The sequence below is a fragment of the Acipenser ruthenus genome, chromosome 2 (assembly GCF_902713425.1).
Source record: "Acipenser ruthenus chromosome 2, fAciRut3.2 maternal haplotype, whole genome shotgun sequence".
Lineage (NCBI taxonomy): Eukaryota > Metazoa > Chordata > Actinopteri > Acipenseriformes > Acipenseridae > Acipenser > Acipenser ruthenus.
In genome coordinates this window covers 22,850,097-22,994,275 of record NC_081190.1, presented here as the reverse complement: position 1 = coordinate 22,994,275, position 144,179 = coordinate 22,850,097, and the positions used below count along the sequence as shown (strand labels likewise).

At 37.0% G+C, this 144,179-nt stretch overlaps 4 protein-coding genes across 7 annotated transcripts; 2 read left to right on the top strand and 2 right to left on the bottom strand.

Annotated features, from left to right (window-relative positions):
- Positions 1–49,843: 49,843 nt before the first annotated feature.
- Positions 49,844–52,523, bottom strand: LOC117409532 (adenosine 5'-monophosphoramidase HINT1-like). Of its 2 annotated transcripts, none has more exons than XM_034015729.3 (3): positions 52,242–52,523; positions 51,014–51,118; positions 49,844–50,155 (listed from the first exon to the last, which is right to left on the bottom strand). In XM_034015729.3, exons 1-3 carry the CDS (start codon positions 52,290–52,292, stop codon positions 49,991–49,993), a joined length of 321 nt encoding a protein of 106 aa, XP_033871620.1. In that variant the 5' UTR covers positions 52,293–52,523; the 3' UTR covers positions 49,844–49,990. The 2 variants fall into 2 exon arrangements, with proteins under 2 accessions (XP_033871620.1, XP_033871619.1); XM_034015728.3 differs by having other exon boundaries at positions 52,189–52,497.
- Positions 52,524–55,804: 3,281 nt separating this feature from the next.
- Positions 55,805–57,593, bottom strand: LOC117408553 (adenosine 5'-monophosphoramidase HINT1-like). Its single transcript, XM_034013636.3, has 3 exons — positions 57,431–57,593; positions 56,811–56,915; positions 55,805–56,410 (listed from the first exon to the last, which is right to left on the bottom strand). The coding sequence occupies exons 1-3, from the start codon at positions 57,509–57,511 to the stop codon at positions 56,246–56,248; spliced, it is 351 nt and encodes a 116-aa protein (XP_033869527.3). The 5' UTR covers positions 57,512–57,593; the 3' UTR covers positions 55,805–56,245.
- Positions 57,594–57,735: 142 nt separating this feature from the next.
- Positions 57,736–62,439, top strand: LOC117408554 (complex III assembly factor LYRM7). Of its 2 annotated transcripts, none has more exons than XM_034013637.3 (5): positions 57,736–57,866; positions 58,301–58,373; positions 58,783–58,853; positions 60,090–60,171; positions 62,088–62,439. In XM_034013637.3, the coding sequence occupies exons 1-5, from the start codon at positions 57,849–57,851 to the stop codon at positions 62,159–62,161; spliced, it is 318 nt and encodes a 105-aa protein (XP_033869528.1). In that variant the 5' UTR covers positions 57,736–57,848; the 3' UTR covers positions 62,162–62,439. The 2 variants fall into 2 exon arrangements, with proteins under 2 accessions (XP_033869528.1, XP_034759660.1); XM_034903769.2 differs by lacking the exon at positions 57,736–57,866 and adding an exon at positions 57,883–58,044.
- Positions 62,440–67,699: 5,260 nt separating this feature from the next.
- Positions 67,700–126,040, top strand: LOC117409375 (CDC42 small effector protein 2). Of its 2 annotated transcripts, none has more exons than XM_034920082.2 (5): positions 67,700–68,069; positions 101,297–101,602; positions 119,356–119,457; positions 121,977–122,088; positions 123,623–126,040. In XM_034920082.2, the coding sequence occupies exons 2-4, from the start codon at positions 101,549–101,551 to the stop codon at positions 122,070–122,072; spliced, it is 252 nt and encodes an 83-aa protein (XP_034775973.1). In that variant the 5' UTR covers positions 67,700–68,069; positions 101,297–101,548; the 3' UTR covers positions 122,073–122,088; positions 123,623–126,040. The 2 variants fall into 2 exon arrangements, with proteins under 2 accessions (XP_034775973.1, XP_058848281.1); XM_058992298.1 differs by lacking the exon at positions 67,700–68,069 and adding an exon at positions 91,916–91,936.
- The last annotated feature ends 18,139 nt before the right edge of the window (positions 126,041–144,179 follow it).

Here is a 144,179-nt window from a genome sequence, read left to right as displayed (position 1 = left end):
GCGAGTGGCTGATACATATGATGCTTTTTGTTTTCTATGGACTTTTTACAAACCTGGACTAAATTATGATTGCAACATAAACAGATGGTTGATTAACACTAATCTTGAACTGCCTCACCTATACCTATGGTAACATTGGGTAGTCCAAGATTAGTGTTAAGTTTCATAGTTTCTGAACCAGCCCATTATGGGTAACTTAAACCTTTGTATGAGCTGAAAGTGATTATATGGATTACAGTTACTGTACTGTACCTTTCTTGCAATCCTAAACAGCAATACCTACAGTAAGCAGAAATTGCCAGTGCACCCCTACTAGTCATTTTCACTGGTCTTTTTACAGAAATGTCACCTTGCTCAGGCATTCTGAGAGACTGCCCAAGGGTAAAATATTCTGGTTGACTTGCCAAATAGATATGAAATTCATAGGGTATAAAGTATTCCTTTTGCCCATTTATCTAGACAACATGAGTTTTGCTGGTGATTCAATTTTAAAATGAAGAAGAAATTGGAGTGAATGCTTTGAAAAAATACCTGACTGTGTTTCATTCTGTTTCATTTTTTTGCATTTGATGATTTAATAGAGTATAGAGCATAACATGCACTATTTTATTGTCAGTCTGAATGCTTGTTGTTGTTGCTAGGGTAGTGTTCAGGAAGTATGCATTATATAAGAGGTGTAAGTTAAAAGTTTACATTGTGTAAGGGATGTAATACAAAGTGGTTCAGTGTGTGTGATATGGTGTTATAGTTGTCTTTTTTTTTCTTCATGCTTTAATGCATAGGCAAATATTAGACTCAAATGCATGTCCATTTACTCCATGTCTAATTAAGGGAAGTGGATTAGTTTTAGTTTTAGTTTTAGATGTCCACACGCATAACTCTGAATGCCCTGCAAAGGCAGACTTTGAAAGGCTTTTGAAAGTATGTTCTAAAATGTGGGAATTTCCATCACAGTTGAGGTACAGTGGCAATGGTCTCTGGACATTCAATACTGGGCATCTCTGGCTCACGCCCAGCCTCCGCTCTGTTACATTGTTCCTGGGACTCTGATCACATTACTCTGATCAGATAAGACGGAAGTCCTGCTGTTAGGTTCTCAGCAACAACTAGATGTTGCAAACTCCCTAAAAAAAATGATTTGGGCAACCTGACCTCTAGTATGAAATCTGATGTTTGAGTTTTGAGGCACATATTCGAAAAATTATGAGTGTCTTTTTATCACCTACGTAACATTGCTAAAATTAGGTCTCTTCTTTCTTTGGCTGATGCTGAGAAACTAATTCATGCTTTCGTTTCAGTAAGACTTGATTATTGCAATGCTTTATTTGCTGGACTTCCACATCACATCTTATCATGTTTACAGCTTGTTCAAAATGCAGCAGCTAGGGTTCTGACTAGAACGAAAAAACAGGCTCATATAACTCCAGTGCTGGCCTCATTGAACTAGCTTCCAATACATTTTAGAATTTATTTTAAAATCTTACTATTAACATATAAAGCATTAAATGGCTTAGCACCAGAGTACCTAAGAGCGATTCTGTCCCCATATAAACCTCTGCGCACTTTAAGGTCAGCTAATGCTGGCCTTTGGTGCCTCCCAATGGTAAAATTGAAAAGGAGAGGAGAAAGTGCGTTTTGTTTTAATGCTCCCAAGCTGTGGAACTCTTTGCCTTCCTCTATTAGAGATGCTGCTTCGGTCAGCATTTTTAAATCAAGATTAAAGACTCATTTTTATAGATCAGCTTTTTTAACCTAATCTAGATATAATGTTTCCGTTGTCTATTTTTATCTGCTAACTTTGTATTTTATTTGTTATTCTTATTTATTTTATTTTTGTCCTATCTAGATATTTGCTATTTATTGTTATTATTAATATCATTGTATTTTGTTAATGTCTGTCTTGTTTCTTGATTATGATACATACTGTCTGTAAAGCGCTTCGAGATACCATGGTATGAAAAGCGCTATATAAATAAAATAAAATAAATAATTTAAAAAAAAGTGAATTGGCTGCAGCGAATCGACACAGTTCAAGGGTGGAGCGAGCAGTGATGTACTGCTGTTACAGATTCTGACACCTGTCCTGCAAAGTGTGTGGGGTCACCAAGTGTATTCCCATGTACTTCCATATCCGTATAAAATGTGGCCTACAGTACTGTACATGACTTAGATCAATACTCTGCTCATCCTGTTAACATGCCTTCATGTTTACTATGCAAAATAAGAGTTGCTGCATTAGAAGATACCTGCTTCTATGCTTCTATGTTACTTCTTCACTGAGTTATTACAATATAGATGATGCAGCAGTTAGACAGTTTAGCTGCCTGTGTTTTGAACATTATTAAAAGCAGTTCAATAAGGCAAGACAAATGAGCATCACGCCCTGGCTTTCATTTTGCTACATGATGGTTTGAGACACATCAATGCCAGTAGACAGCTGGTGAAATTGGCTTTCTTCAGAATAAGGTGATTGTCATGAAATTCTTTACAGTCTATGGCTTTCAGACTTCTAATAATTGAACACGTAATGTTTTCCCTCAAAAACTGAGAAAAAAGCATGCCAGTCATTATTTAAATTATATCATCAACTGAACCATTCAGATTCTAATGGTCCCTATCCCATTTTTCAAATAAACCATTATACAAGATACTTCTTCATTCAAATCACACTATCAGGGGTTGCTCTCTGTAACTATCTATTGTATAGAAGCCTTTTTATCTTTTGGTAAGTAATGGTAGCTTTCATGTTAACTCAAGGCATCCACTTAATTCTCACCAGCTATTTAGGCTACATTTACTTAACAAATACCTCTTGTTTGCACTCTAGCTTTAATTTATTCTACAAAAGGCCTCCATTTAATTAAAATGGACAGAAAACATTTACAAAAAAAAAAAAAAAGGTTGGCATAACTATAAAGCTTGCAAGGTTTTCAGGCAGGAAATCTATGTACTTAGTATATTCATTGGTTAATCGACAAGCCTATTACCGGCAAGTTCCCACTAACCTGTAAGGTATATAAACCTATTTCGCAAACTCAGTTTTGCCGTGCTTTCAAATTACCGCTTGTCATTTGTTGGTTACGTACCCCCACCGGTTGTATCGACATTGTCCCTTACCATCTCATTATGGAAGCGTAGACCAGTCCAGGATTCCAGAGGAAGACATCCTGACAGGAATCACCTAAAAACCACATCCATCTTACAAAACCTGCAGTGTTTCATTTTGAAGCAAAATCCTTCATCCCAGTAACCCTGTCGTGGAACATTTTTTGTTCCAGTAAACCTCATGCTCAAAATGTAGTCATATTGTTACTTCTCCTTGAATTTCATAAACACCAAATTCAGGACTGCAGCACCTTGCTTGTGCAAAAAACACGTGATGCATGTTTCTGTAGGCTATGGAGAAAATATATTTTTTAGGATCCTAGCTGTTTTTCCAATTACAAAACCTGTGGGTAACAAATTAAAAGATGTAGCACAGACTCTACAAGGTGCTGGAAGGTGCCTTATGGGATGTTATTGTAGCGTGCACGGAGGAAGGCAGCAGTAGGGCTGGTAGGTGACGTAATCACACACAAAGCGATAAGCCCGATATACGCTCCTTGCAAGGGAGCCGGCTCTTTTGTACAGCAGTATCGGTGCTATGCTTCAGTGCGAGAGGTCCCGGGTTCGCGCCCGCCCTCCGCCTGTGTGTGGATTGCCTCGCCCTGTGTGATGCGTCTGCCTGCGGGAACCAAGATCGCTACATTATTCTATTTAGTCACTAATATTTGATTTAATGTGATGATGCAAGTACCACAATAAGATATTGTACTCTCAGTTAGGGTAGAAAATTCAGATGGTTCTCTTAACCGCCTATGATATTTGCTATACACTCAGTAACGTAATTTCAAACCTTGCATATTGAAGTGTTGGGTGGGGTTATCAATAACAATAACATTCTTAACTTGCATCAAAGCAAGACACTTTTTTGTTGTCCTTTGAAAACTTTAATTGAAACCCCCCCCTGGATCCCATTCGCATTCTCCAGCTACTTCAGCATACACTGTGCACTTTTAGACTCAGGTATGAGCTGGAGAGTTATGAGAAAAGTGCTGAGGTTAAACACTTTCCAGTCCCAACTGAATAAAAGCTAATCCACATAACAAAACATCTTGGCAAATTGCCAACTGGCATCTCACCACAAGAAATGGTACATTGCCAGAGATGGTATTTGTTTCATGAAAAATCTAGAGATGAAAAGCTTAGTGCATGAGCAAGTTCAAGGACTACACAATTAAAAATCTGATGTGTGGTAAATTAAGAATAAAAAGAATCAAAAAGCAGGAGTAAGTTTGTTTGTCTTGTTTATTATTTAAACAGTTTGAAAAAAAAAACAACAATATGCTGCAGAGCAGTCAAGCAGCTCTATAATCAGCCACCGTTATAAAGGGATAGATCAATAGCAAATACAGCAATGATGTCATTTACATGTACCTTTACTATGGCAACATTCTATTACATTCTGACTAGGGATGATAAGATTGATAATTAGCCTTCAAGGACATTTTTTACACAATATGGGCAGGGAGGCTGCTTCTAATATGTAATTTTTTTACTTGCCTTTATTGTTATGGGATATACCTGCAATCCTGTGGACAGCAAACAGAGCACACAATCCAATATCCATTGAGTGCAGTCTAGGGAGTTTTAAAATTGTGACTCCAATTGAGAAGATAGTTGAAGAGAGCTGAGGAGATCATTCTTGAAACACACTCTTCAAGTTCCTCCACAGGAAAAGGAGGAATGGATAGCTGAGAGGATAAGCAAGAGGTGGCTGCAGCAGAATACTGTACAAGGTATCCAGCAGAACCTGGCTTTGTGTCTTTAAAACTAAACAGAATTATATCCTTATCATCATTCTCAATCATGGAATCCCTTCAGGGTTTCAAGCTACAGTATGCATTCACAGCACTCTCCATTTAGTTGATGATGCTCTGCTGACTTGCTGAGGTATTGCTTTCCTTCAATAAAATAAATGGATAGGCTTGGTTTGAGCCTGAAGAAATCACCTCTGCATTAGCATTGTTGCATTGGCTCATGATCTGGACATCACAAATGTTTTTGAAATGGGAAATGGGCTTCATGGGGCTAAATTAATATGTGGTTGGGTTAAATCAATTCTTTTGAGAAGCTATGACCCTTCTATACATCTCTTCCAGCTCCCCTAGCCATCGTGGCATGTTAGCAATGTATATTTTTTTTCAACCCTGCGAATGAGGTGAAGAACTATTAAAATAAAATGTACCAGGTTGACCACAATTAATGTTTAATTACATATAAGGTGATCGATCCAAAAGGGGTTTGAGCTACGTTCATTGCAAACACGCTGTGGTGGGTTTGCACCCCATTGCAACTGATGCAGGGTTAAGTATAATTTGTATAGAGAAAATAATTGCACTTGACCCTAGACCAAAATTAGAACTATGTTACAGATCCATTTAACCTACACCCATGGTTGATACATAAGGAAATACTCCTTCTTGAATCATTTTATGTAATTTAAATGGTTTATCACACAACCAGGTATTTTAAGTCACCTTGATAAATTAAATAAATTGCCACATGTATTTGTGTCTGAAAGATAATTGATGGCTGGTAAGATTCAATTAATTTATTGCAGTGTACAGCATGCTAAAAGGAAATAATTTATGTAAAATATGAATTATTTTCCATTGCAGGTTTAGCATAATTCTTCTGGGAGTTGAAAATCATTGTTACCATCTGGTTTTGTGCCTAAAGGTAATACGTATGAATTTACTTCCAGGTAGGAATGAAAATGACAGCTGTGGTGATAAAAAAAAAACAAAAAAACAAAAAAACATTATACAACAAAGCACTTATCAAAGGCAAGAGTTTAAAACCTCTTAGATATAACATCCAAAGACCACAACAATCTTTATTTTTTTACTGCAAATGATTCTTAAAGCATTGGACTATCAATCGACTGAATAAAAGCACTAATACAATTACCTAAATAATGCACAATTAACACAAGAGAATTCCAATGAGATCACATATTACTTAGGTAGTGTGAACAGGATTACAGGGAGGCACATTAAGATGCTACAAGAATTGTTTGTTCCAGTTTGTGGCTTCTCTAAAATCCCCACATTCCTGAAAATTAGCAAAAAGAGCTAAAACATGGATATATTTAACTTTTTGGGGGAGCACTTACAATTTACACAAATCAGACTTTTTCTTACTTGAAAGTAGGTGCTAGAACTGCACTGACAGCCACGTTAGGAGCATGGCAAACACAAAAGGATAGAACACTTGTATTATTCAATAACTGAAGGATCACACCCTGATATTTAAGTTTTTAGAAATATATAGAGGTATACTAATCTAGATTTTTTTTATATTTGTGCCACACCTTCGGGTTTTTGCTTTTAAAAAAAGAAATTGCGCAGCTCTGTCATTTTGTTGTTTTAATACCACATTTATCCTGTTTATCTATACACTGTATTTAGATTGAATCTGCCCCAAGGATGGAAAGAAGACTCCCATTGCATTGCAGTGTGAGATATTGTAGGTCTTAGTGTGAGGTTAATTAGGCATACTTGAGTTGGTTTGTGTAACTACGCTCAGGTACTATATGAACTCTTCTTAAAGCTTGGGGCTCTATTTGAAACATTTGAATGATCACAGATAGGAACACTGCTTCCATTTAAATAATTAAATAGTGCTTTACAGGCATTTTAAATATGTTTTTTTAGCTGATAGAGCTACAGTAATGAGATTGATATACACTGGTAGAAATTGAAGGGCTCAGGAGGTTACCCAAGTGTTACATTTGTTTGAAATCAGCAGTTTTAAGTCTGGCAGAAATTACCTGATGACTGTTAGGAACAGACGTGGAGGACCCACACTGTGTATGAGTACCGAAAGACATACATTAAAGATATTATTACCTGGTATTATTAGACTTTGTTGGTATTTTTACAATGATCCGCTCTTTCAAAATATGGTTGAAAAGTATGGTATAAGTTCAGAAATAGTAACACTAAACCAATTGGAAGCAATATTAAAATATTAAATATGACATATTGTTTTCATATTTCATGAATATTAAATATTAAAAACAAACTTGGGTACATTTGAGTTGTTAAACATCAAATTTCTGAGTGACAGAGAAAGAAAATATCCCTGTCAAATATTATGCACCCACCAACACACAAATTATACAATGTGCTATATAGTTCAGCAGGTTATTATTGCATTATCTTTTTTGTGTGTCTGCCTTATTAACTTCTGGTGTGCTTCACTCTAAAACAATCTAATAATACATTATTGGTTTAAAGTTGTTGTTTTTACCTTGTAGCTTTTTTATGGGTAGATAATATAATTAGCATATTGTTATGTCAGTATCCTGAGATAATTATCTTGTGATGTCAACATAACTAAATTATAACTTTGAGATCACTTATCTTGTGATCTCGAATACCATATGTGTTGTATGATTCTCTATGTCCTTGGTGATCCATTACAGTAAGAGAGGTGCTATTTAATATCATCTTCCTATAAAGTGCAAAATATTATATTTTATTAGTCCTTTTGGCATTACTGTGTGAGGCATTTTTATCAATTTGTTTTCAATTATTCTTCTATACTGTATGTTATATTGTTTAATTTGATCTGTTTTAAAACTGCACATCTTATACTGTATTCTACTACAGTATAAGATGTGCACCTAAACTATTGGTTAATTAATTGATTTTTTTGACATATCTGACAGGTGATTTTGTATTAGTTTGCATAAATATAGAGGGACTGAGTGAAATAAACACAGCACTGTACATCCATGGAGTAATACAGAGTTTGGAAAAGCATGTCTTGGCTCTCTGACCCTCTTTTCAACACTCTGTAAGAAATACCACATGTGGTAATTCTTGGATTGACTGGGGCGAGAGTGGGAGTGGTGTTGGAGGACAGTGTAATGTTTATTGGTAACTCTGGACACAACCTAACATGATTAGGTTCCCTGTCTAACAATAATCAGATTTCCTATCAAAAAAGAATACACCTATGAGAATTAGCTGGCTATGGAAGAACTGTATTAGTGCTGTGGATACAGCTATGGCCAAACATTTTGCATCACCCTATAGAATTAACACATTTCAATTCATAAAGCTGAATATCTAAATTATGTTTTTTTTATTATTATTATTTTGTCTCAATCCTAAAATTATTGGCTACAACTGTACATATTTAAAATAAAAGGGAAAAATGGAAGCAACAAGGTGCAGTGATTAGATAAGAATATTGGACATAAAATATGAATTTCTCATCTAATACACAATACCATGCATGGGATTTGTATTTACTATGATTATTAAAAGCCTGAAACATCTCTTGGGATTGTGTGATGGGCTAAAGGTTATGCTGGTACAAATCACAATGTAGCACATAGCTTCAAAAGGAACCTTGAATAACCCCTTCATAACGCAAGGTGTGAACCGGGATAAGGATTAAATGTGTAGCCTGGATGCCTTTCCAAAGGGTCAAAAATAAAAATAAATACATCTACCATGATAGAAATTCAAGCAAAACCACCAAAACCAGGAACCGAAGTTAATCCAGAAAGCCAAAGACAACGACCACAGAAACAATATGAGACAAGAATAAAAAAACACATTATTGATTAGATCAGGAAGCAACATTAACTAGTGGCAATCACTGCCGTGTGCTAAAACGACTAATAATGTGTTTGCATAATACCAGAAAAAATGCAATCTAATGAGAGACATTGAAAATATCTCATACAATTATAAGAGATCTTGATCTTCTCCAGACCACGGTTTAATCTTTGATATGCCCCAACATCTGGGATTGTACAGCATCTCCCAGAATAATATTGCTATGAAGAAAACATTACTTATCAGTGAAAAACCTGAGCAGTAATCCTCATTTCCAAAGGACTAATTTGTAAAGGGATTTTAAACTTCAGTGGGTAGACTTTTACAAACTCCATCATCTGCATTTTGCCACATAAATATAAGTATGCTCTGACAGGTGTTCATCCTTGAGAGCAAACACATCTTCCAGACAGGATTTGCTTTAAATGCACTGCATGGAATGCTGTTCCATTCAGGATAGAGGATTCTATTTAAGTATGATGCAGCCCAAGTAAAACCATTTCTCACACATCAATGCCCATAATAAGTACCCATTCATAAACATGCTATTACGAATTTTATAAGCTGTTGGGAAAAATTGTAATATATTTAAGACTGTCCAGTGTATTTTGTGTACTACATTCAGCAGTATATGGATTTCCAAATTGCCAATGTGATTGGTCGAGCAAAGTTCCATCTGTCTGTATATACAGTATGTATATATATATATATATATATATATATATATATATATATATATATATATATACAGACGTGCTCAAATTTGTTGGTACCCTTACAGCTCATTGAAATAATGCTTCATTCCTCCTGAAAAGTGATGAAATTAAAAGCTATTTTATCATGTATACTTGCATGCCTTTGGTATGTCATAGAATAAAGCAAAGAAGCTGTGAAAAGAGATGAATTATTGATTATTCTACAAAGATATTCTAAAATGGCCTGGACACATTTGTTGGTACCCCTTAGAAAAGATAATAAATAATTGGATTATAGTGATATTTCAAACTAATTAGTTTCTTTAATTAGTATCACACATGTCTCCAATCTTGTAATCAGTCATTCAGCCTATTTAAATGGAAAAAGTAGTCACTGTGCTGTTTGGTATCATTGTGTGCACCACACTGAACATGGACCAGAGAAAGCAAAGGAGAGAGTTGTCTGAGGAGATCAGAAAGAAAATAATAGACAAGCATGGTAAAGGTAAAGGCTACAAGACCATCTCCAAGCAGCTTGATGTTCCTGTGACAACAGTTGCAAATATTATTAAGAAGTTGATGGTCCATGGAACTGTAGCCAGCCTCCCTGGGCACGGCCGCAAGAGGAAAATCGACCCAAGATTGAACAGAAGGATAGTGCGAATGGTAGAAAAAGAACCAAGGATAACTGCCAAAGAGAAACAAGCTGAACTCCAAGGTGAAGGTACGTCAGTTTCTGATCGCACCATCCGTCGCTTTTTGAGCGAAAGTGGGCTCCATGGAAGAAGACACTTTTGACAGAAAAACATAAAAAAGCCAGACTGGAATTTGCTAAAAATGCATATTGACAAGCCACAAGCCTTCTGGGAGAATGTCCTTTGGACAGATGAGTCAAAACTGGAGTTCTTTGGCAAGTCACATCAGCTCTATGTTCACAGATGAAAAAATGAAGCTTTCAAAGAAAAGAACACCATACCTACAGTGAAACATGGAGGAGGCTCGGTTATGTTTTGGGGCTGCTTTGCTGCGCCTGGCACAGGGTGCCTTGAATCTGTGCAGGGCACAATGAAATCTCAATACTATCAAGGCATTCTGGAGCGAAACGTACTGCCCAGTGTCAGAAAGCTCTGTCTCAGTCGCAGGTCATGGGTCCTCCAACAGGATAATGACCCAAAACTCACAGCTAAAAGGACCCAAGAATGGATAAGAACAAAACATTGGACTATTCTGAAGTGGCCTTCTATGAGTCCTGATCTGAATCCTATCGAACATCTATGGAAAGAGCTGAAACTTGCAGTCTGGAGAAGGCACCCATCAAACCTGAGACAGCTGGAGCAGTTTGCTCAGGAAGAGTGGGCCAAACTACCTGTTAACAGGTGCAGAAGTCTCATTGAGAGCTACAGAAAACGTTTGATTGCAGTGATTGCCTCTAAAGGTTGTGCAACAAAATATTAGGTTAGCGGTCCCATCATTTTTGTCCATGCCATTTTCATTTGTTTTCTTATTTACAATATTATGTTGAATAAAAAATCAAAAGCAAAGTCTGATTTCTATTAAATATGGAATAAACAATGGTGGATGCCAATTACTTTTGTCAGTTTCAAGTTATTTCAGAGAAAATTGTGCATTCTTCGATTTTTGTGGAGGGGTACCAACAAATTTGAGCACGTCTGTATATATATATATATATATATATATATATATATATATATATATATATATATTACTGCATTATGACTAGGGCTTCTGTTTTTCAGTTTTTATTAATTGCATTTCTCTGTGCTTATTTTTAACTATTTTCAAAATACCTTGAAATCATTATTTTTTTTCTGTTGGCTTTCGCTTATTATATACTGTATGAAATTATTGTTTTCAGTTACTCTCCAAAATGCTTGAGCGTTTTTTTTTTTCTGTCACAATATGTATAGTAACTTGACAGTACTTTACATGCAGAAAATCTATTAACCACAAACTATTTAAATGTCGGGATCATGACTGCTTGTATGGGTATGGTGAGAGGTGATTATAACTTTGCTAAAACACAGACTTGAAATCCCCAGGCTGAACTATACTCTCTTACACTGCTATTATGTCTGTACCCACTGGATTACTCCTTCCTTATCTATGTTTATTGTAAACACTGCCCAGAATCTCTACTCTTGTCTAGACCTAAACCACCCAAATTCCAGAAGATAATAACAATTAGACAAAATACCAGGTCCATTAGATAGGAACTTTGCAAATCAATGACATTTGAATATCAACAAGGAAATAAGGGTAATAATAACACAGTTAGGGTAGTGCGTTATATTTCCAGGATGTTGCAATATCTTTAAAATAAAGAGATACCTAAATCATTTTGGACAGCTACCTAGATTGTTGTACCTTTTATTTTTTTTTACAAACCTCATGCCCCGGGGAACCTGTCCGCTACCCCCAAGTGGGATGCACCCCACAATTTGAGAACCAAATTATGTTGAAAGAAAAAAAAGTTGCATCACCCATATGAATTTGGAAAGTACCGAAGAGCCTTTGTTACTGTCAACGCAGAGCTCTAATCAATAGTAGAGTTAGCCTCTATCATGCTGTGCTCTGCTTGTCATTTGTATGGTTTGTGCAAATTCTCATTAGCATTCCATTACTATAGCTATATGACTTCAAAATAAATAATAAATACGTTGTTTCTGTTTAAGGTTCACGTTGCCTCAGAAGGGGAGATGGGCCTGATAGAAGGTGTGCAGGATCACAGATCAATTTGTATCATTTCTTGATTTAGATCAGCTCTTCCTGGAATTATCCCAGTAGCTGCAGCACTATTGATCTCAAATTCTGCACTGCTGTAGTAACCCTTTAAAGCTTTTGTTAATTTGTTCTGATAAAAAAAAAAAAAAAATGTTACCTCTTTTTGCAGATTATGCAACATTGTTTTATTAATTGGCTATGTAATTCTGTCAAAAATTAGAAATAAAAAAGCATTTAAAAGATATCACAGTATTCTGTATTATAAACCCTTAGGCAAGCGAAACAAAGCAAAAGTGCTTTCCATTCCACAAGTGCAGTTGGCTAAATTCATCACCTTCTCTGCATTCTAGACTTAGAACGCTCTGAAGCAGTCTACTTGTCTACACTTTGTTCTGAGACTTTCTATTTCTGTTGCTATTCCTCAGTGTTCATCACATTTGACAGTGGTGTGAAGCTGCCTGTTCCAACTGTGATAGGGGAAAGGGGGGCAGCAACATAAACGTGGTCTACCAACCACCCACTCAACATGGGGACCAAAACTAAAAAGAATACCTGCAAGACTACGCCACCTGACAATTATTGAGCCCCAGGATCCCACTTTAGGAAAATATAGAAAATCCTATTGCCTAGAATAAATATTTTCTCCCAAGCAATACCACAGTTCACAAAAATGGAGAAAAATATGTGCGAGTAATCACAACTGCAAATGAGAAGCAGCACATACTGTAACTGATATGCTCTGTGAGACAGCTGCAAACTGCCTCTATACCTAGTTTGGTAAATCTTTATATTAAGGTGCTGCTTATTAATGTTTTATAAATATATAATACATGCTTAATAACTGTTATAGAGTGTTAATAAAGCATTATAGATTGTTTATAACCATGCAATAGCCATAGACGGAATTACGTTATATGCATCTATATTTAGGGGGTTATTTTCAAAGGTGATCTGCTGGGGGGTCTCATTATTTCAACCGTTTTTTTCTGGACCCCTGTTTTCCCCACTGAGTCAGTATTTTCTAAAGCTGCGGAAAACACGACACCATTCTATCCACTAGTTTGGTTCATTAGTTATTCTGACGGTTTCTTTTGGTGGAATACGTAATGATCTAAGAATCCATGTCTATTTTCTAAAGACGAAAGTGGTGGCTAATGTAAACTCCCACCAGTTAGCTTTTCGCCTGCTTCAGCACAGTCAATACGGCTATCTGCCAGAGTGACAGCAAGTCAGACCAAGTCTCCCTGGCATTCACATACAAACTTCTTATTCGCTAATATGCACAAATATAACTAAAATTGAATAAGTATCTGGTATTTCAGGCGATAAATCACCTCAGGCTGCTAATTTCAAAGTTAATACAAACACAGTGGAACCACTCTACACCATACATATGAATTTATCCTGGCCCAAAACAGAATTTGGTACAAAAACAGCGGGCAAACATGGCACACATAGCAATATTGACAATTCAAAGTAGGGATCCAGAAGTGGATCCATATGTATTCTTCCCTGTCTAACATGGAATTTGCTTTCCTTTATCAATTTTTAAGTTTCGTGCTTTCCCCATTTAATATAGCATGCTCACACAGACCTGAGATACCCCAGAGCCCAGTTACTTATTCAATTTTATATGTATTTATATAGAACATAAGAACATAAGAAAGTTTACAAACGAGAGGAGGCCATTCGGCCCATCTTGCTCGTTTGGTTGTTAGTAGCTTATTGATCCCAGAATCTCATCAAGCAGCTTCTTGAAGGATCCCAGGGTGTCAGCTTCAACAACATTACTGGGGAGTTGGTTCCAGACCCTCACAATTCTCTGTGAATATATACAGAGAGAGAGAGAGAGAGAGAGAGAGAGAGAGAGAGAGAGAGAGAGAGAGAGATGTATATGGAAATACATTTTAATGTCACCACCATGGACTTGTCTACAGGATGCATTTTGATCCCAATAGATCAAGCTATATTTGTGATTATCTTAAAATACAACAATTAAATCAAACTGCATGTGTATCTATTGGAACAAGTGTCCAACTAATTGTTGTAGAAATGCAAATGGCTATAGAATCTGTAGGCTACTGTGCAGGATTCTCCACAGTCTTTCAGAATGTTGGCTAGTATACTTGGAAAGTTAAATATTGGGAGCATCCACTCACCCAAACCCAGAAAAAAACATAAAAACCCTTTCAACAGGCCCCGAACATTCAACGGTATGTGGAATTGCTACACAGCGCAAAAATGCATCTAAGAGCTATAGACGAGCATATACAGGTAGTGGACAAAAAAAATGGAAACACCAATGTAAAGTCACTTAATAGGGTGTTGGGCCACTATGGTATCCCGCTCTGTGGAGTTCTCGGTGGACCGTTTTTGATGAAACTGGCTGCTCGCTCCCCAGGTTGAAATTTGCAGTCAATTGATCTGCAGTTGCTCGCCTGTTTTGCCTTGCACTTCGAATTAATGCACGGATATCACGATCCTGGAGTATGCGCTTCCGCCCACTGTTGCCCTTTGCTGATGATGTCTTTCCCTCAGAGTTCCATGCTGACATCACCTTAGACACCGTTGCTCATGAAATATCAACAAGTTGAGCTGTCTTGGTCACTGAAGATCCTGCCAAACACGCCCTAACAATCACCCCTCTTTTAAAGTCACTGAGGTCTCCTCTTGCAGCCGAGCTAGCCATAATTATAGGCAACCAGGCCTGTCCAGCATTTTTATAAATGACCCTAAGCATGCTGGGATGTTATTTGCTTAATTAACGCATGTGCTACACCTGTGTGGAAGCCCTTGCTTTCAATATACCTGGTGTCCCTCATTTGCTCAGGTGTTTCCATTTTTTGTCCACTACCTGTACTTCCACATCTGAGATTTGTTCTTATTTATCTCTGAACATTTTCAATTTAAGGGTTACACATTGTGTTCACCTCTGCTGCTTGGCATTTTCATTGGTATTAGTTTTATATTTATATCCCTGCATCAATCACACAGGCATGGCAAGTCAAACACTGCTGAACCAATACCCGAAACATTTCCCATAACAATTCTTACACAAGTAGGAATGCATATATAAACCTGAGTTACCACAACTTTAAGTATAAACAAAACACCATGCCACCAACCTCTAAAATCTTTAGGGTCAGTGTTTGAATCTGGCTGGATCACAAGTAAAAATCAGTTTGGTGGAAGTGAGGTGCACTTATGGGGCTTTGTGGGGACATTCTTAAGGCACCAAAATACACTGTAAACAGTCCAATTGCCACGGCCACAAAATTTAGAAGCACCAGAAAATAAATATTTGTGACTGGTGATTTAGGTCAACTGGACACGGAGCAGCCTGACAAGTAATATTAAAAACATGCCAGTTGTGCAAAAGTAAAGAGGTCATTTAGAGGTTCACAGATAAATCACTGGTGACCCACAGGAAGTGCTAGCAGTGGCCCTTAAGCATACAGCTGACAGAGAGAACCAAAATTCAGTTAAATTGATTATTGACTGCTGTGGAGATTTACAGCCACACTGGTGTCACAATGTGAAAGACAAAGCAATGTAAAGTCCTCCTGAGACCCAGACGACTTTGAAAAACCTGAACTGCCTGGATCTGCAGTTTTCAGCAAAATTATACCTTTCTCAGGTACTTAATATCCAGAACAAGTGTGTACAACACTTTACATAGGAACCATATTTTTTGTCCTCTGCCTTATAACAGGAATACAAGTGCTAGTAAAATTACATTATGAGGCAAATGGGAGCTATGACCATATCGCCTGATGAACTGTGTTATGAAGATAAAATAAAATCTAAGTCGCTCCCAAAGCTTTAAAGGTTATATCATCTCCATTTTATTTTATTTAATTGCTTACCTGCTTAATTATTATTATTTATTTCTTAGCAGACGCCCTTATCCAGGGTATCTATCATTCTCTATAATAATGTCTGCTTACTTGTAATTCCACCTTTTTCATCACTTCTAAAAGCTGAATAAATGGTGGGATGGTTTTAGAAATGTCCACTAGGGCTGCGTAACTGTAAATCCTGCCCCCTTTCCATCTGTTAGTAAATGTAAAATCTTTATGCAAAATCTCAATCTCTAGGCATAAAACACATTTCTTGAACTTTTTATCGCAGTGGAAGTGGGTTACACTAAAACCTCAATACCTGCCTCACAAAACTCATTGCCAGCACTCAAAAAGAGATCAAGTGGTACTTTAACAGTGATTTTGATCACTTTGAAGTTTGTTAGTGCAGTAATAAGCTTTGTACTTGCGTGTAACAAGTACTTGGTAAAATCGACACATCTGTTACAGATACAGGTTTATACTCATTATGCAGCACACCCCTAATATAAAGGATCCCTTGAAAAACAATGTCCTTCTTAATCTTTAAGAATAAAATAGTCTTGATATTCATGAATATTTTCAAGACTGTTCTTAGAATGAGCCAAAACTCAAAAAGTTTCCAGAAAATAAACCATTAAAACAACCTTTTTAAAAACCTTTTTTTTAACAAATCATGAGCTAAGACTTTGAGAATATAGGGCCCTTAATTTGTAAGAGACATCTTCCACAAACTAACTAACAGTTTAAACCTGTGGAGATTCAACAGCTTTTGAAAAGGAGCTTTTTGCTACAATAGTGATGATGAAATTCTCATGAGGGCAGAAGGCAGGCGAATTCTTGATAGTGAGTTAAATAAGTTGCAAGTAAAATAGAATGACAGCCAAATAATTGGTGTGCATTGGTCTTCTGCTGTTGACAGGTGCATTGTTTACATTTTGAAAACTCTTCCTTTATACGTACTGATTTATGATGATGTATTCAGCAACAAAGCACAAACAAAATCTAAAAATATATTTCTGTAGTTGTTAACATTAACTCTTAAAACAATCACAGGCAATATATGTGTCTGAATGCGATTAACCATTTGGTTAATCACAAATAACAAACTGTACTCATTCTTTTTGTACAATAATAATAATAAAAAAAAGAAAAATCATCATACAAGTATAGTTACCGTTTCTTCATTGATCAAGTCACAGCTCAAAATTAGATTTGCAGTCTCTAGATTTTATATAAACTGTTCAATGTCTATGAGGAGCTTAAGAGGCTTAATGCAGAGGCACTGCTCACAAAATGTCCTTTCACAATTGGACCCCCCAAATAAAATTCTTTATAAGTTACAAATAAAAGACTTATAATGTACCTAAGTACTTTGGTGTGCACATTGATTCAACGAAGTGAACCAATGCTATTGCATTTACTCTGATGGATGCACCCACTTTTTTCAAACCAAACTGCATTATGAGTAGGGCTGTATTTTTTCATGGTAAAAAAATTACAGATTTCACAGCATTTCTCTAATTATACAACAAATGTCCCTAAATATTTAAATGCTTACCTGAAAAACAGTAATGCTAAATGTTTTATGTTCACCTTTTAAAGACATTCTATTTTTACCCTCAGTGAATTATCAAACAAAATAAAATACATGAATAAATATAAAAATAACAATGTACAAGTAATATGTCCCCATGTTGTACTGGACAGAGCGTTCTTTAGCAGAAATATATCTTTGATGCAGCTGGTGTCTTTTTCTGTTGAAGAAATTTTAAAGAAATCATGCAGCTCTATGCAGTGCCTTCACCGTTGTAAAATCAGAAAGTGATAGATCGTCGGAATACGGTAAGCATACTAAAATGTGACCCATGTTACTTCAGAAAATGGTAGGCTGTCAGACTGTGGTAGATGTGCAGTGATGGGTGTTGTACTGCTATCAAAAACTGTTATACCACTTTTGATGCACATACCCATTTCTGCTGTTTTGCTGTTGTCAAAAACTGGTACATTTAGGGGTCCCTAATTTAGGGCTCACTTAGTAAAAGCACAGCCGCGTGGTGTGCACGGTGAATCATACAGTGCATTGTTCAAGTCCTGGCTGTTCGGAGTCGCCAGTCTTTACTGGGGATTCCAAAGGGAGTGTCACATTCGCTTCAAACTTTCGATGTTGCCAAGGAAAAAACTATATTTGGGCAGTAGGCATAGTTCTCTGGGGATATACATGGTGCAGCAAGTCTTATGTCGTTCTGCAGCTGTTCCTAAATCAGTTTTTAATTTTAAACATATGTTAGGAAATTCTATCAATTATTGTAAATGTTTAAATTTGAAAGACAGATTTGTTTTAGTTCTGCCTCTGCATGCTTGATTACCTTTGGAAATTGCATGTGATTTCCATTTCATGAGAGTAGATGTTAAAACTGATTTTAGACTCGGCTCTCGCCAAGATAAGCACCAATTAAGACATAGCTTTACAGTAAACTGATCCATCTGCGTTTCCATCCATTTGCGTTTCCTTCCATCTGATGATGTAGATATCCTTCTGTCTGATGTTGATGGCTAAAGTGTAATGCTGGCTCCAGGGATCAGCTTATTTTGCCTCCCTGGCACATCAGTACACACAGTTGCTGCGATGCTGGCTCCGGGGATCAACCACAGGGCGGTCTCCCCAGCACATCAGCATGTCAACCGTCTGGATTGAGCTGAGTAGGGTACATCTCTGGCGTTTTCAAATGGGCACCCTCCATCCTTGGTGTTTCGTTGACTAGCCCACGACACCTCAAGAGGGCTCGATGGTGACTGGCGTGAAACGATGGTAAGATTACAGAACTATTACCAAGGAAACTGATTCATTCTCTTCGCTGTTAAAAACGACACAAATTGCACCCACATGTGGAAATGATACCAAAAACGAATTAAAATTAATCAAAAGAGAACCATCATGACCATATGTTTCCACAAAGAAGGTTTTTAAATTATAATTTTTTTTGTCTAATTTAGTATGAAAATAAAAAAGTGAGAAAATTTTCTGAGCTAGTGATTAGAAAGCGCGGTACAACTTTGTTATTGAGGGTGAGTTCCAATAAAATATGTATTAAACACATTGCTATACACTTGATTTATTATTCATTTAAAATGCATTTGATCAGCTATGTCTGTAGATTCTTTACCGCAAGGTTTCTATAGAAATGTGTGTGATTGCCAACTCCTTCTTAAAATGCACTTGATTACATTTGAATTCCATGCAATAGGCTTATTAAATTCAAATCGGATGTCAGTTCCCAGGTTGTGCCCAGTATGTTCATGTCCACTATCAGTTTTGAGTGTGAGAGCAACTATTAGAATAGAAAATGAAATTTGTGCTGTGGTTTTACAAGGATAGGTCAGTTTACAGCTACTGACAAGGTCAATATCAATAAATGTCCTTCGACTAATCTTCATGGTCTGGGTACATATTTTATACATAACAAGTTCCCAAGTTCCCAAAATACCAGTACAAATAAAGATACAATATAGAATTATAGATTATATGCAGTTAAATATTGTAATAAGTTCCACTGTATTGTTTAAATGATACTTTGGGAACCTATACAGATTTGATCCTTTTAAGCAAGCATTATAGGAACTGGCTGTGCAGAAATCATCCCAAAGAAGCAATGAAGACATATTTAATCATTTTCAATAGTGACAGGGAAAACATGTGTTACAAAGTTATAACAGCTCAGTATAATTCTAGGTCAAGTAGTTTCAAATTATATTTTATTGTTTGTTTTTATTTGCTCCTGAGACAGGTAACATGTACCAGAATGCATTGTGCTGTGTGTTGAAAAGCCTGAACTGTCCTGAACTGTAGTGGTCATGGAGTCATATGATAACCCTAGCAGATGGCACTGGCTCTTACAATTATACAGACACTTATCTTATCTAGCGTGCGATTTGTATAGGCAGGACAATTCGTCTATGTGAAGGAATTTGGCAACTAGAGGATACAAAAATGTACGGTAATTAAAGACATTTGAGTCATTACAACAACAACAACAACAACAACAACACTAAGGTCAATTAAAATGTACTCTTATCTCACATTGCTTGTTTCTCAGTGCAATTACAGACTGAAGCAAAAACATAATTTCTCACTCAATAACAGAACCTGTCACATTTTTCTTCAAGACTGAGGAAGATGTAATCTGTGTTTTTAACATCAGTTCTATCGCAGTGTTTTGTATATTTTGTTGTTTCCCCACATGTATATTTGTCTCAGGAACTGATTAGCATAGCAAATGTTTCCATGGCAATTTATTATTTTCGCACTCGGCACAGCACATATTTATTCATGGATGGCAGAATGCCAAGATTGCCTGTTTGTTTAAAAATTATATATTTTTTAAATATTCACTGTACTGTAACATTATCATCAGTTGTCAAAAAGAAAAGGACATTATATTAAATGTGCATCAACAAGGTTGCCCACTGAGAAGCAGTCTGTACAATAATAAGTTAAAATGGGTATTAACCCCTTGTGTTTAATGCAAAGCGTTATTCATTTTCTTAATAAAATGCATTTTAACACACACATGTGGCCTCTCTTGTATTGTACATGATGTACATTACAAAACAAGGAAGATGAAAAAATGTTACCGGCAGCAAAACTAAATAATAACAGACAGTATAATATTTTGTATTGCGTCCACATGTTGCCTCGAAACAGCGAATTCAAACGGGTAAGGAAGGAGCTGACAAGAAACACAGCATTAACTTGGTCCAGCTGAATGCATGGAGACCAGAGCCATTAGGGACCACTAAATTCAACTCCTCTCCAGGCTTGCCACCTGGGGCCAGTGTTCCTGCTGGCTCCACTGTTTTGTTTTCTGTCGGAGAGGGCCTGTCAGGATGATGAATTAGAGCAAGAGCTGCCGAGTTCAAAAAGTAACTCGCAGTCTCAAAATCCACTCTTAGCACTGCGCAAACACCACTGACAACTGTGTGTGAGTCCTGGAGAAGAGCCTGCGCTGCTAATCTTCACACGTCCACTGTTAATCCTGGCCTGCAGCACACACGGCTAGGAAATAAAACCATTTTAAATGCACACTGTACGTCATTTCTATGCTCCTCACTTTGTTGCTAAGGAGAATTTGCACACACTTTTGGCTTTTCAGTGATCTTACCATGTTCTTAAGTAATATTTTACAGTGCCCAGATTTGCTTTCAGTGCAAACCAATTGAAAAAGCTTTTATTTTAACAAATCGATTCCCAGCAACTACCAGTCTCTTAACATTATGAATGCTGATTCCACCAATGCTGTTCTGTACTATCAGTATTTCCCTCAGAGATTAGCACTTGTTTGATGAAGCTTTCTACCTTGAAGTGTGTACACCCTCCATTCTGCAAGAGCAAATTCCCACCCTCCTTCCATTAGATTCAGGGACAAGAAGCACAGAATACTGCTGTCAGCAGATTTAAAGGGTAGAACTAGACATGAAACCCCAGTGGCAGGTGACATCCACCCAGCCGTGTTGTGAGATGAAAGCTTATTTTATTTCAGAGCCTTTTTGTATGATGTATTTTAGCACATTTTCACTTCTGTGAAAGGGTTTCATTTGTGTAGGAGGGGAAATATTATTATGAGCTGCTTCAATTCATGTTGGGCTTTACAGCATTCATACAACTTTAAGTGATTTATTTCAGAATGTTTGAGTCTGTTTGTAAATGTTTTCAATACTTTGAAAATCTGTTAAGCAAAAAACTAAACTTTTTTTTTTAAGTAAAGTAAAAAAAAAGGGAGAGAAAAAGATACATTATCCTAATGAGTGGATGACCAACACAATCTGCTGGACCAAACAGACTGATCGGCACCAGCAACAACATACTGACCCATTCCTGCTTTCTTCCACAAATGTTGGCAGTGGTGTTTAAGGACTGCTTTGATATTGTGCTCATCCCTCATAGGGTTAAAGTGACGTCTATATGGCGAATAAGGAAGATTGGATTTAACAAGGTGTTTTCAATGGCGGGGACACTTCTCCCATTCTCTTTTTATATTACATCTCTAATCTTTCTAACTGCTCCTGAATAACTTCAAAGGAAACGTCATGTTGTAAGAAATCCAATGTAACAAATTAGATTTAGTTTGTACTTTACATAAGACAGACTTGTTTTGCTCCCCATTTAGCGAAAACAGAGTAGATTTAAAGATAAGACTTCAAAAGTTTAATTAATATTTGAATGATTAATGATTCCTTAACAGTTTAACTTCAACAACCTATTTAAATAGTGCTTTCTGTAGGTAGCTAATTGGGTCATAAAAAACTGAAGGATTGTCACCTTTTGATTCCAGTATCTGTCACCAGGGTATCCAATCAAAAGAGAATACGACAGCTATCACATCACTTTGAAAATAACTGTATAATGTTTCAAGAAAACTGGGAAGCAGTTATACCGACAGCATTGCAGTGCAATCAATTTGAACTCTTTTAAAAATACAGTAATAACAATAAATGACTGTTGTATACACCCCCATTGCTGGCACTGCTGAAGCCTGTGCTGGTGTTGGCAGGACCAGGTGTGCCCCCAGAAGTCTTTCACATAGTATGCACAACTGAACCACACCAGCATCTCCATCTCATGCTGACAACGACTCAGCATCACCATGCTGTAAAGTGTTTCAGCCAATCGGAGTGCTGCATTTTTGTTCTTTCCTGAATTTTCCTTTCTAAAAACGAATAAACACAGCACGCTGCCATAGAGACAAAACAGCAACTACAGTGACGGCCAAATAGTCCACAACAACAATAATAAAATCAAATAAACCTATTTGAAATACACACTTAAAATAGGGGAAAAAAACCAGCACACAAATCTTTTATGCTGGTTCTATTTCTAATCATTTTACTCTCACAATCACTACAACTAATCATTTCACATCCCATAAGCACGGTGTATAAACATAAACTTGATAAAAACAGCCAGTTCAAAAAATATCAATAACAGTAATAATATAAGGAATAAACTCTCGTGGCAAGATAAATGATGAGACCGAAGGTGGAGTATCCATGTCAACAGAAGCCTGAGGTACAATTGCATGCTTTTTATTGCATGCTTTTTATTGGTGTATTTTATTTGTTTTAATTAGTCCTATTTAGTGCCAGTAGGGGGACTACACCAGCTGCCCAGTGGCAGCTGGTACACCAGCTGCCGAGTGGCAGCCGGTGAAAAAAATTGGTTTAGCACCCCCTAAACAAAAGGGGTTGCTAACAAAAATTGGCCACTAACTTCCTTAATGAAAAAAACAGTTTTAAAAGGACTGTAAATTAAATATTTAAAACCAAAATAAAACCAAAAGAAACCATACAGAGCATGGCACTTAGAGCCCACTGGTCAACTAAAGCCTTCATGTTGCCAGTGGACTCCGCGTTGGTGTGTTCTAAAGCAACCCTTGACCAGACCAGGGCCCTGAACATGGATCCGCAGTCAAAGAGACCCTCCCCAGTGATCTTGAGCTTTCTGGTCTTGTAAATTGCCAGTTTAGCAAGAGCAAGGAGTAGATTCACCAGGAGGTCCATCTTCTTAGCTGAGTCATGAACAGGGTGCCCAAAAATAAATAGGGTGGGGGAAAAATGCAGCCAGAACTGCAGCATGAGGTTCTTCAAGAACGGCTGCAGTCTGGCACACGAAAAATAAATAAATATGGAATACTTTTTAGAAAGGGCATGTGGCGTCTGAGTCGATAAAGTGACACAGGATCTCTCCCGACGCAAGCGCTCCCTACAGAACTCTCCATACAAAGTCCACAGCTCCTCTTGGGACCAGCGGGAGTACAGGGCTTCCCACTGGGGACTCTCGCTTTCCGCCGGTTGGAGGGGCTCCCGCCAAGCTGTGTCCCGGCGGGAGACCTTCTTTTGTTTTTGTGAAGACTGTTTGGTTACCGTAGTAAATTGAACTGTCATAGTTGTGTCGTGTTAAATATCTGTCTTTGCTTCCCAGTATACCATAATGTTGTCAAATTGCTGTACTGGTATGAATGTTCCTGTTTTCTCCATTTTCTTCCAGTTACGCTTTTACTAAAAGCTTTAGTAAATTTATAGCACTCAATGTATTTTTTCTTGTGGCAGCATTTTCCTGATTTTCAACAAACACATCTCTGTTTTCATCAGTAACATTTTGAAATCTGGTCATCATTTTCATTAACTTTGTGTGCTGTTGTGAAGTCAGTTTGGCTCTGGGAGTAACTTAGCCTCTAATTTTAACACTGGGAGAGTAATTGTGCACAATTTCCTACTAACTGAAGACATTGTATTCTGGGAGATGTAGTTGTTAGTGGAAGTTTTAGGGGAGGCAGACAGGGTGTGCAGCAAAATTGCTATGTGCATTTTTACGCATTAGATTAAAATTGATTGCATATTTGGAATTTGTTAATGCGTAAAAACGGCAGGCACGCAGCTTATCTGGACCACTGCATGTGAGTCCACACTTATGAAGATGACATTTTGAAAATGAAAGGCATGCACAGTGCGTAACCTGCATACGGCGGTGGGCGCTAATGGGCAAGACAATTTGTCTTGATTGAATCCTGTGTTGAGGGGTAGGTTTATCTAATCTAACCATGATACATTTTTCCAGATGATTTCATGAAATTATAAAGCGAGATTGACCATGTCTCCAAAAGCATTGGTGGTCTTTAATAAGAAAAATAATAATACTTTCTTACACATACTTACGCACATACTTTAAAACCTACTGATATGAATATAGACAATTATTTAATGACACATCGGTAGACCCCTGACTAATGAGCCTCATATAAACTTTAATGTTCAGCATTAATTACAGTTCATGCACATAAATTACGAGTAAGAACATTTTGAAACAGTCAGTAATATTAAAGTAAATGAATCGGAAAATCTTTAATTAAATTTGTTCTTTAATGTTCATGCTTTAAATGGATTAAGCATAACAATGAATCTGCATGTGAGTGTTGTGAAATAAGGTAAAACTAGTGAAAATAAATGTGAACAAAAACAAAGCATTGTCAGGGACATAATATAAGGCGAATGACATCTAATGGCTTGTAAACACCAAGCAAAATGGGTATGTGAAACAATGGATATCGGAAGAAGTTATATATATATATATATATATATACTGTATATATATATACAAAGTGTGTGTTGTTAACAGTTTCTGAAAAACATGCCAGGAGGTTAAAACAAAAGTGACCACAAAACAGTTAATTAATTGGATACTAATGAGGATTGTGAAATACAGCTGTGTACCAAATGTGCAGTTTGTATGATTAATAGGAGCTGTTCAAAAGGTGGTAGTGTTGGGTTTGCAAAAAACAGACAAGGATGCTTAATGATACAGCACAGTTTCTAAAGATTTCCAATTCAGGCAATTCCTGTGCCTTGAAGTCCACTTGTGTGTGTAAGATGACATACAGTACCCTGATAGATTATGCTGCTCTACAACTGAAGAACAGATAGTGTGGTCAATATATCAGTGCTTTTTCAGAAAGAATCAAAGGTCAAGTGTGATGTGTGCATAGGTTGTGCATTGTCTGCTAAATGCCACATTATAGGTTAGGCGGTTTGAAAGCTGCTATTGACACCACATGCATTGTACAACCTGTATGGTATAAGGTCAGGGCTGCTTTATTATTATTATTTTTTTAACAACCTTGGAAAAGTCAGAAGACACCAACGGCATTTTTCTATAACAGTTACATTTTTCAAACTTTAGAAACGCAAGGATAAAGCCACTTTTTTTTAAATGTCCTTTTTCAGCAGATAAAAAGAACAACTGGTCAGATCAATAGATTAAAGCAGAACAATAAGGCAGGAGCCCACTTCCTGCTCCAGCCAGCAAGAACATTACTTCAGCTGATTTCATCTAAAAGCACTTCAAACTTACGTATATCGTGAGCTTTCAAGGGCAATTCAATCTTTTTTTTTTATTGACAATACATATAAATCTATGCGTTCCACTCTTTAAACACTCAATGCGTGATTGTAGTACTGAGGTTTGACAAGGGAATGGGGGATGAAGTAATAAATCTTGGCACAACTTGGTAAGTACTAAACCCAGAATATGTGTAAAAAAAATCATTTTAGAATGCTTTGTAATTTGTAGTTTTACTATAACGCTAGAAGGTGATATCCTTACTGCACAGCATATAAATGCAGGTGATTTAAATAAGCTATTCTGTATTGCCTACAATTAAGTTAATGGTATCAAACTGTAATTACAAAACTCTTTCATATAAAAATATATATGTTCATGAATTGTCTACAATGATTATGGTTAGGATGATAAAAGTAATCATTTTTTGCTAAAAAAAAAATAAATAAATAAATCTCTGAGGCAGCTTTGCACTACCATTGTAGATGTTGTTCTGCTTTCTCTGATGGCACTAGGGTCAGTTGAAGGGGATCTGAATGGCTCATTTATAGTCAGCAGGCCCCCTCAAGCCTGTGGCATAAGACAATTCCCTTTCTGGTGTAACTGCCTTGGGCACACCACCTATGAATTCTGCTGCTGCCTCCTCTTTTGTGCGCTCTTAGAAGAGAGGATGTTTGCAGGCATCCTTTATATAACCACCAGAACCATCATTAGGGGGTTCAAATGGTTTTACAACCCAGTTAGGGATTCCAGACATGAAGCATTTAATTAGGTATCCGTGGTTACAGTAACCCAGTACTGTACACTCTGAAGTTCAATACAGGATAAGAATGGGGCTTTTTTAGAATGGGCACAGGATTGCTTTGCTAGCTTTTGCTCTTCTCTCCATATTATTCTTCATTCCCCTTACCGGATCCACATTACAAAATTAATCTGCTGGACAGGAAGAAAAGTTGGCATCACTTTAAAAGCAATTGCCCATTGATACAGAGTAGGGCAGTGTCTGATAGATCCCAACATGCAGACACATCTAAAAGTGAGTTCTACCCCATGACATGATGTCTGATCTCCAAATTATAATCTTCCTCTACTGCCGTCTGGCATTCCAGCAACATATTCATCAGCCAAGTTCTTAAAGGGTGACCAAGATTAGCTGTCAAAAACAAGGTTAAAAGATATGCATAATATGGTACTCTAACAAGAAATAAAATATAATAATTGAAATGAAAGGATAAAAAAATACTTACTCAGCAAAAGATCATCAGGCCTGCTTTCCATCTCAAATCATCTGAATAAGGCAGACTGCCACATAATATATATAGGCCTACTCTATACGAACCAGATAATTTTGCAGACAAATGAAATACACTTGTAGTCAAGCAGCGCATTAATAACAAAGAAAATGACTCCTGTTTGATGAGAAAGAAGGCCAAGCTGCTGTCTGTTATAAGGTGGGCTGACTGAATATTTTTATATAAAGTATTTCTTTGAACTAACCCTTGCAGTACGAAACCTGTGGGTCAATGGGTTAGACCCGACAGACTGAGTCAGCTGGATTTCACTCTGAGCCCCATGACACTATCACAATAAATAGGGGTGCACCGGTAATTGGTAGCCTATCAGCATTGCACCAATATAAAGGGGGAAAAAAAGCAGTTTGTGTTATTTTAGCAGATAACATACAAAAATATTCATGCTTGAATTTTTTCCAGCACATATAATGCTTACTAATGAGGCAAGAACATTGCAGTAATTTTCACAGTGCTGTGTAACGTGAGATCAACCTAAATCTGTCTCAGAAGAGCAGTGTTTGGATTTTTTTTTAAAATATTTATTATTATTATTACACAATGTACTTCAAAATTACCTTCTGTAATTTGTGTTTAAATCTTGCTTAATCTACATTGGTTATGGATGTATTCTGCAGCATTTTGAAGCAGGAATTGATTACTGTGCCGTTTTTTGTTAAGTAACGAATTCCAGTTTGTAACCGGATATTATTTTGACATCTTTTTATTTTTGATTAAGTGAACAATTTAAGTTGTGCTGCATTTTTAAGCAGTGTATGCTTAAAATAAGAATTTAATGTTGTTGTAGTTGACATTGCGTAGGCTACATTTCTTTTCTATTACAATATAGGTCAAAGTTAAACGCAATGTTTGACAGAATGTGGCTATAAAAGTTAATGTCACATTATATATTTATTATCGGTATCCTATCGGTAGCGGCTGATATGGGTAGATAACCATCGGCTATCAGTACGGTGCACCCCTAACAATAAATTAAAGAGAATGCATTCAATGAACAGATCGAACAGGAGAAGTAGCAATTAAATCGATCTCTTCCATTCTCCAGGTATCACTGATTGGCTCTGGCTAGGATAACCAGGTTTACAACTGGCTTGGTTACTTGCCACCCAAACAGTATCTAAAGCCCTTTTCACACTGGCACTCTTACCCATGTCCGCAACCTCAGGACATGCTTTGACCCGAGTTGAGCGAGACAAAATGAAATACATTTGCTTACAGACTATCACAGAACCAGCATGCTTGCTACACAACACAGGCACCGCCTCCTTCTCTGTTTGGCTGCTAGCAAAATCTTTACAGCAATTTGCTGAAAAGAATTGAATGGCAACATATATTAAATTATGTACTTATCAAAATCTGAAATTGTGCTGCTCATCGTGGTGACGTCAATTTGTCCAGCTCTTTTATTGTTTTAGCAACAGCAATTGATAATTAAAGACACGGCAGTCTGTCACAAATTTGCACCACTGGCACAGAGCCAGTGAGTGCTTTGGTGACTTTGGCACTGAGTGTTAATGGGCAATGCATGTCCGGTATTCAGTGTACTAGAAAACCGGACAGCAAGTTTTAAAACCGGACCGTCTGGGCTAAAACTGGACAGTTTGCAACCCTAGTTCAGCTGCTACACAGTAACCAAACAAGTCACAAATCTGAGCCTCTAGATATATTATCTAGACACACTGTTATGTTATAAATATTCCATGAGTTTCCAAATCTCCCTCCGGTCGAGGAGTTATAAAATACATTGTTTTCAATGGAAAACTACAGTTAGGCCTTGAGGCCTATGTAAACAAATCACTTTTTGGTTCCTTCTCTCTATTGTAACTCAGCGACCCCTGTGAGGTTTTCACTGTGGGTGGTCTCATTAGATGCACAAAGGTCATAGAAAAAAAAAAGAGACCAGGCTGTCTGAATGTCCTATAAAGCTGGAAAAGGGGCACACAATATCGGGGGGGGGCATAATACATCTAGAGGCTCAGGTTTGTGGCTTGTTTGGTTGCCGTGCAGCAGCTATCTGAACATGCCCCTAATATTGATTTTTAATCAATAGTTTTAGGCTGTATCTCGGGAAGCGTAGCACCTAGACACTCCGTTCAAAGTGTTTTGTGATCAGAGTAGCAGCCTGAGTGTTGCATGCCCAATTTCAGCTCCATCCTTAAAAAAAGATATATTTTTGTGTGTATGTCACTTTAAATAAACAAAAACGCATGCAGTTCTACGCTGCACTAGGGTACAGGCTCGAGTGTGGGCTCTCTGGATAGCTAAAGACCATTGGACAGCTAAAGAGACGCCCCTTGCACCAGCGGTTGCAGAGTTACAGGCTCAAATAAGAGCCCACCACCAGTCCCTTTAATGCCGAAACTCAGAGAACTATTTTTCAATGTATGTCACTTTAAAGACATGCTTTATAATGGTGTCTATAATCCCAATGTACAACTTTGTCAAAAACGCCTTTGGGAAAACGCCCGCCAGGGGACGCCGTTACAGGGCTGACTGTTCTCAGTGACGTCAGCAACACTTACGCAAATAAGCTAAACAGCATTTATTTTACAAAAATGATAATATCTTAAAAACTACAAAAGACACAATTCTGATATTTTCATCTTTTGTTCTCCACACCTCCATGAAATTCATGGTGTTGTGTTATGTTTATTAAATTACTATTTAATAAAAAAAATACACAAGGTATTTTTAATAATAACCGACATCAAGCATATAATTCATGTCTCTAAAATATGTAAGAGAAGTTTAATAATAAATGTCTCTGGATTGAGTATAACACGTTTCTTTAATTATTTAGCCACAAAAATATAATTCAATTGTACAGGGTGCAGCCTGTCTCGCTGTGAACACCATTCAATACGTTAATGATCACCTACAGACCTCATGTGTGGCTCATGGGGACCACAGAGACTATTCAAATGCATCTGATGGGTCTTGATTATGCTTATTGAATGCACTGATTACAGTCAAATTGGGTGGACCGCCATCTCCAAAAGTCAAGCAGCCTTTGAACTAAGGAGGTAACTCTCACATTCATTAAGCAGCGGCAGCCACAAATTGTATATTTAAACTTAGCTATCTCTGCAGTCAGTGCCATGCTATGAGTTGAACTGATCCCCTCACTCCCACGATTCCACCCTTACACATGGTAGACTAGTTTTTTTAAGGAGGCCAGATTGAAAAAAAGTTAGGAGTAGGCAGGCCAGAAGTATTTTGCTCTGCACATTTTTAAGCAATATAATAAATATTATATAACGTAATGTTTGTATATTGAACAAGACTTACACATTTTACCATATGAATAGTACTTTAATAATAGAACAGTGTGACCATTTAATGGAGTTTCATTACAAACATTTAAAAATGCTTATTTATTTATTTATTTCTTAGCAGACACCCTTATCCAGGGCGACTTACAATTGTTACAAGATATCACATTATTTCACATTACACAGATATCACATTATTTTTTACATACAATTACCCATTTATACAGTTGGGTTTTTACTGGAGCAATCTAGGTAAAGTACCTTGCTCAAGGGTACAGCAGCAGTGTCCCCCACCTGGGACTGAACCCACGACCCTCCGGTCAAGAGTCCAGAGCCCTAACCACTACTCCACACTGCTGCATATTAATAGTATAACTGTTATACTGTACTATATACTATAATATATATAGTCTTGAGCAGGGGTGAAATTCTCAACAAAAAAGTGCAGGTACTCATATCCACAGCCGGGTGTAAACATTTAAAAATTGAGAACATTTTTGAGTGCCAATTAATAAATACTTTTAAAATGTTTACACATTGGTACATGATACATTTATAAATACAAAATAAGCCTTAAAAATCTGATCAATTATAACCAATTCACCATAAACAAGGAAGCTGAAAATACTGAAAGCGTTTTATCCTGCTGATCACTCAGTCATGTACTGTAATATAACACTTAATTTAAACCTTAAATGACAAGCATTAAGAACTATTACACTATGCAGTAACTGCTGTAGAGAGGGCTTTGTTTCAAGATATCCTAAAAAAGGGATGATGTTATAAAACAGGGTATAAAAAAAACAACTGTGCTATGAAAAAATGATACAAAAAGGTCTAGAAACAATTCACAATAGGGTCTAGAATACCCCTCAAATTTATTATGTAACAGGCACTACTACGACTAATGATGTACTTGGCCATTTTAATCTCCACAGTATTCTCTGAAATCATCCCCATGCTTTCCAGACCCCCGGGTACTCACCTACAACTGGACCTGGCCATGCTACAATAATAGCCTTGGATTAGAACATATCTCCATTTCTTGTATTAATTTTGTACTTATTACTTATCTTACAATAATATGTTCTGTGTGCGTCTCTCTTTTGTTTCTGTGTAGATTAATTACCATGATCTATTCCAGGGAAATATTTTTCAGGCAGAAACAGTATGAAAGTAGACTTTTTAATTTTTTTTATCCCTGGTATTATGGCATAAGACACATTTTCATAAAGTAATATCATTATTGAGGTTTACTTCTGCTTTTTTTTGGATGTACACACAAGTGAAAACTTACATTTAACTTAAATAAACTATTCAAAATGTCTTAGAAAAGGGGGCACTGTACAAAAAAAAAAAAAAAAAACCTCACCATTTTTGTTTTCGTTTAATACAGTCCTCATAACAGAAAATACTAGGATCACAACAAAACAAAACATTGATCACTATGCTTAACATGCACCTTGCAAGTTAGGCCAGTGTTTGAAAAGTGAGAAGCACACCTCCATCTGTATCCCGATTCTGACTCAACTATGATAAATATTAGAAATAATTATAATTATATTGATTTTTGCTTTCAAATTCATGTGCAGCAATGGTCATTCGAATATTCAGATAGTTTCTCCGCCGCACTGAAGAAAATAATTATTACTTCATAAGAATGATAATTATTAGACACCGCTGTTTTCACATTTCACTGCTATGGTCTTCTCTCGTTGATCAACGAATGACACAAAGCGAAATGGGCGGAGATTTGTGACGCATGCCAAAATGAAATCTGATCAGAATGAAAGCTCAACCAATCAACATGCAGTGATTATACTGATGTTAATGGTGGCCAATATCAGCAAACAGAAACAGAAGCAGCGTGAGGAAACAGAATGCAAGCAGCATGAACTGTGCTGAATGAAAGCGCATTTGAGTAACGTTGCGCTAGTGGACTGTGTGAGTGGATGGAATGTATCCGCGTTGGATGATAAGCAAATTAATAAGTCCCCGTACCCAGTACCAGCATCAAAATAAGTCACGGTACCAGTGAGTACCGGCAGAATTTCACCCCTGGTCTTGAGAGCGAGAACATGTGTGACAATGTGGTTGTAAGTAAGGTAACACACAAAAAAACTTTCATCACACGATATGTGAGTGTGCCACTTTTGAGCTTCTAACTGCTGAGCCCTCTGGATACGTATTTCCAAAAGCTCTGTGTTTGGTTTCAAAATGCCTTTTCAAATTGCGTTCCATAACTACTGTCACATTCATTGCAAAATAAACACATTGGATTTGCGTTCGGTACAGTTGGTGAAATAAATAAGTATTTATTGGTCCACTCATTGTTGAATCTACGATTTTCTCTTCTTACTAGCTAAAGAAGGCCATGTTTATATCACTTTCAAAATAAGACAGTAAAAAACTATTAATAGCAACACGATTAAAAAAAACTATAATCACCCACAGATTACGCAAAGCCGAGCTCAATTGAACTGGCTTGCGTGAGTCGTTCTGAGTGACTAGTGACTGAAAAGGGGTGGTGTGATGTTCCCTCTGCTTTGCCGGATACAAAAATCGTCTTAATCACAAATTGATTTACGATGTTACTGTTTTTTTGTTTTGTTTTTTTTTTCCATATTTGAGTTCATTTTTTTTCATTTTTGCTGACTGTCGGTGGGCCACTTGGTTGTCCCTTGGATCGGCAGTTGAAGAGCCCTGCGATAGACCATGGGAGTTTGGAAAAATGAAACGGTAACATCCGTATCTATTTAATCATAACAAGCAATTATGTTAGATAAACAGTTATTTGTGTTTTTTTTAACAAGAGCTGTCGTTTCTTGAGTATTTTTACTTTAGAACTTAATAAATCCTGTAAGATATAAAGAGTTTCACAACACTTAATTTTTTTTAAAGTTTTCCAACACTACACATATACCCTTTTGGAGCCATTTTTAGAATCTGCTATGAAACTTAAAAAAGCACTCAGCTGTCAATGTCATCTACGATTTTTCATACGAAACTTTCAGTATACTATTAACTCAAAAACCTCCCAAAAAATCTTAAACTAAAATGTAATCTTCTCTAGGTAATGTCATGCATTGGAGAAATGATGGAAAGATACATTTTGTGGCAGTTCGTTATTCAGTTTTAAATTAAAATAACTGTTTCTGTGGAGCTTTGCCTCTGATTTATTTGTACTCATCCCATATTGAAAATGGTTCATATGAATAAATATTTAGCAGACATGAAGAGTTAAAAGTTATATTAAGAAGCAATTCAAAGTGGAGTGAAATAAATGGGTGTGAAATAAATGAAATACCAACAGCCTTTTTCATTTTGCAGTTAAAATTTTAATTTATAATCCTTCAATTGAAACATCTCATTAGGTACAAAACACACTAGAACTCCCACCTCCATGTTGGCCCACTCCTGTTAAAATGCTGCTTTTGTGTAGTATTTTGTATTGTAAAGAAAAGTAGGACAAATTTACCAAAGCTGCCCAGAAAAGACTTTAAAAACATTCAATATGTAATTTACATGCAGATAAGGGCTATTTCAGAGTTGATTGTATATTGTTGACAACACATGGCCATTTGTTATGGCTATCAGTTTAAATCAGGAAGGGCATCATACAGCTCACCTTGGCAAGGCTATTTCTTTCCCACTAATCCTTCTCTAATGAGTGAGTTAGGAACAGTGAGCTTAATGATCCTCTGCAGTATATGATAATGAAATGAACTCAAGACCAAGGTGAATGTTGGCATCGCTAAGATAAGCAGTCAACATGCTCAGCTAAAGCAAAAATAAGAAACTGCACAACGCTGAATACCAAGCAGGGACTGTGGTGCAGCTGACATTTCAATCTTTGCATTCTACTGATCTGAAACTCTTGTCTATATTTGCTTCAGAAATCAAGGGCCATTCATTATCCTGACGAAGTTTGATAGCAAAGCAGGGAAGAACAAGGATTCATCATGTAGTGAACCTTCCATCTTTCTATTCCAGGACTGAAAATAGTACGGCAGATAACGTCTTTCCACAGTCACCACAGTACTTCTGAGGAACATTTTAATAGTCAGAGAAGCTGTCAAAGGGGTCAAACTGCCGCTGCAATGCTATTATTGGTAATTGTCTCAAAATAGAATACAGTGTTAGACAACAAAAGGTGCAAAGAACAGACGTGAAATAAAATACTAATACATTAAGCATTAATAAGCATTAATATCCAACAATGTTGAGTCCTTAAATCAAAGATTAGGGGACATAATGACCCTTCTAAAAGTGTCCCATAGTAAAAGCATAGTATGGTGTAATAAAGCATAGTGAAAGCATAGTAAATTCCACAGAGGAATGGTAAAGAATACTAAAAAACGGCAAACTATAGTAAACTGTGGCAAATGCATAGTAAATACATGGAAAAAGCATGGGGGAACTGAAAACATACCTTTCAGGTCTACCACGGTAAACACGTATAAAAGACAAGGTCAATTTGCAAGAATGTTTTAATGAACTCAAAAAACGTTGTCTATAAAGAAAATTATTTTCATGGCTTTCCATGGCCCAAGGGTGTCACTTATTTTTATAATAGCTTTTTAAAAAAGTACCAAAACACAAAAACAACAATTATGATAACTAATGGTTTCTGACCATTATCATAAAATAATTGCACACACTTGTCATGTTTTTTTTTTTTGTTAGAAGGATAGAAGCACTATAATTCCAACTGAATCCTATGGTACAGTTTCTGTAAGAGTGTTAATGTTGTGAAACTCTGAGGGCATCCAGGATAATGACACAGATAAAATTGAAAAGGTTGAACTAAGATTAAACAGCAGTTGAGTTCTTAGCCAGACTGACTCTTCTGACAGGCTTCATCATCAACAAGTAGCTGTGGTGACAATCCACTTAACCAGCCCCAAAATGGTATGCCATTAATCATCCCTTATACATGCCCTGGTATATAATTCTGTGACAGGAAGGCCTAGATGAGATGCCCAGACCAGACAGCTGATAGAGACACACAGGCACGTACTTGGGTAAAAGCGCTGTGGCACGTTTTTATTCAGAAAAATAATAAAACAAATATTTAAATTGAAACAAAAACACTGTTCACAGAGCGAAATAAAAGGTTTAAACAAAAACACTTTGCCCAGCAATAGTAGCAATTGCTTTTTCTTTTTACTTTCGTTTGAGTTTTTCCCGTCTCTTTCACACACACGTTCTTCCTCTCGAACACCCACCCCTGCCATTAAGAGCTGGTGGTTTTTATACCGGTGACCATCTCCAGATTAGCAATAAATTAATCAATTTATCTGGAGACGGTCACCTCTCAGCAACTCTGTTCATAATCCGCTGCCGACCATGCATTTTCACGAAATGTCTGGCAGAGACGAGCTGCCAACAATCGCCCCTGCCAGACCACATCCAAACCAAACAATAATAAACCAAAACATCGTTCTAAATAAACACAAAACAATAAATTATGTTTTTAACACAAAATACAAACAACTGTTTAAATTAACACATTAATAAGCAGGGCTTAGCCCTGTCCCCTATTTATGTGCAGGGCTCAGTTCTACCCTGCCACAAACCCTTTAGACTGTTAAAGTGATAAAAAAAAAAAAAATCAGAAGCATTACACTGTCAAGCGTTATCATTATTAAGGGAAGCATGTTTTTATGGAAGGGTTCTGTCACCGAGTGACCATAAAACCCATCTTTCCTTGTATAAGGTGATATCACCTTTTTTGAGTGAACGGTGTATGCGGCAGAGATAGATGGCTCTTTGATAGAAACAGTTTCATTTATTTGAAGTCTTCCCACTGATGATGGGAATGGGAACGTAGAGATGGGAGCCCAGCTAACAAGATTTAAGTTTTTGCAGGTATCAGGCTTTTAAAGGCACACCACCTGTGGTGGCTTTTACAGACTCACTGTGAGCAGAAATTGACCCAAGACTGTGACAGCTACTGGAAGCAGGCTGATATTTGGGATGCAAATTGAATATTTGTGAAACTGCATGTGTGTTAAAATGTTGTAATACCTTTACTGTGTTTTAAACAATATAAAGCCAGCAGAAATACTAAACAAATTGTTAAAACACACTGTTCATACAAAAAGTTAGAGCATTCTATATTCCTGTTTATTCTGTTATAACAGTAAAAATATTATTGTATCTTTGTAAGTCTGAGTAAAAAAAAAAGGAGCTGGCTTGGGGTCACGCTGACCAAAAAACGCCTGTGAAATTAGCTAAGCTTGTCTTTGTCTGAGCTACTGGTGCCAAGGCTTATAACCTTGAGGAGAAAGACAGAAGCAACTCACATGTTCACAGTCAAGTAGCTTATTTAGAAAAAATAAGTAAGCTTGATCTGAAAGTAGTCTTTAAGCTAAACACAGGTATTCTAGAATAATTCAAACAGAATATAAGTGTGAATGTTTTATTATAACAGAAGAACTGTAAGAGTTTGAAACTAAGAGAATATAGTACAGAAATTAACTTAAAGTAAAAACTTCAGTCAAAGCATAACAATACCAGTCTGTGTCAGACATATACTGTAGTAGGATCTGCCAAAAAGAATGTAATTAATTTGTTAACCTTGTCTTTGCTTGAAATGGAACGGTACCAGGCGTGGGTAACTGGAGAAAATAACTCTTGGCAATTGAAGCTAGATCTACTGGTCAGCAGTTTTACATCAAAGGTTTCTATGATGACTGATCTTTTTAAGAAATACCTTCTGGTACATGAAAGAGAGTATATGGTGAACTGCCTATGGCTTCATTAATCATAGAAATTAATGAAAACCTGGTAAAACAAGTGAGGGGAGCAATAGCATAGGACCATGTTTAGATCTAGTAAGAATGCCATACGTCTGGGAAAATGCTTACAGAAGAGTCTTCTATTAATGATGAATGAACTTGGCGATCTGAAACTTGCCTGAACAGGATTTCTGTAAAAACAAAGAGGGAGATCAAGTTTAGTTTAAGCATAGAAGGCTAATATGAGCTTGCTACATTTTGACTATGTTTTTGATAGCCTGGATTTAAGTGAAAATAATTTGACCTATAATTACAGAATTAGAAGTTTGTTATGAACCTTCTACCAGCCTTTATCCAATATGACTTTGTTAATTGTTAAATCACATCTATACATGAAATAAAGCCAACTTACTGCAGAGGATGTATTTAATGTTGAAAGGGAAGTATGTTTTAAAACCCAGGTTGGACTAATTAAACATAATAGGTGTTATATATTAAAACACATCAGTTCAAAAGTTCACCTTACATATTTTGAAAATGTAGGGGAGATGGATTATGGGATGATCGCCCATGAGAAAGAGTTACTGGATGTATTTAAAAATGATATTCACTTGAAGGACATGAGCTGTCAAGGCATATTAATGTTTAAGATTTAATTATCACTTCTGAAGTAAAAAGCGAAGCAACACTCTATAAAAACAGAGGTAAAATCCTAGTCAAGTGTCACTCAGCTTGGTACTATAAGCTGATGTGATCCATGAAGATCTCTGATCAAGCTGATTGCTGTTTGGGTCTTATTCAGAAGTCTTTGCCTTTGAAGAAAATTCCTTTCCTTATATTCTACACTTCCATATATATTGGAAGGTAAGAACTATTTTAAATTTATATCTCTTTTATATTCATGCATTGCTATAAGGTATATGATTTATGTTTTAGTCTAAGAGAGTGATATATTGGATGCTCTAGAATCTAGCGGTGGGCGTTTTTAGCTTTATGCATGCATAGCTTAAGGGCAAAACATGTTAGAACCATAAATGTATTGAAGTATTAATGCTATTATACCTGTTAAGGCACTGGACCTCCCAGATTGCCTGTCAGTTGGGATTCGATGTAATCTGTAACTACACAATCCATTTTTAAGCATTTAATAAACCGAAGGGGTACTAATACTACTCTGATTTGTTAAAACTTCAAATCGAATGAGTCTGTGTGAGTTTCTCGATTGTTTAAAAGTCATCTGGATACGTTGCAAGCCCAGTGCATGAACGATCCACTTATAGGAGTCTCTACGTCCTCCTATATATATATATATATATATATATATATATATATATATATATATATATATATATAAGAGTACGTGCAAATCTGACAGTTCCAAAAAGGCAATCTGATGTTCTTCTGACACCTCATATTGTCCTTTGCATAATCTTTATTATGGCAAACACTTTCTTATATGAGACACCAAGGCTGGGAACCAAGGTCTAATCTTAAAGCTGTAGAAAACGTTGTACTTTGCAGTTGTACTTGGGGGCATTCATGTGTGATACAGTCTAAGAGTACTGCATTATGTCTATTTTAATAATAATTGATTTTTACTGTACATAAATTACATGAGTAGGTTCAGGTTCCATGCTAAAATCATAAAGATTATGCCTTCAGGAGACTTAATTGGTAAATGTGCACAGGCAGCGCTAGTTGCTTGTTAGCAAGCAACTAGTTGGACTGATTCATTGTGTAAAAGCTGTGAGAGAGAGAGAGAGAGACAAAGGGGAGATGTTCCATGGAAGTAACTGGAGTGATACAAGAGTTGGTTAAGCCAGGCAATTATTTTGCACTGTGCCCTACGTAAGCTTAAGAGCAATGCAAATTGCTCAACACGCACAAATAATGATCCACAATGATAATGAGGGTCTCAATGAGCACATCAGTCCATTTAGCAGACACACTTGCAGCTCAGAGGTGACAGAGTTAGGAGTACAGAGAGCAGAAGGCGCTCTATGACATTTCTGCATAGGCGGAATTTACACGGTGTATGCGGGGGACATGTCCCCCTCACTTTTTCAATGATGGGGAAACGTCCCCCTCACATTGCAGGAGTACTAAAACTTTTATTTCGCGAAAATCTATTGGTATAATCACTAGTTAGTGTAGAAGTCAATGGGAAGAAAAATGTCATTGGATCTGGGATCACTGGAGCCGGATCATGAGATGGTGTTTTACTACGAGGATCTGGATCAGGCTCCACTGATCTGTAATGTTGATCCTATCCTGGAGCTGCACACCTTAACTAGGGAAACTGACCAATGAGCAGTGAACATACGTGGCGCGTAGTTTAAAGACCCTTGCTGACAAATTTGTATACAGCCTGAGGTCACAGTAATGTTGGGGAAAACGGAAAACAGATGGACAAAGATAGAGGAGGATGTTTAAGTTTGTAATACACCATAGCTTGTGTTATTTACTAATGTTATCACACTGAGGTTTCTGTCTACTTACAATTTAACTTTTCATTTTAAATTGAAACAGTAAACTTAAAACAGCAAAATGACCTCAGTGCAAATAAATACAGACATCAATAAAAACGAAATACATTACCACTTTTTACACATTTATTATATCAAATTAATGATATATTACTGATTCAAAATTATTCTGCATGCTTAAATACATCGCATAGACTCTAGCATCTCTATTTATCAATGTTCTCACTCTTGGTAACATTTTACTAAACATTTTTAAACTAATAAATAAACAATTACCATAACGAAAATGATCGTATTCACCATAGTAAAGTTGGGTTCTTACCTGTAAACAGAAACACATTTAGAGTTTGAAACTCATTGTCTGGAGCTTGGTGTTATTTACATTATTGTCGATACACTGCGGTTTGAGTTTGAAGCACATCTGCATATTTTAAGTGGGTGTAAGCTGAAAATACTTTTTAAAAACACCCTTTTCTTATACCAATACAGTACTAGCATCATTTTAATAGCAAACCTGTATTTATCTTAAGTATTTCAATTGTGGGGAAACCTCAAGGTTTCTAGAAATATATTTCAAGGGCAATTCTCATGCCTGTCATTAAATCTGCATTATGCACTCTATGTTGCCTCAGGGGCCGGTTGTAAAGGGACCTGGTCCTGGATCCAGGCTCCAATCTGAGCGGAGCTTCAGTGCTCTTCGAAGACTAAAGTCATGGCTTTGTAATTCCATGACTCAGAAGCGACTGAATAATATAGCTATTAGCCACATTCATCACTCATGACAACATTGTGCCAAAAATGTATTGTTTTGAATGATTGCCGCAGGAATGTCTTTGGGTCTTTGAATTAGACATACAAGGGATGCAATGCTTTGTTTGTACCATATTTTATTATTTCAGATAGAATAATCTTCATGCATGCACCAGCTAAAGAAATGCCCCCCCCCTCACCCCACCCCACATGCATACACACTTTTGAAACCAAAGCTACACCACTGAATTTGTGGAGCATGAAAAAAAAAAATGTCAGATGAAAGGCAGCAAAGTCCTCTTGGCACATGGAAAAGAAAATAAACATTTTCTGAGAAGGAGCTGCGAGTCCTTATGGCTGAGGTCACTCAGTATGAAAAGGAATTGTTTGGAGGCTCCACCAACATCAGTTATGCTAGTATCCTTAGTAAATAATAAGTATTGGCCTGCTCTTTTCAGCATGACATCCAGAAATGTGCCTAGCACCCTGGAAAAGGCGGATTGCGCTATCCCTCCAGACATTCCAACTGTGGTCTGAAAGGAACCAAAGGCTAAGTAGTGCAGAGAGCACAGCACTTTCACATGTGCAGGGATAGAGGTCCCTAGATTCAAGCTGGGGTCTAGCTCGTCCCTCAATTCAGCTATTAGGTCTAGGATGACCTACAGGGTGAGACGATAACGATTTAGCACCACATCCTCCGGCATCCCAAACAAAGTGACCCTGGGATTGAATATGCAGGATCATCTTCATCTTGCCCTTCTCCGAACGTGTTCCTGCCTCTCCTCAACAAGAGTGTCATTGCATCAGGAAGTGTACCACTGCAACCATCTTGAAGCCAATGACAGGTCTCTGCAGGTGTGTGCTTTTATAAAGCTCTTAATCACTCACTTTGACAATGGTTTGCACCTTGTAAGAAGAAGTGTAAGGTTTTTTGGAGGGTCAGCAGTTGCCTAAGTGCAAGGCAAAATTCCTACATCACAGTATAACGGTTGTGCCCGCTTAGTATCCAGATCCTGCCCAATTCCATGCTCTCTTCTTCATTTGAATGCATTTCAATATAATTGTAATGGATTAATGATGGCAAAGTGCAAATTTGATAGCGGGCGCAGAATGCCAGGTGAACACCATCCTTTGCGTGTGCTGCTAAAATCAGACTTCACAGCTGCTAAACACAATTTATGGGCGCATTATGGGGGTTTTGCACCCGCAAATCACTTTGCGCGTATGCTTACATCTACCCCATTCATCTCAAGCATCCAAAGCCGCTTCACACGAAATCGAACAATTAATACATTAAAAATTTCAAATTAGAAAAGACAAAAAGTCAGTTTATAAAAATAAAACAATAAAAAAGTCAAATAAAAAACATGAATACAATTGGAATTGATAAAGGACAAAAAGATGAAGCGATTTGATTGTAAGATTAAAAAACTATGCTAAAAAAATTGTTTTCAATCTTGATTTAAAAACAGTAAGATTCCCAACTTCCCTGACAAAAAAAGGCAGAGCATTCCAGAATTTAGGATCTTGACAAGAAAAAACCCTTTCTCCTGTATTATTTGTATTCACCTTAGGCATAACCAACAGTGCCATCTAATGGTAGATATGCACAAGCCAATGTCTTTAAAGTCAAGGCATTACTAAAATATAACACAGCTATCAATAATAAAGTGACATTATGAACAATTACACTATTAGTTTACAGAGAAGGCGATGACCCGTAATACACTGGGATCATTCGAAACCTCAATTAAACATTGAACTGTTTGAATTGCTTGAAGTCTTTATCTGTCTCTGAACCAGCTGAATCGTAAGCATTTCATGAGTCACTGTATGTTCTGAAATATTAGTTCAATAAATGGTAAGGCATCTTGAACCATTTGTAGTGCTTCATAATAAATGTGTTTGTGTGTGTGTGTGTATATATGTACAGTATATATAAGTATACACACCCTCTTGCTGGATTTGAACCAGCATATGTACCAAGCTTTGCACTAACATGCTACACGCTACCACTCAACCATCAAAATTCCTATAAGATTGTACAACTTTCAAAAGTGAACTATGTCACATTAGGGTATTGTATTTATTTAGAGTTCAATATTAAATATGCAAACTTACAAAATGTTTTTCTGTCCCAGCAGGGAATTGAACCCTATTTGCGGTTCTAGCTCTAAAGCAGCTTACAGTTTACTCCTCCACTAACTGGGCCGATAGGCAATGCATCCTAGTAGGAGTACTTGTCAGGTTAATATTGATTGTGAGGGGAAAATTGCAGGCTTACTTTATAATTTGTTATACAAATATTGCAAAACCTGTTTTTTCTGATTGCCTGAAACAGCGCACTTTGAGCACTGTGCTAGAAATTGGATAGCGTAGGTAAAATGATTATTTTTCATTACCGTCAATGTCTGAAGCGTCAAAAGGATTCCTAAAAGGAACACTCTCAGGTCACATGTAAGGGTTCAACTGAACCAAGTTAACCTTTCCTTCGTGACACTGTTTGCCTCATTTGGTTCACGTAGGGTCAGACCAGATGAAGATGAATTCCCATCACTAGTGTTCCCCCTGTTCTGTCACTAAGAAGGAAGGACGATAGCACAATTATTTTTCTGTTTTAATTTTTTGTTTGTTTGTGTTTGCCTTGCCCTCATGATAAAGGTGCAAGGAAGATGTGTTTGTTTTTTATTTCTTTTTGCAACAGTAAACATAGCGTTATACACCGCCACATGTTATAACAATTTTTTAAATAACACACCTGTAATTTCTCTTTTCATTGTTAGCATCCTGACAACGTTTTACACTTATATAACTTATATAGGTCTGTTTCAAAGCTTTTTTTCAAAATGTCTGCTCTGGGGTTTGAGATCTGTCCTCTAAAATCACTGCAGGAAGAGCGGTAACATTTAAAAAAAAAACATAACAACAAGTGAAACATCATGGATTGTTATTGCTGTGTTAGCTGTTTGACAATAATTAATCCTTACACTATCAGTGCACATTTTGAAAAGAGCTTTGAAACAGACTTTAAAGTTATAAGTGTAAGAAGTTGTCAGGATGTTAACAATGAAAAGAAAAATCACAGGTACGTTATTTAAACAGTTGTAGCAACACGTGGGGATGTGTAACGCTATATTTTTCAGAACCCCCACTACTTACTCTTTAAATCATGTCAGTTGGGTGCCTTGAAAATTGAACAATGCGTTAAACCAATATTAACTGTAGTTAATGTTGAGGCATATTATTTCACTCCTGTGCTAGGGTCAACTTCAGCCAAATTCTCTCATGTAGAGTATTGGAGAATTGTGGATTTGGGGATGTGATTAATAATCGGGGCTGGACAGAAACCACCAGTATTGCTCAATATGTTGTTAAAAAAAAATAGGGAATACTGTATGTCTGACAGTAACTTTGTTTTGGTATATCCTCTTGTCTTAATAGTTTCCTTTTTTATGTGTACAGTATCTTACATTTTAATGACTTGTTCTGCCACTGATCTTATATTCCTTTTCTTCAACAGCTTGATAATATTCTTATTAATTTCATCCCAGGCGGTGCTGGAAATTGACAATATATACATTGCACACTAGCTAGCACAGTCAGAGATTCATATCAATTAGTATATCCAGAAAACCTGCAATATTTGATTGGATTTTCTTCTCTGTATTGTAAGCCATTAACTGGTTTCCTGATTTGAGTCTTGCTAAATGAATACATTTGCATTTCCATAGCCCAAGCATAGAAGATTACTAATTTTCTAAATGATTAATACATTCTTGCTTCTCGTTGTTCATTTTACAGTATAATAGAAAGATTTGAGGCCCATGTGGGAACACAATCCTACAGAGCTTGGGAAAAAGGCCAGAAGATTTCTGCAAATTGCAGACTTTATCACCTCCAAACCATGCATCTGGCTGCCTATTATAAAAGTGGAACCCATTTTTTTTAAATGATGTTGTTGTTGACCCTGTTGAAAGATAAAATATTAATTCTAACCATATAAACAAATAAAGAAATACCCCACCTCCCTTCCTTTGAAAATTGTCCATATTTTCATCAAGCTCAGAAAATCTGATTAATTTGATCACATAGTAGAACACCAATTGACTTTTGGTTAGTTTGATGCACACATTTATTTGAAGAGGTTTGTCCCCAGATATAAACATTGTTTTAAATAAGCAAGCTATCCTATTATTTATTACCAATAAAGTAAGATTGGGTGGGACTTTTGTTCTCCATTTCACCTCAATAAATTGGTTACAGCCTTGATCACATTGCAGGAACCTGGAAAAAATAGGCCTGTATCATCAAAAAGGATTCATAACCTAGAGGACAGGGTTAAATATAACAATTAAATAAATGAATCAATTAAATAATATTATATGCCTACATCAGTTTACCTACATAATCTTTGATGAACCAGTTGTCGTTCTTTTTAATCTTCTCTGCATATCATATAGATTGATTGTGAAGCCATCTCATTAGTTGGGTGATTCAATGTCTTGTGCTTTCTAGCCAATCTTGAGGATAATTAATAATATCTGACATGTTAAAAGATGAGTGATGGTAAAATGTAAACGAATGCTAGCTTAGATCAAATGTAAATGACCACACTGGATAAAATTAAAGAATGTCTATTATCAACATTTAGACTGGTATATAACATTGATATGTATTACATGCCTGTTCAAAGTACACCTATTTAAATTTGTAAATAATCCTACAAGCAGTAAACAGAGGATGTAGAGCTTTTAACAGTAAATGAGCTTTTGCACAAGCATTAATAAAGCTTTTAAGGTCATCTCAATGACTGGGGTCAGAATCCGTAATGGCAGCACATTACACAACACTGCCTGTTACACATTTACAATGCACCAGAAAGAAATAGCACAGCCATTCAGAGCCTGCACACAGCTGTATTTAACCATGACCAAGGCAGGTAGACACCTTCGGCCCATTCTTTCATTTTGATGGTAATGCTTTATAATTAGTGCCACCATGTAATGAATCATCTAACACATAATTGAATTTACTCGGGTGTAAAATTATCATGTTGTCACATTCCCCACTTTCTCATATTAAACACTTATTTATTATCATTAACAGGAACGTATTTTAAAGTTTGGGGTCGGTCAGTGCACTAGTCTGTTGTCTTGATTGAATCAGGCTGAAGTCACAAGCCACAAGTTGGTCTAAACTAGCTCCTTTGGAAACGCATTGCAAAACTACTATATTATTTAGTCAATTTACAGGTTTGGCTTGGGGACAGTCTAAAGAAAGAGAGGCCTATAATGTGATAGGTATTGAACTACTGTGAGCCTCCCTAAGAGGGTTGAGACATGCATACAGGACAATGCATCATTGCAAATGCTTCCGCTACCTATTTACATTTCATGAACACCGACATTTGTCACGAAAAAAGGTTGTGTCAGCATTTTGTGAAAGAAGCAGAGTAAATCATGCATCTGAGTCCATAATATTATTGCTCTCTTCACAGCATATTCCCTATAGAGGTTGAAGAGCTGCTTGTATTGGGAACCCTTTCCTTTTCCTAGACTAGAAATTCCACTCAGCTCCTCACGATCGTCTCATTGTGCTGTTATTATTTCCATCTCCTAGAGCTAAAGTACACCTCTCTGGGGCTTATCCACTATAGCTCTCTACAAAAGACATAATGTCCTGCCTTATCTCTCTAAAATACAATGTACAGAATCATTAGAAACCCACCTAAATTGAAGCTTGTTTATTGAAGCCTGGCACAATGCACATAGGAGCCCAAGAAACTACTCACAATATTTCAGCTACTCCTTCATGCAAATTTGTTGTTCCTGTAGTTTATAATAATTACTGAATTCCTCTTAGAAAATATTGACTTTGGCTTTGCTTTAGAAGGTGGCCCATTGTGGCCCAGCTATGTAATTGGCAAAATGAACACTTAGAAATGATCAAGGCATGCCAGATGTATAAGATACATGTATTATATTTTGACCAGTACTGCCCTTGTTTTGACGCTATCTTTTTTTAAATTTAGCCCATTGTTTAAAAAAAAGCAGTCTCAATGGGTGATAGATAAGATCATTTATTCACTGCCATGTGATGTCGCTGCAGGCATACATGTGTATATTTCATAGTCATTTAAATATTTTATTTGAACGTTCAGGGCGATGCATTCCCAAATGTTATAAATGCATCAAAGCCATAGAAACCATAAAGCCTCTGATACTTCAAATATTGTGCTATCAATGCCCCCCCCCCCCCCCCCCATCGCTCCACATACAGTATACTCTAGATTACAAAGCACATTCTGTAGGTCTGAAAAATATCAAATATTAAAAACAATTAAAACATTTTTTATCTTTTGATTTTCTATTTCCTTCTCTCTTTAAAGAAATAGCATATGAAGTGTATCCCATAAACTCAGTCCACAGCTTCTATCAGTGTCACACAGCAGACCCATAAGAGATAACACGCCAGCTGACCTTGTAGATATTTCAGACACTTTGTCATGTTGCAGACAGTTATTGCACCTTGAGAGGCTTCACTGTTTTAAAAAAGCATGTTATGAAAATTCAGATCTTAATTGCAGTGACTGGGGGCTCATCTTTGATGATGGGGAGAAGTTGACCTTGAGATCTCCTTTACTATTTAAACCAGTGTCAAGGCTCTCTGAGGGACTGCAGCTGTGTGGGGGAATGTGGTTGCTCCCTATATGCCTTCCCCATTAGGTACAGTTATGAGCCATTTCAGTGAGTGATTACAGGCAAAGACACTGGGCATCATTTGTGCACACTATAATATTGCTGTTTGAACAAGAATTGCTAAGGAACCATTAGGTTCCAAATGTTAAGTATTAGATACCTACAGGATTGTTTCCCTATATATAGACAGACTAGAGTGGCCTTGTTTGATGGGTGGCCAGTAAGAAAAAAAAAAACCTATGTTACTCCTTATGAAAAGTATGAGTCACTATAATGGTGTTGCTAGGCTTGACAGATAACCTTTAACTCCTTTATATTTTAAGCCATGAAGTTCCATACTCTGAAAAGTGTAATAATGATTTCCAGAGCTGCTGCTCGTGTATCATTTCTCAAATTGTCGCCTGTGCTGAATTTCAACCAAGCAGCTGTAAGCATTTTATCTGCTGGATTTTTTTGCAAGGAATAATTGCATTTTGTAGGAGTTCTCTATAATTTAGCGCAGTAGGAATGCTATTATATTTCTCTGTGAACTCTGTTGTGTGGCTGCTGTAATTAACGCTTGATTGGTTGCCATATGGAGTCTTGTTTTGTTACATTTAAGGTATATTTAAAATCTGATAAAATATTGCTTGGGGGGTTTGAAAGACTTCAAATCACTAATCCTGTCTATTATTATTATTATTATTATTATTATTATTATTATTATTATTATTATTATTATAAAAATAAAAAATGTATGTTGAATGATCTGTATTGAGAATTAATCTGTCATTATAGTAATTGCAAAGTGTACAATAAAAAATATTTAAGAAAAAAGTCAGGCAACCATCACCCAATCAAGGTTTAACTATTGCTATGATTTTGAGTAGTGCCACTTATTGTACCACCTTATGGAGCAACCATTGAGTTGCACTGCCCTCTTGTGGTTCCTACAGAACGCACAGCATCTCTAGATAAAGTATTTTTTTTTGTTTGTTTTTTTTAAGACAGAAACCTTGGATACTGTGTTTTAGCACTCTTAACCGAGCACAAACTGACTCTTATAATACAAGGTACATTTTAATGACATACAGTATTACAAATTAATATAAACCATTAATATGGTTTAGAATTTAAAAATTGCACCACAGGAAAAAGCTTGTTTCTTTACAATATTTTTACAACTCCCTGGTAAAAAGTGAAGTGATAAATCACACAATGTCTGCAAATGTTTCTATTGGTCAGGTGGTTAAATCACCTTGACTTGTTTTCATATTTCATTATTACATTTACTGATATTTTTTATTGTGCATTTGTATAACTAAATGGAAGGTTGTGGTTAACTGAGTGTTATGCTTGCAGTTAATGCAAGTCTTAGATACTACACCTTCATTGTAATTACCCAGCATGCACGTCAATGACCCAACATTCTGTTCCCTGTCTTATTCTAAATAATGATCTCCATCTATAGGCCTGTCAACTTTTCAAAATCAAATGTAATGTTAATCCGGTAGAGCTATTTAAATATTTATATTGTTCTACAATGAGCTACATCCTTATGTGCTTAATTACTCCCAGGATGATTTCTGTGGTGGGCCTGTTGTACTAATTAATCTCTAACCTGATTCTGAAATAACTAGACAGATTTAAATTAGTCCAATGAGAAAAGGCATTTACATTGGATATAGAAAATAAAAGAACTGACAGCAAGTTGTTGTTTTTTTTTTAAATCAGAAATTACAAATAAAAATACTAGCAGGGAGAATATGTAGTAACACAATCCATAATTCATAACTGTGACTAAATGGCAGGGGACCTGGAAGTGGGTCAAAGCATGTCGACCCACACGCTCCAGTTAGGAACGTCAGTGTGAAAGGGGCTTAGGTTTTTAGGACGTTTAATTAAAAGTCCAGTGTCAATTTTCATCTTATTTGTTTGTAGCTGCATTTCTTTGGTGTTACTATCATGCATTATGCACTTTCCACTGTATTTAAAGTATTATGCTTTTTTTTTTTTTTTTTTACTGTATAGCATGTATTATGCATTTCTCTGTATTTAAAGTATTATGGATTTTCTTGTTGTTATTGCATCTTGTAAAGTGCTTTGTGATGGTGGTCCACAATGAAAGGCGCTATATAAAATAGATTGATTGATTGAATGTTTTTGTTTGCCATCTTCACAGTATGGATCTCAGCACCCCTGATAAGGAGCTCTATCTTGCTTCTACAATATACCAGCTGCTGATTATACTTCTTACACTGTAAAGAGAAATACCTGCCCACCCCCCCAATTGTTCTGTTTATTAAACTTGCTTCTGTCATTTTCAGGTTGTCTTACCAGAAATACATTCCCATTGTGTTGATTAACAGTGAGTCGCTTTGAGATCTTTGATATTCTTGAATGTTATTTTCAAACATCAAATTTGGAGAAAGCAGAGTTTCAATAATGATCCAAACTATAGCAACTTTTTAAGGCTTCTGGTGAACTGTGGGCCATTCAAAACCTTCCCCAATATGAACAGAGGCTAAATGTGCAGTGTGCAAGAAACAGAAACGTCCCCCACGTCCCCCCCCGAATTGTAAAAAAAATAAAACAGACTCCTAGTTTACAACATTGACATTACAAAGTTCAATAAAACAGACACAAAAAAAATCAATGAATTCTGATAAACATTCAGCAAATGTGAAATAAACACAAAGGAGCTAAACATTAGCAAATGTGCAATTCCATAAAATAAATAAATAAATAAATAAAACCAATGTGTGGCAAGGTTTTTATTTGCTATTACTTGCTTGCAGTAAACACATGGGATGAATTGACATTCACAGTTGACATTGTAGGTCAGGGTTAACAGAAGAAATCTATATAGCTGTTGAAGTTTCTTGACACTTATCAGGTCAATAAGGTTAACCAGGGGGCCATCCCAACTGACGACCTCCGAGAATGTGGATGTGAAGGTGGTAAACTGTCTGCCCGCCATCAGGCCCTTCATTCACAATCAGCCGGTATCCCTTTGAGAGGCCCATCTCCTCCGCACACTTCTTCGCCACTATCATTAAATGTCCAAGCAGCTGTAAATACAGTAATAAGGTTTTAAATGCAAAAAATGCAAATATATTTAATATGATTGATGGAAAAAAAAGACTTCATCACATCCCTGACAGTACATGTGGCCCTAGTAAGAACACCCAGATAAATATGCAGCTATGACCAAAAGCTTTGCATCACCCTATAGAAATAAATCATATTGCATTATAAGTCAAATGAAACCTGCTGAATAATGTTAGGTTGATATATTGAATTACAAACTGATTTGTAGTTTTCCCACATACTTAACAAAAAACAGACTTAAAAATGTGACATTTTGAAATCAAACGTGAAATACCGTACTATTATGGCTATTATTTGCAATATCATTTTGTAGTTTCTTTGATTACATGATTTTAAATAAAAGATCTAAATTATGTTCGTACGTTTTTTATTATGTTTCAATCCTAAAATTCTAGGTGATGCAAAATGTTTGGCCATTGCTGTACATAAACTCATATTTCAAAAAACTTAAGACTTACCTTTGAAGTTCAACAAACCAATTGTTTTTTTTTCACTCAAACAGTATTTCCATTTGATGAAACAAGAACTCAAAAGCTTTTGAAGATATGACAATGTTGTTCAAGATCAGGGGAATATCTTATATTTGGTTCCCTTCAGATACTGTTTCATCTAATTTCAGCAGACCCACATGCAGGATTAACTAGGTGCAACTTTTTTTGCCATTAACATTGAAATTATTTTTCTTCCTTTAGTAGAATCATACATAAAGCATTAAAATAAATAAAACAATAAATAAAGCACACTGCACTGGTTGGTATGGTCTGCTTTTTAAAGGTGTTTTACTCAAACCAAGTATGAAATCAAATCATCATACTTACAGCTGCATCAGCCTCCTCAGCCTTAGACAGCTGAGCAATAGGTTTTTTGGGAATCACAAGAAAGTGTGTTGGGGATTGTGGTGCAACGTCATGAAATGCCAAACACTAAAAAGACACAAAACATCAAACAATGGATAAATGTTTACATTTCATAATGATTAGCAGAGCAACCACCATTCCACATATTATAGAACGTATTATAAATGGTACATTATAATTTATAATACGTTTTCAACAATGTTGTGCACTTTAGAATATTTTAATTCATGGAAATAGCAGCAGTACATGTTCACAAATGCGTTTCTCATTTCAAAATCATATCTAAAGTCAGTGTCTTGTCTAGTGAAAGTGTGCTTCTATGGGGAAACAAAAGTATTATGATTTTGAAAAAGCTAGAACTTTAGACATCTAAACACACCTAAAACCTTGTCAGAACAACCTTTTCTTGCAATGGCTGAATTAACTAGTTGGTTAAAAAGTGGCAATAAAAATGTCTCATGTTTCATGGGCTTAAATCTGATATGCATTGCTACTCAGAGGTAAGGTGACCGTATGGCTCCGTGTTCAGCGGGACAGTTCCGTCTTTTCAACTCAAAAACCCAGTGCATTCTGGTACATTTTACCTGTCTCGGGTACCATTGTTACCTTTAAGAGAAGCAGGACTACGCTTACCAGAATGCATTGGGTTCATTCTGGTACGGACTAGTCCTGCTGCAGCGTGAGTGACAGCGGAGTCTGACTTCTGCGGGCAGGAAACGAAGAGATGAATCAAACATGACACAGAAATGGCCAAAATCAACCTTTCACTATTGTATTATTAAACTAAAAATAAGTAGTAATTTAATGAGAAGCTGCTTAATTATTCTGCACCTAAAAACACTGACTTATACTTATTATTTGTGGTATTGTCTGTTTTGAGCCTAATCACTGAAAGCCAGGCCTCAGGGTCCTCCTCATTCAATATGCAGCAAAGTAAGTGCAGTATAATTTGACCCTGAAACTTGATTATTAGCAAAGCAAAAAAGTATATGTGCAATTATACAAATATAAGTTCACGTGTTATGTTCCAGTAGTTACTAGCTATGCAATGTTGGAGGGGGGGCTGTACGCGTGTATGGAACTGTGTGTATACAGTAATTATCTCTAGCTATATAATTTCAATCATATGAAAATACCTGTTCGTCTTCATAAAATATTTTTGCAGGTATTTCCTTGCGAATGATTTTACCGAAGATCGTGTCTCCACCGGCTTGGGCGCTTTGTGCCTTTGCGATTTCATCAGCCATAACTGTTCTCTATTTCTCCCTGAAGGCGCTCCTCCCTCTCCACTGTATCTCTAAAAAAAACCGACTGTCCACAAATCTTCTTAGTATACTGTGGACTTTGAACATGACTCTACATAAAAAAAAACACCCTTCGCATTACAAATGGAACGATCCTTGGTGTCGTATTTTATTGGCTGGACGAAAAACAAGTACCATATTTTCTAGAATATAAGGTAAAACTGAACTAAAACGTTTTTGTTCACAGATAGACGCACATTAAAATTATTATTAGAGTATAAAAACAAAGTATTATTATTATTATTATTATTATTATTATTATTATTATTATTATTATTATTATTATTATTATTATTTTCACAATGTAGTATCTGTCAAACTAGCCAGGGTACCGCCAAAAAGGGGCACAATTATTAATAAATAAATAAATAAATAAATAAATATACATACTTGTGAACAAGATTTATTTGAAAATGTGTATAACCCTTGATAATGTATGGGGATGGATCATTGTCACCACAAGGTGTTATCCTGACACAGAAAATCCACGCACTGGCTATTGTTTTGAAACTATTGTTAGTTTAAGAGTAAGTAGCAGGGTTCTGAAAAATGTAGCGTTATACGCACCTATCTGTTGCTACAACTGTTTAAATAACGTACCTGTACTTTTTCTTTGCATCGTTAACATTGTCAGAAATGCACATGCTCTTTTTATTTATATTTTTGCTTTGAACACACTCTTAAACTCAGGGGAGACGTTTAAGGAGGATAGAGATGTTTTAAACTGTAAGTGGTTTTGTTCGTGCACTGGGCGTGCTATATATCCAGACAACGTTTTAATAGTCAAGAAAATCACACAGACTAATTTAATTTGAAGTTTTAACGAATCAGACCAGTAGTAGTGCCCTTTCGGTTTATTAAATGCTTCAAATGGATCGCGTGGTTGCAAGCCACCTAGGATCCCTGCTAATAGGCAGTCTGGGCGTTTCCAGTGCCTTTACAGGTTTAACAGCATTACTTCAATACAGTAATACAGATATGGTTATCATATGCTTACCTTCAAGCTGTAACATGCAAAAAGCTAAAGCTGCCACAGCTACGTCCTACAACATACAATATATCACCCTCCACAGCTAAAATATAAATCCTATACCTTATAGCAATGCAACCAATATAAACGATATATAAATATATGCTTACCTTCCAGTATATGGAAGTGTAGTGTAGGATATATGAAAAATAACAACTGTCTTCAAAAGTTTAACTTTAAACGACTTCATAACATATATTTCCAATTCAGATACTTCAATAATTGTATTTTACTCCATTGATCTGTTTTGAAGTCATTTAAGCATTCAATGCAAGGTTCAGTTATTTTCATCTATTGTTAACATGTTAGAATGTAATAGTTTTACAGTGACTGAACTAAATCTGACCTCTTTCTCTGTTCATACAAAATTCAGTTGAAGCAGGTTTTAAGACAGCCTTAAATAGCCTTTTGCCAATTTCTTTGGTGTTGATTAATATGAAACACTACAGTAAGCATTTTCTAATACTCATTCTTTTAGACCAGATTTTAACCTCACACAGTAAACCTGTCCTACGCTTTTCATTCCCATTTCTTCTTGCCAGGTCTTAATTAATTTCTGTTATATATAGAAAATGTTTATTTTAATATAACCTCCTATCTTCTTTTATCTGAAAGGTATTTAGTTTGTTAATAGTAACGAGATCGCTCATTATAGAGAGGATCTTGACTTTTAAATCGCTGACCATTAAAAAATAAAAACCCTACTACATTGGCCAAAACCATCTTCATCTTCAACAATGCTTTTACTACCAGCAGGTAAGGATGAGGTTACACATCGGTTCACTGTGTATGTAAAGTTAAAGTATATGCTTTAAATGATTTTATAAAATGTATTTCTAATTCAGATACTTCAATATAGCAATCTCTTTTATAAATTGCAATTTTAATTTACTTCATTGATATACACAGAAGGCAAGAGGTTAATTTTTAATTAGGCACCTGCTTGGTAGCAAATGCAATCTTGAAAATTAAAACGTAGGACTGCTCATACATTTTCTTAATGTTATTAGGTTTCTTATTTATTTAAGTAATTTGTTTTTTTCTTACTATAATCAAACCTAGTTCGATTGCTTTTGGCATATTAACTCTGTTCAATAGTTTGCCATTCTGCTCTCGCTGGACCTGAATGTTTTAAGGCTCTGAGTCTAATTAAAAATATGCTTTTGCCCGATAAGGGAGGCTTGGAACTTTCAGCAGGTTGGCCTGACCTTTTGATACCAGGAGCTCTCTTTTTCAGACCTTACACAGACTTATTCAAAAGGATACAAAATACAGGATCCTACAACATTACTATTAGCAATGTATTTCATTCTATAGCATCCAGTCCATATCTAATAAGTCAGCTTGTTCCCAGCAAGATTTTAATTCTCCTCCTGGCTCAGCTCGAAGTGGCTCTACGAACACCACAACAGGCCTGTGCATCCTGCGTTTTACATCACGGGTGTGGGCGACTATGGTCTTTACTTGATACCTGCAAAAACTTAAATCTTGTTAGCTGGGCTCCCATCTCTACATTCTCATTCCCATCGTCAGTGGGCAAACACATTTTAACTGAATCTGGGTCCATCAAAGAACCGCACACCCTTGCAACCAAGGCCTTCCATGCAAAAGGATCTAATGACTTATAGCACAAAAGGGATGTGCCAGAACCATCTGTGACAACATCCTGACAACTTTTGTTTCAAAGCTCTTTTCAAAATATCCGCTCTAGTGTACTGGGGTTTGAGATCTGCCCTCTGCATCACTGCAGGAAGACACAACAAGTGCTCTTAATTTTCTGTTCTGTAGCACATCATGGCTCATATTGCTGTGTTACCTGTTTGACAATGTGGGCAATAATCCTTACACTATCAGTGCACTAGTGCAGACATTTTGAAAAGAGCTTTGAAACAGACTTTAATCTTATAAGTGTAAAATGCTGTCAGGATGTTAACATTGTAAAGAAAAATTACAGGTACATTATTTAAACAGTTGTAGCAACACGTGGGGACATGGAATGCTATATTTATCGGAACCCTGCTTACTCTTGAAGTTTGCAAAAATTAGCTTTTCTTTTTCCACATTATTATTTTTTCCATGTATATGGAATAGACCCACACATACAAATGATCTAATTTTGAGGTAATTCCTACTTTGCACCATCTTTAAACAATATCATCTTGTAAAATGTATATATTCTTATACTGCTAAACAACACACTGAACACTAAATTGAATGAAAAAATGAATGAAAAGTAAAAGTGGGTCTATATAAGATTCAACACACATGGAAGAAAAATAGAATGTGGCAATAAACAAGTTAATTTCTGCAAATATACGCTATGGTAGTTCCATCTGATTACACCAAGACCCTTGTCCTTTCTCCTTAACCTCAGGTACATTCTTTTCAGGAATCTTTAAATACAGATGTAAACATTGCTTTGTTTTGAACAGTTTTTATTTATTTTTTTATTGTTATTATTTGTTTCAGGTCAGCAAACAGACGGTGAAGCGATATTACGAGTGAGTACCAGTAGTAATCTATATGAAGATTGAGCGCATATTGCATTCTGTTTATTAACTGGTTTAGGTGCTAGCTGTGTTCCCATTGGGTGCTTTGCTTTGTATGTTACTTGATATTATATAAGTCATATTTTAGTTATGTGTATAAATAAGATAAGAAGGCCACATAATTCTAACTAAATTATGTAGTCAAAATTGGGTGGTAAATATTTGAAGTGCTGCAAAACATCTATTGAAAAGACCAGCAGTGATCCTTTGCATAGCTGCTCAGCCAATGGTTTTAATCCAGCACTGAAACCAGCCAGGAAAGCATGCCCAGTCATGTTTTTTGCATGTGGACATTTTCTGGTCCGTAAGGTTAACCAGGGGGCCAGCCCATCTGACGGCCTCCGAGAACATGGATGTGAATGTGGTAAACTTCTTGTCCACCATGGGGCCCGTCATTCAAAACCAGCCGGTATCCCTTTGAGAGGCCCATCTCCTCCGCACACTTCTTCGCCACTATCATTAAATGTCCAAGAAGCTGTGAATACAATGCAACAATGTTAAATGAACAGAGTAAGCATTTTTTTTATTTTATTTTTTTTACTTTAAAGAAATACATGTTTCTCTTTCAAAACTGTGCTGTGATACAGTTTCTTCTTATTAACTGCATTATTGTGCTGGAAATCTTTTTTTTTTATGTATTACATCAGAAAATTGACATATTTATAATTCAACACTTTCGATAAAAAGAACATCCCGGAACCTTTGCAGTTGGTCACATGATCATATTGTTGCTAGACTATTGGGGTGGGTGTGAAACAGCACAGAAAGTGGTTACAAACTTAGAAATACCTGCATAGCTCGAATAAGTCAAAAACAAGCAGAACAAAGGGGACAAGCATTGGTTTTAGTCAAGACCTGCAATACACCATACTTACAGCTGCATCAGCTTCCTCAGCTTTGGACAGCTGAGCAATCGGTTTCCTGGGAACCACTAGAAAGTGTGTTGGGGCTTGAGGTGCAATGTCATGAAATGCTATGCACTAAAAAACACAAACATTTGCAACAAGCTGTTATTCATAAATGGCTTTTTTTTATTAATTATATATATATATATATATATATATATATATATATATATATATATATATATATATATAACAAAATTGTGAAAAGGCAATGCACGAACATGTATGTACATTCTTTCTGTCAGTTACTAGATCCTTATTTTACAGTACATTTCATTTCCTTTACACATGATATGGTCCATATATTTCAATGGGACATCTGCACCAACAAACCAAACGCAGAGGTGTTCAAACTGACTCTAGATGTCCTGCCCCCAGTACCACACAGCAGCGCAGCTTTTTAAATTGTTTTGGTCGGCCATGCAATTCGATCTTCATATTTCACCTTTTTGATGACGTTACCATATAAATATTTACTGTACTGAACTTCTTTAAGGCTTGGCCCCGGTGTAATCTGAACGTGCAGTTTAGAGAATCATACATTCATTTATTTACATGTATTTCTGCAAATCAACCACACTAATAAATACCTGCTCGTCTTCATAAAATATTTTTGCAGGAATTTCCTTGCGAATGATTTTACTGAAGAGCGTGTCCTCGCCGTCAGCCATGGTTTCTAAACTATTTCTCCCCCTTTCTATGACCAAGTAAGCGTGATACACTGTCTACGGCTGCGAAACCTGAACCCATAATATATTTTGCATTGCAAGCAAAAAGTGGGACGTTTCATTTTAATTTTCGATTGTTATTGGTTGTTCGAAGCAACCGTAACAACACAACTTACAAGTTTATTGGCCCTTGTTGTACATTTAGTCACTAGACCCGCCTCCAGACTGTACCATTTGAAGTAAAATCGACCTTGTCCTTCCCAGATTTATGTGACATGATTTGTTAAGACTTGAGAAAGAGGCGTGGATATTTACAACTCGGGTTCAGAAAAAAAGCAATATGGAGCCTCGCATGAAGGTGAGAGGGGCATTGGCGAAGCGTTGTTTAATAGCTTCAAGCTTGTGTTTAGATTTTTTTCAGACATTTATAACATTTATTTTAATTGCCAGTTGTAAAATTGCAAATTACGTATAGTGTGTAATAATATTAATTTAAACCGTAAAAGCCCATGTTAGCACTGTGTTGGATCCAAAGAGTGAGTGAGATATTGAGATGAATACATTTAATCTCTTTACTGTACTGGTACATGATGTATTTTAAAAGTTTATTTTAATTCAGTGTCAGTGTTACAGTCTCTGTAAAATAGATTTATATTACATATGATCAATCAGGATGTGTAATTTAACCGTAGCACATTTGAAATCGCTTCCCAGAATTGCACTAATATATATATATATATATATATATATATATATATATATATATAAATAATTTCTTTGTACATACGGCAGGTTCTGAGGTTATTCAAGGCACTGCACAGAACGAGACAGAACGTGTTCAGAGATGACACAAGAGCTTTGGGAGGTGATATTTATTTATTTATTTATTTATTTATTTATTTATATTTCTATTAAATTGCTCTTTACATAATAATCCAAAACCACTGTTGCAGTAATCGCAATGGAATAAACCCAGAACGGCCATGGCGACATGGTATAGCAGATGGACATACAATGGCATTCTTAGTTTTACTGTGAGCTTTATTACTAGCATGTCAAATAAGAGACCCCATCCCAATCATACATTGCTATCTGCCAGTCATGCCTACGAGATATATCTTTGTAAGTTGGAAAACAGCCTTTTGGAGAATGACCCCTATGAGTATTACTATTAGTCTGTACTAGGCTCTGCCAAATGCCTTCATTTTTCACTTAAAAAAAAAAAAAAAATACTATAGAAGGTATAATCAATGCAACATGTTTTTTCTTAAAAGCTGCCAGGGAGAAGATAAACGAAGAATTCAAGAAATACAGAAATGAAACATGTACAGAAACAATAAATAAGGTATTTTTTATTTTTATTAAACCTGTTTTTATTAGAAAAATATTCCAATTCAGTCTTGCCCTCTGTTGTGGGAGAGAAGTAGTATGGCTTTATTTTAAAAGGCCAGTGTGCAAAAAGCAGACGGGGGGGGGGGGGGGGGGGGGGGGGAATGAAAAAGGGTGTGTTGAAGAAATAAACTATTTCAAGGGAAAAGCCCTGTCCACACTACATAACCGAACTCGAGAACCATACTCATTCTAATTAATCCAGCTCAAAGCGTCCACACTGAATTACTGTTTCATGTTTAGTTGGGCTTAATGCGTACAAACACTATTAAAATAGTTTGGTTACAGTTCCTAGCAGAACTGTGGGACTTAATATGACATTATCCCATCATGCACTGTATTTTGTTTAGAACCTGGCAAATATGGGGCACGTACCCACAGAACACGGAGCTTCTTAGCCTGAACGTTGTGGCTTTGTTTCTTAAAAACAGAAGGTACATTTAAGCATCATGTATGTGTTTCGTTTTGAACTCTAAATTTCTTCTTGACCTATTTCATCGCTCCAGATAAGAATGTGCTTTGATTTTGGCATCTGATCACGTCGCTTCTTGATCTACCATTTTACAACAAACATCAAAAATTGTATACGTTACAGCACTATTGATAGCCGTACTCAACTCCTTCAGGCGCCTGTTCTGAGTACTGTATTTGTAATGTCCACGCGCAAAAACATATCAGAAAGCATTTTGGGACACAAAAAATGTAGTTTGGTATCACAGTGTGTCCACACTTCTGACAAACCGCACCCCCTGCTCTAATTTAGAACCGGACTTGAGACTACCCCCGAGGTGGGCTCGAGTGCGGTTCTCGAGAACGATAGTAAACATTGTGTATTGTGGACGCTAACTGTAGCCGGTTTAAAGGCAACTAATATAGTTTAAAGGCATAGTGTGGACAGGGCCTTAGTCTCAGTTTAGGGAGTCTAAAACAGGATTTAAGATAATCGTGATCACCCTGATAATCAATAATTCAAAATGTATATATCCTCCGTTTATTCTTTAGAAGTTAAATAGATATTTCAAACTTACAATATTCTTCAATACTGGATTACTGTTTAAAAAAAAAATGTGTTGATTGAGGAGAGACTCATGTGGTGATTGTATTCAGTTCCTCAAATGAGAGGTTCTAAGTTGATTCCAGTGGGGCAGTTATTCTTAAAACCATTGTATTTAACTTGAACAATATTTTTCAGATGATTAAAATTGGTTCGGATGTTGAAGTTATTCTTCGAAAAACAGTAATCCAGGGAGTTCATGTAGAAGACAAAAAAATACGTAAGTATTATTATTATTTATTTCTTAGCAGACGCCCTTATCCAGGGCGACTTACAATTGTTACAAGATATCACATTATTTCACATTATACAGATATCACATTATTTTTACATAAAATTACCCATTTATACAGTTTTTACTGGAGCAATCTAGGTAAAGTACCTTGCTCAAGGGTACAGCAACAGTGAGATTGAACCCACAACACTCCAGTCATGAGTCCAGAGCCCTAACCACTACTCCACACTGCTGCCCCTGTAAGAACAATATCTGTATGTTTCTCAGACCTGGATCAATTACAGTTACACCTACAGCAGGATTGTCTGCTGAAATTGCAGTTAAAATTACAGTGCTATTTTGTTCAATTGCAATTAATTACAATCATGCTGAAGTAATTACAATTATAATTACAATTACACTCAAAAGTTACACTCAAGAGTCACATAAACAGCTACACATATTAACATGTTTATTCTGTTCTAAATAAGCAAGCAATAATCGCAGGTACAAATACAGAAATGGGGTTGAAGATACAAGAATAATGATTGAATGACAACAAAATGCAGAATGAAACTGGTGTGCCAAGGTTCAATTACATTTACAATTAAATGAATTGCAATTAATTACGAATTGCACAATTACAATTGTAATTGAGCCCATGTCTGATGTCTATACTACACTGGAGTTACTATATGGAGTAACCTGGCTAGTGAGGATATTGTTTAAAGAACATACAGAGCTGCCATCTGAATCGTTTCAAGCATCTAGCACCCCTGGTTACTTTCTCATTGTGGTTAAGACGTGGATGTTTACATCAGGTGATTAAAAACTGTTCTGAAAGAAGTTGGTACATTTTTTCTTAAATACCTACTTATATATATAATTATCTATTACAGTGACCAATATTACACAAACCAATGCTTGTTTTTATCATTAACTTTCGTGTAAAACTTGGGTTAGAATTCACAGAATCACACATAGATTTACCAGACATCCAAGAAAGCTGGGTAATTCAATATGTTAATGTAACATTCAGCAGGTTTCATTCGACTTGAAGCAAAATTATTAGTTAATTCTATAGGGTGATGCAAAACCTTTGTAATTATATGTACTGTATATCATTGGTAAAAGCTCATCAAATGTTTCCAGCCTGGCCTTTTGTAAGTTTAACATATTTTGGTCAGATGACAATGTAAATTAATTGTTATGATCTGCAATAAATACACCCAGTGTTTAATGTTACAAAAAATGTAATATGCAAGAGATGTGGCATTTTAATAAATACAGTAAAATATGTCCAGTAGTTTCCAAATACATTTTCCATCATTGATATTATACAACATTAATCAAAAAATAATAACTACAAAGACTAATTTGAGATAAGTTTCACAGAATTTTCGGGAAAGGACTCCACCCTTTATAAAGCTAACCTCAGTCATTTCAACAACAAGCGTCCAAGAAAATAGTAACTTTCCAATAACTGTTACCTTTGTAAGATTTCATACCAGTTTTGTGTCGGATATTAATTCGCTTGAAATTTTGCGATTTTTTAAGATTTTTACCCAGTTTTTTGGTCTTTTTCATTGTATACCATGAGTTGGATGCGATATGATCAAGACAAAGATCAGAGATACAACCAAGAAATTCCATATATTAAATGAAGTCAATCGTAATTAGTAATATAGTTTTTACTGTAAAAAAAACAAAACAAAAAAACACATAAATAAATCAAGCAAATATGTTGATTTTCTATTATTAGTCACCTTGTGTGTCCTGGAATATTGTGATTTACATACTGGAGTTTGTATATCCCAGACCCTCAAATACATTGAGTTTTCTGCAAGCATGTTTCACCCAATTAAATATGTCTTCTGTAAAACAAGATAAAAGAGGTCAACATTGTTCTGCTTTTTTGACAGAACTTCGGTACAGGGAAGAACATCTTCTGGAAAATCAACCTTATTGTGATAACCCTACCAAGAAGAATGCATGACTTGCGTGATCCCCAACAAGATCATGCAAACCAAACCAGTATCAAAGGTGCAAAAGCCTACTTCTGTTCTTCAGGTCACTTGAAGGCTGAACTTTATTTTACTGTTGCCATAGAAACTGCTCAGTGGTGAGCTCGCTTTCAATGGTGAATGTCACTTATCTGTAAGTGCGTTTTGTGCACTAACTTTGGTTCTTTATATTTTGTATTCACAATTTAAACAATTAATTTATTTAATGTATTTTAATATAGTTTTCAAAATAAAGACATGCCCTCCCCAATGTTGCATCTTTATTTTATAAAACTTGTATTCTCTGCCATGTTTTTGCAGTCAAAAATACCTTTTCATGAATGAAGGTAACTTCATTCAGCAGCAGTTACAGTATGGTTGAACATTAGATGGCAGTGTTGCTTCTATATAATAACGATCTCAGAAAAAAAACAGGTAAACATGTATTGCTAGAAGTTGTTAGAAACAAGTTTTACAAAACATACATAAAAAGGTGTTAAAAGCAGGCTGTGTTCATTTTAAAGAAACATACCTGCTGAACACAATAACGTGATTCATTGCTGCTTTTCAGCTGATAATAATAACAAATAGTTGGTGGTTACAGTTTGCAGTAAATATTTTATTTGTCTGTCTTCCATGGTAGTTCTTGTATTTGTTTTATTGCCATTGTGTTTGTAGGTTTCATGAGCTGTTTAAAAGGAATTAAAAAGAAATTTTAGGTCTGTGGAATATGCAACAACTAGCAACAGCTGCATTTAATTTGCTGAAGTATCCGATTATCTCTTTCGTCAGTTTCCTTTAATATAGTTTCCGTCTGTGTAGATTATGAGTCGTCTTCCAGAAATGCTGATCTGAGCAATTGCCACGTATAACAGCATTATTATTATATCTTTCTTTATTTATTTATTTAACTATTTTTTTAAAGCAAAAAATCAAATAAACAGTTTTTGCATTTAGCTGCACTCATTTTTATTTATCTTTCATGGCTAGATTTTTATGCTACTATACTTTTATTTTTTATATGACCAGTATTCCTGTGATATCCTGTTTTCCTTTTTGTGCACATGAACAAATATTCCAAGCCTATATCTAGATCTTTCTCAAGCTCACAGCTGGTTCTGCTGGCAAATTAGAAACTGCAAACAGTACCATAGCATAACTGGGATGGACCTATCATTTCTTGCATTTCACTTTGAAGCTGTTATCCTTTGAGATAGCCCCTTAGAACAAGCATAGAGTCTAGTTAATTAACTTCATATTGACCTATTTATTGATACTGTTCAAGCTCAATTTCCATTTGATGACTTTTGCTCTGTGAATAAGCTGAAGCAGGCCCTTTACCTGCTGTTATGGGCAAAAAAGATCTTTCAACCATTAAAATAATGTCAGTCAAAACAGAAAAATATCGGTGACACCCATTTCTTATTCTAGAATTCAGAATGTTGTGAAGTTTACTTCATCTGGTCTCCAAAGCTTGTCAAAGGTAGTTTGGTCTTTTTTAAATCCTTATTATACAGAATGTAACTGACACTAACCAGTATTGAAGTTTTCTATTGGCATATTATCACCTTAGTGGACTGAGACAACAGGGGGCCGGTTGCATAATGTGGAGTCAGACTTGCTAAAGACAGACAGAAAAGGCGGTTGAAGTCAATTTCACCATTTACATGGACCCTAAGTAGGTAAACATCTACTGAAAAATAATTTATTTTACTGTTGCCATAGAAACTGAGCAGTGGTGAGCTCGCTTTCAGTGGTGAATGTCACTTATCTGTAAGTGCGTTTTGTGCACTAACTTCGGTTCTTCATATTTTGTATTCACATTTATTCTAGAATTCAGAGTGTTGTGAAGTTTACTTCATCTGGTCTTCAAAGCTTGTCAAAGGTAGTTTGGTCTTTTTGAAATCCTTATTATACAGAATGTAACTGACACTAACCAGTATTGCAGTTTTCTATTGGCATATTGTCACCTTAATGGACTGAGACAATGGGACCAGACAGAAAAGGCGGTTGGAGTCAATTTCACCGTTCACATGGACCCTAAGTAGGTAAACATCTACTGAAAAATAAATAATCATACAATTTTGCATTGCTGTCAATAGGAGCAAATCGGGACTGTCATTTCTTTTTTTTTTTTTTTGCAAGGTGGTCTTTTTTATTGAGGTGGCCTTAAAGTTAAGCTTTAGTGTATTTGGGCTTTTATACGTAATACTTACTAGAACAAGCTGCTTCCAGTGACAAATGGAATGTAGAAGTTTAATGGACTTTAAACTACAGTTTAAACATATTCCAAGGAATATAAAGCCTGTTTACCAATATACACAGTCGCACTTCATGAACTGATAGATTCCTTCCCCTGTGTGCTGTGATAAAGCAGGAGCAGGTGGATGAGCCTGCAAACAGAAAAAGTGATTTGTAGTCCAGGGTTAGAAATTGACAATTTTAGTGGTTACTGTAACTGCTGAATTTTGCTACATTTCCACAGGTGATGTGTTTCACAGATGTGCGTCTCCGGAACTCTCCTTTACAGCTTGCTAAGTCAGTTATTTCCAGCTGTCTATGTAATGGCAAGTCTTCTTTTACCCTACAGCTATGTTATGGATCTGTGTTTGTTTTCTGAACCTGGTAGCATTACCCATGTAGATCACACTGACATGAGCTAATAGCATGTTAAAACTGGTTTACAGAAATGTGATAAACTAGATTTTCTCGATTCTAGTCCTAACCAAGGTTTTAAAATCAAATTTTCTTACTTCTTGTTGGCATTGGTACCCTTTTCCTGTGTTCAAGATGATGTGGTTATTTACTTTGTTTTTTTTTATATCCTTTTATTCAGAAAACAAGATCAGTTATTCAGCATATCTTTAAAAACAAGCAGAAAAAGGAAGAACTTCAGCAGTGAAGAAGTGATAATATTGCTTGTGCTAATAAGATGTAAGAAAGTGGATTTTAAAACCTTGGTGAGCATGCTTTTTGTTTATTGGTCTTTTCAATTAATCTAAATTTGCCCCAGTTTTAAATCATTTACATTGGTCTTATTGTGAACCAAGGTTATGAAAAATGACTTCTAGTACCCTATTCACACTGTGTAAATAATGTGCGATCAACATGTGTTGAAAATGTAATTGTGAAATGGCAGTCGTGTTTTCAATGTGGGTTGATTGCACATTATTTAGCTAAGGTGATTAGGTAGAGATATACAGTACATTCCATAGCAGCCATTCTATATTTAACTAGTAATTATACACACCTGAGCTAGTAACCCTTAAAGTGCCAATTCAACTTGCAGTGGGGTCCCTTATATCCATGCATGTGAGTAATTTCATTGTACATTTTGTTTTATGTAAAATGACAGAAACTGACTCATTCAAATCCATATGTAAATTCAAATCCCTGGGATGCCTTTGTGCGATTTCATTGGCCAGCCAGCAGCAGTTGGTGGTGGCTAAACTGGGTTGATGTCTAGAAAGACTTGAGCTGCATTTCCACTGCCCTGTTTGAATACCATTCTTGATGAGCACGCTGTTGCAATACTTGCCCTCCACACAAACACGGACACATGTAACTTAATCTCATGAACAATCCCTTACTCTTGAGGAATTTGCCTTTGGAGCTAAACTTGTACAGGCAATGAGTGGACCTGAGGGCTGAGACACCACCTGCTAGAAACTGGAGGATATTAGACCTCAGCCTGCAGCCCAACAACCCCACAAGCCAGGGTAAAGAGTCTTCAAAGTCAAGCTTCTTTGTTCTACCATCAATTTCTTTTTAGCCATATATATATATTCACCATGAATCTCTCTTCATTTAATTTTATAACTCTTTCAACAACATGTAAAATGTGATGAATTTCAGTTCTATTCTGTTCTTAAGTTTTTTTGATAGATTTTGCTATTTTGGAACAGCAAAACTTTATTGTGGTGTATTTAGTATCCCAACAATCCTACAGGGACATGTGACCAACCTCAGCATTTTAGCAAACATTTCTAATGTCTGTTTTCACCACAGTGTCCAGTTTCACCCTACCCAATATATTAACTATTACAATCACTGCTCGTCTGAAATTCCCAATGTGTTTTTAAAAAGTGGGACTCAAGTACTTCTACTGACTCCCTGCATACAATGATGTCTGTATTCAAATAGCATTACTGCATCAAGGCTGGAGAAGGTGGTGAAGGCAGCACACAAACTAGAAACTGACTGTGTCTTGCGCTTAATTTCCACAAGTGATGGACATGCTGACCCGTATGCTTACTGTTGCAATACATTAGATAGTTATTGATCAGATTGTTTGGTGAAAATAATTAAGTTCTGCTCTTCTTGCTCAAGATATCGTGCTGTTGGGACTTTTAAAGTCTAACAAATTGAAAATTAACAAATGGAAACTGGAAATGAAAACACAAACTGCACGATTAATGTACAGGGATTGAAAAAAAACCAAAAATCAGTAATACCTACAAAATTTTGAACACACTTTAGTTTAAATGGACTGTCCCACACTTTATTTGTTAAGCAAAGGGAATCAATGAGGCGTATTTTCTATTATATAAAAGCATTGTATAAATTTGATTATATAATTGCATCTTTCTGTTGTAAATTAGATCCTGTGATAATGGTCAACACAGGTCTGACAGACTTTGATAGCGGGGTTATTAGTAGGTGCTCAATTAGCAGGGTGTTCGGTATCACGACAGCAAATTACTGGTGTTTCACAAGGAATAGACTCAAAACTGATGAGCATTCTGCACAATAATTCTGTGTGTTTGTGTGGGATAATTTGCTGCTGTTGTAAATGAAGAATATGGTTTTGAGGTACCAAGATGGAGCGGATTATCTATTTAGAGGGCAACCACCCCGTCACATTTATTCATATACCCAAAAATGTGCCTCCCGCCCTCTGTCCTGAAGCTGTCTCCACTAAACTTCCAAAAGAGTTCTCTGGTCTTGATCTCAGGGCTTTGTTGCTCATTTTTCAGGTTTCTGAAACTTTGATCAAGCCTTCCTAAGCTTTCTAAATGAGTTCAGTTTCCTCAACCTCATGTGTGGCTCTTGGGGTGCAATATGTATAGCTTCATGAGGAAACCGGCTCTGTGAGGGACAGGCCACGTTCTGGAAGGCAGAGGTCTATGCGTCAACCCTGCCAGGATTGTGTTAATGCTCAGGGAGGTCATACCCAATACTAAATTTGTAATATTTTCATTTTGACAGCGTGTCACATTTCACACTGAAAACTTATCATGATTCTTTGATCTGTATTTTTGTTCACATTTTCTGTGATTTTGTTTGATATCTATGCTTAAAATATTTGATTAAATCCATTAGACCTGAGTGTTGTGTTTCTTTTGTGCATCAGTATGTGTGTGTGTGTGTTTGTTTGTGTGTGGGTCTGGGGTAGGTGCCCATGCAAAAAATGGTTGACCTTAACTATAAGCAAGCAATTTTTACTTAATTGACATGCAGTAATTAATTGACTACCCCTTAATACAACGCTTAACAAATGAAGCTTCACCTTCTCATTATTATGGCTCTGTGTGTGTACACAAGTCAAACCACTGGAGGCGCTGTTTTCCTTGTTTGTGCATCTGTGTTGGATTTTAATTCCTGGAGGAGTGTCAGTGTGTGAGAAGTCTCCTCCTTTCGGAACCTGATTATTCTCTAATTCAAACCCGGCAGAAACAACAGCAGCAGCAGCAGCTTTTCAGTCTTCTTAGGCAGTGAGTGAGTCGCCATCTTCATCGATCTCTGCTTCTTTTTACCTCTCATATCCAGCTTACACGCTCACGTTACATTGGGAAAGCTGTGCACGTCCACCAAATTACACAGACGCGTTATATTTTTTAAATCACATTGCATACTGGGGACAACCATTGCGCTGGCAACGCTGAAGGCAAGGGGATATAGGTAAGAGTAAGACATTGATTATTATTCTTATTATTGCTGTTAAATATATATTTTTTGTAATCATTGGGATTTATTTCTTCATGTAGGGTAGAAGTAATACATGTTAATCAGATAGAAATATTATTGTGCATTGTCGATTTTATATTATTAGTCTCGTTGTTCTTATTTGTGGGCGCTTAATTCTAGAAAGACGCTATTCGGAAGAATACAAATTACGATTGACATTTAATGTGATGCATGTAAGAAATGTTGTTGCATCCTTTGCTTATATTGAATACGAGTTATTGCTTGTTTTTATTAAAACATGATTGCTAATTTGGGTTAGGGGCACATTTTCAATTCTTAGGCAGCGCCTCTGTTTATTAAAGACACACTGTCTATTTTAAGACAACTCTGTCCATTTCTAACCTACATTGCAAGCACTGATCTAGACCGCTGTGTAAAATATTCCGCGTACAGATATGTATATCGTAATGTGGAAATTATTTATACCAAAGCGTGTTGTAAAGGATTTCTTTAACAGAGTAATCAGCAAGATTGTATCAAAGGCTTCTGATTTGTGCCGGAAAATCAATTTTTAATTGTGGTGATGAATATTTCCCAAATGTTTGGTTGATGTGCCGAATTCGCTTAGCAAATGCAGTTTTAAACAGGCATGTAAAATGTGTCCAAATGTGTTACATTGTATTGGCTATGTAAACCGTAAATTAAGCGATCCGTTCATTCCCAACCCTGCTTTACAGAGATAAGCATGAACATTACATGATTACTTCCCACACATTCAAACCGATGTGATTTGTCATTATTAGTGCCACTGTCCACAGAAATCTAATTAACATGCACATAAATGCAATAACATTTTTTAGATTTGTGTTTTGCGTAGCCGTACTATTTTTCTGATTTATTCTTCGAGCGTTATGCTCAGTTGCCATTGCTGGATAATAACATGGTTTTAGATTTGTTACTGTTTCGCCTTGGTATTTTTACATTGTAGCACAGTTTTTGTATAAAAATAGTGGACTGAAAACTACACGTACCAAAACGCAGATGTACTGTACTGGTTTGTAACATGATACAGTAGTAAACTCTTGTACTGTACATGATCAGTTTAAATGTCACACTGACATGCACACATGTTTAAAAAATTGCATTGTATAACTGTCTCTTTTTAATTGGGCTAAATTTGACTGTATGTTCCATTGTACAAAAGAAAATGCCATATGTTTTGTAGGGGAATATGTTTTCTTTAAAGTATTTGCTATTTATTGCTGCAGTGCCTGATATTCCACTTGTTACTGCTTAAAGGTTACCCCTTTCAGCCTTCTCGGGATTCGCAAACCAAATAATGAATTCACAAATTAAGTAATAGCAGGCATGTTAAAATTAATGCAAAGGGCGTGAGATTATCTGTGACTGGTGAAAGAGATGTATTTGAGGAATACAGTTAAAGAAATGTATTGTGTCATCAGCAGTACTATTTATTTGTTTGGGGCAGTAGGCCACTTCCACCAAGTACTTCAGTATTTGACAGCCTCACCCCTGGTACTGTGACTGAAACAGAACCTGAGTAATATTCTGTGCATTGTGTCGCTGCACATACCACATCACTGCCATATATCCAGCACCTTCAATAAAACCAGAGCAGTCTGGCTTCCATATGTACAGGGACAACTAAATAAAAATAAGATTTAGATCCACCAACTAAGAAACCTTTGGCATAGTGACATGCTGTAGTAGCCTACCTGTAGATGTTCTAACCATGTAGAAAGTAGGCTGTAATATAAAGCAAAATGTCCAAGCATTTTTATGATCATTTATTTTTTGAGGCACCCTATAAATCCTGTAGGCCCTAAAGCTTTTTTATTTTATTTTATTTTATTTTTTTTTCTGGTGAAAAGTTAAATCAGTCAATGTGTGTCTAATGATCTGTAAACTAGTCCTATTCAGGTAATCAAATATTCTGTGGTTTCACTTTACTCATTGGCCTCTGCTTGGTATTTTTAACCACTTGAGCTGCACGTGATCATTTCATTTGACCTTTTCACAGCTGCTTTGCTTTAGTTTGTAATTAATTATTTGTTTCCAGTATAGTCCTCCTACTTCGTTTTACATGCATGTGATGCTAAGAACCCCCATGTTTTGGTAATATTTGTAATTCTGTACTCGAAGTAGTAAACTGTACTGTACTATTTAGTTATTGGTTTGCACAATTCACAAAGAAGGGACAGACACAAACAGAACTCCCCATTTAGTGATATCCATTGATAAAGTTAACAGAGTACATGTTTAAACTTGACACCACTTACATCTACAATAGCATGAATGTCTTCCACCCAGCGTTCAGGATAACCCACCCTTAGTTAAGATTGGATATCATTTATTTTGGTGCCACCCAACTAAACAAATATATATTTTAATTGTATAGCTTACAGGACTATTTAAAAACTGTACTAGCTTGCTGGCACTACATTTAGTCAGGAGGCTGTTCTAATGATACATTTTAAAATGGCTGTGGCTTCAAAGCAGATCCAGATCCAGCTGGATGCAGAGATAAGCAACCCATTTTCTGCTACTCTTCCTGTAATAGTGCTGCGCACCTGCCTTACCCATTCTTTTTCAGGACCCCCCAACAGCAGCAACTCATCAGACGCTAACGTCACAAAAAACCTTTTGAATCAAAGCGTAAGCTGCATAGTATATAAGGTGCTGTATACAATTAGAACTGTACAGGCTAAAAAAGAATGGCTGTACAGTAGATGTGAAAGAACCTGTATGCGTTATGCAGTATATTTTTTTAAATTTTTTAATTAAGGCTACTAATGGCAATTTGAATTGACTTTGTCCCATTCATCTGTCAATTAACGTCTTCTGCACTGAGTGGTTGGCAGTTATATCCACAGATGTCATCAGACCTGCATATTTTGCTGCCTGTTTAGCTGAATAAGGCTAAAGGTGAATTGGAATAGAGAGGCCTCCTAGACTGTGACCTGTGGGTCTCTGGAATTCCACTGTGTAGATCTCACTCATTGCTAAGATGTTCAAGTAGAACTCAGGATCTGCTTTAGTAAACTTTGACTGCAGTACAAAGTTGCCAAGGGAGCCATTCTTGTCTGTGAATTTCTAGTTTCTTATATATAAGAAATGTACAAAACATTAGGAACACCTGCTCTTTCCATGAAATAGCCTGACGAGGTGAATCCAGGTGAAAGCTATGATCCCTTATTGATGTAACCGGTTAAATCTTCAATCAGTGTAGATGAAGGGGAGACAGGTTAAAGAAGGATTTTTAAGTCTTGACACAATTGAGACATGGATTGTGTACGTGTGCCATTCAGAGGGTAAATGGGCAAGACAAAAGATTTACAGTAAGTGCCTTTGAACGGGGTATGGTAGTAGGTGCCAGGCACGCCGGTTTGAGTGTGTCAAGAACTGCAACGCTGCTGGGTTTTTCACTCTCAACAGTTTCCCGTGTGTATCAAGGATGGTGCACCACCCAAAGGACATCCAACCAACGGCAGGCCAGTGGTCGAAAACGGCTCATTGATGAAAGAGGCCAAAGGAGGCTGACATGAATTGTGCAGAGCAACAGACGGGCTACAGTTAGTCAACTGACAGTCCAGTACAACATTGGTGCCGAAAGACCCATAAAAGAATGCACAACTCGTCGTACCTTGACACGAATGGGGTATGGCAGCCAACGACCTAACAGAGTTCCACTTCTTTCAGCAAAACACAAGAAACTGCGGTTGCAGTGGGCTAAGGAACAAAAACACTGGACACTGGAGGATTGGAAAAACATTGCCTGGTCTGATGAATCCCGATTCCTGCTGTTTCACGCTGATGGGAGGACTAGGGTATGGAGAAAACCACATGAGTACATGCATCCATCATGCCGCGTGTCAACATTGCAGGCTGGTGGTGGTGGTGTGATGGTGTGGGGTGTGTTTTCATTGCACACATTGGGCCCCTTGATAAAAGTGGAGCAACGTTTGAATGCCACAGGATATCTGAACATCATTGCCAATCAGGTGCATCCCTTCATGGCAGCAGTGTATCCATCTGCTAATGGATTTTTTCAGCAAGATAATGCCCCATGCCACAAGGCTAGGATTGTCCAGGGATGGTTCTACGAACATGACAGTGAATTCAGCTTACTGCAGTGGCCTGCCCAGTCACCAGATCTCAGTCCAATTGAGCATCTGTGGGATGAGATGGAATAAGCTATTCGGAGTAGAGATCCACTACCAGCCATCTTGACACAACTGTGGGAAGCATTGGAGTCAACACTGGCCAGCATCCCTGTGGAACGCTTTCGACACCTTGTAGAGTCCATGCCCCGACGAATTGAGGCTGTTCTGAGGGCAAAAGGGGGTACAACTCAATATTAAGAAGGTGTTCCTAATGTTTTGTACACAGTGTGTATACATATATATATAATTAGTGCTCCCTCGCTATAAGGCTGTCGGTTATAACGCTGCTCTGATATAACGCTCCTGCAGCATGTGCCCCAATTTCCTATACTAGTGATTCATGCAATATTGCTACAGTAAACACAGTACTGGTGGTGTTCAACCTGTAAACAACTTCTCGGCCTAACTCCCATTTCTGTCTCTCCCTTTTGATACAGTATCTGAACTGATGAAAAGCTGCGCTGGCACTTTATAACACAGACATCTTATTCAGCATTTGTTTTATAACTTAGTAAATATTAGGCCTATTACGTGGTTATCTTTCTTTAATGTATTTACTTTTTTTGCTGCGAGAGGAGCTGCAGCTTTCTCTGGGAGACGAGGCGCTTCAGCCCAGCTCTGGCAGCCGAACCTGGGGCGAGCCCCTTCCCTCTTCCCCTCTCTCGACCTGCTTTCCTTCTCATGCTTGGTTTGCTTGTCTGTCGCTTCGAACTGAACTCCCGATCACCATTTAGCCAGGCTATTTATAGTTTAAAAACTGCTAATTAAAATGATCCACGAGTGTGAATGTTACCTTTTTTTTTTTTTTTGTAAACTATAGCATTGATTACATGGTGCATTATGCATGGTTAATTCACGGAAAGTTACATTTTTGCTTCACTATATGTGCATTATAGAGAGGGAGTTATTTTATTTTGTATTTTAGTCAGATTTGTGTTGCTATGTGTCCAACAGCGCCCCCAACCCCAGTTTATAACGCTCATATTGTGTGTCCACCGAGTCAGCGTTACAGCGAGGGAGCACTGTATATAGATATAAATATAGATATATATATCTATATAGATATAGATATAGATATATAGATATTTCCATTTTTTGTTTGTTTTTTACTTCCGAAAGAAAGGCAAAAACTGCCCTGTACATAATGTTGTTTGTTAGTGCAGAGCAGCCCAGTATTAAATACAATACATTTTCTCTTGCTTCCAGCCAGCATCAGCTGATGTGCAGTATGCAAGGAATGCAGTACAGTTCACTGTTTTGTTGTACAAATTGGTGGTGTATATATTGCGCAGTACAGAAGGCACAGTTACAGAGAGGGCATTTGGTAAAGTCTCATGTGTTTCAAGTTTGCAGCTTTTTTTGGGTATCTGTTTAATGTCTGGAAATGCAGAACTGCATGGTGTTGCCATGTGCAATGCGTTTGACAGTATTCTCTTCCCTTGAGTCTGAAGCTGTTTTTGTGGATGTTTACATTTTGACACAGTGGGATAGATGTATCAAGGTCTTTTTGTGCACAAGTGGAATCTTTGCTCATGTCATTTTTTCATGAAAGGAAAATACTTTTGTTTGTTACTAGTTTTGTAAACTTTCCATTTTGTAATGATGCAAGAAAATGCATAAATATGGTCCAAGGTGTTAATAACTCTCTGACAGTCTACTGTTAATTAAAAACATTTAATTGGATATTACTGGGTCCTTTGTGTTACATTTTTCAAGGGAGAGGTTCTAGATTTACAAGAAGGATTTGGTTGTGTTGGAGAGACTGTAAAAGCCTGACTGATGATGACAGTTGTTGGGGAAACCCCTACATTTCCATAGTTCCATGACATAAAGTAATAGGGGTGGGAACCTCAAATAATAACATATTTAAGTACTCGAGCACTACAGATTTCAAGCACTTGAAACTTCTAAATTGATCATGAGATTGGAAAGAAACATTGATGAATCCAAGGTTTTACCTGCATTAGCAAAAAGCTTAATGGGGTCAGTATTGTATTTTAGGGCTCAAATGTGTTTGAAGCAGACAGAGATTGTGTGTTTGTACAAGTTGGAGGTTATCCAGCCAGAATTCACTCAAATACATAAAGTCTTTAAGGATCTTTTAACCATGATCTCTACATTGAACACTGTCACGGCTGTCTCCGGTCAGCTGTCTGTTTTCAGTGAAGCGGAAAGTTTGAAACGGTTACGTTGGAACACAGACGGCAAGTATGATTTCAGAATTTACCATCTGTTGACCATAAAGCAAGTAAACAACTGGGATAGGCCTAAGCTCACAGATGGAACATTGCTGGATTTAAACAAAAAAAAAAAAAAGAAACTCAAAAAGAAACTTGTATGCCACAATAATTTGTTGAAAAGGAAAAGAGTCTGTTTAAAGTACAAGTGTCTTAGATGTGCTATATTTGCTTTTACGATTCTATTTAATCTGTTGCCAAACGTAAATGTGAAAGAAAACAACTATACTGTAGCTCATCAAGGAAACAAGCTATGAAACATGAATTACTGTACAATGTTTCCTTTGATGTATGCTGTATGTGAAAGGCTAACTCTTCCCAGTCTGTCATGGCTTCTTTTCCTTGAATTTACTGTAGTGTTTGAAATGCTGGCAAAATACAGTGCTTCTGAAATAGCCTCCATGTACAGTGTAATATGTTTTACTTCCTGTTAACTTTGCTTGTTTCTTTAGACGAAGAGAAGGAGATGTGATACCTTTCATTTTATTCTTTTTGTCTGTCATCTCTGGACTAATCCGGCTACCATTTCTTCTTGTTTCTTTTAAAAATTGTATTTTTTTGGATTTTATATATGCCCCCCCCCCCCCGACCCCCCTTGCAAATATGAACACAGACTAATCCTAAGATTACATTTTTAATTAGCGATTCTTAAAGCAGATTTTAAAAAGCTATCCGGTAAGTTCATCTCCGGGTAACTGAGCTGATCAGAATTAAATACCAGTCCCCATATTTACTGGTAACTTAAGACCAGAGGGTTCCAATTTACCTGCAGTCCCTCCCTGCTAGCACCATCATTGGCTGCATCATTATTAAAAAAAAACACTCCAGTTCATAACGTCAATACATTTCTTTTAATGGGCACTTGAAACAACTAATGATAGCAGGGCTCTCTCTTAAACAGAGAAGAGTGATGCAGTTACTGGGAGTCGCATTGTGGAAGCTCGATGACAATTCACTCCCAAACTGAGCGGTGATGATTGGAGGTGTTGATGTTTGTTTGAAAGCTGTTACATTTAAATGTGCGTACCAAACCATTTCTGCAGGTACTCACGTGAGAACCTTATGATAAAAGTTATGTGAACCCCTGATTTATAGTTCACCCTTGTAGTAATATAGTGTTTCATGTGCTTGGTTTTGAGTAACTGTGTAGAAATCTGAAAGGCATTACAGCATTTTTACTTTTTATGGAGCATACAACTTTTTGTGTTGAATCTTTTCACCCTTTGTATTAGGGTTGAATAGACAATTCAAAGGCAGAAAATCGGCATCTTCAGTGGTTGCATTTGTGCAACACCCATCCGACTAGACAGTGAGTTGCTAAGAGGGACATTGTTATTACAAGAAATGGATTTGCCAATAGCATAGGTAATACTGGTAACTACAAGAAATGCATTGGTTAAAACTGATTTGCTTTGTCCCACTTTTTAGTACTCCATTCATTATGCTCCAAGTACTGTAATGCCTAGGACATGTGGAGTGCAGTTTCCAAGAAAATTCACGCCTGTAAATCTGGTGACCCAGGGTTGCAAACATTTCGAGCCTTGTTGGAAGCTTGTGGTACAGTGGCCTGTGCTAGACCTACTGTGATTCTTTACTAAACTGTAGTTTATTGTTCTGTTCATCAGGTAATAGTGCATTCACTACTGTAGGTAAACCCACATGGTGTCTTAGTTCAGAGTGTGTGTGTGTGTGTGTGTGTGTGTGTGTGTGTGTGTGTGTGTGTGTGTGTGTGTGTGTGTGTGTGTGTGTTCAGTTGGGAGTACAGTAGGCCTTGTTGGTTTTCCAGTAAACGCTGGCCTCTGAATTGAATTTGGGGCTGGCTAACTGCTTACTTACAGGTTACAACAATAAATACAAAATATTTAGAAAGTCACACTGTAGAGAACAAGACTACTGTAGCTACAGTGCAGCACACAGTATATCCCTGTGTCAATGTTCAGGAACTGTGGAGCTTAAAGCAATTTTGTTTTAATACTTTAAATTAAATATTGTATTAGTACCTCCTGATTTTTGTTTTTTGTGTAAAACATTTGCAAATAACCTTACTCCAATTGAGTTTATCAGAAGTGAAATACAGATGATTAGCTTTACAGTTTATATGCCTTTTTGTTATCTAGGATATTAATGTAGCTAGTAATTCATCTTCAATGTTTAAAAAAACGAGGTACAATGTAAGAGAAGAGTAAAAACAGTCTAGAGCTGAATAACGGGAAAGACACGGAATTTCAAGATTGTTTTTTACAGGGGCGACAGACAGTTTCTTTGCTAATATGATGAAAATGAGGTACTGTACATTTTCAAACAACTTTTTTTTTGTATCTGCTCCTGTTCAGCGCAGATTTTATCAGGGTTACTGCAGTGTCTGTGTACTCAAAGGTTGTGGGAAAGGTAGTGCCAAGTAGGTCTCTTCATAATCCTGGATAGTTTCAAAAGACTGGAGAAATCCACACAGGTTTCAATTTATTGAAACCCCCACCAACAGGAACACATAGTGGAACAGCACCAGGTTTTTGTGACTTCTACTATTTTTAAAGGTGTTCTCTGACAGTTAAGAACTGTGACTGGAGCAATAGCATCTGGTAGTGACACCGACAGTTTTGGGCCCTGTCTGCCAAAAGACAGCTAGGTTTACAGAAACACTGGAGGCCTTTCCCTCTGGCTTTCTGTGCTCTCGGCTCTTTTGGCCTTCATTGAAAAGACACTGTCAGGTGCCAGCCACAGCCATGATTTTGTGATACTAACCACCAGGAATTGCGCCAAGGCAGCCTTGGTCAGTGCTCACAAGGCTGTGTCTTTCAGTCGGGCCCACCTGGGATGAATTCCATCTGTTCCAAGGATGCAGCCTCAGCACACCTTATCTTCCATGATTCTCATTTTCTGGTTTTGACAGTAGATCTAAGTGTAGTGCCAGACAAACATGTAGATGCCAAAATGGGGGAAGGGTTGCCATGAAAGAATTAATTGACAGAAGCAACAGCATCGACAGTCCCAACTGCGAGTGAGTACAGGGCTTTGGTGTCTGTGCTCTATGATATTGTAAGAAAATAATAGTTGTGGCGATACAGAAAAAGACTAACATGCTGTACCATACAGCTTGGTTGAGAGTCTATGGTTTCTGCGCTGCAGTGGTGCTGCTGCAGTGGATGACCGTCAGGTCAGCTGCTGTTTATTCTACAAGAATTTATGTGACGAGGTAGGAGGATACTAAAGATAAAATGGCTCCTATAGAAAACCATGAAAACCTGAAAATGATAGTCAGAGATTTCACCCCCACTAAAACCACAGAGAAAAAGGTGGATGTTCAGTATCATTATGTGTTGTGAATCTTGTTTGATGGGGCATGCTTTTTTCTTAAAATAACGGTATTGCATAATTCAAATGTCCAGTTTGTTTGATTGTATTTGTAATATCCTGAGATTTGTGATTTATGACTCACTGTGCTATTAATCTAGGCTTAATTTGTCCTCGGTGTGGTTTGCTGGTGCCTGCCCCCACACTTCTGTTGTATTAAAAGCTGTGAGCAAGGACTCTTAAGACAAAGGGTCCAGTTTAATTAGTAGTATTTTAGCTGAGGGGAAAAAAAATATTGTGGGGAACTTACAAATTTTGAATGAAACAATCTGAGCAAGTATGGATCAAATTGCTTGTACTGTACAGTCAGTAGCTATCAACATTCCATAAATTGCTTTCAGTTATTACACTATAGGCTTCAAAAGTGCAGTTTTGAAAAAATAAAAAATAAAACACATCATATACAGTATCTGTAGTTTCAATTTAAAATGCAATACAGTGTATGGTACTGTATTAGGTTAAATAAATTATCTTTTGCAAAACCATGCTTTCATGTAGCACATACTGCTCCTTGAAACTTGCTGCATGTCTCTGCATGGCGCAAGAATGAAACTTCAGTGTTTTCTTCCCTGCATAGACCAACCAGCCTTCCCAAAGACACTGAGGTGTCTTAGTAACAGACTTCCTGAAGGAAAGGCAAGCAATCTTTTTTTAACCTAGTGCAGTGCCAGACATCACATTTTAAAATGAAATACATGTTTGCAGTGACATTAGTAACTGAACATTTGAGACCTAGTGTTCTCGCATGGAAGTGCACAGCAGGTAAGATTTGTGGAATTATTTTGTGAGGTACTGTACAATCACTTTAATAATGCTTCTCATTCATTGCCATTATTCATTCTATGTTAAACGCTTATTACAGTACCAAAAGAATTAAACACTTATCTGCTGTGTATCAGTATTAATTGTTTACAGTAATAGAGTGCTTTACTGTAGCTTGGTCGTAAAACAAGGCTACTGTATAAACCAGACACACACCATATTATATAAGTTGATGCATTGCTACTGTATTTTGGTAAATAGCAGCAGCTATCACCGAAGTTATTATTCTGTACACACATTGTTTGACCTTAAATTAAATAAGTCTTGTGTTTATCAGTACAGTACAGTGGAAAATATGGCATGTCTGAAACTAACTGGAGAACCCACACTTGAAGTATTTCTTTCATTTGAGGTGTCAAGACTGCTGGATTATATTCCCCCTAGCTGGAGATGGAGGGCTAGGTATGGTTACTTATCAATAAATTAACCCCGAGTTAACCTTTTCAGTGTGTTTCTTGGCTTAAAGAATTGATTCTGGGAATTGGAATTGCATTTTTAAAGTCATGTCACATTTAATAGTGTCTGTCAACAAATACACTGAAATGTCTAATTTACTGCAATGAATGACGACAAACTAGAGAACTCCTTGAAAGGTTTAGCTGTTGTGTGGATTATTAATCCATAACTTCACAACTCAAGTAGACACATGTTTCGGCCTTGTGCCTCCATCAGTGCCCTGACTTTAGAGTAGGGTGCTTACTTACAGTGCAGTGTTGTTAGTTGTCCATCCTAACCCAACTAATTAAATAAATATTACAGTAGAGATCCATTGAAAGATTAATTGTAACCACTCCATAAAAAAGGAAGCAAGCATCACCCTGCTGTATTTGTTGGGAATTCCAAAGTTGGGCTCTTGAGACACCAAATGATTTCCTGCCTAATTGCTCCATTGCTATTTAAAATATACAGTAGATGCCGCTTATTAGCAACCTCTCGGTTCCCAGCAAAAAGTTGTTATTAACCGAACGTTGTTAAGCGAAAAGCCACATTTTCAAGTGTATGTATATGAAAAAACAATGTATACTATAACTGTAGAAACAGCACACTAAAATACATGTCTTGGTTCATTACAGTGTTAAGAAATAAACACGAACACCACCAAATATCAGAACAAACAACTGTTTACTAATACTACACGGATGTGTAAAACAAAAGTATACATAGTACTGTATTGTACACATAGTACTACAACAACGTACTATCAATATCCTTAAAACCAGTAAACAAACTTGGTATACAGTACTTATATTTAATACAGAAGCATAATTTTAAAATAAGTAGCCTAGTTGTCCAATGTTTTTTTTTTTGTTTTACGATTCGCCACCTCCAGCTGTAAATCACTCAATTTTGCATGCAGCTTTGTAGCCAATTTCAAAATGTGGGATACAACAGATTTTGAGATGCCAAACTTTTCTGCTCCTCGTACTTGTTTAGCACTCACGGCATCACGCATCCCGGCAACAGCAAGCACGACACAACACTCCACAACATCAGGCAACATGTAACCCAGCAACCACAACAGCATTGACTGCATTGCAAACACAACAGTCAGAACCTGTTTTTCTCCCAATTTGTGAACTGTGGTATTGCGTGGAATGTCAAAAAATATGGAAGTCTGATCAGCATTTCTGATCTGTCTAAGCTGGTACTGTTTGTTAGAAACGCTGAAATTTATAAAAGTTTCTCTTGGTATTCTTCAGGAAGCTAATGACGCTTCTTTGAAAATGGCTGCCTGTATAAAATTTATGATTCGAGATCGGGTAGTAACGTTTTGGTTCGTCTTTTCTCAGCAGTAAGTCACGTTGCTGCTTGTGTATTCAGACGGATGTCTTTGTTGTCTTTTCTCGGCAGTCAGTCACATTGCTGTTTGTGTACTCTGGTAGTCCACGTCTTTTGTTGGTGATTTTAATACACGCATCACTATACTGTACTCGAATTTAAGACACAGGCTATTTTTGAGAAGCAAAAAATGGTTCACAAAGTGTGTCTTAAATTCGAAGGAATACAGTATATGTATTTTAAGAATGCTTATTTAATATCAGTCAAGGTAATAATCCAAGATGGCATAAATTAATCAGACTGGTCTTAAATAATTTCCATCAGCTGACTGTTGGCAATGCATGAAAATAAACATTATCTCCATGGCAGTCTAGTCTGCTGAGAGCCACAGGAGACAGGAATCTGGCACCACAGTCTGATCTAAAAATAAGTTGATACATTTTTCTAATGCAATTTAAGGTAACTTTAGAACAATAATACAGAGCTTTTTTGATGGTGGGAAGTGGTGGAACTACAGAGTGGTTGACAGATGCTCAAACATGAATATTGCAAGCAACTGTTGTTTCGGGAGAAGCCTTAGCTTTGTACTAATTAATAGTTACTTTATAATGCACCAGCTGCATTACGTTCATTTAACAATGAATGTTTAATTCACTTTGAACTTTGCACTTTGCAAACAGCGAGAGTTCTCTATCACTCTTCATTGTCCTGTTGATAGGGCTGGAGCAAATCTAGTATTCCTTATACTTGGATTAAAATATGGGGTAGGGGAGCTTTTCAACATGACACTGTTTCCTTGCTTATATACACACAATAGTGTATACACAGGAAGCAATAGTTTTTATCTGTTAGATTATAAAATAGTAAAAGGAAATTCGAGTTCAGTAGCACAGTGTCTGCAGTGTAGCCTATTGACCCTTGGGTTAACAAGTGAGGTATGAAATGGTTTGCTCGGATGTGGCAGCAGTTAGAGGCCCGATTTTCACTGGCTCACGGCATTGAGAACAGACTGTTCACATCACTGTCCCCTTCTTCCATTGACGTCATATTGTTTGAGCATCGTGACATCTTGCACACTGTGCGCACAGCCCACTGTCCTGCCCTGGTACAGACCAATGCCAAATGCTTCTTCAATGCTTGTGTTTTATAGATTGTATAAATATATGCTCATCAATGTTTGTCTTTTAACAAAGGATCCCCCATCATTATGATCCATTTATCTTCTTACACAACAGACAGTAGCCCATCGGGACCCTGACACGTTCTGTCATGCATATTGTGGCCTGCTTATCATGATACGTATTATATCATGATCTAGGTTTCCAGTATCATACCCCTGCGTTGCTGATTGAATTATAATGAAGACCTGCTGTACTTGCAGTATTTATGAGTTCTGGCTTTGATTAATTACACTATTCTAGTTTAAGCCTATATGTTTGGAACCAGTTGTCTCAATTCCATGAAGCCATGCAAACTCTGCATACTGAGACTGAAGGACATGATACTGTATGTCTGTCTACATACTGTACACCCTAACATACAGCTACTGTATTTGTTTGTTCTGACTGTTTGTCAAGGTTCTCAGAATCAAGGTCATGGCAACCTTCTTAAAGTTCATACAAAACAATTTTCAGATTCTTTGCTGACTGATGCAAATCACAGAAGTTCAGCTACAGTATTAAAATCATACCCATCCAAAGACTATTTTAAATGAAAAGAATGTGACACAGACCATGTGAAAGAATGTTTTTTTTTTTTTTTATGAGATCTAAGGCATATTTGAAGAAGAATAAACTAAAGAAAGAAAGTTAATTTATAGTTGTTGTACCACAAGAAAAAAATTCTAAATGATTGCCCAAGGCCAGTTCATCAGTTTGGATGCACAAAATACTAAAGTACCTACAGTAGCAACAGTAATTGTTCAGTCCAGCCAAGTAGAAACTGCCAATTATCTGGTGGTTTTGTGATGTGACTAGGAGAGGCTAGGTTGACTGAGACCACCCAACTAATTTCACTTGTGACCCGAGCTGAATATTTTCCTCTCAACATCCTTTCTGTATTAGTGACCTCCTCAGGCAGCAGCCTATAATGACCATCATAAAAAAGTACACCTTTGTCACAGTGTATGACATTGTGCAGATGCTCTTTACTCATACACTGTGCAGTGAGCATCTGTAAACTGTTAACTCATTATATGTTATTTTTCTCTTTTTGTTTGGGGGGGGGGGGGGGGGGTCAGCGAGAGAAGAATACAGCATCTCTGCATGGCTCAAGGACACATGCAAAGAGTATCTGGTAAAGGAAGGACGCATTGGGAGGATTAGTTACATTTGCAAGGAAAGACACAACTGAACCTGACAACCCCTGTGAATCAGTCATTTTAGGGACGTGCAGCATGTCCCATTGGCACTAAATGTTTAAACATGTTTATTCATTTAAAACAAACCAACAAAAAAACAGAAAGACAAAGAGAGCAGTGATCTACTTGAACAATACTCAAAGGCAAAAGTGCATTTTATCTACAGTATTAATTTGAAAGCCTTGCACCCTATAATGTGTTATATTGTAGGGATGAAGGGATGAAGCAGATGAAGCACACTGTACCACACTGTACCACTGATTGCTATAGGTGTGATACATAGACATGTGCCAATCAATGTCTGAATAGTTTACTGTGCTATGAAGCACTCGACACTAATCAATTGACAAATACAAATTCACAGTGCACTTTACAAATTCTATTGCAGGCACAAAAATATGAATGGAGATTTAAAAAAAAAAAAATTCTTCCAGCTAGAGAAAGCGGATATGATTTCAGATTGTATGTGTTTAATATGGAAGTGCGGTTTACAGTAGGCTCTGATGCGAGTAACTTACAAGTTGAGCTCTACCATTTGCTCTTGTGTATATGTAGGTTTTGGCTAATTGCGTTTTGCTACTGGTTTATTATAAGTTTGTGTTTCATGCCCTTACTATATACAGTAGTACAGTACACGACTGCTTTCCTGCAAAAAACAACAATGGCACACAGTTGGGAGAGTCCTTTGGAGTACAAACCACTGGACAGCACTCAATATAATTTACTAAACAGCCTGAGCCAAACGGAATCTGAAGATTCTTTGTCGCTGCTAATAATAGTCCTCACCAGCTATTGACTTCTTCTTCCTGGAGTGCTGATTTTTACAAGCTTAACAATGAGCCAGTGATCAATAATAAATGTGCCTAAATCTCCCTTTTAAAAAAATATGTAAACTTGTATAGAGTAGAATGAGACTGTTTCAGTACTTTATGGAAGGTGAATCCTTTTCCGCACAACTATAGTATTGCTCTGATGTACAGTATTTTTATTGGTGCAAAAGCAAACTGAGGGTAATGGTACAGTAGCTCTAGTAAAGGAGAGATGCCAATCATTAACCTTCCAGTGAGCAGTACTGTGTATACAGTAGTTCTATAGGAGTAATATTAATTGAAGGAGCCTTTCAGCAAATGGGCTATATGAGATTTGCCATCCCTGTCAATATGGTGAAATACATTTTAAAATCTTATATAACAAAGCTACCATTTCAGCCTAAACTAGGTAAGAGCTGACACAGCACTGGTACTGTAAGACTCATTCAGACTCCTTTGGCGGAGCACAGATTGATAAATGATTTGTAGGTGTTGTAACAATCTGATATTACCTCAAGCGTCTTTAGGATGGTATGATTACAGCTATCTGCAGATTCAGCTTCTCCATGTTCTAAAAGAAGCCTTCATTAAGTGAAGAATGCACAGCCATGGCAACCAGGAAGATGAAGATAATGTGAGTGTCACATGCTGTTCTATCGGTATTACAGTAGGGAGTTGCCAGCAGGTTATGCCAAACATTTGCTCCCTGGTCTGTGAGGGAATGTGCTAGCGGGAATGTGCAAGGTCTTGGCTTTTAATTGCAGAAAATGAGTATCCCAAATGATTAAAGGGGGAGAGAACATATTAACATGTTGCATAGCACTCCCTATCATGAGGTTAATACTGGGGCAAGCTCCTTTAAGATTATTAAACAAATAGCTTTCCACAACATTAGGTACAGTATAGCCTGCTTATTGAGATTAGTGTCCATTAATCTTTTAAACTGTAGGTGTGGATGTTTGCTTTCCTTAGGATTTCACTCCGCAGCAATGCTGACCAGGCATTATCAATCTGCTTGGCCAGATCATGAAAGACTGCCTCTAGAAAGCAAACTTTCTGTTTTGAAGACAAGTACTGGTGTTTCATTTCCTCTATAATGGTTTAATTCACACAGAATTGTTACTTTATTGAACTCAACCTGTCACCTCTTGCATCAAAGACAGCTTTTAAAGCTCCCAGGTACCATACAGATACAGTCCTACTGAAGCAATAGTGCCTGTCGATGAAGGCAGTTGTATACAAAAAATGCATATCAAGAATTACAGTCCAATTAAGAGCAATATACAAAATACAATGACTTCAGTCCTAATAAGAGCAAATACAAAACAGTACGATTTGATATCGAGCCAGTTCAAGTATAGGGTATAGGACTGGTTGCTTTTGTCAGTGCAAAGTATTGATTGGCTGGTTTTGGTGGATAATAAAATCAATTTGGACCAATTTGTGTTTTCTTTAGTACAGTATTTGCTGTCTAATAGATGTGAACTGAGCTTTCATTACAGCAAGTCAAAATGAAAAAGCTGGTACTTGCACGGATTCATTTTAAATTTGATTCACAGATGATGCTGTAATGTAACAGCGGGCATCTGCCGTCTGATAGATGCCCACTAGAGCTGGATGCTGATTGGCTGATCTACTGAATCATTTTCTAATGGAAAAATATATTCATTTTGACAATTAACACTAACCGTAGCTTCTTGTGACGAACACTTCTTGTGTGTCATTGAAAGTGAAAATACTTGACACCCTTGGCGAACCATAACAGGCATGTTATGTACAGTACAGGGATCATTTTTTTTTTAATTTACCTTTAAAGAAACTTAAAGAACAGCCCCTAAAAAATGTCACAAGGATTTACATAAACTTACACAGACATCTGTCTTCATCGGTTGCTCTGCATTTAATTAAACTTGTACAATCTCCACCAAATTGAACACTTTTGTGAAATTCTGGTAAACATTTGTGATTTATTGTGTTAACGTTTCTATTGTAAGCTCCTTTTAAATTAGAGGATGGTTTAAATAAGAAAAAAGAATAAGCAGATGTTACTTCTGTGTGATGTTAAGATGAGAAGATTTAAATGTGGCAAAAAGAAGACCACTCTTGAATTGTGAATACCGATGATTTCTTGTTCCCCAGAGGATTGATCTGTTGTGCCAATTGTTAAGTTATACAATTGAAAGTTCGATTTAAAACCCCTGGCTTTCCGCCGGTCTCAAATAACTAATACTGTCGGACGGCTTTCGTCCGTCCGCACACAAACATCAATAATAATAATAATAATAATAATAATAATAATAATAATAATAATAATAATAAAGTTAATGAATTCACTTGTTTTTCAAAGACTCAGGATGCATACTGCACTATGTATGCAATATGTAGCTGTAGCAAAATACCGTTGTTGCCACCATGACACCCTGACAACAAGACATTGTGTCTCCAGTTTATTTCTTTCTGATCTGTTGAATAACATTAATCAATCCCATGTTAACAAACAGTCTAATAGTCTGGCTGTTGTTGTTTTGATTTATTCTGGCTTTGTCTTAAGACATAAATGCAGTTTTACAGAAAGGAACAGTCCAATGCAACCAGTCTTTGACCCTAGCGCTTTACAGCAGGTAGGAAGCATTAGCATACAAACTGCAGCTAATGATTTTTTTTTCAATGAAAAACACTACAGGGTCTGTTTTTGTGATGTAGTGAAATCATGTTAGACTGTAGGCCAAGATGTCAAGATATGGTAGCACAAATGCTATGTGGTTGCACAACAAAAATATCTTGGCAGAAACCCAAAACCTGCTTGAAGTAAAAATCACAAGCTGGCTTGGGCTCAATAGACAGCTTTCTTTTTAATATCGATGGAAGCTTTCTTTTAGTACAACTGAAAACCTAGTGCAGGCGAAGCTCGTGTCATGGAGTTTCCTGTACAGGGGGTGATACTTGTCCGGCACAAACCTGGTTATGAGTGTTGAGTGTTGAACAACACTTTTGGCTATGTGGTAGCACAGTGACGGTTCTGATGGGCATGTGCAAGGATGTTGTTGATGTTTTGTGGTAGAGGGAACTGCACTTACCATGTGCACTGTAGGATTTATTGTAGTAATACTGCTACTTTCACCTAGATAAAGTCCCACAGCTCTGTAACAGTTCAAAAGTGCATTTTCTAACCACTGAGCTGTTTTTAGTTCATGCTGCTGTAAATATAGTATCCTATTGTGCTCCCTAGGCTTTTCAGCATGGTGTTGTCATGACATTGTAGGTCTTAAATGTTAAAGAGAATATTTGCAGTTAAGTGTGCCCCCAGAAGCCCCCCAGATATGCAGCACATAATATTACAATATAACAGAGAACAAGTAGGTTACACATTGATTTTATTCAGTGATATTGTCATTCTGTTTAAATCACTAACTGACCCCCACCCCCCCACCAACACCACCAATAGATATTTAAAGCCAAACACAACTTCCATTAAAATATACTGTACTATATTCAAAGCTGAATTTCACTTCTGAGGTTTAAAACATTCATTTATTTATGGAGATCTTCCCCTCAGATATTCAGTGTATGAGTTCACAGGTTATGGAGGGACTTCATGTATGTACTGTATAGAGCACATGTGTTAAACAGACCTATGTACGATAGATGATGTAGCAGATTAAAATGGAAAGTGCTGGTACAGTATTACTGGAAAAGTAAACTCTCTGCAGCAATGGAAACTAAATACACACATTTGTTTGGGAGGTAGGGTGTAGCGGGAGAGAGCGGCACACATCAAACAAGTAGGCCTACTATTTTTTATTCTTAGCTGGTAGGAAATTTATTTTAAAAACCTAGACGCCCAGCAGTGTAATCTTCATTTTTAAACAAAAAATACACCCTTATGCAAAACATGAAGTGAACTATTTCATAATTGTGAGCTGGATAACTTGGATTTTATTAATTGGGCCGTTTCTATATGAATATATTCTGAATTCCTGATTTTTAACTTGAGTCAGTTAATATTTGAGTCTGATAAATACAAATTAAAGCACTCTGACTAAACTTTTCAGGCTAGGTGAATTGCAGTAGATGTTTCAATGATAACGTCATTACAGAACATATTTATAACCATCCACTAGTTTAGGGCATATTATATTTTAGTTTGTCCATCATAATTTCCCCATTATAGATATATTGCCAAAGACAGGCATGCTTTATCTTTTATATATTATAACAAGTGTGCCTTAGCAATCATAACAATTGGACAACCAGTTTGAGAGACAAACAATGTGAGGCCTTCATTCCCCCCCCAAAGAGTTGCTGCTGTAATTACTTTCATGGATTAGCTTCTAATTCTGTAGAACTCCTCAATTTCAATGCAATGAATGTGGGTGTGTTACCATCTTCAAAGAACAAAGCCCACACTACTGCAAAAAAGCATCAATGTTTACATACTGAATAATATCATTTTGATTTTAAGTGAGTGGTTACAACATATTACAGGGTTAAAACATTTGTGATTTATTTTGGTTTGGGAATGATGGCATAATGAACCATGTGACTAACATAGAATGTTACGTTCTCTAATGAATAAGAAGATCCTGGTACGGTACCTATCAAGATATACGGCACAGCAAGCAGCTGAGAATGCTATGTTGTGTCTCTCCTACAAGGCTGTTACTTCACTCCTAATTTATGCATTTTATGTAGGATTATTTAGATTTGGACTCAACATTTGGATAGTTTTGGGTCAGGTAGTTTTTTTGCGTTCATACTGCTTGCAAGGGACATGAAAAGACCAAATGTTGAGTTTCTGAATGAAGTGTCAGGGAGTACTGAGCTGGCTTATTATAGCATGTTTTCAGGCATACTGTATGTGGCAAACTGTGGTGCTGTATTTATAGTATGGCTGTTCAGGGGAGTGAACTGCTGTGTGATGAACAGGCCCTGCTCCCCAGCACTTGCATGCTTTGGATATTGATACTTCCAGCCAAGCTCTTCTCCGGTGACCTTGCTTGAAAGTAACAACTCCCTGAGAAGCATTGACAGTGCCTACTGTAAAATGCAGTCTTCTATGCCAGATGTATTCCAGCATGTTGGTGTACTTCATTCATAAAACACTGCCATTTTTTTTTTTTCTAATATGCAATGGCATTTTTACATGCAATTGTAAATGAACATGCTGCTTCCTGGAAAATAATTCTCAAGGCTAATGGGTTTCCCATCAAGGACCTTTACCTTCTTGTTGAATATATGTATCCATACTAAACAGGATAATGTGTGGTACACTTTCATCCGAAAGAAAAGACCATTACTGCTGGAGCTAATGAATCTCACTTATACAGTACAAGGACATTGGCAGACCCATGTGTTTTTCTGAGCTTCAAATCTAGACTCTTCACAAAGGTATTCCGATTACAACAAGGCACGTTGACCAAAATCATAACTCATTCCAAAGCCAACATTTTTGTCTGCTGTTTTGCTCAGGCAAGAAGATGATTTCTTGGTCCACATAAATACACTGTTGTATGTAAGATTTGGCTGACTCCACAAAAGATGATATTGGCTTTTCTTTATCGATTTTGTTTTTGAAGCGTTTTGGAAAGCAGTGTAGAAAGAGCAGTTCTACAGAAGCAGGGAATCCATGTTGATTAATTCTGAATACACTGCACAGTATATTCTATAATGTGCATAACAGTGCAAAATGGCATTGTATACTGCAGTCCACCACAGTAAATTGACTAGTATTTTTTTTCTGAATATGACTCATCGCTGTGTGTGAAAGAGTGAGATATTATCTAAAGGTTTTCATTATTGTTGTATTCTGACGTCTGCTTTGAGAAGACATACTAAGCAGCTTTGATGCTGTCTTGTGATTTGATCTCATAAAAGGGATGGTTGTTAAGGGTTTCTGCAAAACATGAAGTCATTGTAGTCTGTGGTGTTATTTAAGAGCATTATCATTTTTTCTCCCTGTGTTTTGTATCCCACTACTCCTCTGTTCTTGGATCTGGGAGGAAGAATATGGTCTAAAGAACTTGTTATGATTTTATTGTTGTCTGATTTATCTGCAAAACATTGACTCTAATAACAAAAACATCAATATGTTTAAGTTATGGATCACAGTATTGGTTACTTAAACTGATGTGTGTCAAGTGTTTACTGTAGCTCTTGAAACAAACTTCATCATGTGAGATCACCGGCTTCATTTTCAAAACTCATTTATCAAATTTAGAAGCACAAATCATCTGAAGTATGCATCATTGTGACTAATGTGTGCTTAGGGCTGGTTCATACAGTACTTCATGCACATGACTGTTGGTGTTTACTGTAACACTGATCACAAACGGTATCCCCCAAAAGAATCCATAAGATAAAACCTCCATTTCGATTTGTCAAAAAAAGTAAGAGTACCATAAACTGACCTGGATTCATTTTGAGTTTTATATTGGAAAAGATCACCCTCCTGAGGTCAGTAATTAATGACTTCCCAGTCACTGCGTGCAACACCTGCCAGGGAGAAGTGGGACAGGAGCAGCTACGGGTCATAGAACAGCCTGAGCCTGTCGATACATGCTTCTCATTCAGCACGGATAAACCACTGGTATTCACAAGAAGTCCCAAAGAGTAAGTGGACCCCCAAATACAGTATAACCCCATAACGAAAAGCAAAATAAACTGGATCAATGTGTTCTTTAATTGCGACATATATTTCCCTGCTTCTGGCATAATATTTCCCACAGTTCTTTGTGTATAGTAGGATCCTAACAGGATCCAATTACAGCTGACATTTGGCTCAGCTTTCTCTTTTGGAACTATCAAATTTATAGCTATCACCTTGACATTCTTATGTTGGTGTAGAGCTACAGTACTGTAGTTTAGCTGCTGTGGATGTGGTGCATTCTTTATTTATTTATTTATTTATTTATTTATTTATACTGCTTTTCACATGAGAGTGACTGGTGCTGTAAACCATTACACAGTTCGTAGGAGCTGTATTTGCATGATTTTTAAAAGTAACATGGGGTATACTGTATACTGTACTGTATACTGTATTCTCAGTCTTGTTCCTGTTAAGATACAGTACTATTAGTAAATATCCATACATTTATTAAATGGTTTAATAACTGAATCATTTTTTTCCATTCATACTACAGTACATTATAGATATGAAGTGTAGCCTTTGTTTAGGTGATTGGGTTGTTGTGTTTTAAATACTTCCTGTCATTGTAGACATGGTAGTTTTGCAGCCACGTTGCCAGAAATGGAAACCGTCCAGACAGCATCGTTTCTGTAAAAGCTCACCTTATTGATCAATATGCATGTCTGTAGTTCATAGGGATAAGGCCGTGGTTGGGTGCTTTTAAGATGCCAATGAATTTCATTGTCTATGAGCAAAGATGAGAGTTCTGAAATGTGTTGACTGTGAACACCACTGTGATAAAAGTTTTGTTGAACCATTGGTTACGCCAGTTTGGACTGCAAGTGTAGAAAGAATGAGAAGATTTCACTCCTTCCATGACTTGCAACAACACATGTTGAACTTGTATTGATTTTGATTTTTAATTAATCCTTGTATACTTTGCCTAAACAAATGTAATCATGTACTGTATTAAAATGCCCATGTTTTAAATATACTGCATTTTATTTAAAGACCAACCTGGTACAGTATGTTTGAATGCATATTGATCAAGTACTATTGCATGTTCATTTTCTTACAGATACCTTTTGAATTTTTGCTCTGTGCAAAACAAATCTGGGTCCATACTGTAAAGATTGGTCAGAACTCCTGATCTGTTTAAAGTTGCCTTGACCGAAGCTACTGCAGAACATCTGCTCTTGCTTTGTCAAAATAGACAACAGTATGGAAAATAACTTGCTGTAGACTACACTGAATAGCGAAAACTATTTCTTACTGCAGTTTTGACACTGTGACTGGATATTTTGGAGGGAAATGCCCCCCACCCCCACCAGGCACAAGCAGCTATCCCACAAATCCAGCTTTTTCTATTCATATGCAAATGTGTCTCAGCAGCATGGCTGGGCTTGATGGAACATTTTATGTTGGGCGCCCTCTGTCCTCGCTGTTTTATGTGCACTGAAGAAAGATAATAGGGGCTTTTGTGTGTCATCGTGTCCCATAACCCCCCTCCCCCCCTCGCTCTCCTCTCCCATACCACTCTATTCCTCCCTCCCTACGCTGCATTTCACAAGGAATTGCTCTGCAGCTGCAACCCTGGCAACAGGTCCTAGACGCAAAGAATGAGGGCAACCCTCCAGAAACAAGGCCGAGGATTGTCATTTTTAGAGTAGTCCAAATGAAACTGGTAGTAAAGAAGTAAGTGGCGTACTGTATCTTCTGTAATAGTAATAAATAATTACAAAATAATTTGTTTTACAATTAATAAAAAAATTACCGTGGATATACTGTATATTTCACATTTATTGTAACTGCTGTAAAAAATCTCTTCTGATACATGGTAATTTTCATTTAAACTCAATAAAATGCAATTAAAACAAGAATGCCTGTGATGTAGCTGGCTGACTGATTTAAGTGCAGCATAGGCAATCCAATTTAAAATGTTCTGTTTGTTTGCAAAAAATCTCATATATACAGGCATATGATCTTTTTAGATTATTTCCAAGCGGATGAGGGCGTGAAGAGCAATGTGAATACAGTAAGTCTCATTAATTGTCATGCTGCTTGGTGCAATGTGGCATCCAGCTTTGCCTTAGGGTTAGCTGTCTTTTGTGTGCGTACGTATGCGTGTGTGTGTGTGCGAGGGTGCGCACTGGGGGAGACGGGTAGACACAATTAATAAATACCTTGCATCAAATGATCTGGAACTGAGTGACAGACAAAGGGGTCTCTTGGGAAAATTAGGGAAGGAGCTCCCGATGAAGTGTTACAGGCTTACTGCAGCCTTAACACTGAACTCCTGTGACACAAACAGAGTTTTAACTGAAGGCCAGCCTGTGCATTGTGAAGCTACAGGTAGCTGGAATCTTTTGCTGTTTGTGACACAACATCTGCATGCCGTCTTGGCATGGTGCTAAACGTTTATACAAGATTAGCCAGCTGTGTGTGAAGGGGGGAAACAAAAAGTCTGATTTACTTTGTGTCATACTTGCCTAGTGGTGCTCTGGGAGCAAGACGTACCAGTGTCTATTCATGAGGGCTGACGCAGTAGCACAAAGCATTGCCAGGGTTTCTGTTTAAATGAGAAATTCTCTGCTAGGTCAGAAACACTATTGATAGTCTTATCTTAAGGGGGTGGGGGGAGGGACATGCATAGGGGAATGGTGCATGTTTTCTTTAGGATGAATATCAAGTATGCAGTGCTTACAATATCAGGAATGTACAATAATTATTTAAGTTTAATTAATGATAATGGAAACTGTAATCTGTGGGACTTCATGGGTGTGACATGATAACTGTACTATAAAAGCTGCTTTGTCAGCATTTGTTTTTAGATGTTCTCAAAAAATAGCAATGACATATTTAAAGTTGTATTAAATGCTACAAAACATTAATAAAACCTCTTTACATACAGTACAGTGCTATACGATGTACTGTACAGTAATCCGTTGCCGTTTTATCCGCCATGATCAATCTCTTCAGCAACGTTAGTTTATTTTTGAACACAGAAGATTAGTTCAGAGACTAGAGAGCCTATCAAGGTTTTCGTACACTGTGTTGTACGTGATCCGTGCGCTGCCATTGCTGGTAGGGTCACGTGAACTGTTCAGTGTGTTATGTAAATAAATCCTGTTCACCTGCGGGGCGTATCAACTTCAACCTCCGTCTCGATCTCCTGCCTGTCACTCAGCAGCGAATGCACGCATCCACTCGGCAGATGGCAGATGTCACAAGCATTAATACTTTTTTTTCTGGTTTCGGTTGTTGTTTGTTACAGTATGGGTCATCAATAACTTAGTTTAAATATCCACACAACCTGTCTGCAGACAAACATTTAAGTAAAAGTAAGAATTGTAACGGTTGAATGTAATTGCTACAGTAGCTCATATTTTAATTACATAATATCGGAAATATGTTGTACTTGACTGGCCATACTGAATGGTAAAGGCCAAAAGTGGGTCATAAATGATGAGGAATTAGAAATTATTGGAATGTGGCGTATTGTTTTTTTCAAGAAACGGTCTATAACAGTGAGTTAATGAGTTTTATTCATTAAGAATGTGGAGTTTAGAAAGCAAAGTCTATAATTAAGAAAAAATAAATGCTAGTAACCTGTATCTGTTTTGATCCAGGTGAGCTCTAATAATATAACTGTATCCAATTACTGTAGGTAAAATATATACCAGTCATTTTTTTTTACTGTAAAATGTAAAGGGTTTTTTATCATTCTGAAACTCTTTGTGATTGCATTTACTGTATGCTGTAAGAAGTAATTATTCATAAGAGTCTATGACATGAGTAACCTGTTGTCCTTCGATATGTAATTACCATGGGAACCGAAGTTTAAAAGCTCAGGAGGCAGTGAGTACAGCTTTGGAAATTGGTTTGATGAATTCCACTTTGATATTTTTAGAAGTAAAATATGACATTTCATTAAAGCAACCATCACTTACTCTAACTACACCGACTCTGGTCCTGTGCTATATTTGAAAGCATGCTTGCCTGCTTGCTTTTTCACTTCTGAGTCGGTCAATGTTAACTCGCTGTCTCAGAATGTACTTCAGAACATCAGAACATGGCTTCCCCTCGAAGCCACAGCTGTACAAATGAAGTAACTTTGGAAGCACAGCCTATTAAAGAAATTATTAAATGACAATTCTACATGGGCAGTGTAATTATCAAAGAACCTGAAGGGTGTGCGAGCTGTGTGCAGCTTAAACATTTTCATCCTGATTATTTTGGCCTTTCAGGATGTGTTGCTAATGGCTGCTTTTTGTTATTGTTTTAGCACCAAGCGGTTGTGATGATTTGTTAAACGTATGAGAGAAAACAAATCAATAAGCTTCCTGGAAGGACACTAAGTGAATGAGTGGGAGATTTAGGACTGTCCTTTCTGGCTGTACTGCACTGCTTTGCTTGTGTTGTTTAAATGGAAACGGTTCTTGCAGGGATGAGGAGTGTGTCGTGATCGCGTGGGAGTGTAGAGGCCTTCCAGGTGTCTTTTTTGATCTGTGGATCTGAAAGCAGTTGGCAAAGACTTCAAAGACCAAGACTTTAACGTCGTTTGGGTTAATGGCAGGGAAATAGATATTTTAGAAATCCTATCCAGAAGGCAGTTCCTGTATGTGCTTTTAGTATACAATGTGCCATAGTATACAAACTCTGACCAATTGGTGCAATATAAATATACAATATGTTTATTTTTATTAGAAGTTTAAAAAAAAATGGTCCTAAAATCAATTATTTTTTAAAATCTGGTTTAAAAGGAACTATAAGTGGAATGTCATTGAATTTACTTCAGGTTAACTTAAACAATTTACAGTACAAACACAGGTTTGCGTTGCAACATACTGTAATCTGAACTCGTAAATGGCTTTAAGGTTGGAAACGTCTGTGAGCTCTCTCAGTACAATTCTGTTATTTCACTTGTAACGTCCTTGAGCCATAAAGCATTTGCATGCTTGTAATTTCTTATGTAGGATTCCCATATATTTACAGGCATACTAATGTTGTATGCAGACAATCATCTGTAATTTTTTTCATGAAATACCTGCGCAACTACACTATTACTGGATACATTTTGTTAATACAGTACATTTTATATGAAAAAAAAATCCTAAATGTGTTTTTGCAAAAACTTAAAGAAAAACACAGATTGTTGTACAGTAGAGGGGCTTCTTTTATAAATGTAAATTTTAATATAGCCCCATTGCCTGCATGAGTTTGCAGCTCTGCTGATTCTGGACCGCAGGCAGTAGAATAGAGCACCATAAAATATAACTAAATCACATTAACCTTGACTGATTATTTGTCTTTCATTTCATTTGTATTTGTACAGTACTGCTTAGGTCGGATTTGTACTGTATGCATGCAGTGTATAGTTTGGCATTAGTAAGTCTCTGCAGGATTACCAGGTTTTGCAACAGCAAACAGTGCACCATTACTATAATATAATAATACTATAATGTTCTTAATCATGATGTTAAACCCCTTTTTGCTTTTTCATTATTTTCTTATAATGAACTTAGGTACCGTACATACTGTAAATGGGCTTGGAGCACTGATCCTGGTTATGAAATCCACTAGGTACCGTGAATTAGTTTTCTGGGAGAGGGATGCTGCGCTCTCTGCAGCTGAAGGTGAGAATATCCTTCCCTACTGCAGAACTAAGTTTAAATCCTGGAAAAGGGGACTGTTTCTCTACAGTGTAGTATGTATTTTACAGTAGAAAAACAGTACTGTCCTTCACACAGGTATGCCATTTCTGTATAAAAGTATGAAGGAAACTTTGTTAAATTGCCTGGGGAGGTAAGATATATTCTAACAGTGTCTTTTAACTTCCAAATCCATAGCCCAATCCTGTAATTCATACAATCATTTGGTGCTTTGAGGTGCATAAAAAAAAATAAAAAAAATAAAAAAAAAACAGTGTCGGTCTATTTTAATTGTCTGAACAGGCATTTCCGATCTTGCGTGTATATATGTATATATGTATCTATATGTATGTATATAAGTGTGTGTGTGTGTGTGTGTGTGTGTGTGTATATATATATATATATATATATATATATATATATATATATATATATATATATTATATTTATTAAAATATATTATATTTATTATTATATTTATTAAAATATATTATTATATATTTTATATATATGTATATATGTAATATATATATTTATTTTATTTATTTATTTTAGTGGGGGGGGGGCATGAAGGATTAATATAATTTAAAAAAATTCTACTGTTTGCACTGTTTTCGGTATGTACAGTACAATATAAAATCCAGCATCAACAAAATAAAAAACCGAAAGAGAGGGTGTTGTAATCCTTTTAATGCACAGTGGGGTGGAAGGTCTACAGTTTAAACATTTAAACTATAAAGTACATAGAAGCTCTCTGACAAGCAGATTGGCTTCTGCCTCAACATTGTTCGGGCCCTCCTTTTACAAGACATGGGAATTCAACAGAGCAATTAGGAAACACCATTTCAGGACGTCATTGTGTTGGGCCCTTGGGTCACCTGACATGAAGGTAAAGTTGGGGCGGGGGCTGTCTAGACAAAAGTATAGCTCATCAGTAACCACTGCTTTATGTATTAGACCTGGACAAAGGAATGTGCAGCTGGAGGTTTTGCTTAGGGCTGGTGTAAAATTCTCTATAAAACTGAGCTGAGGCTGGTCTGGGAGAGTACAGCACACAGCCATGTACTGTAACACAGCCATGTCTACATGCACTGTGGCCTGCTGAGAATGCTGAGAGCTAAAGAAATCCAGAACAATCAGGGAAATACCCAGTGAAAATCCATACATTCTCTTCCCATTCGCACACTCAGATTCTTAATGCTTCCACTTGTACTGTAGTCATACACGTGCAATATCTACCTGCACAAGGTTTTTACCACTGAGATGCGGGATTCAATAAATATAATTAAAAAAAAAAAAAAAGTTTAATCCAAAACAGTGGTAAGATTGCCTTTCTATTTTTTAAACGCTGCTTAATGTTTAACCCAAGCTTGTCGTAGTTATTTTTGTAACTTTTTTTAAATGTATTTTTATAGAGTACAAGCCTATCCAGTAGTTCAACTTGATGTTTTCTTTATACAGCACTGTACTAGTGAGTGTTTCTTAAGATGGTTTTATTTTTTAAACATAGAAAATTAAACAAAAACTAACAGGACTGTGACTCATACTTTTACAAAGGTCCAAATATATTCCAACAACATGAGTCATGTGTGTGTGTTTTTTTTATTTATTTTTTATTATTTATTATTAGCTCAGCTTAGGATGTCTTCCAAAGCTGAACTAGGATATAACCTTTGTGAATTAATGACGGTAAATTCACTAATGAATAATGATTGTTCCGAATTGAGTCATGTTGTAAAATCATTTGGATTCCACTGAAGTTTAATGTTTATTTTTGGCTTGACAGCTAAGCAAGATCCCTTTTAATCAGGTCAGTTGATGGTGGAGACGCTGCCCCTTGTTTTCTGATTCTCAGAAGCCAAATGGCTTGACTGGCCAAATGAAAATTGGTCAGTTCCATTGATACAGTCTCTAGAGATGTTTGGCAAGTGATATAGCAAGGGAAGAAATGTGGGTGATGCTATGCAAGGGAAAGCTTAGGACAGATGTATTCATTGTGTCGGTGTGGGTCGCTGGGGTTTCAAAGGATTGAAGAGGCAGTTCTGTAGACCTGGCCTTCTCTTTTGCATGTTGTAATCAATCATCTTCCTGTGGTAAACCACTTGCAGTGTCTGCACTAGATCTTTCCTGTTTCAGGGCATGAGTGTTCCCATGTGGTAGAAAGCAGCTAGACTCCTAAACCAGGACCTGTTTTTTTTATAGCATCCAATAAAAAAATGGCTTTAAGTCCTCTCGGATAACGATGTGTGTTTGGTTCCCCAGGGAGTGTGTGAAGCCGTCTGTGACTCGTGTTCACATATGAGAAAAAGCGTGAACATCCAAAAATGAAAAGGCAGCCCAGGACCGGCCCAGATTTAGGCCGCCATTTCGATGTGGCCCAGGGCCTACAATCTGAGACCAGAGCCAGCCTTTACATATGTATGAACGCAAAGCAGACTACCACCGGCCTTTTCGTATCACATCATGTTGTTGAGCAAAGTGTATATGACAATGTATTGCTGTATTTAGATTAGGGCGCTTCCCTCAATGAAGTGGTAATGATTAGGGATTAGAGAATAATAATGACAATGATAGTAATAGCGAGTAAACAATAGAATAGTTTAACGATCGTGTTTGTAAACAAAGACGATATTCATGCAGGTTAAACAAATACATATAACTGAGAAGAAAGATGTGTAATGTGTTTAATGCCTGGTCTTTCCTTGCGGGAGCAATAGTACTATTATTAGGTGCTCAGTTGTGAGCTTGTCTTGTGAATGTCAATCATTGTATGTACAACCTGATAGTCATTTGCAATCTGATGTATCCGTTTATGAAAATGAATATTTATACCTGTCAACACTAGCAAGTTGCTGTTTCCTGTGTTCTAAATACCTCCGTGTTCTTGAGAGAATAATGTGATTGTGGGTGGGGGTAAGCTCGGACCGTCGCCCCATTACACACTATAACAGTAACACTAGAACCGCACGGTGGTCAAATATTTTCCTAAATCTATGTATTAAATCCCTGATGGTGTTTCAAAGGCAGGATTGCAAAAATAAGGAAGTTACTATATAATCCCGCCCACCTAGAACCACCAAAGCAGTCATTTCGACTGCCTTTTACAATACATGTTTTTATTTAGAATATAACCTACAATATTCCATTTTTAGAATTTTTTTTAATTTTTTTATATACAAGCCTGTTGTTATCTCTACTGGACCTGGCAGCCATCAATTCCTTCGTTTTGTACAAGGAATGCACCGGGATAAATATCAGGAGGAGAGATTTCATCTTGAAGCCACAGCGCTTTGGCAGAAACATTTCGATCAGAAAACTGCAAAGCATCAGGGCTGCTTCAGCTCAACCTGGATTCAGTGCTGCACCGACTGAAAACATATGCTACTTTAATTTTAAATTTAAAAACTACTTTTGTTTTTCTGCATGTGCATATACCTGTTTACATACTAGTTTATTTTGAAATGTTTATTTTATGTTTAATCGTTTAAATATGTTGTTTTGGCTGTGCAGATGTTTGATATGACATGCTTGAATAAAACTTTTGAGTTGTAATCGATAGTCTGTCTTTCATTTTAATTCTGATGTTTAAAATGTAGCTGTCATAATGACTGCCGGCGGCGGTTTTAGGTGAGTATAACCGCGGCGGTTCTAGTGTTAAGCCAAAATAGTCAATAATATATGTTTTTTTTAAATATATACCATACAATTGCTGCACTGAAAAAATATATATATTAATAAGAAACATCTGCTACAAAGCAAGGATTATTGTATATTCTGGTAGTTCTTCCATTCTGAGTGCAGACTATCTTTCCATAAAAAAACAAGCAATTCACCACATTAGGCCTGCTTTTCAGTCACACATGTGAACGCGCAAAGGTGCCTTAAACCGCAAATGTGGACGGGGTTGCAGACCTAAATCTGAGGCGGGGTCTATCTATCTAAAGTGAGGAGGTCAGTAACCAGGGCATTGAATAATCTTCTGAACCATTCCTCCAATTAGATTTTTTACTGTTATCTGAGTAGCTTGTTTCCCAGTGCAAACACCTGTTTACAGTATTCATTCTAAATTAATACCCAGGTATCTTAGTACATTTTGACTGGACACAGTATGTATTTAGCAAACAATATATGTATTGTTTAAAGTTTTGTTTTATTTCATATTTCTACATTATTTGTGTACACTGTTACATAGAATATTGAATGTAAAGCATTATTGTGACATGGTCCAAAACATTATTAATATCCATTTAAATGTTCCTAAATTGTAGTACAGTATTTTTATGCAGTTCTCAAATTACCTGATTGCTTTTGTCAGTATGTAAAGTACATGGTTACAGTAAATTTGAACTATTTCAAGTGAATGATTCCTTGACAGCACACAATGAGCAAACATTACAAAATGCTATACTGTAGTAGCTCAAAGAAAATGGCATGTTTTGTGTTTTTTTTACTCACTGTATAATAAAAACAAGTTAACTACTACAGTATGTACGGCTAGCTCCTGGTTCCTTCCAGGCCCACTGAAAAGCAGGCCCACGCTTCTGTGTGAATGCCTGCTGAAGGCAAGCAGTGAAAGGAATATAAAGCAGTTATAATTACATAGTAATTAATTTCAGCAATAATTACTACTGCACTCATTAAACTGGTGATTATAACAAACTGCAAATCAGTGCAACACACCTTAAATACCAGTTTCCTCTGGCAGGCTGGTATTCCTCAATATTAAAGCTTGTTAGGTTAAATTCAGTTGAAAGTGCATTGTGAGGCAGGTGTTTTGTAGGCTAGCTTTATGGTCCTGCCACCCACCTGCAGTGCTCTGTGTTGGCCCTCCTGCAGCTGGCCTCAATATCTGGTTTAGTTAAACTGGTCTGTTTCTTCTCGCTTTCTGACCGAGTAAGCAAAATTTATTTTAAAACAAATAATAGTAACAAAACCAAAAATACTGTGGTTGGAATTCTGGCCCTGGGGTGTTGCCCAGTTACTGTGATAGTCAGTTTGGCCTTGTTATACAGTACGACTAATGTTTTATATTTTATGTTTTTGCTTGAAGATTTTACCACCAAAACGTTGTTGCATTATGTTTTATAAATGGTTTCTTTCCTGCTCCTATATAGCTTGTATACAGGTAGTTTGTTTATATATACAGTGTATGTATGTATGTGTGTGTGTGTGTATATATATATATATATATATATATATATATATATATATATATATATATATATATATATATATATAAAATAAATTCTGTTCATTCACGTTATGTACTGTATATTGTAACCTAATTGTACTCATTCATTAAGCCTCTATACTTTTACAGTAAATGAAACTCATTTATTTGGATACTACTTTTTTTTAATGAAGTATTGAATCTTTACTCTCTTTCTTTTTCTTTGATCCACAGGCTGTGTTGCACAGGCTTGTGGCAAAGGGGATATACGGTAGGAGGAGGTTTATCTGTGGTGACCGCGTGATCTGCACCTCCAGGCTGGGACCCACTTTCCCTTCCCTGTGCAGGATTCGGCAACTTCACCACTAGACATACAGTCAACTACCTGCATTTGTTTAGCATCCTAAACTAACCTGAACAAGAGTCTGCACTCTGGAGCCACATCTATTGGACCAGTAGCAGTTAAACACATAAGGACTGTTAATCATGAGTGAATTCTGGTTGTGCTTCAACTGCTGTATTGCGGAACAGCCTCAGCCGGTAAGTGTGACTGATGTTTGTGCCAAACCACGGCATCTCTCTTTGTCACCATTGTTTTTTGAGATTTTAATTTTTGGTCAGGTGTCTGTGAGTACATGCAGAATCTTTACAATTAATTTCTCGTAATTAAAGTACAGTCAATTCTCGTTGATACAAATTTCAAGGGACCAGCAAAAAAAAAAAAAAAAGTGTTTTATCAGGAGTCTAAGCCAAATGCATGCTGTCAGTTTTTATTGAAGTTACAGTAACACTGAAATGAAGTTTAAATTGCAGAACAATGAAGCGTATTACACATTTAAAAGTAGTACACCTTTTATTGAAAATACAGTTGGAAGTGAACATTTAAAAAAGTATACATTGAAAATGAACTGCATTCGCAATGTTCATGCCCCATTCTGATCAAGGGCATTTTTAAACTGCTAAAGGCGTCCTCAACATCAGGTATTGAGCAAATCGGAAATGCTGACAACTTGCATACTAGGGCTGCCAATTGAGCCTCCAAATAGCAATTGATTAATTGGGCACACAAAATCGAATCGAATAAATATCAATGATTGTACCGCCCACATACATTTTCGCACCATTAACGTTATATTGTTAAATATTCATTATATAACAGTTTGATTTGAAACTCCAAAGAAGCGCAAATTATATGCAGTCAGTTTTCTTCAGTGTTCACAATGTATTTACAGGCTGTTTGCCAGGAATACAAGCCTGTCGTCCTGCTCTGGATTAAAGGCGGCATGCTTTTTTGTTTGTATACATCGAATACACAGATGGGCGTACTTACAAAGCATTTTCAAAACTGATTCGCTGGTAGGATGGGACCAGCAAATCAGATGCTAGTTAACATGAGCAGGAAAAGAAGAGCATGCCCACTGCTTGTCTGGCAGAAATACTGTAAATAGCAAGACAGGGCGTTCGGTGCAGTTTCGTTGATAAACTTAAATAATGTTATTAACTATGCGCGTTACAAAAATGTAATTATTGAATCAGTTGTCCAGTATTTATATCAGTGTGTATAATGAGGAATGGAATCAATCAAAAAATCGATTTTCGATTTTAATCGTAGCAGCCCTAATTGCATTCACAGTTTGCTGTTTGGTTGAGGAAGTGTTTCATGGTAATGTTGAAATCTGCAGCAACATCTTTCTTTTTCAGTATGGTGGTGCATTATCCACCGCTTCCAACGCTTGCACTTTTGTCTGCAAGAATATGATGTGTGAGCACTATGGCAACTCAAAGTGCATCATAGGATCTGTAGTCCCACAACAGCACTAAAATACACTACAGAGGCACTAATCTGGATGCAACTTAATACATTTCCCAATATCCTTTTTTACCCAGCTGTTTGAACTAGAGCGATATGTTTTAATTAAAAATGTTCTTCCTTGGGTGGCCTCCAAAAAAATTCGCACTCGCAGGAAATTCGTGTTAAGTGAATTCGTATTCTAGAAGTAATTTACAGTAAGTGACTGCTGTATTTGTCCTGGACCATGTAGACAATTCATAGTATCAGGACATTCGTCCAATTGGAGTTTGTTTCAACGAGATTTGACTGTATATCCCTGTGCAATATTTCAAATGAAGAGCACTAGCTGTAGTAATTTAACTGCTGTGATGTGGTGATATCAGATCTTGCTGCTGTTGACACAGTCGTTCATTTGGTGACATCTGTCAAGGTGTCAATTTGTCAGCATGGCAAAAATAGTGACCAAAATATTGACAGTTGTCATGTAGTGAATCATCAACCTTTGTTTATCTAAAACAGACTAAGTGCCCACTCCTTATTTGTATACTAGTATACAGTACATTTATTATGAAAATAATAAGAGTAGTTATGTGTGTGAAGTTTACATAAGACATTTCAATAAACCCATACCAGCAGGATAATAGTGCATTTTCCATTTATTTTGTCCCAATTTATAGTATTAAATTGCTGTTAAACTGATAGGTGATGCCAAAATATGCTGCATGTTTTGATTGAATGCATTTATGGTGTTCATTAAAAAGATGGGTTGTCCATCTATGGGTTTGCATTTTCACCTTGTAAAAATATCTTAGGAGCGCAGTACTGTATCCAGATACCTCTGCCTAGATGTGTTTTGAAAGAAGTCCAATAATAAATGAGTCGGTCTCATAGGTAGGCAAACCTGAGATGGTTGATGAGGAGCAGATGATAGAAAAAATTAAAGTGACAGACAAGTAACACCCTCTTTAAAAATAATCGCATGTCCAAACTCAATTTATATTTGAAAAACTTAGTACAAGCTACTATAGCTGTCTGGTGATGGCATACTTCCCAGTTTCACTTTCTTTCAGACAATTCATGTTTTGCATTTAGTAAGAGACATGAAACATTGCCTGCCTTGTCCTTATATGGTAAAAAAATGTCTATGAATCTGGGACACTAGTCAACCACTGCCACATGAAATCCTGGTACTGTAGTTTGTCTGAGCTTCAGATGTATTTTTGCTCTTGACCAAAATCTCCTGTTTTCCAGTAGCTTTCATACTGTATTCCTGAGACGGCTGTAGCTACTGTGTATATAATGATCCTCAGAGTACATGATCATATTTGCATGTAGGGTCCTGGGCCAGTTGCAGAAACAAAAGAACAAATGCAAGTCCAGAAATACAAAATCAAAGACAACCAAATACACCGTAGTTTTAAGGCTGTGTTAGAAGGTTCGAAGGTTCATTCGCTAGCCAGGAATTCGAAGATTGTTTTAAACCTTCGAAGGTTCATCAGGCACCATTCACGCATGTTTTTTTTGTTCCTCTGTTAACAGAAACCATTTGACAATGTGTGAATACTATAAAATCACACATTAAATGAAATTTATAATTAAAGTTTGGGAGGAGGGTCAGACACCAATCTCCGCATCACCAAATTGAATCATTCAATTTACACATTAGCTAATTTAAATTGTTAGCACTATAAATACCCTCTTCACTTCTCTCTCAGTTGCGTTTTGATTTCATCGTAACCCACCACCTCCCCATCTCCACCTTTCTTAACAGTTTTTATGTTTTATCAATGGGGGTCTCAGCCTCGTCCAGTCGGCCAGGCAGCGAACCCTCAAACCAAGTTAGATTTGATGCCAAATGAATGTGTATATACAGCATACTTTTCTGTTAAATCGCATACTCCGCATTCTCTACAGTAAATATTTGTAATAAAACATTTTGTGATTGGTGTTTGTCCCGAACTACTGAAATGTCACTCGCATCTAAAATTCGATCTTTTGATTTGTATAATGCATATTACTTAAACAAAAGTTGTTGTATTAAAATCCACTACCAATTATACATAGCAACTCTATGTGGCACCGCTGCTTTGTATGGAGCAGTTTACAGTATCCAAAGCACTGAGGGGATACCTGCAGCAGTTGTAGTGCTTCAGTAAAATATATACTGAATACCTAGTGTACAAGACAGTGTAAGAGAAGTGCTGTGGTAGAATATATTTTGAAACATACAAAATATACGCTAACACTAATAATTTTAATTTAATAAACTGATCACCGTCCGCCCCTCCCCAGCTCGTGTTATCCAGAGGCAAACCTTTATTTCTTCATTCTCCATCTCGACAGCAAAGCGTTGTATACAGTAAGCTGTATTGAAAGAAATGTCTCGAAACCCCTCTGCTGTTTGGGATTTTTTTGTTAAATGCCCAGACGACCAAAAAAAAAAAAAGTTGAATGCACTGTGCAAGTGACTGTTGATGCATCAGAGGCACAACCAATCTCCAGGGTCACTTGACATGTGTAAGTTCATAATAATAATATTATTATTATTATTATTATTATTATTATTATTATTATTATTATTATTACTGTTGTTGTTGTTGTAGAAGTAGTCGTGGTAGTAAAATGTGACTGACTGATAACCTGCTTGGAACGGTGACTGTTAAATTAAGTTTATTTTGCCTCTGCTGCAGTTCGTGCTGCTGCAATGCAAGCTTACGTGCAAGCAGCATCAATTACATGCAAGTAAACAATGTGTATTTGTATTTTTATTAACATTATAAAAATATACTGTTCTGTATAGTGTATTTTAAACTACATGTGAATGTTTGTTTGTTTGTTTGTTTGTTTGTTTTATTCCATTTATATGGATTGCATTCAAAATAGGATTTTCAATCCAATACAAACAAGTAGCTATGGTGACGTCACCAGTAAATTATGCAAATTAGTACCATGGAAGGTTTGAACTTTCCTTCGGTAATGTGTTCCGAACCTTCGAAGGTCAAAATGTACCCTTTGTGGCAGCCCTACAGTAGTTCAATGTTTTTTTGTCTTATTATTTAATAGGGGCAGTGTAATTGTTAAACAATTTGACTTGAACTACCTTGGAAATGTATTTGTTTTCAAACAGAAAAGTTCTCTTTCTGTGATTTAAATTACAAACAGCTAATGATAATGTAATGAGTCTGCTAAGAAATAATAATAATAATAATAATAATAATAATAATAATAATAATAATAATAATAATAATAATAATAAACTCTGGCAGATCCACCGCTTTGTTTCTTGCTTGCAATCAATTCAGACAAAACCTTTAAAATGACAATATTTCAAATGAAATAAAGTATGTGCTTTATTTAAAACAAACAAATCTATAATGGAGTTCTACGGTATGTATGTATTTTGTCTCTAAGTATCGCATACTTTGTACAGCTGTTCAGGTACAGCAGAAGATGGGAAAGATCTCCATACCATATGTGAAGAATACTGTACTTGTATTGTAATACTTAATGGAAAAGGAAAATGAATGCTCCGGAACATACTTCACAGTATTAATGGGTTTCAGGTTTATCCCTGCAATACATCATACAATAACAGACATCTTATGGTCCACCTTGCCCAACCCAGGTATCCAATATTGGGAAAGATTGATTATCTGTGATGCAGCTGAAATAGCCTGTTGGGTGATGAGGAGCACATAACTCCTTTGCTTTCAAGTCCAGGTCAGACAGAGTCTTGCATTAACAGAGAAAAAACACATTTCTGCTGATTTTCCTTGATGAGTGAACAGAACAGTGTTTACACTGCAGTCTTTCCATTGTGTTCCTTAGCAGAATGCAGGGTGTACTTGCCTCCCTTCACAGTCAGGTGGTCAGCATACCCCAAAGTAAAACTGGTTAAGGAGACAAAAACAATCTCTAGGCTCTGCTTTCTCTGGATGAGATTCTGTAAGGGGGATTGGATTTTCCTCATTTTCCAGTATGAGTGAAATAAACTCTCATAAGTACAACTCATAAGTCTGACATGCTTTTAGATTTATAGACCTTGTGCCCAGAATGTTTAAAGATTAATGGACATTCATTAGAGAATGAGTGCTTTAAAGAGGGAGCCTACAGCCTCCCTGGGGGTCCTCCAGATCCTGAAGATTCACAAACTGTGTAAGCAGGTGAAACCTTTGAAAAGCACCAGAGGCTTTAGCTCTTAAATTGGGTGTATTGTGAGTAATCCTAATTTAAACAGTTGTAATTTTCAGATTGGATACTGTACAGTAATCTTCATCAAACTACCTGCAGGGCCCAGTTTGACAGCAGATCTTCTAACAACTGCATTGCCAGCATGCTATATGAACCTGAGCTCGGGAATCTGTTAGTGCTGCCCATGTAATTGCTTTTGCATCTACAAAAATATATTCCATGCTATTATACTGTAGGTAGATGAATCTGAAGCATTTTTCAGTGGGTCATTGTAATTGACTTGATTGATAATGTGTCAGTGTGTGTTACTGTACCTCCTGGTTGCATGTTCAATTTCAGCCTGGATCTGTAGAAAATGGAATCCATGTTCTACACAAAAAGATATCCATATCCTTAATCACACATTTGGCATGAATCCACAGTCTTTTTGGTGGTTTGTCAGAGAGGCCAAGGATATTACCACCTTACCTTCAAAAGCACCGTCTGTACTGTATGTACTCTTTTGAGCAATGAAGGAATGTCATCTCCAGTAAAAGAAATACCTTTCACAATTTGTGAAAAAAAAAACCCCAAATATCAGTAAAGTAGTACTTTCCCAGTATAAAAATTACCACTGTGGGTGTTCACCAGTAATTTCATCCCCCTGAAATAGTGGCGTTTCATATTGCAAACCTGTTACAAATGCCCTGTTTCAGGGGGGGATGAAGTTACCTGCGCACATCCCTTTTGCTCCCCTAGAGGTCATTTTTAAACTGGCCTCATTGCAGCCGTCAAAAGTAATAAAACAAATAAAAAAAAGAGATAATAAGCAGATAAAAATGAAAATGTTTTGCCAATGCAGAGGGCATAAGGTATTCCTTTTTAATACTCTTTCTCATACCGAAGACAACCTACTGTACTGATTATGATTCTTTTGTGAACTCTGCATAGCTTTCGATAGCAGAGCATTTAAATTTTTTCCAGCCGGGTTGCCTTTGAGCTACAGTTAAACACAGTTTAATCGTGACATTTTAAACATTGCTGTACGTGATCAACAAAAAATACTTGCCTCCACTGCTTTTCCTGAAAAAACAAGCTACTGCAGCAAGGTTCACTTAAGTTTGCCTCATCAAAAAGGTATTTTTCTCTACAGGCTTCAGAATTTTTGCTATTCTGAGCAGGTGGAATTTGACATCAGCTGTGTAGCTTCAAGTGGCACAATGGATAATGGAAATAGTTTTACAGGTAAAAGGATTGTGTAATGTATGAAGACCAGGCACACAATAATGTAAGTGTAATCTGACCCCCCAGTTTAACAGAACCCATTTCCCAGTTGGGATGAAGTGCTGTAAAAATGACATCATACAGATGCAGTGTGGCTGGCTGGACAAGCCCACATGGAGATCAGTGTAAACACACAGCATGCTCTACCTTAGTCACTCAGGGCCTGTTGGTAGGATTGGGAAAAGGCTGGATTATTAAATTTGGAATTCCCTTAAAATGTAATTTACAGTACATCATCAGAGACCACGTTTAAATGTTGTGCTGATGAACTCCATTGTATACAGTTTGCAGTGGGGCCTGGGGCTCCAGTTCTTGCCAGGCTAGTTCTGGGAAACCCCCTGCCCCTTTCCTTCCACTTTCATTCGCAATTCACTGGAAACAGCAAGTGTCATATCTACATCTGAATTGCACAAGATACACCCTGCTGGATTGAAATCCAGAATAGAACATTTTCAAGTTCCCATATTCTTTAAATGGAGGTTTATGATAAGGGAATTATCATATCGAATATGCAGTGTCTACATTTGACCCTGGTAAAATAAAATTAGGGTTCTGGCATATTAAATAAAAGTAAAATGTAAAACGGGTGCAATGTTAAAAACTAGGCCAATAAGTTCTGCAGGGCGTATTCTGAGCAGCCTGTCTGACAGCATCCCAGATATGACAAATTGCCCCGACTCTTGGTACTAGTTCTGCAATGCAGCGATTGTAATGACGAAATACGTTAAAGGAGTGTAGAGTCTGGCTATCTTTTAAAGCAGCAGGATATGAAAAGCCTTATTGCCCCCTGTCTGTTATGTGCTGCTTCAGGTGTATATACAGTACTGTGCATTTAGAAACGTGATGTAGTGTATATGGGATGATTGGGAATGGAATGAACCAATTAAATGAGATGCCAAATAAAACAACAATGACAATTAAGAAAAAGGTTACTAGATGTACCAGGTATAGAACTGCAACTGCTCTTGATTTTAATGCTTTTTATGTTGAAGAGAATCTGATTGACTCCCGACAAACGTAAAAATCAATGTATACAGCCCATTCCTAATGAAAAAAGCTAACACACACAGTATGTGTCTTTTAGAAACAAGTGCCTTTTAAACTCAAAGGACAAGCATTTAAAATGATATTTACAGTGCCCCCCCCCCCCCATCATTATCCATTCTCTTGACACCTTGCTTGAGTCATTCTCAGCTGATTATTCATTTCCACACTCTGTTATAGTAGCATAACTATGGGGCAGCAGTGTGGAGTAGTGGTTAGGGCTCTGGACTCTTGACCGGAGGGTCGTGGGTGCAATCCCAGGTAGGGGACACTGCTGCTGTACCCTTGAGCAAGGTACTTTTACCTAGATTGCTCCAGTAAAAACCCAACTGTATAAATGGGTAATTGTATGTAAAAATAATGTGATATCTTGTAACAATTGTAAGACGCCCTGGATAAGGGCGTCTGCTAATAAATAATAATAATAATAATAATAATAATAATAATAATAATAATAATAATAATAATACTATAAAGTAAGAAACAAGTATCAAAGTATTTTGGTACAGTTATGTTCCTCTCTGAAACTTTGCATTTGACATACATTTTAATCAGGGCAGCTTGTCCGTACACAGACACGCGTGTCCGTGTCAAGAGTTATCCATGTCCATGCTGGGATGTTACGTCTCCTTTACAATGAATCCCTGGAGTTGCAGACCAAATTGCATCCTACTTCAAGCCAGTTTTCACAAGAAACTAACTGGGTGACGCGACAGAATGGAGCTACAAAAAGCCAATCTTTGCAAGCGTATTTCTAGTGCATGTTTAGAAGTAGTCTTAATGGGTTCAGCCAGCAGTACAGGGGGTGTGTGGTGCTGAGGGATATTGCCACTTCTCGGGTCATTCAATACAACACACTTGAGGCACGGTGCAATCCCACAACACACAACCTGTCATGGTTATTGCTCAAACTAAGGACACAAGACTGAAGAAAACAACATTATTCTGGAGCTTGCACATGTTAACATGTCCCTTCTACTTTCCTCATCTGTTTTTTTGAATATGCTCCACTGTGGCAAAGCACTTAACTGAAATATGTGCTGAGATTTGGTGATGTTGGGACTCTCGGGTCATAAAACAAAAAAATTATCTGCGTGCAGTCTGGGTAATCCTTACACATGTGTTTACATGAATTTTTCAGCTTTAGCTCATGCGCCTCAAGTAATGGAAAGGGGTTTGGGCTTGTTCCATGTAAACACACTGTAAGCCATTAACTGAGGTCTTTTAAATATTAGTTTGCTTTATGTAAATGGCAGGCTGAGTAACTGGTCAGCATTTAGTGTTTTACCATTCTCCAACACAGCACCCACACGTATATGTTATAAAGGTTCAAGGTAATTTCCAGACTTTTATTTGGTACTTTAGGCACTGGCCAAGCTAATTTATTCTGCCAAAACAAAGTTTAATGGAATACTTTGGTTTCCTCTACAAGCAAAACAATCTTTAATGCAATAGTTTCCTATGTGCTTTTTATAATGTGTGGGGTTCAATCACCCTTAAAAAATAAAGTTAAAGTAAAACAAAAAAACAATAGGAACTTTGTTGTGACAGCTAAAGGCTTAGTAAGTCTAACGTGCAATTTTGCATTTTAAAAATTGGTACCATATTAATATAAAGAAGGTGATGATGGGATGTGTACTATTCCAGGTGAAATGACCAAGGAAGTGCAAGACTACCTGAGAGTAAGGCATTTTAACTGACCTTTAACCAACACTAACCAGCCAGAAATGTTGGGAATGTAAGTAAACTGAGAATCACCTTTTCTGCATTGACTGAAGTGTCCATTAATACAGTCCTGTGGGTGTTACTCAAATGGTGACGTTTATAGAAAAGCCTCGGAGGATTTAAAAAATAAAACCGTAAGAGCGGTTTGACAAATCAAGTCCGCAGGATTTGTGCTGCTGTATAGCGGCGCAAATCATAGAGCTCAGATAAGATTTATTGGATTATTTCATTAGCAATTGTAAAAACCCCTTTAAATATCCTGGAGTGTTCAACATTCATGCATCTTCTATATGTGGAAGTATCCTTGACTATTGCCTGGAAGATTTGGTAAGTAGTCGTGTGCATAGGGTTGTCTTTTATAAATATGCTAACCCTGTAGGTTGTTTCCTAGTAGTCAAGCTGTTTTAGAATTTTTTTTTTGTGCCAGCAGATCTGCTACATTGTTGTCATTTCTGCTATCTCATCAACTCCTCATCTCTGCTACATCATTTCCCATGTTAACAATAGAGTTAGAATTCCACTGGCTGTTTTTTGCAGGAGAGCGTTAGTGCTCAAGAAGATGCATATTAATGACTGTGATTTTTAAAATAATACAATTGGGAGGAAACTGTTGGATCTAGGTCAGGCAGGTCAGTGGAATTATATTTGATCTGTCTGGTTGTGCTTGGAATCTCTTGATTGCTTTCATACTATATCTAAATGCCATATAGCTGCGTAAAAATGTAAGCAGCGTTTGTTCAGATATTATCTGATTGTTCTTGATAGAGAGCAGTGTAAAATATTGTATCAGTGGAAGAAAAAAAAATGACTAGCTTCACCTTCATTGTAAGGGTTTTCTAAACTATTTTCTAATGTTCCAAAATGTAATTTTATATGTTACTGGATTGCAACTGCATCTGCACTTCCGTTCATCTGAAACCGCATGCTTCACAATCATGTGACCTGCGATCAGTCGACTACAGGTACCAGTTTTGACCGTCCCTTTTTTATTCGACTAGTGCTACCCCTAGTAAGTACTATGCAACCATGAAGAAATCAAGAACACAAAAAATATTTTCAGAGTACTTGATAGAAAACAACCATACCAGGGCAGCAGTGTGGAGTAGTGGTTAGGGCTCTGGACTCTTGACCGGAGGGTCGTGGGTTCAACCCCAGGTGGGGGTCACTGCTCCTGTACCCTTGAGCAAGGTACTTTACCTAGATTGCTCCAGTAAAAACCCAACTGTATAAATGGGTAATTGTATGTAAAAAATAATGTGATATCTTGTAACAATTGTAAGTCGCCCTGGATAAGGGCATCTGCTAAGAAATAATAATAATAATAATAATAATAATAATAAAGATGTTGGTGTGAATTTTTACAATGTAGATATTTCCAGTGGTACATGCAGTGTAAGATTTGAAGCAAGCTTACATTTTCACTGTAGAAAGTATTCACGTGAATTCCAGCACTGCCGTAGGTCTATATATTTGTGTCTGTAAATTTAGTTATATTACACCTCCTTTGTTTTATTCAGTTGGTAATATTTTTATACAGAAGTTATCAGCACTTGTGTTCCCATGCTTCAGTGAATCATTGCATGCTTGACAGCATTTTCCTTGAGTGAAGCCAAGTGAAGGAAGTAGCAGGAGTTCCGACCATATGACTTCCTCAGCTCTGTCAATATTCTTCATAAAACATCATTGCCTTGACCTTTTCTGTGCAGTCGCCTGACTAATACAAGCAATTCCGCCTAAGAGAATACTGTGGAAATAGTTCATTTCTTCCACACATGAAGTCAAAGTTTACGTCCTGTTTTTGGTGTCTCTTTGGATCATGCAGTGACCTAGTGTCACACTAAATTGCTTATTATTTGGGAACATACCTTGAGTCTGGCATATCCGAATGTACGGCATAACGGTGTCTGTGTTAGCGAGGGACTACTGTATATATGGTGTTGTCTCGTGATTTAAAGCCAATCAGAACAACATTCAGAGAAAACGATTTGTTTTGTCAGAGAAAGTTATTTTTTTAAGGTAAATCCCTTTTTGAAACTTTGGATGAAAGATTTAATAGAACATGACCTGACAAATGAGAAACATTAGCCATTTGAAGAACATGTAGATACAAATGCCATGTACTGTAAATGGTTTTCTCATGTCTTTAGGAATCCTGTGATAGTGTGACCTAAAATATATAAAATAAAAACAAAATACATGGCAAGATTGGATCTATTTATTTAGATACAGTACATTTTTATAAAAATAATAAATAATACAAATTGCAATATTTGCACATCCTAACTTGAAACATAAAGTAAGGGAGGGGTGAAAAAAAGCAGATTTACATTTTAGATACACGGCATGTCATTTCAATTCTGTAGGTGCACACCAGGGAGATTGATTCATTTTAATATTGAGTAAGAATTCACTGAAAAGGCCCAGTGTGCTCGAATTGACACCCGGCTTCAATTATAGATCTAGTGTGCTGACCTTTTCCAGTCTGGCAGTTTTACTGTATTGTTGAACTGACACTTGCACCCACAAAATGATCACTATGCAAGTCTATATAAATTGCATTAATGAGGCATTGGATTCTCGGTCTTTAGATTTACACAGACAAGTAGGTATTCTTCCGAGAAGCTTCACAGTCAAATGGCACCAACATGACATTCACGGTTATTTGCGCTGTATTAAAGCTGAGCAATAAATCTCTAAAGCATGAGTAACGCTAACTTTATTTAATGTGGTTTCTTTACTTTTTCATTCAGGGATCAGTTATGGCATGGGAATAGAACTCTTAGTCACATTTGGTGCATTCTCTTTTTTTTTTTTAAATCTAGTTACTCTACTTGCAAGATTCCATAAAATTGCTTGCTGGAATAGTATCCAAAGGGAGGGATCATGTTGTTTTTTTTACTATTTTTTTTTTTTTTTTTTCTCATCAATGTACAAACTTGTAAGTTAAACATTTGTACAACAGGCCATTTGTTAGCAGCCTGAAGTGGTACAGTAGGCATAGAATTGAAGTCATGTCAGAAAACCCTGCCAAGCTGTATTGATGGTACCTAGTCAGAGTAAGAATATGTTAATCTCTCAGTTTGTAAAAAGAGATGGTGATGCTGCAACATACTTCAGTATTGCTTGTTTTGACAGACAGCTGTATTTGTAGTGTTCCTTTTCATTCCAAGTCATCATACTGTAGCTGTTACTAGCAGTAAAAACTGTAGCATACTAAAATTAACTTTGTTTCATTGTATTGAAATGAAGGTCTGTTTACATTCCCTGTTTAAAAAGACAACAGCTGTCGGAATGTGCAGGCCGTTTGTCACTGTGGGTGGGTGCCAGTGCCCAGTGATGGAAGTTGTCAGACAATTGGATTTACAACTAGGAATGTAACCTGATGTATATGTGGGCTTCCTGAGTGGCTACACCTGTGCAAGTACTGCAAGATATTGTTATTGCTTTGGGGTCAGTTCAAAAAGATGGTCGGCTTTTGTATGTGTGAACATCATTTGGAAAAACAGTTTTGAATGTAGGTGAGCACAGATCACACACTGGTGAAAATGACAGGGAATAAATGAGGATTTGTTTCATGGTGATGAAAGCTGTAAGATCCTGAGGCCAAAGTCATCAACCCAATTGTGCTTAACATTGCCTCTATTGTGAGCCTGCCTGACCTTGATGACCATAAACTAAAAGTCCCCTTCTTACACCTAGTTCTAGAAGGCCATGCCAAATATGTGGTGTGATGTGACCATGTGGTTACTTTGTAATCATTTTAAGATGTATTAAAAGTCGCATTTACAGTGACTAACCAATAATGTCTTTGATTTCTGTGCAATGTCATGTCCAAATCTGAATAAAAAACAAGTTAGCAGTGTTTCTTAGTGATGTAATCCCAAGCATTGTTGACAAGACAAGACAAATGCAGGTTTATATTAATGCTGGCCAAGTAAAACTTAAAACACTTCCAAAGCAATAATAGATCAGGTACAGCTGCACTGTAGAGAGGATTACATTACATTGTTTACAGCATTTCTGTTGTGAACAGGAGTGTCCATTAGCACAACAAAAACAGCATTGAAATGAGATCTTCAAATGGCTTTAGGTATGTCTGTTTATAAAGACATTCATTACTTTAATGTTATGGCCATAGATTTGGTCTCCGCCAATTAAGTCACTAACTGAGAAAGTGATTCTGCAGCATACGAAAGCACAGTACATCAGTAACTTGTACTCATTTTTCATGTAGTTCACAAAACACCTTTTATAAAGCAAGATTTTAAATTATACACACTTGGGCTCATTTACTGTACAAATAGTGCCAAAAACATGTGCTTCTGATATATATTTGAAAATATATTCTGATTAGAAGCTCTAGCGGGCTTCTATCAGGGGGTGCATGTCCGCTGGAACTTCACAGCATCAACTGTGAATCAAACTTAAAATAAATCCATGCAAGTACTGGCTTTTTCATTTTAACTTGCCGCAGTTCACATCTTTTGGATGGCAAATACTAAACAAAGATACAATTGGTCCAAACTAGTTTAATTTTCCACCAAAACCATCCAATGCATTGATTGAAAGCAACCAGTCCTATACCTGCAGCTGCCGAATCAGTCAATCTGTCAGCTTTCAACAACAACAATTTAGGAGGCGGTGTGGTCCATTGGTTAAAGAAAAGGGCTTGTAACCAGGAGGTCCCCAGTTCAACCAGCTCAGCCACTGACTCATTGTGTGACCCTGAGCAAGTCACTTAACCTCCTTGTGCTCTGTCTTTTGGGTGAGATGTTGTTGTAAGTGACTCTGCAGCTGATGCATAGTTCACACATCCTAGTCTCTGGAAGTCACCTTGGATAAAGGCGTCTGCTAAATAAACAAATAATAAAAAAAATGAGACACAGACAATTCAGTAATATTGCTCCATTCAAGTATCTGGCAGTGTCCAGATAAATTTGGCAACTCTGACAAATAAAAAGTTGATAAAGTTTTTTGTTTTCTCTAATGATGTATGTAATCCTTTTCTAAACGTTTTTGAGACTATCTTTCTAAAACTTCTCAGCGGAAGGGTACCCAGCAATCAAGTTCAAGGTAAATCTAGGTTTGAAAGTGTTTTTTGTACAGAGAATAATGAGAAAAATAACTTAATAGCAGTAGTTCCCTCTCGATGAAGGCTCTACCATGTGGTAATTGACCTTGACTTTCGTTAGATTTCCTTCGCCTCTGGGGAGGCATAACTTCAGTCAATTACCACACGATAGCCTTCATCGAGAGGACGCTGTATCACTCTAAAGGTCTGATAGAATCACAGCTGGGATCCACAGACTGGGTTCCTCCAGTGTTTGTTTAATTGTGTTTATATTGCATTGAAAAACACCTGAGCTCCCCCCATTGAAACCAGTTTTTCAGATTCTACCTGCTGTTTGTTCTTGGTCAAAATATTTAAAAAAATCACCTTAACTACAGATCTGATTATACAACAGTGATGTGTGAACTTTTCACCACCCTTACAGTTTGCATTGGATTTGCATGTTTTCTATCAATGATTTCCCTAACACATCACAGTATGAGTAAATGCATTCTAATGTTTATATGTTCAAATCATTAAAGTAAGGATTTACTGGCAGACTTGAAAAAACCCTTTTTAAAAGCAGTGACTGGAGCATTGCTTACGCCACGACCAGTGCTACTGCAGTGATTCATGTTTAAAACCAGACTGTTTGTTTTATTATGTTGGCAGCTGTACTGTGTGTGAAAAGGTTACAGTAAATTAGTAGTTGGTGCACTTGGGGTAGTTGCCAGGTCATATCAAACGGAATCTTACAAAATGCCTGAAGTAGTTAATTGATAGTAAATATTTTGTCTAGATGTGTGTAGCACATTGGTGTCCATAAATAGACACCTTGTGGTTTGATGTACAAATCAATCATTTAGCTGTCTGTACGCACTGTTACTAGTTAGTTGAATACAATACAGATTTTCTAGAATAAAAATGCACACAATGTGTTTAGAAAGGAAAGCCTTGTTAACAGGCACTGACACCCATTGAATATGTTTATTAACATCTGACAGGATTGCCTTGAGATTGAAGATGATTTACAACCTTTTTGCACTGGGGGGATATCTTTTTGCACTGGGGGGATATCTTTTTGCACGGGGGGATATCTTTTTGCACGGGGGGATATCTTTTTGCACGGGGGGATATCTTTTTGCACGGGGGGATATCTTTTTGCACTGGGGGGGATATCTTTTTGCACGGGGGATATCTTTTTGCACTGGGGGGGATATCTTTTTGCATGGGGGGATATCTTTTTGCACTGGGGGGATATCTTTTTGCACTGTGGGGGATATCTTTTTGCACTGGGGGGGATATCTTTTTGCACGGGGGATATCTTTTTGCACTGGGGGGGATATCTTTTTGCATGGGGGGATATCTTTTTGCACTGGGGGGATATCTTTTTGCACTGTGGGGGATATCTTTTTGCACTGGGGGGATATCTTTTTGCACGGGGGATATCTTTTTGCATGGGGGGATATCTTTTTGCATGGGGGGGATATCTTTTTGCACGGGGGGATATCTTTTTGCACGGGGGATATCTTTTTGCACTGGGGGGGATATCTTTTTGCATGGGGGGATATCTTTTTGCACTGTGGGGGATATCTTTTTGCACTGGGGGGATATCTTTTTGCACGGGGGATATCTTTTTGCACGGGGGATATCTTTTTGCACGGGGGGATATCTTTTTGCACGGGGGGATATCTTTTTGCACTGGGGGGATATCTTTTTGCACTGGGGGGATATCTTTTTGCACGGGGGGATATCTTTTTGCACGGGGGGATATCTTTTTGCACTGGGGGGATATCTTTTTGCACTGGGGGGATATCTTTTTGCACTGGGGGATATCTTTTTGCACTGGGGGGGATATCTTTTTGCACTGGGGGGGATATCTTTTTGCACTGGGGGGGATATCTTTTTGCACGGGGGATATCTTTTTGCACTGGGGGGGATATCTTTTTGCACGTGGGGGGGGGATTATTTTTTTAACTTGTGGAACAATTGGATGCACCATAATTAGTCTAAATGCAAATTACACAAATTTATATAATGTCTTTTTACACTTAACACTTTTTTACACTTTACCAAAAAGGACATTATTATTATTATTATTATTATTATTATTATTATTATTATTATTATTATTATTATTATTATTATTAGCAGTTTTAATTATGCAATGCAATACAACACACATACAGTTTCACTTTTAATTTTCTTGCTGTCTTTTTGTAAAGTAAAGGTTAGTGAAATTATGATCCTGATTTTGATTTATTATTCATCAATGGTCTGACCGGATTTACCTTTTTCAAAATGACTGAGAAACTGAAAACTGCCAACTGCTGTCATCTCTGTATTAATTTCTGTGTGTAGGCTACACAGAATGTGTACCACTGTTTAGTCACACATCATAGGAGTCGCCTCATATGATTTGTCTCTCACATGATCCCACTCTTTACATGAAGCAGTAAACCATCTTTTCATGTGACTTTTGAAGCTGAAGTTCGATCAAATCAATACCTGGGGATTTCTAATAAAGGGAACATGCAGAGGAAATCCCTGTGACGTTTAGGAAATGTACAAGCTCTGTTCCTTTTTACAGGTCAAGATACATTAATGTTGATAACATTATTTTTTGAATGACTTCAAAAGTTGGCATTTGAAGTTTTGTTCTTGTAATCCCAGCCATCTAAAACTGATTCCAGTGCAAACATGTATCGGGTACAGCTGCAGTACAGGGTGTGGTAATGGTATTGTATCTGTCTGTGTAAACAGGTGTCTATTTGCAAGACTGCTCATGAAATTAGAAATGGTGTGTTTTGTTGCTGTACACTGCTTTAGTCTCCATTAATTTGACCAAATAGTTTTAAATCAAATCATATGAGAAGTGGAATCCCTCTGCCATTCAAATGTTATCCTGTGGTAACGTAATACAGTAGTTGTAAAGAGTCCATGTCCAGCAGTCTGTTACTAAGCCTAATAACTGATTTGATTTGAAGTTTTTTTTGTATTAAAAAACAGAATTGTTCAACAAGGAAATAAGTCATCCTATAATAATCAGAGTAAACACCAAATATACTTGAGTCAACAGTCTAGAGTCCCTTGCTAGTATAAAGTCTGACCATCTCAGATGTTATCTGTCTGTGTGTATATATGGGTGTGTGTGTGCACAGTATGTATAGGCATGCTCCTTTTGAATTAAATGATTTAACCTTCATTGAGTTGTGTTTCTATTGACAGAAACGGCGAAGGCGGATCGACCGCAGTATGATAGGGGAGCCAACAAACTTCGTGCACACAGGCCATGTGGGATCAGGAGACCTGTTCAGTGGCATGAATTCAGTAAGTATGTGAACATGTAGAGGTCTTTGTGTGGGGTATGATTTCAGTGAGTGTGTGAACATGTAGAGGTGGGATGACAATCTAAGTGGTGAAAACTGAATGAGTGGTGATAAATTACAGTCCTGGAGAATCCATAGTCTTCTAGATGTATAATTTCACTGTACACAGTAAAAATGCATTATCATAACATTAAGCAGCTTGAACAGTGCAGTTGCAAAGATAATACACTGTTCAGTAATAAAGCAAAATATATATTTAACTCATTTGATTGCATTTCACAAAAAAAAACTTCAAGCTGAGAAGCCTTTATAAATATGAAACCACTTTTAGTTTACATTATTAAAGCGCCAGACTTTTACGTCTACATTCCAAGTTTGATTGTCTGTCTTACAATGCAAGAACAGATTAAAGCTATAGTTTCACTGACAGTGGGAAAGTAAAGTACAGGAGACTCCAATAAGCTCCTTAGCAAGCAAACAAATATTTACCCAAAATGTTTTTGTGTTTGTTTGTTTCCGGATAAACCAGGTACAGTACTACTGGATGTTTTTCACCAGAATGGCATACTGATGTCTTTTAAATGATCTAAACTGTGGCAGATCTAAGTACTACTGTACCCACTGTCACACAATTAGAAATACAGGAGAAAGAGGTCTGAGTTCCAGCAGGTTTTCAGTTTTAAGGTTGACTATTTAGGCCACGGTTTACCTACAGAAGATACAGAATCAAAAACAGAAAAAGTAATACAACTGTAAGTCTTTCACTTCCCATTATACAGTGGTGGGGTGGATTTAGACAGCCTATTAAATGCTGTTAATTACTTGAAGGGAGTGTTGAAGAGGGTGTTTATGTAATGTAACAATGCTGAAGGTTTTAATGTGATTGGATAGAGGACTATTTCTTTGATCTGTTGACACTAATATGGATGAAGTAGTTCAGGCACTGCTCATAAATGACCCTGGTTGGGAGGGGGGAGGGGGGGCTTTCTCATAAATTGTAGGTCTCAGTTGTCCTCCAGTGCACCACAGCACTGTTTCTTTTTTTAGAAGTACTGCAGGAGGCATACTTTAGGTTTTTTGGTTGACACACAATACATAATTCAAACAACAGCCAAATCTTAGAAGTTATCTTATCTAACCACTCTCTCAGTAAAGAACCGCTCACCACCATCTCTCAAATCCTCATTATACACAGTTTCTGTTATTTTTGGCTGTTGGTATGTTAAATGTACGTGGGTTTCTGCAGAAAGGTATTCAAGTGGGAGTTTCCATGGTTCAAATAATGCCCTGGGCTGTCCTTTTGCATTGAATATTAAGTCATGTTTGGAGTGTTTACATAAGAAATCCAGTTTAATTTCACTCGTCAAGTTTGTATTTGTAAATGGTAATTCTGACAGAGCAACTGCCTGTACATCACAGAATACTGTAGGTCTGTTAGATGTAAAGCTGCGTTACCCGTGTATAAAATGGCCAATTGATTATCCCACTATATGCATATATTGCATTTAAAATGATGCATGTTACAGTGCTGACATCTGGAGGATGCATGGCAACTGAAGAGCAGGTCTCTGAATTTGTGGTGATTTGTATAGAGAGAAGCTAAGAAAAGCGGTTACGTTTTCCTTGGTTTGTGTATTTTGAAAATAACTGTTGAGTTTAATAAAAAATATCTCAGTGTACTATATGCATAATTTGCAGTTGATCTAATAGTTATTAGTTGGAGGATTTTTTTTATTGAGATTTTTTTTTTTTTTTTTTTTTTGATATTTTGCAGTAAGTCATAATATGTGTGTGGATTGTTGCCTGGCAACATCAAAAGTATTGGAAAAAGGTGAACATTATGTTACACAAAAACAAGATCAACCTCCAGCATGCTCCTGCCAGGTGATAATTATACACAAGATCAACCTCCAGCATGCTCCTGCCAGGTGATAATTATATACGAGGTACTGAAATAAACAACATGCTTATGTTGTAAACTGATTGCAATGCCTGGAGTTGAGATTGAAATCTCTCTTAATGAAAAATACATTGGTCTTAATGGGCACCCATCCTGGTAAAAACATGTAAAAGTATTGAGCCACCTTGATGGCATTGAATTATTGTCTTTCCCAATCCAGTCTTTCATTACAAAAATGTTCATTTGACCCCTACTCCCACATTTCTTAAGCACCTCTTTTTATACCATGATAAGTAGTCTTTTGCTGTGGTTTACTAAGAACCCCTGCTTCTAGGATTGATCTGAATGGGAATGAAATGGTGTGGACAACAAAGGGGTCAGCCTTTATCTGTATTGCTTGCACCTCTCCTGCTGAGAAGCTTGCTAAGAAGTGAGGATGTGAACATTCCTTCAGTGTTTTGGAGGGGTAGGTCTTTTCACACACACACACACACACATACAGACCCTCACTCACTCACTCACTCACTCACTCACTCACTCACTCACACAAGCACAATGTGGTGGCCTGTCAAAGCACTCATTTGCATTTGACCCATTATCTTCTTTTCTTCTTCCTCTAGGTGAACTCTATTCAGAACCAAATGCAATCTAAGGGAGGTTACGGAGGTGAAGCCATACCAGTAAACGTTCAGCTTGTAGATACAAAAGCAGGGTAGCGTACAAGTATGTTTGGTAAGTGTCGACAGCACTCTACTTTTGTTACTTGACTGACATACAGTTTGCCTTATGTACTGTAGCTTACAGGTCATCATTAACCCAACATGGATAAGTGCAGTGCTATTATGTTGTGTGGTTTTATGATGAACACGTAACTAGCAAGATGTAACTGTTGGCTTTCAGTGTTGCTAGTTCAGCAAAAGCTTACAAAATCTAACCTCTTGTATCAGTAACTACAACTGTAATGTGAAAACAAGCCTTCTACTTTCACAAAGTTTTATAAATCTCAGAAATTTGAAACGGCAAAGTGCATATTTGACAATGGTATCCAGACAACCTAACATTAAGTGCACTACCAGGAACGCAACATCATTCACTATCATAATTCAATAATTAAACAAGAAAACGCTGTGACAGTCCCAATTAAGTCACATGGCGAGAATTTTATCAGTGTTACATTTCTGAGAGGGAAACCACACAGCATGATAAAGAATAAAACAGTTTAAAATGTATGCTGATTATTAGCATATAACTGGGCAGATAGTTACATGCGCTTATGCCACATTAGCATCTTGCCCTCAGCTTCAGGCATGGGGGGTGCCTATATTCTCAGACATTATACTTCTACTCAGACATTACCGCAATGGCCGATATACAAAACCAGAGGAGTAACTGAATTTTCACAGAAACACGTTCATCAGAAATAAGCCTGTGCTTTTGTTACACAGCTATATAATACTTTTAGATTGGAGAAACACAGTTCTTGCTGTGATTCGGGTGAAGATCATTGGACCTGCTTCTACACTGTAGATTCACTTCCTGTGCAGCACGTACCCCACTTAAAGCCATATCTGCAGTAGATGGAGTTTGAAGCCTGAGGTCAGTTCCTGATCTTACTCTAGAGCGAGTGAATCTGCAGTGTGGCAGGTTTAAATGGGCTTCAGCAGAGTCTAATTCTGGATAACTAAACTAAAGGATGAAAAAGCACTTGAGAAACAATCTTGATTATACCCCCCTTGTATGCGCTCATTTTTTATGGGTTACCTTTACTTTCAGGAAGGGTTTTAGTTTAGTTTTGCTGACCTATTTTCAAGCAAATCTACACATCAGTGAGGGTGACCACTTTTGAAAAAGTAATTTAATTAATTTACTCCATTTTTTTTGTTTGTTTAAATTGCATCTAATTACTGTTTCATTAGGGCTGTTATGGCAGCAGTTTGGCCAGTAAAAATCTACACAACTGCATGGCTCATTTAACAAAGGCTACAACCTGAATAGTTAACAGCTATTCAGTGAACCTAGCCTATCCAGACTTGTAACTACTGCTGTTAGATGCAACATAATCACATAACACATGTCTATTGAAAACTTCAGTCTGAGGTGAAACTGTTAAAAATAACAAATTGTCAAGTAGTCGAACATTCCAGATTAGGCTGTAAGCAATGATTAATCAGCTTTGTTAAATTTACTTTCTGTGAATTCGTTTTTGAAGTTACAGGTAAAGAATAAGCTGTTACTAATGAACTGTTTTTTTTTTTGTTTTTGTTAGGTTCCTTCTCTGTGTGTGTGTCCTTCCTTGTCTCCCTTTTGCCATTGGTGGCTGCTTTTCGTGTTCCTCATAATGAGAAAGAAGTGATGGTCCGTCATTCATCCTTCATCCCTGTGACTGTTCTTCAATGCAAAAAATACATGACAGTTTGCTGGTCCGCTCTGAAGATGTTGTTCTGTTGGAACAATTCTGCCGTGCCTTTCAGCAGTTCACACAGGCTTGCCCGAGTAGACATGGACAGTATGTTTCTCCCCCTAAATCTAAACTAATACAGATGTTAGCATGACCTTTTTTTTCCTGCAAGTGCCAGTGCTAAGTGTTACTACGCTTTTCCTTTTTTTGTAATTTGCTATGAGCATTTGTGTTCTCTGTGTTTTAAAGTTGTTAATGTTTGAAGGTCTGGAACCTGCAAACACAATGATTTTGTTTTATTTTTAAGTATCTTTCCTTTTTTTTTTTTTTTTTTGCGCTCCCTGTTTGGCTGTCAGCATAGTAGTTGACCGCGTGTTTGTGAAGTAGCTTTGTACGGTGGCCTGTTGGTGCCAAAATGCCCGTTGCTGCGGAATGAAGATACTGTTGCTGACAAGAAATAAGCTCTAATATTGGCACAAGTTGATGCCATTCCATAGGAAATAGAATTGTATCTTAGCTGCTTAACATTTGTTCTCTGCTCAGTTTGTTTGTTTTGTTTTGTTTTGTTTTAATGAACTGGTCTCAAAATAAAATAACTGGCATTGAAATTGTATTCTGCTGTAAATGTTCAGTATACTTGATTTTAAAGAATCTGACTTTGAGTGTGCAACAAGTATATAGTTATGTGCATAATATAGTGATGTTCTTGTGCTCAGTACTGGTGTGGCAACCATATTGATATGACATTAAGTCTTGCAGTCTTCTGCAGAAACAGTCTGATCTACTGCCTACATTATTAACTTTACACTTCTTTTTTGAATAAACCTTTCATAGTAAATGTCAGCTTTTGTTTACCAAATATGTAGGGTCCATGCAGGTTGCCATGGGCAACATTTTGAGCTCTCTGAACAAATGCCAGTACAAATACCATCAACAAACAGGGTGACTTCTTACTATTTTACTTAAGGATGTTTTGCTCAGGTTAAAAGGCATAGTCTAACTTCTATAAGAGTTGTGTACATTGTATAATAATATTGCACTGTTTTCTAATGTTAGTGTAAAGTGTATATCTAGAAGATTAAAAAAACACAAATAAAACCTGTACAATAAGGTTGCTCACTGGTTAGCTAGAAGCCTTTTTTCAAACACTTTTAATTAACATGTTGCAAAAAACAATGCAAATCATGAATAATTAAGCTGAATAATTGTCTGAGGTACTGTGTATAAGATCACTTTAAAAAAAAAAAAAAAGACTCAAAAGAACTGGCTTTCATTGTATGGTAATCTGAGGAAATGGGTATACTAGAGATTGCATTTAAGTAAAAAAATCTTCATCTGCCAAATTCTCTCAGTTTTTCATGACGGGCCTTCTAACTTGCCTTGTATATTCCTGTTTACTCAGATCCATAGCTACTCATTTATGTGGGGTTTGTGATGTGTTACATGGAGATAGTGCAGCAGGGCTTGCTTTTTTTCTGAATGAAGTCTGGATAATGCCACCACTCCTGATCAAGCACATTTAAGAAAGAAGTAAATGACCAAAAAGATGTGTTATAAAAAATAAAAAAAAAACAACACTTTTGTGTCCAATCTTATAACCCCCAATGCCATGTGGCTCTCGAGTGCTACTGTATGTTTGTAAATAGTGTATTCTGTGTTTATCGCTCCCTGTGGTCATTTTATTTATTTTTTTGTTTGTTACTGCCTGTTTTCAAGTGTTGCATGGCAAGCCACAGATAGGGTCTGTCAGTGTTTCAGCACTGACTGGTTATGTGTTTCACTCTTGGGCCAGATGGCAGGGACAAACATTCATTCCCTCTGTGTTTGCGTATGTGGTATTATTTATGAAGCCCCAATATGAAAGCACCTAGTGCGTTTTGTCATTGTGATTAAATCAGCCAAATGTGGACAAGATATTTTAAATAAAATGTGTAACAAAGCCCTTTAGGAAAAAGCTCTTTAATAAATTGATGGTTATTTTAAGCACGGTAATTATGATTTTAAGGTGGACTGGTGTTTGCAATAAAGTGTAAACATTGAGAGATATATGGTGACACCTTTGCCAACCTTGTGGTGAAATCATTATTATTTCTGCCATATTGATCTGGTAGTGACTATTTCTGCCTTTTTGACTCAATAGCAAGGAAAAGGAGAATACACTTGCATATTTTTTTATGATACATATACATTTTGTACACCATTCATCCCTAATTACATCCAATACCATTGTAGGCTTGTAGATTATAAATTGTCTTTAGCTGAAATAAAGAAATGTTTTCAGTGTTATTTATTAGTTTGTTTTTTATTGAAGGGTTCTGTTATTTGCCGTAATGAAAGTTCAGTTCACATCTTTTGGACAGCAAATACTAAGCAAGGGTCCAATTGGTCCAAATGTGTTTTATTATCCACCAAAACCAGCCAATTAATACTCTGCACTGACAAAAGCGACCAATCCTGTACCTGCCACTGCTGAGTCAGCCAGTCACAGCCTGTCCGCTCAACTGAAGCTAAGAAAGCATCTTTCAACCACAACAAACCGAGACACGGACAGTTCAGTAATATTGCTCCATTCAGACATCTGGAACTTTCCAGATAAACTGTAAGCAACTTTGACAGGTAAAAAGCTATTTGTTTAATAAAGTTATTTTTTCTCTAATTTATTTATATGAGCCTTTATAAAAGTTTTTGGGACTATTTTCCTAAAACATCTCGGTGGAAGGGTACCTAACAAATCATAAAAAAGGTAAATCAAGGTTTTAAACTGTTTTTTAAAGAATGCGAAACATTAGGTGTAGTTATAGTTCTAATAGCGATAGTGCTCTGTCAGTGAAGGCTCTACCATGTGGTAGATGATCTTGACTTTCATTCACGCCATCGCCTTCGGCTCGGGGCATATAACTCCAGCCGTGGTCAACTATCGCATGGTAGAGACTTCGATGAGCACTATCGCTTAAGTATTACACTTGGACTGCCTTTTCACAGCCCTGCCCAGACCTGTACAGTATTTAATCATTTCTGCGTAGCCAAGATGCAGGAATCCCAGGGCACAATGTTAGAATCCACCTTATCTCCTCATGCTCCACCTTTTCAGTGATAGTTCAAGCTGCTCGCCATCTTAACTTCTCTAGCAGTAAAGTACAAGTATGACTTCATGGCCACAGCCAGTCAAAACACTGACCTTGCCAGCCACTACCACTGCGGTAAGAGTTGGGAACCCACTTAGTTATCCTCCTATTTTTTCTGAGACTTCGGTTAACTGAATGTGAATTTACAACCTTTGGAACAAGAGGTTAGTTCGCCAACCTCAAGGCTGCAATTCCAGCTTCTCGGTGCCTGTAGAGGAGGGGGATTTGGGACAGAGGTACGGGACGAACTACCCGGGGTACTACTTGGGAGGCTTTATCAGTTGACTACATCCCTGCTACCCTACTGTGCTGTTCTCCAACATACATGGATCTCTGTCTAGCTATTTGAATATTCTGCCCTTCAGATGGTGCCAAAGAACCATAAACATTTGTTTCAAATACCATACCAGGGAAATGTGTTCTGCAATTAACTGGAATCTATTGTATCACAGAGGTTGAGCAGGAAATGTCGGAAATAATAATGAATAAATAAATAAACACATCAAAAGTCCTAAACCTGAGGATTACTTCTTTCTTTGACTAAATATGTATATGCTAATGTAAGACCATATTTCTGAGAGAAATAGTGTTATAAAGCTGAATAGATTTTACTGTATGTCTCTGTTGTATTCCAGCAGAACAATTCTATATGGTAAAGCATAAACAGACTTCTATGTTTTTAAAGATTATGGAGAGTTGTTGTTTTTCATATGAAACTCTTATGATTTTAAGTCTAAACTAGAAGAACATTTAATCTGATCTAAATTGATTGGTTCCCTTATTGTAGCCAGACTGGAAATAAAATGAAGGAGAACAAAGATGTCCGATGTATTTAGAGTCAAATACCTTTCATGCTCAGAAATCAAACATATTAAGTCAAAGTTACCTCAGCTTGAGCAAGTCAATTCAGGCTTCGCTTGAAGGTTGCCATCCTTTCTCATAAACTTCACTACAGTGCTGTTATTACTCAAGAACTGTTTGCCAAACTGGCTATTTTCCAGTTTCTTTAAATAGAGTTCAATTTTCGGTAATGTAATATAGAGCTATAAAGCACTTGGATTTTCTTAATTTAAGTCATCCACGGTAACAAAGCTAATACTATGTTCCCAAATTATTAAAAAATTCAAATCTCAATAAATATACACAGGAATAGAGTTTTTTTTTAAAGCCACTGTTCTATAAGTAATGTACAATTCAGTATTATAGGTAGCTTATTAATTTTAACAACATTGCAATACGAAAATACTCTTAATTATGACTCTCTTAACATCATCGGTTGTTGGTCTCATGTGCCTTTTATTCCCTTTACTCGTCACACATTTTTTAATTAATCGAAATAAAAGAAACAGACCATTCCTGAAGCAGGGACACCCAAATGGATAAATTATTATTCCATATGTAAAACTATGTGGTAAGTGGACCAGTATTTCACTGAATGAAATGGGAAGTTTCCTAACTACCCTCTAGCCATTAGGTAAGGATCATATAGAAGTCAAGTGGAGCACATGGTTTCTCCATCATGCATGTGTTGATAGCATATATTAAGCTGGGGGCACTTTAACAAAAAGCAGGTCTGCAATCAAACGTAAAGCAAATTCCTTAGATTTGATCTTTAGCTTTTAGCTCTTGGCTCATTTTGAAACTACACATTGTACAATTTGGACCTAAACAATGTACAGATTGCTTGAGAACAAGATAGCACATTATTACTAGCAAGTCTTGGCTTCAAAGGTTCCCTTATTTCCAAGTTAACTGCAAACCACAAAACTACTACAAAACTATCGGTTTCGCTTTAGGCTTAGAAAGGGGACTCGCTACAGTATTGTAACGGCGGGTCCCGATGCAGGCTTGAGAGAGGGGCGGGGCCAGCACGCTGACTGATTGTCACCAACCAGGAAGTGGGCGCCCCACGGATCACGTCGTGGTCAGCGCGCTGGAGTGAGTGGGAGAACCCAGCCTGTACTTTTCCACTGAGCGAGGTTACCCGCAGTCAGGCTGGGGCCCTGATCCCTCCCTTTTAGAAGGTTCTGTGTATCTGGGGAATTTACCCACAGCTACCAGCCTAGGACTTTCCAGCCAGGTGAGGTATCTAGCTCCGGATTGGCTGGAGCGGGCACTGCCTCTCTCCAACTCCCCTGTAAAAGGGAGTGGGAGCTGGATACCAGGGTTGAATTGAAAAGAATAAGAAGCTGTGGACACGGCTGGAATGCGACTTGTTAGAGAAATAAAAATTAATTTAGCCCTTGAGAGCTTGCCTTGTGTTTTCCTTCTTGACATCGCTACAGTATGTTCAGAATTGTCATTATAAAGGATAATTGCTCAGTTATTGTATTCTGTGGATCAAGAAAGATATTTCTTAAGCGTTGATTTCAAACAATATGCATACCCTTTCTAGAAACAAGGTTCTTTGACGTTAAGTCTTATGTTGAGAAATTCGGCAGTCAAGCGCTTACCCAAATTTCAAACAAAGGATGAAGTATGTTTTTCACTTTAGAACTGTGTTAATCTTTTTAATGCAGGTTGTAATTTTTTTACCGTTACATATGATGCTGAAACATTGGTGACTTACAGCTTGAGGGTTTTATTCTTCTGACATATTTAAATAAATAAATAAATAAATAATAGCATGTGTTGCTTTGGATGCGGGCCGTCAATGGCATTTTACAGGTAGTATCATACTTGTCTGACTACCTAATAACTGGACCGTTTTCTTCATTAAACACCATTATGGTTTGGCACATTTGGCTTGCTTTGCCCCAACTGAGATCTCTAACTGTATAATCAGCGTGTTTGTACAACTTTCCTCTCTCAGGATTTGTGCCCACAGGCCAGTTGAGTGTAAAGTACTGTAGATCCAGTGTGGTATTCGTGTAAGAAAGTGAGGAAACGGTTATATTCCCAGCACTACATGCATTCAGCCAAAAACTGTTTTCACATACAATATACAAATGAAAAATGGATACACAAATGAGCAAACAGGAAAATCCGCTCTAGCTCTTCTTGAATGTCCACAGAGTAGACATTGCCTTGGTCTCATGTGGAGGACAACACCTTCAATTATAAATAAGCATGACTGTGCAGTTTGTGGATATACAGAAAGCATCTAGTTATTATTTACCAATTGTAGTTCATAACCTTATATTAAAATCCATGAATGTGGTAGTGATGTTTAACCATATATATTTGCCATAAATAAGTAATTTTAAATCACAGCCATATGGTTTATATTAGAAAATATTTCTAATTGCGTAGTGCAGAGGAAAAAGATGTCTTTTACAGAAAAAAGTATACAACCCATAATCAAGTTTTTTTGACACAGTACATATCCTATTATAAACGTTACCACAAAAACATACTTGTTCATACTTAACATCTGAGGCAAGAATGAAGTTTGCTTTTTTTATTTTGGAAAATGATTTGGTCGACAAACAGTTGGCATTCAGTTAGACACTAAAAAATATTTTTCCCTTAAAACCGTCTGCTTATTTTAAAAACAGTTGTATAATAATGTATATTCCGATTTGGCGTTATCATTATCATATGTTTCACTGATGTAACCCCCTCAGACTATACTTTCCTCTGTGCCTCAAACTGTTAATCCCCCCTTCCCCGAAATATTAAACAAATAAGGGACGGTTTTACTGGAGACGTTACATAAGTCTTGTCCATATCTTTATTGTAATGAACACTATCTGTCTAATGGGCTGTGAGGGGTGTATGTATTGGCATGTGATGGTCTACTATATTAAAACAAGTACTAGCTGGATTGAACCCTTATTTGGTGATACAATATGGTGCTTGCTAAGACAGGGTCAATTGTCTGAGTGTTTTTCCCATTCATTTATACAAATACATTCTTAAAACTGCAAGGAAAGTGAGACATCTAGCTTACAGTAACAGCCCTACTGTTGTTATAAACTCAATGCATTAAATTAGAACTGGCCTTTATGAGGTAAACTGTCTTTAGAAACACAAGTAATTCAGTTATTAGGTGTTTGTATTATAGTTACAAATATAATTTTACAGTACATTCAGGTACTGTACTGTACCTCACAACAGAAAGAAAGCAAAACCAAAAATGACACAGAATTGCCTAAATATGTTGGTGGTATCAACCGATACAGCAAGTACAAGTAAGAGGCAAAAGAATGGGAGCTATCAAAATGAATGTAAGTGTAAAAACTGCCAGATGGTGACTCCCCCTCAGTTTGTGGTGTTATTTTCTTTGCAGCACCACCTACTGGTTCTATAAGCAAACTGTCAGATTATTGTTAAGATTTTGTTTTGTTTTGTTTTGTTTTTATAAACCCAGGACCTAAACATATAACAAACTCACAAAAATGGAGGACCTGGCACAGGATGTTTTAAAACACACCACACAGTGTGGGGAAGCAATCAACACCCCACCAAAGTGACACTGTGGCGAGTCCAAAGAAAAGCAACCAGACTATCCCCAGGACTTCAAGGACTGCGCTACAAAGAAAGGCTGAAAAAAACTGAATCTATTTAGCCAGGAACAAAGAAGAATCAGGGGGGACATGACTGAAGTCTTTAAAATCTTAAAATGAGTGGAGATAGTTTACCCAAACCAATACCCAAACCAATACGTAAATTGTCTTATGTTCTTCTGTATAATAATTACCTTACAGTATATATGTATTGCTTTACGTCCAAAGTGTTTAATCTTATTTATATCTAGCTGTTTATAAGAACTCAAATTACACAAAAAAGGATAGCATTAAAATCTTTACATGTGTACAGTCAGTCCTCAAAGCACTGTTTTTGAGAAGGAAAGTGTCTCTGCTCCACGCTCCTCATAGGAAATGCAAGGCCTGTTCCTAACCCTTTCAAACTGATAATGGGATGCCCTGTAGTACTTCTTTTGACCTCTGTTTTTGGTTTAAAGGTAAATTGCCTCCATTTTTAAAGGTCATCCTCCTCAAAACACACGCCTGATCTTGTACACATGGCCTCGGAGCATGGAGATGCCCTGACAGGCATGAAACCTTTCAGGGCATTCGTGATCTACTTCCTGTAACATGTGTGTTAAAACTGAAAAACTTTTTTTATTAAAGTACGGGGCATCCCTTTGGAGATTTGTGAAGGGTCACAAACAAGCTGTCAGAGATGAATTTCACTTCGTCACTCCATCCATGTTACGGAAGATGACGCACCGAACATGGCGACGGATCATTATATGACCCATTTCTGCACTATACAAAAGGACGAAATGTCATTGACCAGTGGTATAAGAGGATTAACAAGTACTGGAGTGCAGTTCGAATATTGACATGGATGTCCTATATTGTGTGCCTTCAGACTCATTGTGTAGATCATGTGTTTATATCAGAAATGAAATGACTGCTTGTAAGATCATTTTAACAAACTGATGCACAGTATTTAAAATACTCAGTATACAGTATTTATAAATATTCAGGGAGTATCCCACATACAAGAAAGATCTTGGGATTTAAACCCACTTGTATTCAGTATTAGAAAACTATATTTAACTACTGGCATGTTAATTTGTTATTGGGCCAATTTTATTTGAGTCATTTGTGTCTTTTTTCTACATACTACTACATTTTAAAATACAGCTTTACAGCAAGTACAGCATAAAGGCAAGTTGCTGAAGCAATGTAAGCTGTCTGGTTATCTGATTTTCTTGATAATCGCACCACACCCTGAAAGTAACAATAACTCATTGTGAGACCGAAAAGCTTTGCCTGATTTTAAAACATATAAATGACAGTTTAACTGCTGCAGCATAAAAAAAATCCAAATTAACATCCATTTATAAAATTGGGTGATTGGCAATCTGGTTAATAGACTTCCAGATCCATGGCTCAGTACTGTACTTCAAGCTGAAAAATAAATATGTTCCTCTCGTGTTTGACTCTTGACATTTTTTATTGTTCCAAACAGTGACTATTAAATTGCTCTGGGTGCATAACACAAACTGTAAGTGTCATGTTCTTTCTTTGGAGACAGTTCAATGAAAACAAAAAACATACCACCAGCATGCACCAGCGACCGCAGGGTTAGCAAGCCTTTTAAAGTTTCCAGTCTGAAAATCTAATCTGCAGAGGTATTTCCTGCTTGAAGATATTGTAGTAGATCATTAGCCTGCAATTCGTGAATCGCCATGTAAAATCAATCAATGTTATGCTGTCCTCGGAAAGTTTAATTTGTTTGCATTTTATTTGCACAAAACCCATTAGGAGCTCAATAAACTCTGAACATTTAAACATTTCTCTGAGTAAGCATTATATGTCCAAACATTGCAGCAGTGAAAAATGAGGACCATTACAAATATTTAAGTATACCACTGTCTGCTTCTATTGTTATGTGATTTAGGCAGTGTTGGAAGATTTGCATGTACCAGAGGTCAGCTTTGCTATTGTGAAAGGTAGGTCTGAATGAGGGAGTGCAAACTATTTTGTTGTTCTTTAAGATCTAAGTTCACGTCAATAAGCACCAAAACCTTTGAATTAATCTTCATTTTAATACATGTTTATTTGCACAAGTAGAAATTTAAAGAATGTATTTAAAAGAAACTAGCAACAGTCCAGAACACCTTCGTGAATCTCAAACTACACAAATACATACAAAACAGAATTATTATTCTTTAAATTACTCCTGAGTAAAAGCTTTGTGAATAAAGCCCAGGAAGTCCTTTCAGCTTTGTGAACAGAGCCCAGCATGTGAGATGATTCAGCTCCAAAGGTGCATTGGGCAACACTAGCAACAGCAATAGAGCAGTAATAGAACCACCAATATAACTATTGTAAAACACATAATCAGATAATCTAATAACCGTTTGCAGACATTATTAAACATATGTTTTCTCCTAAAACACAATGTTTTAAAAGTGGTTGGTAAACAATTACAGATTACAGGGACTTGGACCAAGAGCTTTGTGTGAATTTAACAAAATTGTGAAAGGAATCTGGTCTTGAAAAATAGTTTCTGAAAGACCAGCACAGTCTGTTTTAACCTACCTTTAAATTACATGCAAGTATTTTTTTGCATGATTTATTTTAATGAAATTCTATGCATTACAATTGGAAGTGCAAAATCTGCCGCCAATTTTTAGTGGAGACAGAAGTCAGTTCAATTATATGTTTATACAGTGACATCCTCATATCCTTGTGAGTGTTGTACAAGCCTTGGGGTCTTTTCAGTAGAAATGGTGAATCATACAGAACACACATAATAGGAAACAAAAAATATAAAAGGAAAATAGATTTATAAGTTAGTAAGGGAACCAGGAAAGGGTTGACAGGTATTAATAGCGAAGTGGCGCTTGGTTGGCGTTGCTTGTGGATCTAGAACTGCACAAATGACTGACGTCCCATGGAACAGCTTCAAATGTGATGGAGGCCAGCTGACTTAACCACAACCTTGTCCTCAAGGAACAAACTCATCTTCTCTATAACTTTCCTGACACAATGCTTGAATTATTTTGTGTATGGATTATAGGACCCTGTTCACAAAGCTTAAACTTGTGATTTATTTGGAGATTTTTTTTTTTGATAAATGGGTGAATTAAAAAAAAAAAAACCTTAAAACTATGTAAATACAACCCATAATTACTTATTGGTGGTTATACTCTAAGCCTACCAAAAATGTAAATGCTGTGCTGGTTTATGATGTGGGTGGAGTCACCTGTTGCCAGATCTACCTTCAGACTCCTCAATAAATATCATGGCTTCCCCTGATAGTTAATCCCTCTTCAATAAAAGGTAGCATATATATATATTAACCACTGATTAACTTGGATAATTTACTGCATCTATAGAGCATTGAGTCACAATGACAGTTTTACAAGTCCATTCATTACTTGTGTATTTGTCTTGTTGTTTAGATACACGTGTAAGATTTTCTGTTTCAGTCATCCCATCTGTCATGTATTTGCTATCCATGTGTGAGCTGTATAGGAAAGGAGTCAACAAGAGAAACAGGAAATCAGCACTTAACAATAGCTCTCCAAACAGCAGGTTCTCCACGTTTCTATATTCTGGAGTATTCTGGCACTAAAAGAACATGGTGCCCTATTTCTAACCTAGCATGAGTAAACATCACCACAGCCAATCAGGAGCATGCATTACATTCACAATGTATTGCTCAGTTGAATTACATGCATTCATAGCATTTGCAAACATGTGCACTACAGAAACACCAGGTTTCTATTTACTAAGAATGTGTCAAACATAATACTATCCTGCTGACTTTTTAAAACTCATCAGTTTAAATCCTCAAAAGAGCTGTTTACCACCAAGTAGATCTAACAAACCAGAATGTAACCATAAACCTGTTTCCCTGCAACATGTAAGTACCTTGGATAGTTTACATTTGGCACTTAACTTTACAAGTATAATTCATGACCAAGGAAAAGCAGAGGGGATCATTTTCTGCCTGAGTCATTGCTTGGTAACGGCTCCATTGTGAGTCTGATTAAAGAACCTATGACTAACGAGGTAACAGCTTACAAGCAAAGTGTAGCAAACCTTTACTTTAAACGCCAAGATCAACATAGCCCAGGGAAAGCCAGTGAATGTGATCCATAATACTGGATATTCAGGAATGTCAAATTTGAAGTAACTGAACCCAACAAGGCCTAACGCTAATTACAACTCACTGAAAATCTGTTGCATTTGCCAAGTATACACATTCTTTATCCTTATATCTTTCATTTTAACATGCCTCTGGGCCCCCAAGCTTTGGAGTATCTTCAAGCCTTTCATCCTGATACTCCTGAATCCATGACAAAAACAGGTATCTTTCCATCATTAGCACATCATTTCCTCCTCATCAGTACAATGAAGACATTGTATATTTGAAAAGCAGCTAGGCTGGGAACAGGATACTCCTGGATTATTAATCATGTGTAAACTCTGCGCTTAGATGATATCAAAACAATCAATAACATGTATTTATGATTCCTGCAACTAAGAATAACTTGTTTTATTCAAAACAAAAATGTATTTTGTTATTTTGCCAGTTTAACGGTTGCCTTCCTGAGACAAGGTTGGAATTTGTGGCTAATAATGGCTTTTGCAGGGGGTGGGGTTAGTTAAGATGTGGTCTATTCTTAACCCGAATCCCTTTGCATCATCAGTCAACAAGTGTAGGTCACAGGGCTTCCTGTCATTGAAAGACTGCCTGTAAAATTATAAGAGGCAACTACAAAGCAAGTCTGGCTTGATGGGCCTGTCATCAGAAGAGCACACCTTGTAACCAAATCCTTAGCCTTCTACATATGTACAAAAAATGGCTGTGAACATGTTATTAGAGCATTGTCACTATTTAAGACTAAATAATGATCATTGTAGTGCAATTGGTGTTTTGTTTTCTTTGAGAACAACAATTTGGATTAAAAAGCTCTAAGAATCTGTAACTTATTTGGGAGTACATAAAAGGAAACTCAAGTTGATCATATTCTCACTGCAAAAATTGAAAATGTGGTTTGTCTTTTCTTAAAGAATACTACTTCTCTGATAAGGAACAGCATTTAGCACAACAATAAGCAAAGTGTATGACGTTTAACCTTTTAATCCATATTAATCTCTAAACCTTCTTTTAGTTTAATACAGCTATGTAAGACGGTCCCAGTATTCATCACGGATATAGGGAGATAATGGCTTGGGTGCTTCTTTAGTCTTCCTTGCATCATTTTCTTGACTTGTTCCCTGATTCAGTATCAGGTCTATCAAACTTGCCATTTACGTTGTACAAAGTAAGCAGGAAAATGTAAGAAAAATCTATATGGTCAGTTCCTTCTGGGTGCCAAGATTAATATATTGCATCCAATTCAGCAACAATGCCAGAAAAAAAGAAAAAAAAACATGAATGATGTCATTAGATTTTTTCCCTTTGCCAGGGCCCATTGAAATGCCCTTTAATCATCATGTGAATTATTTAAATAATTCACAATTCACCAAAGCGAGTGAAGCTGATTAGCATGTGCTCAGCAGCTTGTTTTTATATGCGTGAGCATGGTTTTTTGTACACAGATGCCCTGAAAGAAGACCTAGACCTTGTGACAATGCTTTTTAGAAGTAAAAAAAATAGATCAACATACCTAAAGGCCATTAAAGACCTTCCACAAATTAGTAAGAAGATAACGTACTATTTTAATGTTCAGAAATATATTGGACACTGTGGCAAAGTGGTTAGCAGTGTGCAGGTGCAGGAGTGATGCGGTGATCAATAACAGACAGGCAACTATAATCCAGGTGCAATGGTGTTTTATTTTATAATCCAAAGTCAATTGACCATGGTAAATAATAATGAATGGTAGTACACAAGGCTGTGTACTACACAGGTTAACCCAGGGGTTCATTCCCAAAACAATAAACACGGTATTAAATACACACACAATATCATCGTGAAACAAGTGCAGTGTTGTCCGGGTTTTGTGCTGGCCTGTAGCGACAGCTCCGGATCGTGTTAGCCGTCTAATAACAACAAACAAGTATAATTAGACACAACAAAACAAACAAAACACTCACAATACACAATATGGTTCTCCTTCCGGGTTAGCTTTAACCATAACAAAGGAACAGATCACCTTGCTACGTCCCCTTATATACTGTCAATCATGACCCCTTGGTTAACGATTGCAACCGGTCCTCCAATCCGCGGCTGCCAAATCGTTTCCCTTCCGGGTCGATGATTTAGTGTACCGTAGCTCTGCCCCTTTTCTAGATGGCCGACTTCCGCCTAACCCTGGGAATGAACTGTCGGGTCATCCAGTCCAGGACACTCTGTTCCCTTTACACAGTACCCTCACAGGTCTGTAAGGAGATTTATCACCAAGAATCATTCTGTTTCTGTCACAGACACATATAATTTTAGGTCTTGCATCAATAACCATTTCTAGGGGGAAAATATATCACTATCGTTGGCACATTTTGTTAACAAACTACATATTCTAACCATTCTGATTTAAAACAAAAAAAACACACAAAGTAAATGGTCCTTGAATCCATGGATATAATATATATATATAAAAAAAAACATTTGTTTTGGTTACACAAACAAAGATGCAGTACTATTATGCAAAGAAAAAAAACACCAATTACAGTACAATTACCTAAAATTAAATGTCTGAGTTGTTTATCTCTGAATTGGTAAAAAAAAAATAATGTTAATGACAATTTGGAGTATACAAGGTCTTGAGAGTACAACTAATTGTGGGTTCAGGTGTCTTAACAACATGCAGAGACCTATGGCTCCCAGTACTTTGTTCAGTGTCTTTGTTAGTCTCCTTGTTTTCATGGCTGTTTCCTCATCCCATGGTCCCAGAGTTTGTCTCTCACAGTGCACTTTCCTGTCTGACATATCTTCTGGTTGTCAGAAGGGACCACAAGCAGATCAGCCTCAGCAGAATGAAGGGACCACAAGCAGATCAGCCTCAGCAGAATGAAGGGACCACAAGCAGATCAGCCTCAGCAGAATGAAGGGACCACAAGCAGATCAGCCTCAGCAGAATGAAGGGACCACAAGCAGATCAGCCTCAGCAGAATGAAGGGACCACAAGCAGATCAGCCTCAGCAGAATGAAGGGACCACAAGCAGATCAGCCTCCACAGAATGAAGGGACCACAAGCAGATCAGCCTCAGCAGAATGAAGGGACCACAAGCAGATCAGCCTCAGCAGAATGAAGGGACCACAAGCAGATCAGCCTCCGCAGAATGAAGGGACCACAAGCAGATCAGCCTCCACAGAATGAAGGGACCACAAGCAGATCAGCCTCCGCAGAATGAAGGGACCACAAGCAGATCAGCCTCCGCAGAATGAAGGGACCACAAGCAGATCAGCCTCCGCAGAATGAAGGGACCACAAGCAGATCAGCCTCCGCAGAATGAAGGGACCACAAGCAGATCAGCCTCAGCAGAATGAAGGGACCACAAGCAGATCAGCCTCCACAGAATGAAGGGACCACAAGCAGATCAGCCTCAGCAGAATGAAGGGACCACAAGCAGATCAGCCTCAGCAGAATGAAGGGACCACAAGCAGATCAGCCTCCGCAGAATGAAGGGACCACAAGCAGATCAGCCTCCACAGAATGAAGGGACCACAAGCAGATCAGCCTCCGCAGAATGAAGGGACCACAAGCAGATCAGCCTCCGCAGAATGAAGGGACCACAAGCAGATCAGCCTCCGCAGAATGAAGGGACCACAAGCAGATCAGCCTCCGCAGAATGAAGGGACCACAAGCAGATCAGCCTCAGCAGAATGAAGGGACCACAAGCAGATCAGCCTCCACAGAATGAAGGCTTCGGCCGGGTGTGTATCTTTGAACCAACTCTGCAAGATAGGGAGGAGCAAGACCATGCAGAGATTTAAACGTTAGAAGGAGTATTTTCGATTCCATTCACTGAGCCAGCACAGGAGTGATGCGGTGTTATTTTTACATACAGTTCCAGAAATCTTACATAATAGACCTAGTAGTTTTTCAAGTTATCTGTCTTGGAAAGTTATTGGAAGGAATTACCTAATTTGTTAAGTAATTGTAATAGGAATTTGTGTAAGATTCTTTTCTACTCCACACATGTTATTCCCAGTAGAAGCAAGATTCCCATCTTACATAATCTTCTGTGCATAATTACTATATTGTACTATAAGGTATAAGGAGCACTGCCAGCTAAAAGATCCAGTCTATTGAGAGTGGATTGAGTGCTGCAGTCCAGGTGCAGAAGCCTATAATTATTTATTTTACTGAACTATTGTACTAATTCTTGTCTGACCAATAGAAATCAGCTGCAAACCTTATAAACTATACCACTGTAATGTACTATTGGTCCTCAGATATGCTTGACATCTACCTGGTACACTATCAATCCCAGGAACATCTCAGAGCAATTGTAGGCAATTGGTCAGCAAGATCATCTGGGATATTTCTGGGATATCATGATGGAAATGCCAGCACTCAAACACAACAATTAGTATCTGTTGTGGTATGTCATGATGCTGCACCTTCTTATTGGAAACAGGGCCTGTTGACTAAGGAATCAATTGTCCTGTATGGGTCAGATTTGAGGTTGAGCCAAACTTGCCTTTTATGGACCAATCTTTTAGGGTACTAGCATTGCCAAAATAATTATTTGTACTCTGTTAAGATATGAGTATGTATAATTTGACACGCTATAATATAAGCTTGTAATTGGAATCATGTTAAAATCACAAACAGAATCCAAGTGGAATGAGCTGAAGTAACCAGCTCTTGCTGGCCTTGATTAATCTGTGCAGATACACACTGCCAGCTGTTTAACACAGGCTCTCCAACCACAACAGTGACAGTTCAACAGTTCAGATGTCTTACTTGATACCATGCGTCTTGTCACTGTGGTTAAATGACTGGCTGGAAACCCAAGCAGCGATGTAAAAGAACCTGGTCACCTGACAACATTCCATTCAGAGCAATCCTAATACAGAGTCCCAACTGAAAACAGTCTTAAAAGAGTGTTACCACCGACATGCAGCACTGGCTCCTGCAACCAAACCACAAGACAGCAATGTTACAAAAGAACACACTCAGTGGGTGGTGTGTATGGAACTATATAATTAAAAACATAAGACAATTATTTTAATTCAGGGTTTTACCTTGAGATAATCCTACTATATATAAATATATAAAATAATCATTAACAAGTGTGCCAGCTCTTTTGATTCCACTATAATAAGGTACAGTGGCTGTGATACTGTGGGTCACTACACCCCCTCTCCCCCCTCCATTACACTCACCTCCCCACAAAGTGAAATGTATAAATACTTTTTAACCATTTATAGATGCTTAATAAATTACATAAAATGTATTAAAATGCATTATTGTATAAATTATAAAATATTACTGTTAGACGACTAACAATCAGTCCTAGTCCTAAAAGAAATGGAGCTAGCAGTAAGTAATCCGATCGCTTTGAGAAATCTTAGTCTGATGCCAAATGTTTTCCAGTTAACAGACCCCACATAGACTAATAGAAACATACTTTGTTTCTTACAGGAACACTTTAATGGTAGCAGAGACTCCTCTACATCCTGACAGTCACTACCCAATTTGTAAGGAGCCATGAATTGAACCTAATGAAAGAAGACATGTTATTCACGCTTCCCCCACAGGCTCAAAACTGCCACACCTAAAATATTTGACCTAGCCATATCTGCACTGTGTAGAAAGAAGATCAGAGAAGAGTTGAAGGAAAATATGTTTCTGTTTATTCTTCCGATTCATCAGTGCCAACGATTTTGCAAATCCACTAAATACTGATTGACAGTCTGAGAGAGATTGTGTGAGAACGATACTATAAATATATTGGACACATATCATGTTAGGTCTTGTATCAATAACCATGTCTAAGGGAAATATATATTACTAAGGTTGGCAAATTGTATTAACAAACTACATATTCTAACCATTCTGATTTTAAACAAAAAAAAACACTTGAACAAAATAAATAGTCTTTGAATCCCTGGATATACAATATAAACTGGTTTAGGTTACATAAACAAAGATGCAGTACTAAAAATATAAATCTATATTGGCACCATTTTCTGTGAAAAATAAACACCAATTACATTACAATTACCTTAAATTAATCTAAAACAAATACAAGTGTATTGAAATGGATCATGTTTAATCTATAAAGCAGTTTAAAGCACAGGGAAACTCTCCTGCTTCACTGGTACAACAACAGTACAATAAGACAACCCTCACAATTTTACACATCTGGTTTTATACAATGGATATCAATTATGCTATTACAGGCATCAACTGATTAAATAAACAACCCAAATATGTAGTGAAACAGAATAGAGCTAATTTAATAGAATGATAGAATATTAAATAATAATAACACATATACTGTATAAAGTGAATAAAAAAAGATACGTACATGTTAACAAATATAATAAAACAATTAGTGACTTAAATCAATCAGAACATTATACTGTAGCTATTTTCCCTGTTGACAACAATAACTGTATAATTATACAATGAAAGGTGTGTTGTTTTTTTAACTTTTTTTTTTTGGCTTTTCTGTTTACTGAGAGTGCCTGCTCTTCAGTTATTCTACCTGTATGTAAGGCCATCATATAGAACCGCCCATCTCCACGCATTACCCCACAAGCTGTTATTTTCTAACACTTAATATATGCTGTAAAAGGGTAATTAGCTTCAAATGTAATTTTATATATATTTAACCTTCAACTTTATATTATGTTCACAATCAATCTGGATGCTTCTGAGTTGCTCCAGTATTTAATTTCACCAATTTCTCTCTGTATTGGAATCCCCCTGGCATTATCTGTACCTAGACCTGCAGAATTCTAGTTTTTGGCTTTCTTTTGAGTGACCTTTCAATTAAGTTGCCTTCATCTGCTTCATGCTGTTACTATGAGGCCAGCAGAGACAAAATTTGAATTAGATTAACTAATGCATGGACTAAGCCATAAAGCTAAGTTATACATTAATTAAATACCAACATTTATAAGACAAAACATTTTATTTTATACCTGAAAACCGATCCACAAAAAAATGCCCTTGGTTCTCTGAAAAAGGTGAGAATACCCTTAGATTCTATTTACCAGGATTATAAGTTTAAACTTACCAAATATTTGAGTGTACAAACTACTAACAGATGACTGTCTCTCAAGTGTCTAAAAGTCCTTTGAACATTTCAGTTTGACTTTCTTTCTGTAAAAACATGTGAAATGAAGTATAGAGTTTAAAACCTTAGTAATTATTTTTGTGGCAAATTTCTCAAAGCCAAGAAATATCCTAGCAAGCCTTTATTACTATTAAAACACAAGAGTATGCTATCAATGCATGTCTGCCCAAGTATATTGAACCAGTGAACTGTATGTGTGGGGTCCAGTCCATCTGGAAGAAGAGTGATACACTCAGTAATGTCATACAGTCAAACACAATGAAATACATAGAGGTTGAAACAAGAAAATACAAATAAATCAAGCAGATTTTACCAAGTTTAGAACTCGTTTCGTACCAGAACTTGCTTAAACAAAAACTGGATTGTCTGTGTTTAGCTTGTTAACGTTATTCAGAAATACCATTCAGAAAAGACCAGCTCCATTGTTAAACCAATCTGTGGTAGGAGAGTCCATAACACCTTCAGACTACGCATGCTTACAGCAGTCAGGAGCAACTCAGGTTTACCAGGTAAAATAAAGTATTTAACTTATTTAGGACTTGGATGACACGCCGATATATTGTCAGACCACAGACTTGCGGTGCTGTCTAATAAAACACATTTCAGATCTGTTTATGCAGTGCCATAGTCTACTGCAAGAAATAAATACAGAAAACTGCTAACTAGCTGGTACTTCATTATGTTTTATGAGTCACCAATTGTATTCGGTCAAAACTGGGCAGGGGGTCATGACAACCAGGTACCTGTTGTATAATTGACCACTGCATTTGTATAGCTTCCTGGGTGGGATAATGTCTGCTCTACTTTGAACCCCTAGCTACTATGATCTGTGAGGTTTAACGTTTCATACCTACAAGGCCTTACCTGGTCTTGCTCCTGCCTATATGGAAAAGTTGCTTGTTCCTTACGTTGTGCCCTGCAGTCTCCAGATCTTGGTTTATTGGTGGAGCACAGTTAGGCTCTCTACTCAGGGACTATATGCTTTTAGGCGTCTAATCTTTGAATTTAAATCATTCAAAATTAATTTGAAGGCTTGTTTTTTTTATAGTTAAGCCTTTGGAATTGGTAGGTCAGGTATTATAACGTTATAGTGTAGGTCTGCCTTTATTTGTATTGTAATGTGGCCTTTGCAACTGTTTTGTAAATCACCCCTCTAGGTATATATTTCATGGTATAATTCACCCTTGCTGTGCCTTAGTGCTTACATGTCAGTGTAAACATGCCACTTCAGATCGAACACATTGCCAGCCTGGAATATTTCTTCAACACAGGAATGTAAAATAAGCACACTGGGTTTCAGGTGTACTGCTTACTTCTGAGCATTATCAATTACAGAGGGCTTAGTTCACCCCCAGGCTAAAAATCACAAAGGCGTCTGCCACACCCCCTCCACGAAGGCAGACACATTTCCTACATCTTATTAGCACGTGTGGTATTGGCATTGGATATCTGTTATATTCTGGTGAACATGTGCTGGGTTTTTTTGCTACTTCAGTCTGAGAGATGCAGATATTTCAAAGACAATGCACTCGAGAAAATGTGCAGTTGCTTTATTGTACCAAATCACTCCATGTGTAGCTCAAGTTTACTCCAAAGGACTTGCTGTGACCAAAAGCAATGATGCAG

What these genes read in the sequence shown, in the direction of transcription:
- LOC117409532 (XM_034015728.3), bottom strand. Translation starts at nt 52,299, where the DNA reads ATGGCTGATGAAATCGCAAAGGCACAAAGCGCCCAAGCCGGTGGAGAC. An exon ending in TATTTTATGAAGACGAACAG is followed by an intron (nt 51,119 to 52,188) that starts GTATTTTCATAT and finishes GTGTCTTTTTAG; the next exon opens with TGTTTGGCATTTCATGACGT. An exon ending in CTGAGGAGGCTGATGCAGCT is followed by an intron (nt 50,156 to 51,013) that starts GTAAGTATGATG and finishes CTGTATTTACAG; the next exon opens with CTGCTTGGACATTTAATGAT.
- LOC117408553 (XM_034013636.3), bottom strand. Translation starts at nt 57,511, where the DNA reads ATGGCTGACGGCGAGGACACGCTCTTCAGTAAAATCATTCGCAAGGAA. An exon ending in TATTTTATGAAGACGAGCAG is followed by an intron (nt 56,916 to 57,430) that starts GTATTTATTAGT and finishes TGTGTTTTTTAG; the next exon opens with TGCATAGCATTTCATGACAT. An exon ending in CTGAGGAAGCTGATGCAGCT is followed by an intron (nt 56,411 to 56,810) that starts GTAAGTATGGTG and finishes TTGTATTCACAG; the next exon opens with CTTCTTGGACATTTAATGAT.
- LOC117408554 (XM_034903769.2), top strand. Translation starts at nt 58,018, where the DNA reads ATGTTAGCACTGTGTTGGATCCAAAGA. An exon ending in TGACACAAGAGCTTTGGGAG is followed by an intron (nt 58,374 to 58,782) that starts GTGATATTTATT and finishes TTTTCTTAAAAG; the next exon opens with CTGCCAGGGAGAAGATAAAC. An exon ending in GTACAGAAACAATAAATAAG is followed by an intron (nt 58,854 to 60,089) that starts GTATTTTTTATT and finishes AATATTTTTCAG; the next exon opens with ATGATTAAAATTGGTTCGGA.
- LOC117409375 (XM_034920082.2), top strand. Translation starts at nt 101,549, where the DNA reads ATGAGTGAATTCTGGTTGTGCTTCAACTGCTGTATTGCGGAACAGCCT. An exon ending in TTGCGGAACAGCCTCAGCCG is followed by an intron (nt 101,603 to 119,355) that starts GTAAGTGTGACT and finishes TTCTATTGACAG; the next exon opens with AAACGGCGAAGGCGGATCGA. An exon ending in TGTTCAGTGGCATGAATTCA is followed by an intron (nt 119,458 to 121,976) that starts GTAAGTATGTGA and finishes TTCTTCCTCTAG; the next exon opens with GTGAACTCTATTCAGAACCA.